This window comes from Chelonoidis abingdonii, chromosome 8 (genome assembly GCF_003597395.2).
Source record: "Chelonoidis abingdonii isolate Lonesome George chromosome 8, CheloAbing_2.0, whole genome shotgun sequence".
Classification (NCBI taxonomy): domain Eukaryota; kingdom Metazoa; phylum Chordata; order Testudines; family Testudinidae; genus Chelonoidis; species Chelonoidis abingdonii.
Genome location: NC_133776.1, coordinates 82,841,349 through 82,985,527, shown reverse-complemented (window position 1 = coordinate 82,985,527; position 144,179 = coordinate 82,841,349). Strand labels below are relative to the sequence as shown.

Here is a 144,179-nt window from a genome sequence, read left to right as displayed (position 1 = left end):
CTCAAAAGACCTGGTTCCTGTCACACATCCAGTAGAGCAGTGGTGGGCAACCTGTGGCCCGTGGCCTGCATGTGGCCCACTAGGGTAATCTGCTGGCAGGCTGCCAGACCATTTGTTTACATTTGCACGGCTGCCCACAGCTCCCAGTGGCCATGGTTCACCGTTCCTGGCAGGGCCAGCTCCAGGCACCAGCGCAGCAAGCAGGAGCTTAGGGCGGCCAAGGAGAAGGGGCGGCACGTCAGCCTTTTCGTCGGCAATTTGGCAGCAGGTCCCTCGGTCCCTCTTGGAGGGAAGGACCAGCCACTGAATTGCTGCCGAGGAAGAAAGTGGCGCAGTGGAGCAGGCACCGATTGCAATCACAGCTTTTTTTTTTTTTTTTCCGCTTGGGGTGGCAAAAACCCTGGAGCCGGCCCTGGTTCCCGGCCAATGGGAGCTGCGGGAAGCAGATTACCCTGACGGGCCACAAGTTGCCCACCACTGCACTAGAGGACTCTACTTTAATGGCCTGATTTTTTCAGAGATCTGGAGCACTTGCAATTTCCATTCAGTTCGCAGGAGTTTGTGGGTGCTCAGCATGTCTGAAGATTAAGCCACAAACTACTTTAGCTCTGGTCAAGGAGAGGCAAATTGACCAGGAGTAACTCTAAGAAAAAGGAGGTTATTGCAGCTCCAGGGAGTTAACTGCAGCTAAAGGGTTTAAGAAATAAGGTTTGTTATTGCTGCCTCTTGAGAGCTTTCATTTTCCTGTCTGACGCTTCCTATCTCATAAAGCGCGCCCTTTATTTCCTCTTGAGCCTGTTCTTCCCTCCCACCTCAACCACAGCTGCTTTGAGTAACTTGTGGGTCAGAGACTCCACAGGGCATATTTTATGTAGATACTTTTATGGGTCCTGAATCTGATATAAAGCCAAAGGGAACCTTTGCATTGACTAAAATGGGCTTTGGAACAGGCCCATAATTTGCAAGTTTAACTCACTGGTAAAAGTAGAAAGACGGGATCAATTAGCTGTTTTTTCATCCACTTATAGAGGAAAATTTAACTCTGAGGTAGGGTCCATTTTTGCAGCCATCTCAAAATGTCACTGGCTTGTTAAGTAATCAACATTTACTAAGTAGTTTCCACACTTTAAAATCAATTATAAATACTTTTAGTAACAACCAGGGGCCAGTGTCAAAGCTGGTGTAGGCAGGCAGGAGACACTGCTACAGGCAAAGCTATTGTAAGTCAATAGCATTTCACTCAGTTGCACGAGAACTGAATATCGTAGAGTTGCCATATTTCAGGTTTCCAAAAAGAGGACGCTGCAGGGGAGGAGGGTACTTGCGGCAGGGGTATTCATTGGAGATGGGGGGCAGTGTTGCTCCATGTCAAGGTGGTGGGTGGCCAGGTGCCCGGTTTTTGACTGGAAAATCCGGTTGAAAAGGGGACCAGACAATGCCTGGTCAGATCTACTGACTGGACACCCAATGTCCAGTCACTGCAGGCAGGAGAAGCAGGGAGGCGCCGGGTCATCACCCATGCCAGCCCCTACTCAGCTGGGGCTGCCTCCTCCCTGTGTCGGATGGCTGCAGCTCCTAGCTCTGGCTCTGCAGGCAAGTCCCTCTTGACCTGGACAGGGGGGTGGGAGGGGAAAAGTAGCAAGCGATGGGAGAAGGGAGGAGAAAGAGGAGTGGATGAGGGGTGGGGCCTCAGGGGGAACAAACAGGGCAGGGGTGGAACCTCAGGGGGAAGAGATGAGGCAGAGGAGGTTCTGGCAGTCCTGTGGAGTGTCTAGTTTTTAACTATTACTAAGGGTATGTCTACACTACGAAATTAGGTCGAATTTATAGAAGTCGATTTTTTAGAAATCGATTTTATACAGTCGAGTGTGTGTGTCCCCACTTAAGACCATTAACTTGGTGGTGTGCATCCACAGTATCGAGGCTAGCGTCGACTTCCGGAGCATTGCACTGTGGGTAGCTATCCCACGGTTCCTACAGTCTCTGCTGCCCATTGGAATTCTGGGTTGAGCTCCCAATGCCTGATGGGTCAAAACCATTGTCACGGGTAGTTCTGGGTACATGTCATCAGGCCCCACCTCCGTCCCCTCTCCATGAAAGCAATGGCAACAGAGCCGGTGCTTCCATTTAGGCGGCCTAGGCAATCGCCTAGGGCACCAGGATTATTGGGGGGCGGCATTTTGCCGGGGAGGGGGGCAGCAGATGGCTGCGGTGGACCTGCCGCAGTCGTGCCTGTGGAGGGTCCCCTGGTCCCGCGGGACCCGTGCGCGGGGCGGCGAAATGGCCTGGTGCCTTCTGCTGCTCCTGCAGCTCTGGTGGACCTCCCGCAGGCCTGGCTGCGGCAGCTCCACCGGAGCCGCGGACCAGCAGACCCTCTCCACAGGCCAGCGCGCGGGGCGGCAAAATGGCTGTGCTCCTAGGGCGCTAAAAACACTAGCGCCGGTCCTGAATGGCAAACAATAATTTCTTGCCTTTTTTTCCTGGATTATCCGTGCAGATGCCATACCACGGCAAGCATGGAGCCCACTCAGCTCACCGTCACCATATGTCTCCTGGGTGCTGGCAGAGATGGTACTGCATTGTTACACAGCAGCAGCTCATTGCCTTTTGGCAGCAGATGGTGCATTATGATTGGTAGCCATCGTAATTGTCTCCTAGGTGCTCTTTTAGCCGACCTCAGTGAGGTCTGTCAGGGGCACCTGGACATAAATGGGAGTGACTCCAGGTCATTCTACTTTTAAGTTTCGTCTCCTGGAGATTCAGTCCTGCCTGCAGTCGTACTGCACCGTCTTCTGGCTAGCAGCCAGGAGATGACGATGGCTAGCAATTGTAATACACTGTCCGCTGCCAGCCTAAGATGTATAAAAGAGATGGAGTGGATCAAAACAAGAAAGAGACCAGATTTGTTTTGTATTCATTTGCTCCCCCATCCCTCCTTCCATGAAATCAATGGCTGACAATCATTTTGGTGAGGTCTGTCAGGGGCACCTTGAAAAGTTTAATGGAGATTCAGTCCTGTCTGGAATAGTGGGGGGAGGGAGAGCTCAGTGGTTTGAGCACTGACCTGCTACACCCAGGGTTTGGAGTTCAATCCTTGAGGGGGCCATTCTGTGTGACAGTTGTGTGTTTCTCTTTGATGCACACCCACCCCCTTTGTTGATTTTAATTCCCTGTAAGCCTTGTCATCAGCTGACCCTCCTTTGGCACTGCTGCAGGTCCCTGTTATCGCCTATGTCCTTCATGCCCTTGGAGATTTTTTCAAATGTTTGGGCATTTCGTCTTTTGGAACAGAGTTCTGAGAGCACAGATTCATCTCCTCATACAGCGATCAGATCTCGTACCTCCAGTTTGGTCCATGCTGGAGCTCTTTTGCGATTCTGGGACTCCATCATGGTGGCCAAAGTAAAAAAAATAAAATAAAAAGATCATAAAAAACAAAGAAAAATGTTGAGATTCAGCTTTTTTCAAATTCTTCTAAAACCCAATTTCACAGTCCTTGTAACCACATATTTGGCAAGTCATTGTATCACTTCAGCACTAGTGCCAAGTTAATAAGTGATTTTTTTTTTCCCATGGAGTGCTAAAAAGAAATGAAAGGAATCTCAAGAAAATGAATAGTGTCTCCCCAGGTCCTGGAAAAAGGAACATGGATTTAAGAAACAGTCCTTGTCTAAAGGACTTGTCGTCTTGTTTCTAAGCAGGTAACACTTCCTTTGCAATCAGAATAGGAACTGCAGGATTGGACTCTCACTATTAAAGCCAAAGGGGTGCAAATGTGGGCAGGTCAGGGAGATTTTTGGATGGTCAGCTGGAAGGCAGCTTATGTGGAATAATGATTTAGGGTATGTCATTTGGGGGTCCTACAGCATAAGTAAAAGCATAAACCCTCAACTAATTTTTTCAGTGATGTTAGTTGCAAGTTTCTATCACTGACCTGTGATTGTATTTAGAATAATGTCCTGGGGGCTCCAGGCAGCAGTCCTGGGGCTGACGTGTGCATTTATGGCCTTGTCTTCGCTGCTAGAAAAGGCATATTTTTTACCTCAGAGTAAATAAGGTGGATGAGCTATCCTGAGTAAAAACACAGTGAAGACAAGACAGTTTAGTTTACCCTGTGGTAAAACTAAGCAAGGTTAATATTATACCCCCGCCTATTGCTGACCTCACCTAGTTTACTTCACAGTAAAACTAAGATGCTTTTCACTGTGCTTTTTGCCTCAGAATAGCTCCTGTGTTAGTTACCCCAAGGTAAAAAAACCCCACCTTTTCCAGCAGTGAAGACAAGGCCTGTGTGTGTGTACGTGTTACCCATGTTGGTGTTACATGAGCGAGGAGTGGGACACATGCACTGAGAGCTTTATTTGTTTCCAAAGCTGAGTGAAGCAGAGTAGGTTTGTTACAGGAATACTGTGTACCTATGATGGGATCAGCGCAGAGTTTCAGTATAAGTAACCCTGTACTGACCGCTCCTATCTTATCTTCAAGATCCAGGACACTCTTATAAATCTCTGACTCTGGTCAGATCCAACAGGCTTCTTTCCCTATGCTTACTGGGTCAAATTCACCCCAGTCTATTCTGTTGGCCCCAGTGAATTCACCTGAGGGATGAATTTAGCCCAGCCTTCTTAATACAACCTGATTCTAGAGCTCTGCCTGAATGCCCTGCTTTTGCATGCTATGAATTAAATGTGGGGAGCACAGTCTGGATCCACAGTTATGCTGATGGAGGAAGGGGTGTCAATGACCACTCTCTGCCTAACATCTTAGCTCTTCTGATCTATCTCCACTATCCATCTGTGTTTGTAGCGAGTGGCTGCTACTGCGGTATTTCAGCACTTCCATTTTATGCTATTAGACCATATTGATATGAAAAACACTTTCAAAATCAGTTTATCCCTGTGGCTTCTTTAGACAGGTTTATATTAATAGAATCGTAGAAACATAGGGTTGGAAGGGAACTGAAGAGGTCATCTACTGCAGTGCTTCTCAAAGCCAGTCCACCGCTTGTTCAGGAAAAGCCCCTGGCTGTCCGGGCTGGTTTGTTTACCTGCCGTGTCCGCAGGTTTGTTCAATCGCCGCTCCAGGCCAATAGGGGCTGCAGGAAGTGGGGACCAGCACATCCCTCAGCCTGCGCTGCTTCCCGCAGCCCCCATTGGCCTGGAGTGGTGAACTGCGGCCAGTAGGAGCCGCGATTGGCCGAACCTGCCAATGCGGCAGGTAAAAAAACTGTCCCGGGCCACCAGGGGCTTTCCTTGAACAAGCAGCGGACCGGCTTTGAGAAGCACTGATCAACTCTATCCCCTTGCTCTGAGACAGGACCAAGTAAACCTAGACCACCCTGAATGGTGGTTGTCTAGCCTGTTAAAATCCTCCAGTGATGGGATTTCACAGCTTCCTTGGGAAGCCTATTCCAGTGCTCAATAATCCTTATAGTTAAATATCAGGGGAAAAAAAATCTAATCTAAATCTCCCTTGCTGCAAATTAAACCCATTACTTCTTGTCCTGCGTTCAGTGGACATTGAGAACAATAGATCCCTCTTCTCCTTATCACAACCCTTAATGTATTTGAAAACAGTTATCAAGTCCCCCCGCCCCCAGTCTTCCTTTCTCAATACTAAAAATGCCCAGTTTTTTTAACCTTTCCTCATAGGTCATGCTTTCTGAATCTTTTATCATTTCTGTTGCTCTGTACCCAGCTAATATTGCACAACTCCCTCCATCTTCCAGACTGATTCTGTATGCTATCACTCAGCCTATTTAAACTCTTGTCTGCCCATTAGACTCCCTGTATCTCTGCTAAACTTATAATTGCCCTTTAAAGTCTTGAGAAATCCCTAATGTAAATACAAGCATTCCTGACGTATTCCTGTCTAATATTTACTAGTACAATGGGACACCTTCTGGAACCCAGAGTGCAGTCCCATTGGCTGAACTATGCATCAGAGTTCTTGTGGGGGGGAGAAGACGGCTATCCTCCACCCAGAGCCAGGGAAATGCTGTATCATCATTACTTAAGCCTCAGGACTCCCCGTGAATGGGTCAGAAGAGCTGATGGATCTGTATAGTCATAGACCCAGCAGTCTTGTCCCTGCTCTGTCCTAACTCTGTGTGCTATAATGCAGGGAGCCCCCAAAGATCCCATCTCACTGGCACAGCACCGGGGGTCACTAAATTTACTCCTGGAGGAATTCTGTGCCAACAAATTAATAGATTATGAGTACAATATTTTAAAATTTTGCATATTTTATCTGTTTACATAACACAATATAATCACGTCAGTTTAAGTTATTTTGGTAATTTATTTCAAAATACCTGTCAGCAAGTAGGTATCTAACGATATAGAAACAAAAAAAAAAGCTGATTTTTTTTTTTTTACAAATAGATTCCTTACTAAGCACATTAATACAAAACTTTGAGTAATTCATTTAAACTACAATACAGAAATCTATTTCCCACACCTCTCAGAAGCAGTGCAAAGGCTTGCAGGAGGCAGAGGTAATGGAGGAGCTGAGGGAGAAGGAAAGAGCCTGGGAGTGAACCTGGAGGGTTGTTGGGTGTGAGTGGGAGAAGTATGGAAGAGGGTTTTTTTTTTTGCTGGGGGAGGAATTGTTACGGAGTTGGGGAGCCTCTCCTATGCAGACTCTGGCTGACCCCTAGCCTCTCCCATTCAGTCAGGCATATCTGCCCCTGTCCCCATGTGTCCTTGCACCCCCCATCCACGTGTGTCCCTGCACCCTCTACCCCCATCCTTATGTGGCCCTGCAGTCCCCTCCCATTCAGCCACTGGCTCAATGCTGTCACCCCTTTAGCTCCTAAGCCCATGCCCCAGTCCGTTCCCTCCACTCGCCCTTCTGAATCCCAGTCTGTGACTCCCCCAGTAGCCCTATGTGTCCCACTCTGTCCGTCCAGTGCCTCCTCACCTGGCCCTGCTGTGAGGAATTCAGCCTCTCTGGCTGGCTGCCCTTTTTTCTGGTGCCACAGCAGCAGCTTGGCAGGCCAAAGGTGTAACTGTAGTGACTCTCTAGTAGAATCGATATTCTGCAGAGAAAAAAATCTGTGGGGGGGATATGAATTCTGTGCATGTGCAGTGGTGCAGAATTCCCCCAGGAGTATAAATTGTATCTCCACTTTATGCAGCAGAATCATATTGGCTCTGCTGGATCTAGGCCAGTGTTTCTCAAATGTGGCCACCGTGGCTGCATGAGGCCATCAGGGGCTTTTCTTGCGGCCACAGCCTCCTGGGCAGTGATGGGGGTGGGGAATAGCGCCTCCTCCCCCTACCTGTTGCTTCTGGATACACTGCCTTGGAGTTGGTTGTTGGGGCTACCAGTAGGAATTGGGCCCTGCTCCCCTCTGGAGTCATCTGTGGCACAATGCTGTAAGAGCAGGCAGCCAGTGAGTTCCCTGCCTTCTCAGGGACAGTGGGGCTCAGGCTTTGGGCTTTAGCCCAGGGCTGGTGGGGCAGCAGGCTCTGGACATGGGCCTTTGGGCTCCAGCCCCACGCTCTGGTTGCACAATGGCAGGCCCCAGGCTTTGGCCACACAGCCTCAGGCTCCATCCCGTCCTCCAGCCGCAGGGCTTACTAGCTATCAATAAATAAATTATAACTATTTGGACATGTGTATGTGCATATTTATTTGGTTTTCTTAACACTTATCAAGTATTTTAGGAAAAAGTGTGAGTGGCCACCAGCAAGAGTTGGTGGCTGCATTCTGAGGCCACGAAAATTTTTTTCCTGAGAACCCCTGATCTAGGATCATCACAGAAACCAAGGAGGAGGCAGCATTTGGCCCTATAAAATAAAATGTTGGTCAGATTTTATGCCTGCCTGCTTTAAGAGTGTCTCTTTAAGTAAATAAGTTTGGGAAAGAAACAGAGTGACAGAGAAGCATTAGAGAGTTTAGATTCTCCATTTCCTGTACATGGGTTATTTCTTTGATTGCTGTTTCTTTAAAACAAGGTATCACTTAGAATGGACAGCAGTTGTGATTTTTGGCATGCCTCAGGTGACTGGTCATGGGCTACGGGGCATTTAACACCTACTTCATTGGTTACAATCTACTCCAGGTTGGTTGTTTGACGAACTGGTTAAGTAAATTTGGGTGTGTATATGTTTCTTGTTTCTGTTCCTACTGGCCATGTGCCCAGATCACAAAACCACCAGGACAATTGACGCCATGGGGATTGCTTGCTAGGCGTATCAAAAAGACCAAGGGTCAAAACTGAACTGTCCTCCTGGGTGAGCAGGGGAAAGGGCGACTTCTGGTGAGGGTGAGGCGAGAGAGCCATTGGTGGGCCAGAACTTGGGAAGATCGCACTGTGCTGTGAATAAATAGGGGATGTCAGTCTCCAAACCTTCTATATATTGTTCTTTTTCATATAGATTCTTTTACCACGCTCATCAGTGCAGTATCTGGCACCTGGCACCCAAACTGCCACAAAGTGGCCACTGTTTGTCCTCACTTATTATCTTATTTAGGCTGCAAATTCTTAAAGTCCTACCCTAGATTATATACAAGGCCTTTTATTTTTTCTTATTATCAAGTAATGCAGGATGTGACAAGTGGACATTATCGATCCTCTCGCTCCTATATAGTACCAAGGAAGAGAGAGAGCTGCATTCCACATATGCTGCAGCTTCTAGATCAGTTTCAAAGAAAACCTGAACAGGAGCAGGTTCCAATAATCTAGCCTGAGGCTGAAGGCATGAAGAGCTGTAGCAAGGTCTGCATTCGATCGGAAGGGATATTTGTGAATAATCTGAGACTTTGGAATGAAAGATGCTGTAGAAATGTAAAATATGATTGTTAATGAAAAGTATCCACCCTGCATGTTCAGACCTTATGGTCTGAGTGGAGGGAGGAGGCAGACCTACTGTACGTAGGGTGAAAAGAATAGTTTGTAACAGCTCAGTTAATCATCAGTGAAGAACAGCCTAAAATGGCTACGTGGTAAATGCACAGGTTCTCACCTTGGGTCAGTTACTGCTAGTGGTTCCAGTGTGTTCCCTAAGCTTCCTCCCTAGCAGCAATGGCTTTGTTTTCTGATAGGGACACTACACATTTGCTTTGTTGCCCTGTGGCATGTTTGATGGAATCATTAGCTTTCCCCCTGTCCTCTTTGGTGGGGGCTTGGCAACTTGCCCATTTTGTGCAAATGAGATGTTAACTTACGGTTCTCTTCCAGGAAGCTGCAAGCTGGAGAGCCACTTTAGTGCTTGTATTAAAATATTTCTATTTAATCCACAATTTAAAATTAAATCTTTACCACTTTCTTCCACTTAAAAGACAATACTGCTAAGCTTCTTAAACTAGGAACAATAAATCATCACTACACAGGGCAGGTGAATATCTGCATCATCAAGAAGGATGCTTAATGCTGCCTAAGTCTAATCTAATTTTTAAATACTTGAATATTATTTGATTCCTGAGCAAACTGAGAATAACAGCATTTTGAAGGCCTTGGGCAATGTTATTCAATCTGTACTGCCTCCTCTAGGGATCTTGCTTTATTTGGGCCCTAACAAGCAGATAGTTCTCCCTTCAAAACTCAGCCCATTGGTCTAGAGCCCAGATATCTCTTCTGCACCTTGCATGTGGCTTTCATGGAATCCATAACTGGGCCTGAGCTCAAGCCACACAAGGCTGTGCAGGGAGTGCTCAGCAAACAAACCTGAGCTTCTGGAATTCATTCTCTTCACTCTCAGCAGATGGAAACAAGGGGGAGGGGGATTCTTGGTGCAGCATCCTAACTCCTGACATTTTATTGCGATGTAGCATGAGCAACCCTACAACACAGAGCTGCCAGTGACTGCAGGTGTCAGTTCAGGCAAAGTGGGCCCCAGCTCATGTACCTCCCCTGTTCTATAGCTCTGCAGGGAAGCGGAGGGAGACCGCAAGCAGCAGGAGGGAAGTGAGTGCAGGGTGTAGGCCAGGGCACACCGCATGCCCGCTTTTTTCCCTTGGCTCCCAGCGCTTGCGCTGCGAAACAGCTGATTCGCGCAGCAAGTGCTGAGAGGGAGGAGAGAGGAGGGGGAAGGCTGTGCACTTGGGGAAGAGGTGAGGCCAGGGCAGGGCTTTGGGGAACGGGTCCAATAGGGGCAGGGATGGGGAGAAGTTGGGGCGGGAACTTTGGGGAAGGGGTTGGAATGGGGGCAGGGCAGGGGCAGGGAAAGGGTGGAGTCAGGGTGGGGCCAGGTGCCGGGGGGCATGAGCACCCACCGGTGCCCGGGAAAGTTTGTGCTTATGCTCCAGGTCAGCCTGATTGACAGGGCGGGCAGGCTAATCAGGGAGTCAGGAGGGATCCCATCCTCTGTGTGAGCTGGAATTGCTTGGGTCAGACAGAGTGGGGCTGAGTTAAGGAGAAGGAAGGGGCTTAAGCTGAGCTGGGGAGCAGAGCTGTGCCAGCCAGAGGGGCCAGAAAAGCAGCTCAGGAAGCAGGTCAGTGCTGGTAGCAGAGTCACAGAAGTAGCCCACAGAAGAGCAGATCCTGTGCTTGGAGGAGAGCTGCATCAACCAGAGCCAGAGGGGCCAGAGAAGCAACCCAGAGAGCTTGAGGCAGAATGGAGCTGGAGCTGAGGCAGAGTCCAGTTGGAGCAGTTCAGAGCCGGGTGTGGTGAGCGGCTGGGGAGAGCAATGGGGGACCCTGGGCAGCGGGCCCAGTGCAGGGAGACACCCCCAGCCAAGAGACCCTGCAGGCCACACTTGGAGGGGGATTGTAACCCCGACGGGGTGGGGGCGACACTGGGAAGAAGGATCCTGCCATCTAAAGCCTGAGGGCATGTGGGCACCGCCAGAGCAAGTGTCTGACCCGCAGCATCCCTGTAGCACAGCCAGGGTCTGAGAAAGAAATCTGGGACTTGTGAGGAACAGACTGAACTTCCCTCACATTCCAGAGACACTGGTCATGATGTCCCCGTGCCACAGAGCGGGGTGATGTTTTCCTTTCACCTTTTTCATTTTTTCCTTTATTCTTTTTTTTTAATTGATTGCTGTTTAATAAATTGTATTTGCTTTGAATTGTGTGTAATGATTAGTGGGTCAGGGAAGCAACCAGTGCAGAGAGAGCACCCTGGAGTGGGAACACCCTAGCCCAGGGGTGGGCAAACTACGGCTCACGGGCAGCATCCAGCCCATCAGAGCTTTCGATCTGGCCCACAGGATTGCCAGCCCTGTGGCCACGCTGCTCCCGGAAGTGGCCAGCACCACATCCCTGCAGCCCCTGGGGGAGACAGGCAGAGGGCTCCACACGCTGCCCTCACCTGCAGGCACCAACCTTCACCGCTCCCTCCAACTGCAGCCAATGGGAGCATTGGGGGAGGTACCTGCAGGAGAGGGCAATGCACAGAGCCCTCTGCCCCCCCACCCCCCAGGGACCCACTGCATGCTGCTGCCACCTCAGAGCTGCTCAAGGTAAGTGGTGCTGGGCCAGAGGTTGCAGCCCAACCCGCTGCCAAGCTCCCTCCTACACTCTGCACCCGAACCTCCTGCCCTGAGCCCCCTCCCACACGCCACACCCCTAGCTGCACCCCAACCCCCTACCCTGAGCCCCCAACCCTCTGCCCCAGCCCTACATTCATGGCCCTGCATTTAATTTCCCCACCCAGATGTGGCCCTCAGGCCAAAAAGTTTGCCCACCCCTGCCCTAGCTCCTGCCCTAAGTGACCATGGCAAGGTTGGGGGTTGAGCCCCCCAGGAGTCCTGGGCCCATCCTATAGGCACCGACTCTGTGGGTGCTTTGGGGCTGGATCACCCACGGGGAAAAATTAGTGGGTGCTCTTCACCCACTGGCAGCCAAGCTCCTCACTCCTCACCTCCTTCTCCTCCCCAGCACGCCACATCCCCGCTCCTCCCCCTCCCTCCTAGTGCTTCCTGTCCTCCCACTGCCTAACAGCTGTTTGGTAGCACTTAGGACTTTCCGGAAGGGAGGGGGAGGAGCGGGGACACGGCATGCTCGGGGGAGGAGGCGGGGCAGGGGCAGGGACTTGGGGGAAGGGGTGGAATGGGGGTCAGGTGAGGGCGGTACAGGGACAGGAAGAGGTGGTGCAAGGGTGGGGACAGGGGAGGAGTCGAGCATCCACCAGGCAGAGGGGAAGTTGGTGCCTATGCCCAGCCTTGTTTGGGTTGGGAGGACTCTGCCACACAGGAGAGTGGAAGGGGAGCCCTCGAGGTCAGGCAGGTCTCTGGGTAAAGGAAGTGGGAGTGAGAACTCAGATCCTTTCGCTAGCCCATTTCACCGGGGTAGTGTATAAGCCAGGAAAGTTCACCACAATAGCGAGACCATTCCCCCCCTTACATATAGTACCCAGGCTTGTGGTCTTGTTGTTTCCAAATCTGTGCTTGAGGGTCCACACTGCGTTGTAAGCCTGCATTTACAATTGCTGGACCTGGATCCCACAGCCATGCTAATGCTTCCATACTGCAATAGGCAGGCATTCTGACTCGTTTGCCTCTTGAGCTGCACCCACACTGCAAAATGACAGGGTTTGGACTCAAGTCACAGCAAGACTTGGGTTCTGACCCACTCTCCTACTAGAGTCCTAGGACCTGGGTCCTGAGTACTTGCTGACCTGAGACAGACTGATTTTTGTGTATAGGGATGTGAGGCTTGAGCTCAAACCTGGGTCAGAGCCCCAGGTTAGGGTGCAGTATACACATATCCACAGTGCCTGGCACACTGTGGCCTGTAGGTGTAAGAAAGAATTACACATTTGTGTGTACATGTAAAATATTCCTTGATGGTGTTTCTTTAAAATTTGGAGCTATATGTTTATCCTGCTGTTGACATGGGTGTGTTGACACTGGCATTCAAGGTTCCTAATCTCAGCAATGTGAGCACAAAGCTAGTTTCCTACAAACCAAACTGTGACTGACACCTGAAAGTTCACAAAGGGATGCTCTGGACTTGAACTCTAATAGGAGTCACAGGGCTAATGGGAGCTTACTGGCTAAATCTCCAATGTACATTGCTTCAAAACTTGCAGAGGGGGGACTTGAGAAATAGGATGATGCAGTCAAGGGGTTGGATTTTCCTCTAACTTACACTGTTGTAAAAGTACAGTGAGCTCATTGAGTTACGCTAGTGTGACTACACACTTCAAAATACAGCTTAGTATTTTGATGGGCAAGTCAGTACAGGGCCACATATTTGAATTCTTATTCAGTCTGGCTCCAAACCAGGCACAAAGGAGCAATAGACAGCCCAGTGTCATTAGTCAAATCAAAGCAATGGGCAAGGATTTCCATTCTCGTAGCATCTTGAGTAACTTATTTCAGTAATCAAGTTTTGGAGTGGTAGCTGTGTTAGTCTGTATCAGCAAAAAGAACGAGGAGTACTTGTGGCACCTTAGAGACTAACAAATTTATTTGAGCATAAGCTTTCGTGGGCTACAGCCCACTTCATTGGATGCATGCAGTGGAAGATACAGTAGGAAAAAATATATACACAGAGAACATGAAAAAATGGGTGTTGCCATACCAACTGTAACGAGGGTAATTAATTAAGGAGAGCTATTAGGTGAGCTATTAGCAGCAGAAGAAAAAAATGTTTGTAGTGATAATCAGGACAACCCATTTCCAACCCTTGACAAGAAGGTGAAAGTAACAGGAGGGGGAAAATTAGCGTGGGAAAACAATTTTACTTTGTGTAATGACCCATCGACTCCCAGTCTTTATTCAAGCCTCATTTAATGGTATCTAGTTTGCAAATTAATTCTAATTCTGCAGTTTCTCATTGGAGTCTGTTTTTGAAGTTTTTTTATTGGAATATTGCGACTTTGAGATCTGTAGTTGAGTGACCAGCGAAGTAGAAGTGTTCTCTGACTGGTTTTTGAATGTTATAATTCTTGACGTCTGATTTGTGTCCATTTACTCTTTTGCGTAGAGACTGCCTGGTTTGGCCAATGTACATGGCACAGGGGCATTGCTGGCACATGATGGCATATATCACATTGGTAGATGTGCAGGTGAACGAGCCTCTGATAGTGTGGCTGATGTGATTAGGTCCTATGATGGTGTCCCCTGAATAGATATGTGGACAGAGTTGACAACGGGCTTTGTTGCAAGGATAGGTTCCTGGGTTGGTGTTTTTGTTGTGTGGTGTGTGGTTGCTGGTGAGTATGTCTAAGTCAGCCATAAAAATGTTGGCATACTGTGGGCCCGTAGCAGTGCTGCTGACTTGAAGATATACATTATCCCCAAATGTGAAATAGTTGTGGGTGAGGACAAAGTCACAAAGGTCAGCCACCAGGTGTGTCATGACATTAGCATGGCTGACCTTTGTGACACACTATCAGAGGCTCGTTTGTTGTCAAGGGTTGGAAATGGGTCATCCTGATTATCACTACAAAAGTTTTTTTTTCTTCTGCTGATAATAGCTTACCTTAATTAATACCCTCATTACTGTTGGTATGGCAACACCCATTTTTCATGTTCTCTGTGTATATATGTTTTCCTACTGTATCTTCCACTGCATGCATCCGATTAAGTGGGTTTTAGCCCACAAAAGCTTATGCTCGAATAAATTTGTTGGTCTCTAAGATGCCACAAGTACTCCTCATTCTTCTTATTTCAATAAGTTCCTACAGGTATAGTGGAAACCCACCCCATGAGGAGTCTTGTTCTCAGCCTGGCCTATGAGATATATAAACAAATTCAAAGTCAACAAAGGTGGCAGAGGAAGGAAACTGGCATATGGTTGTACAGGTAATTTCAGTGGGCCCTTAGGGAATCTATGGCCTTGTCTAAAGAAAAGTTGTACCAATTTAAGACAATGTAGTTAAATAAGTGCAGTCTTCTTAGACAAGACCGAGGGCTTGGCTACACTGGAGAGTTGCAGTGCTGGTGGTGGGTTTACAGCGCTGCAACTTACTCACCATCCACACTTGCAAGGCACATACAGCGCTGCATCTCCCTGGCTGCAGCGCTGGCTGTACTCCTACTCTGCCTGGGGTATAACAATTGCAGCGCTGGTGATGCAGCGCTGCTCCACCAGTGTGGCCACCAAAAGCGCTGTAATTGGCTTCCAGAGGTATTCGGAGGTATCCCAGAATGCCTGTTCAGCCACTCTGCTCATCAGTTCAAACTCATAGACTCATAACGTCATAGACTCATCAGGTCAGAAGGACCAATAGGATCATCTAGTCTACCTCACGCTCACAAGGCAGGCCCAAACCCCTACCCATACACATTAATAACACCCTAACCATGACTGAGTTATCTGAAATCCTCAAATGTGATTTGAGACCTCAAGCTGCCAGGAATCCACCAGCAAGCCGACCTGCCACGGCTACAGAGAAGGCGAAAAACAACCTCCAAGGGCCTCTGCCAATCCGCCCTGGAGAAAATTCTCCTTCCCGACCCAACAATGCGATCAGACTAAACCCTGAGCAGTGGGCAAGACTCACAGCTAGCACCCAAGAAAGAATTCTCTGCAGAACCAGTTCCCATCCCACCCAACATCCCTCACAGCACCATTGACAGACTTATCTGCCGATCAATCCAAGATCAAATTGGCCCAATTAAACTCTCCCATCATAACATCCTCCCATATACTTAATCACACTCTACTTATCAAACTCTACTGCCTCGCCTCAGGTGACCCCCTTTAAATGCCCCGGGAACATCTTTAAAAATCCCCTTCCTGTTTGCTCAGGCCAGGTGTGAGTGCAATTAGTAAAATCTTTCCAGGTGACCAGCCTCCATGTCCAACGAGCCCCAGCATGGAGCAATGGCAATTTGATGGACCTCATCAGTGTTTGGGGGGAGGAAGCTGTGCAGTCACAGCTGCGCTCCAGCCGTAGGAATTACGATACCTATGGGCAGATATCAAGGGCCATGCTGGAAAGGGGCCATGACCGGGACGCGGTGCAGTGCAGGGTTAAAGTGAAGGAGCTGTGGAGTGCCTATTGCAAAGCCCGCAAGGGAAACCGCTGCTCCGGCACTGCCCCCATGACCTGCCATTTTTACAAGGAGCTGGACGCGATACTTGGGGGTGACCCCATTGTCAATCCGAGGACCACAATGGACACTTCAGGGCGGGAGAGGGGAGACTGGGGGAGAGGAGGAAGGGTTGGGGGAAGAAACCGAAAGTGAGGGTACTGGGGTGGGGGGAGACACCCCAGAGTCCCAGGAGGCATGCAGCCAGGAGCTCTTCTCAAGCCAGGAGGAAGGTAGCCAGTCACAGCAGCCGGTACTTGGTGAAGGACAAGCAGAGGAGCGGGTTCCCAGTAAGCAGCTTTTATTTTCAAGATGGAAATGTTTCGGGAGAGGAGGGGGGGGTTAAGGCTGCATGCATGCATGCCTAGATGTGGAATAGACCATTGATGTGGTCTATCACGTCACGGTAATCGGCCTCACTAATCTCTTCAAAAGTTTCATCCAGAGCATGGGCAATGCGCTTCCGCAAATTTATAGGGAAAACTATTGTGGTCCTTGTCCCAGTCAGGCTAACGTGTCCGCGCCTCTGTGCCGTGAGGGGTGGGGGGACCATTGCTGCACATAGGCAAGCTGCATAGGGGCCAGGGCGGAATCAGCATTGCTGTAGAAGACCCTCCCATGCTTCCCAGGTGACCCACAGCAGCGAGATATCTTCCAGGATTAACTCCTGTGGAAATGTTGGGAGACTGTTCAGCGTAGATGCCCCCTGCAGCAGTTTGCTCTCCCCAACGCACAGAAACCCCTGCACATCCCTGAAGCAATCAGTCCCCCTTACTCACCATTTCGTGGCTCCTGTGGGTTATGTGCGTTCTGTTTGGTATCGGAAAAGTATGCTAAAGTGAAGACTGTAAACTCCTTCACTGTGTGGGAATGATTGTCTGAGTGAGATTATAAACAATGCTGCCTCTGTTATCTGTTGTCATTTTTGCCTTTCGAAAAGTGTCCTTGACTACTCGACTGCCCGTATCATCGACTGCTCAGAGGCTACAAAACCTCAGGAAGAAGTCGCAAAAAAGCAAAGAAGACCTGCTGAAAGCAGTTATGGATCACTCTGCCAGAGAGAGTAAAAAACTGCAGGACTGGAGGAAAAAACTGCAGGACTGGAGGGAAAGGGAAAGCAGGATCCGCCAGAGAAACGCAGCGGCTAAGAAAAAAAGCACAAAGCAGCTGATAAGCATCCTGGCGCGCCAAGCGGACTCTATCCAGTCACTCGTAGCCATGCAGGCAAAGCACTACCGTGCCGGGCCCCCCACCCCCGTCCCAAAGCTCTTTCCCTTGTGCCCCAATGTCAGCTCCAAACCCCCTTCCCCAGCATCCAGGTTCTTACCACCACCAGCTGCCCCCAACACCTGTATGTTCACCAACCAGCCCTGAGAACTCGACCTTACCCTCTGACTGCACTCAACCCCATCACCATGCAGCATTTTAGCATCCTGAAGTGCAGCAGTCATTGCACAGCACTCCAGACAGGACATATCAAACCTGTGACTGTAACAGTCACCACCCCACCCCCTGCCCTTTTAGTTCCCAAAATGTTGTGTGTCTGTCAAGAAAGTTATTTCTTTTTCAATAAAATGAATTCTTGCTTTGAAAACAGTCTTTATTATTGCAGAAAGTGAAAAAGATACCGTAGCCCCAGGAAAAGAAACAGGCACTGCAAAAATCATTTTCAGGAAACAGATATCCTACTAACATTGTAACCACACTTCACTCCCGTGCAAGGCACCAAACATTACTGTTGTTTTCAGCCTCAAATTCCTCCCTCAAGGCATCCCTAATCCTTGTAGCCCTGTGCTGGGCCTCTCAGTAGCCCTGCTCTGGCTGGCTGTGCAAATTCAGCCTCCAGGTGTTGAACCTCGGAGGTCCATGCCTGACTGAATGTTTCACTCTTCCCTTCACAAATGTATTATGGAGGAGTACAGCACGCGGGGGATATAACCGCAGGGATGCTGCTTTCCCCCCAAGTCTAGCTTCCCATATCAGAGATCGCCAGCGCCCTTTTAAACGGCCAAAAGCACACTCCACGAGTCATTCGAGCACCGGCTCAGCCTGTAGTTTTGAACCGGTCCTTGCTCCTGTCAAGCTCCCTGTATATGGTTTCATGATGCCAAGGCATTAACGGGTAAGCGGGGGGGCTCCAAGGGATCACCAATGGGCATTTCGACGTTCCCCTACTGTGATCTTCCGGTCTGGAAAAAGTCCCGGCCGATGCATCTTCCTGAACAGGCCATTGTTCCGAAAGATGCATGCATCATGCACCTTTCCAGGCCAGCCTGTGTTAATGTCAATGAAATGCCCACCGGTGATCCACAAAGCGCCTGGAGACCATAGAGAAATACCCCTTCCGATTAATGTACTATCGGATGCTAGGTGGGTGGTGCCAGAATAGGAATATGCGTCCCCATCTATCGCCCTCCACAGTTAGGGAAACCCATTTGGTGCAAAGCCATCCAGGAATGTCCTGCACTTCCCCAGAGTCACGGTTTCTTCTTAGCAGGATTGAATTAATGCCCTGCAAACTTGCAATCAACACGATTCCAACGGTCGACTTTCCCACTCCAAACTGGTTTTGCGACCGAATTGGTAAGCTATCTGGGAGTTGCCAGCTTCCAGATTGCAATAGCCACCCGCTTCTCCACTGGCAGGGCAGCTCTCAATCTCGTGAGTCCTGGTGACTGCGCCGCGGGGGAGACGAGCTCAGCACACAGTCCCATGAAAGTGGCTTTTCTCATCCGAAAGTTCTGCAGCCACTGCTCGTCATCCCAGACTTTTCCATGACGATGTGATCCCACCACTCAGTGCTTGTTTCCCGAGCCCAAAAGCGGCATTCCACGGTGCTGAGCATTTCCGTGAATGCCACAAGCAATTTAGTGTCATACGCGTCAGGCGACTCGATATCATCGTTCAGACTCCTCACTGTCACTTTGGAGCTGAAGGAATAGCTCAACTGCCAAACACTGATGTGCTGGCGAGGACTCATATCAGCAAAGTCCTCAGCAGCTCGGGCTCCATTTCCCACAGAAATCGTGCTGCACAGAAACCGTTGGTGAGAGTCACAATGGCGCCAAACGTGGACGGAAAAACAGTGACTGCTTGGGATGTGAAGCGATGCATCACGGGGCGTTGGGACAGGAAGCGAATGACCCGCACCCTTCCGTCCCCTTCCCACAACCCACGGCAAGCCAAAATGGATGAGGTGCTCTGTGGAGATAGCTGCCCATAATAATGCACCACTCCCAACAGCGCTGCAAATGCTGCAAATGTGGCCACACTGCAGCACTGGTAGCTGTCAGTGTGGCCACACTGCAGCGCTTTCCCTTCACAGCTGTACGAAGACAGCTGTAACTCCCAGCGCTGTACAACTGCAAGTGTAGCCATACCCCTAGGGAATTTTGCTTGAGGGAGGCTGGAGGCTTCAGGCTTAATAAATACAACAGGCTCTCATGAAGGCTATGGGCCTGATTATCCTATTATTCCAGTTCTGTGCTGGTGTAACTCCATTGACCTCAGTAGTGTTACTCTTGCTTTACACTGGTATAAGGGAGAGGAGAATCAAATATCTTATAGTTTATATATTTCTTTTATAGAATGAGAACGATGCTGTTTTCCTTTTTCTTTTTCACAGAATACTACATGGTGAAGAAACAAGACATTGCAAAACATATTAACACATTTTACAGGCTGTTAAATGGAAATTTATTTATATTGTACTACATATAATTTTACAGCATATTATTGCTGAGGGGAAAAAATAAATTTCCCTTTCAGCAGTTGTGAAGATTTAATTATTAGTGTGTGCAAAGCACTTTGAGATCCTCAGATAGAGGCACTAGAGAAATGCAAAGTACTGTATAATTATTAATGTGGTATCAATTCCTAATATGCCCTAGTTTACTGATACTCCCAGAAGAATCCTAGAATCAAATTAAACAGAAGTGATTAGTCAGCAATAGGCTATGCTTAGTTGCCTATTAGTTTTAGGCTAGTCCACTTTCCATTTTGTAACTGGATTTGGATTTACACCACCTTAATTTATTCTAGCACCAGAAAGTGACAGGTATGTGGCAGAAGTCAATTAAGGGAGAAGAACCACCGGACCTAGGAATTGATTTAGTGGGGCAACAAATGAAGAAAACAGCTGCCTCGTCCTTAGTGTGGGGCTTGGAAACCCCATCACAGGCCCCTTTGAGAATCTGAACCCTAGATCCCATCCAATCAAGGACTAATATTTAAGTGCCTGAAAATGGGATACAGCTTTCTTAGCCACAGCAGCTATGAAAGAATTTTGTAAATCAAAGTCTGACTCTATAATACCTTCCATAGATTAATAGTCTACTGACTTTGACTGTTGCAGGATGGGGCCCTACATCTGATGCTTTTAAGACTTAGGGTATGTCTTCACTAGGAATGTTAAAGTGGTGCCGCGGCAGCGCTTTAATGTGGCTGTGTAGTTGCGGCACCAGCGCTGGGTCTCCCAGTGTTGTAAAAAACCTCACCTCCACAAGGGGAGTAGCTCCTAGCGCTGGTGCACTGTCTACACTGCCACTTTACAGCACTGAAACGTGCAGCACTCAGGTGTGTTTTTTCGCTAAAGCCTTGTCTACGCTACACAGTTTAACACTGAAATGCTCCTCTCACTGAAATAACTCCCCAGCAATGCCAACATACTAAAAACACCTAAAAAATGTTGATCGAGGATTGCCTTAATCCTGCAAACTATATGTGCTTAAATGTTCTCTGTCCTACACTCCTTTCACATCCCCTCCAGGTGCCTATACATCCCCCCCGCATTTTGATTCCATTATCCTCTGATGTTGTATTCTAATTTTTAAAATATACTTTGAAACATTTTATTCTATAAAATGTCAGTAAGGTATTTTTAAACAGAAAAAATGTTGTTAAAGGATTGCAGGTACAGGGGAAACTTCAGTAAACGTTAGTGGCTTAAATGTCAATGACCAAAATGAGAGCTTTGGCCTGCTCCAGCCTTCCTGGATTTCATGCAATTGTGCTGATCGTTTGTGAACTAGCCTGCAGGATGTTTAAAAACTCATGAATTTTGTTCAGGTAGAATATTGCATCAGGACGTGATACAATTTGTCAGTAGGATTTCCACTTAAAAGGGAGCTTGACCAATGGGGCAAACTTGTGCATCATGATTTCATATTTGCATTTGTAATCAGACATAATAATATCTGCACTGTGATGTTTTATGAGTCTCAAAAGTTATTTCAGGCTCTCTCAAGATCACACTAAGTAGACTTGTTGTACGTGGGATTATCCTGCAGCAACACAGAGATGCATTGGTGGCTCACTACTCTGTGTCAGCAACTCCTGTTAGGCCTGACATACTCACTGCACCTAACACACTGTTGTCACAATCTGTATCTAAAAGGCATCATGTAAAATATCATATACAAACTGGTAATAGGCTGGTCTTGAAAATCATTACATGGTGTATGTAAGGGGGTGCATACGAAGAGTTAGAGATGTGCTACAAATGTGTTCTTAAATGTATTTGGTAAATAGTATCCTAGCCATGCCTATTCCTGATAAAGGAATGTGGCTCCATATGCTTGAAAATGTCTCTAGGCAAGGTGTGACCAAAGACAAAGAAGAGAACATTTACTTGCAAGTTTAAAAAAAAAAAAAGCCATCAAAGAGCAAGTGGGGAAAGATAATAATACCTAATCTCAGTGGAGGATGGAGCCTGCACCCCTGAGTAATCTTCATGCTTCTTGAAGCAGGGTCAATTAACTTTGGGAAGCCAGTGTGGCATCTGCACAAGGAAACAGAAACTTGGGGCTAGTCTACACGGCAGCACTTTAATGTGCCTTGTGTGGTCATGGAACAGCACTGGGAGAGAGCTTTCCCAGCGCTCTAAAAAGCCACCTCCACGAGGGGCATAGCTCCCGGCGCTAGTGCACTGTCTACACTGGTGCTTTACAGCACTGCAACTTGCTGCGCTCAGGGAGGTGTTTTTTCACACCCCTGAGCGAGAAAGTTGCAGCGCTGTTAAAGTGCCACTGTAAACAAGCCCCTGGTCTGCACCTACTTTTCAAATACATTTCAAAGGCTGCCTCAGCTATAAAGACAAGTCTGAATCTCCAGTGACAAGCAATTAAATCAACTGATTGTATACAGTATTACTGTATTACCAAAGTGTATCAAGTAAGGTCTTCTATGGAAGCCTACGACCCCTGGTGATTAATGTCTTTGTGAAATGTATGCATTAACAGTATCTGAGGAATTATGGATACTTATGACATTATGCTTTTAAAGTCTGTGATCAAACACAGAAACAGGCTTTCTCCCAGACAGAAGGGAAGGCAGCTAGTTATCTGTCTCCAATGTAAATTAAATGGTGTAGAATCAAAACAATGGAAGCCCCATTTACATATGAAGTCCATAGGATGGGAACAACAGCAGGAAGCCTCCCTGGCTCTTGAAACAGAGACAGTACTTTAGGGTGACAAAAGGGAGGCAAAAGACATTTGCGTTATCCATCACTTGGGGGACTAATGGGGCCAGAGCTCTTGAAATCACAGAATTTGGGATCCTTCGGCTAAGAGGGCTACAGTATCTGGGAACTAAGTTCAGTGAGAAACCTGCTTAGGCAAAGATTGTACCTTGCTGAAATTAAGTTTTAGTCCTAAAAGTATAGTTTTAGTTTTTGTTTGCTTGCAACCTTTTTAATCTTTATTCCTTATATTTGATATCACTTAATTCTATGTTTTATTGTTAAATAAACTTAGATATCTGGTTAACTTTTATTGAGTACTCAAAGTACACTCACCTGCAAAAAACCCCAGCACACCTGTCCATTTTTTTTTTTAAATATTAACATCTGATAATATTTATGCCTGGACTGTTAAATATGTTTCTATAGGGACTTCACTCTATTTAATAAAATCATTAGAAACAACATATTATAGGTGTTGTAATGATGTTCACTCTTTAATACCCTGTTAAATAGAAAGATCTGATGACTATATTCCTACATAATGTCTCTTTAAACAAAAGTTAACTGTTGTAATGTTTGTTTTGTTTCTCATATTTATATGGCAAGGATTTGTAAACTTGTTAAAGCCTCCTAAATAAATAAATATTTAAAAAATAGTTCAGTTGATTCAGAACTGATTATTTCTCTACTGTAGGCAAGGTGAGACTGGGGAAAGTAGGGAAGAAGAGATGGGGGAATGTGTATGGAAAACAGAGAAGTGGGGCTTTAATGAGAGAAGGAGAGATTGAGGAGACTTGTGGGGGGAATGGGATATCAAAGGGCTTTAGGGAGGGTATGCTGAGGAGATTTATGGGGAGGATGAACACAGACTGAAGGCCTTCTGTCATGGGAGGAGAGGTTGGAAGGCTGTGTGTGGGGAGGGATACAATAAGGGGATATGGTGTTAGGATAGAAACACTGAAGGGATTGAGATGAAGTGGGTAGAGATTTAGGGAGAGCTGGGGGATGGGGATCTGCAAGGAGAGGATGCAGATCCAAGGAAGGGGTCACTCAGGAGACGCGATGAGACCGGGGAACACTGGAGTGTGTGTGGGAGATGTGGGGGCTGGAGGACACAGTGAAGAGATGTAGGAGTGGGGAACACATGGGGTCACAGGAAGGACTGGGACAGATGGACACACAGGGGTGTGGCGGTCACAGGGAGGACCGGGGTTGAGGGACATACAAGGATGTGAGGGTCAGATGGGGATTGGGGCAGGAGGACACTTGGGGCTGTAGGGGTCAGATGGTGATTGGGGCAGGGGGACATGTGGCGGTGTGGTGCACAGGGGATTGGGGCAGGGGGACATGCATCGGTGTGAGGATAACAGGGAGGACCAGGGCAGAGGGACACACACGGATGTGAGGGCAGATGGGGACACACAGGGTATGGGGACAGAAGGTGGCTTGGGGGCAGCGGGACATGCAGGGATGTTGGGGGCAGAGGGGGATTGGGGCAGGGAGACAGGGTGTGGAGTCATATGGAGCTTGGGGGACACACAGGGGTGCCCTAAGGATTCAGGAGCCCTGGGGCAAACCAACTTTGGGGGCCCCTTCCACAAAAAAAAGTTGCAATACTATAGTCTCGTGGAGGCCCCTGCGGGGCCTGGGACAAATTGCCCCACTTGCCCCCCCCCACTGCCCTAGGGACACACACAGGTGTGGGTGCAGAAGGTGGATTGGAGGGAGGGGAATACGAGGATGTTGGGGCCAGAAGGGGATTGAGGCATATGGAGATTGGGGGCACGGGAAATCGGGCAGGGTTTGGGGGGCAAGGAGACAGGGATCAGACAGCGGTTTATGGAGTGCTTCGGGGTGCAGGCGGCAGCTGAGGGATCGGGGAGGGTCAGGGGGACACAATGACTTGCGGGGTGCTAGGACCCCGGCCCGCCCAGGACCATGCCCCGGAGCTGGGGGGCGGGCACTGGCTGCCTGTCCGGACCGGCCGCGGGGCGCAGGCAGCGCCAGCCGGGGGAGGCAGCCAGGGGCGGGGGCTCGGCAGCTCCACCTCAGAATAAGGCGGCGGCGGGCCGCAAGCTCGGGGTGGTTTGCGTCGTCGCGGGAGAAGCAGTCAAGTCCCGTTAGCAGGAACGCGGAGTCCGCAGCAGCCGGAGCGGGAGCCGAGAGCGCAGTGCCCAGCCGCCGCGAAGATGCCGAAGACGGTGGGTGCCACCGGGCGCTGGGCTCGCCCCGCCCGGCTGGGGAGGGGGCTCGCAGTGCTGGGGCGGCGAACGGAAGCGGCCGTCTCCGCTCTGCCCTGCGGGCCGCTTCCCGCGGCAGCCCTTCCCCGCCCGCCGTGCCAGCGGGGCTCCGGCGGCCGCCCTGGGCGAGGGCTGGGGGCGCCGCTCTGGTGGGGGAGCGGAGACTGAGTCCCGTCTCGGGGTGGGGGGGGGCAGGGCAGGCCTCCGCCCGGCTCAGCCCTGTCCTCCGCCCGGCCGGGTTTAACTCGGCGTTTCCCTTCTCGCGGCGGGGATTTCACCACCGCTGGCCGGTATCTGATGTGCGGAGCCCGGGGGTGGGGCGGCCCTTGTTTTAAAACAAGCAACGCTCCCTCTTCAGCTGAACTTCGGGGGGGTCCCTGGGCCCGATGCACTGTCTGCAGCCGCTGCTCGGGATGGGGGACAGGGAGACGGCTCTGGCCGAAATCTTGTACCCGTGGCTGCCGCCCGGCCCCGGGATCGTGGCTGGCTGCTTAGCGGAACAGGGGCCGGGTCGAGCTTTGGAGTCTCCCGTGAATGATCACGTTCATGGGCGGGAGGGGCTCCTCTGAGGCGTGGACAGGAGCTGAAACGTGGGTAGGGCTGTGGGCAGCCATGGTGGAGCATGTGCGGTTCCTGCCGGGTGGGTTCATTTGCAAACTAACCCTGCCCTCCAAAGAGTGATAATTGGAGGTGGAGTAAATACCCCCCTTCCGAGTTCTTATACCAGTCAGACTTCCCAGAACAGCGGGGGCGGTAAGAGTTTCTGCCCTATAAATGAGGGAGGAGTGAATCTTCAGCAGAGCTGAGCTGTGTTGGGCCTAGCTGCCAGTGGGTGAGCTGATGACTGTCAATGGGTGGTGTGTGTGTGTGTGTGGTGGTGGAAATCAGCACTGAGACTTGCTTCTGGCTGCCCTTGGTGGAGGTGGCTGACTGACTAATTGCACAGTTGTGCAATTCTCATCCTGAAACTACCCACAAACATTCATTCTTCTTGAATCAGACTTCTTTTTATCTGTCTCCACCATTGACAGGGCCTTATTCAGTCTACACAACTTTACAAGCCTTTCTATAAGTAACATGGCTACTCCCTGATACTTGAAGCCTATAGTTCAGGGATTGTCTTATGAGTGTATCTTCTCAATACAAATTTACTGACCTCTTTAAAGTCAAAGTATGGGGAGTAAAAATGCATATAGAATGTAGTCTCATAACTCCCAGTATGGCTACATCTCAGCCATGAAGGGTCTGGTGTCTTTATAACTCATAATTAAAGTCTCTGTTTGACTGAGTTGCTAGGGAGCCTTGTCCCAACTTGATTCAAAAGTATTTCTTGGCTAGGGAGAGCTGAGTGCCTGAGAAAGTTTTGTCAAGTCCGTACTTGACTTTTTCTTTTTGTACAGTTTAATGATGAATAAGAAGGATGAGTTTCTTCCATTTTCCTATAATGGAAAATAAGTAGGAGTTCCGAGTCCAAGCAAGAGAGAGTGAAAATGGATGATTCAAACTTGCAGGTCTGAAGATTTTTCTGCAGTTAAAACTTTGTCCTGTTTTAATAAAACATAGTTTGGAGACTAACAGCCCTTTTTAAACATAAAAAACATGCAGGTATCTATATCTAATGAAACTGGCCTGAACTTTTGAAGATAATGTGATTTGGGTTGAAGTACTTCTATCATACTGCAGGAGTTATTGATGGATACAGTTACCGTGCAAACAAGCTGTATCCAGATTTATGTGCCATGTTATAATAAAGTGCCTGTTGCAATTTCAGAATCACGTACACACCCTAGACTCAGTTCACGGTGTTCAATCTGGTGCTTTTCCCTCTTTGCCCAGGGGCTTGGTTCTATTTTCAGAGCAATTCAGATAGATGCAGATTGGATTTTCCTATCACTTCATTATAGTACTTATTGGGTTTCTGGGCTGCTGTATGTTGTAACTTCAGATGCTGAAGCAGATTTAGAAGCTGGTTGTTTAAATGTGCACCTAGCTACCACAGTGCAGAACTGTGGGCTCATTGGAATGAGGCAATAGCAAGTAGCCAGCTTCCCTCCTGTTTCCTGGCCTGTCTGTTATAATTGCAGACCTAAAATAAAATGATACTTCAGCCTGCACTGCAGATAAATTGTAGTTCAAACATTTTCAAGCTGTGGCTCACAGGAAATGTAGGCAAAACTATGTAATCATTTCTCTAGGTGAAAGTAGCACACTACTAGTAGTCATCCTTCTTAAAATTTAAAAAAAAACAAAATGGCTGAAATTCAAAGAGTAAAAGTTGAGTTACTTTCTTCCTTCAAATCAAGGTCAAACATGAGTGAAGCCTTCTAATAATTAGACATAGCTGTAGTATGAGTCCCATCACAAAAATAAATCATGGAGAAGCCAGTTGGAGCAAATGTTTCAGTGAATGCTCCTGGCTGGGCAGGAAAAAATTGGTAAAATTTCACCAGACTCTTAAGAAAATGGGCTGCTATGGTCACTGTTTGGTCTAAGCATCAAAAACTGTTGCAGTTTTTTTAAGCATCTACCAGCCAGGCTAAAGTTTAACAGAGCTAGATAGAAATCACTCTTTCTTCAACCATTCCATCACTCTTCAGAGTTGGCCAAGTGGCATTAAACTTTGGTGCATTATTAATAGGAAGGAGAGCTCCACTCTGTTAACCCTTGAGCTAGTGCTACCTGTGACCTTTGAGATGTACATGGGCTCTCTTTGTCAAGCAGTCAGCACATTTGTGATCCAGGGTGGGAAATGACTCCCAAGGGCTGGTCCCAAGAAGTTTTTTTTTTTTTTTTTTTTTTCCTGGAGTGGTAGCTGGCACATTAGTGTTTATACAGGATATGTAGAAAGTCCATTGTGAAAATGCCTGCTAATCCTGCTAGACTCGTGGGGGGACTGCATCTGGCTTCACAGCTGAATTTAGAGAGCTATCCTAAATGCGTGTTTGCTTCTGGCTCACCATTATTCCTTGTTCTGAAAGATCTTGTGGTGTGTGTGCAGTGTAAGCAGTTAAGGATTACATGTAAGAGTAGGCTATATACTTTTTTGTTCCCACATGTTAGAGTAGATAGTTGACTGTTTAAAGGCTTTCCCAAGTCATACTAAGCACTGAAGTCTCTTCCCCTTTGTCATTAGAGCCTTGTGTATTGGCAAAGAATGGGAACTGGTCTCACTGTGACTGGCTAGTGCTTCTGTCTGTCATGGTCTAACCATTTCATGCTTGGTAGAGCTGAACACTACACTGTGTTCCAGAACCTAATTGAGGTGAGTGAGCTGTCACTGCCAAAGCTGGTTCAAAACCTCATTTCATAACTTGTAGCTATTTAAAAAATAATAATGAAACAAAATTAGCTTGCCTGTGTGGTAAGTGTTGCTTCACAGTGCTCATATTTTTCTCATGTTTCTACTAAATGGGGACATAAGGAGTTAGATTTACTGTCATTGACCTTAACTTGTAAATAAACTAGCACTGATTTACTTTGAGTGGATTACCAGGTCCAGTGTGAGAAACATAAGCGTCAGTCCCACACAAACTATTCATTTACCTTTGGATGGTTGTGATTCTCTCTTGCTCTGTAAAACTTGCTGGTCATCGTCACTAGGTCTTAAACAGCTCAGTTCTTAATCACTCTACAACCTCGTTTACAGCATAGGGAAATGTGATTAGCTAGATCTGGCCTTTCACAGAACAGTGGGTCTTGTAGACCAGGCCCAATCATTTTATAAGCAAGGCCTGGGCTAATGCTCATCTGCTTTGTGTTCGCAGCACTTAAATGTTGCTGGCTGGTAGATGGAGTCTCCAGGACATTAGCCCTTAGTGCCTTCTAACCCAAAAGATCCATGCAAAGAAAATCTAATTGGAGAACTATGGAAGCTTTTAATAAAGAAAATGGGGAAAACATTTTCATCACTTTACTAATTTGTCACTTTAAGCCTTTTTTCCCCTGAAGAGTAATTTGTGGCCTTTGGTTCACTATTCTATATTGCCACTAATCCAGTATAGCAAAACTGCTGCTTAAAGGTCCTTATAATGGCCTGTGTTCCTTTTTGGTTTAAAATGGGTGGCCCTTGACTTTATCACTCTTAAATAGCCTTGTGGCTTTTTCCCTTGCTATTCTGATATTGTATATACTTTTTCTCTTGCTGCCTCCTTTCCAAACAATACTGATCAAGTTTCTCCAACAATCTGGCTCTGACAATCTGTTCAAATCTTAATGATCTAGTAACTGCAGTGTTATACGTGTACTTGACGCAGTTACAGAATTTATTCTAAGACTTGACTTTGGGGGTCTAGTGAGAGGCAACCATATAAACTGCCTGGTGAATTATAATAGACAAATTCCCTTCACCTCTGGAGACCTGGGTTCAAATCCTGGTGTGTTGCCAAGGAACATTCAAGGCATCCCAAATATCTTATCTTGTCTTCTGTCTTAACTAATACGGAACAAAAGGGTTGCCATTCTGAGGCTCCTTATGACTTGGGGAATCTTGTCTAACTTTGAAAAGTGCTGTCTAAGCATTGATCTAGCATGGCTGCCTGAATCACTAGCTTGATTGCAACTTGAGTTTGCATAACTATTGTCCCTCTGCTCTGCAGTCTGATAGAACCTAAAATGAAAAGGCTGCACTTAGAGCCTCCAAAGAACTCCATTTTCAGGGAAATCTATTAGGTTGCCTGAGGCATCTGGCAATTTCTAATTTCTTTTTTTTTTTTTTTTTTTACTTCAAATTGTATTGGGTTATGACTGGCTACATCTAAAACAACATATTCAGGTGTGGTACCATACCAATATACAATTGATTTGTTTTTGGTACAGTAACAAACTCCTGTGGCAGACAACTGTTTCACTGAATATTCCCTTCTCCCTTACTGTCCCATTGCCTCTCTTCCAGCAAAATGACTAACACTGGCTATCTGGAAATAGTGGTGTATTAAGAAATTTGGCTTTATTTTAGGATTTTTAAATGGGGATAAAATCAAACGCTGACTAAAATGTCTCAATTAATGAAACTTTATTACCCAAAAATGCTTTAATACTTGTGATTGGTCAAATGACAAAAGGGCTGATTATTTTGCAGATCAGCCATCTCTGAAATGTTAATCCCTTTTGGAACAGCAGTTATGGTTTCTTGGTGCTGCAGGAATATTTGGGTTCTGTATTGTATCTTGTATATAATGTGCAGTTGTACCTATACACAATGGGGTGAGCTGAATGGACTAGAAACAGTATTTACTAGGATTTTTTTGGACTCTGTCATTTAAGTATACATAAAGGGTTACAAAATCCAATTGATGGGTAAAATAACATTGATTTGTTTAAGTTCTGGTGCATTTTTCCACACTCAAGCCAGTGGCAGGGCAAGTTTCCCTTACAACTTCAGCCTCTGCCTGAGTGATTCAGCATTGATTTAGAATGGTGTCTGGTGGTGGGAGTGGGAATTCAGTCATTCAACCAAGAATTTGGTTGAGACTAACAAAAGGAGGAGTACTTATCAATGTCTTTAATAGTGGGATAGCCTAGTACCATTAGATGACTTGGAAAAATCATCTTTAACACAAAGTCCTATGTCCCCTCTGGTGGGGTTGGGGTTAAGAGAGGAGGGAGAAATAGAAATCTGCAAGAGCTTCCTTCTAAATCCCCCAAAATCTGAAGCTGAATAGATTTGCCACAAAAAACCTAAACCAATTTAATCTCCAAAGTGACCAAACAAATTAAAATTGCATTTTGTCCTTACTCTCCCTTCTGGAAAGGGAACCCTTTTGGCTAGTGTATCTGGCTGGTCATGTCATTCAGAGAACCTCTATGCAAAAGCATAATTCCAGACCTGACCCTTCTGGGTAGTGACCAAAAGTTATCACTAACATCTCTTCATATCTGACTTTTTTGAAAGACATTCATGGTCTTTGTTCACCTCTTGGACAAGTGTCCACCTAGCAAATAACCACTATATCCGATCCACTTAGCCTCCACAGAAGTGGCAAAAAATTGATGAGCCAGAGCCTGAACTCGCCCCTCCCCCTGTACTTCTGGAGCTTGGCTACCACAGACTATTCTAGGTTTTCTAAGAACATAATGGCTAGATCAGTGTTGAAGCATACTTTTAAAAGGCAGCATGACTGTGCTTTCACAGCTGCTATTCATACCATAATTCTGTGGAGAAAAAGAACACTTAATTCCCCAGGATTGCTAATCCAGCACCTCTCTAACACCAGAGTAATTTTTTTTTTTTTTCCAATTGAATTGCCTGCAATTCCTTCTTTGGGGCAGCAGGATTTGAAGTGCTTTCTCTGTCGTGCTGACTCCACTGCCTCTTATGTGTCTGATTAATCCCCTCTGAAGGTAAAGAATAGTCTGTTTTTAAAAAAAAAAAAAAAAAAAAATGAAATATCCCTGCTTAAGATGCCTTAATATGGACTCCTTTTTGACAGGAAATGGCACAGCTGCCTCAAGAGGAAGCTCTCTGTTTCAGATGTCTCATGTATAATGTTTGTTGTGAAGCAAAATCTTGCTGCGCAGCTCTGCATAGCTCACTTAGCCCTGTGCAACTAGCAGGAAGTACAGCTAGTTAGCAGAAACTTTGTAAGTTGAAGGAGGGACTCATTTTTAAAGCTGCATTTTCATCACGAGCTGCTGGGATCTGAGCATCTCTGCTCTCAACTGACTGATTCTTCAGTGTGAGATTTGATGTCTGAGAGGTGCCTTCTGGCTCCACTCCAGCTTCTGAAGGAAATTGATGACTAAAGGCTTCCTCTGAATCACGTCATCTCCTGGACCCTTTCCTGGCTTGGTACCACTCAAACAGCCTTATTTGGCTGACTTTATTTCTTCCTCTGTGCAGCCAAAGGGCCTCCCTGATTTTAGCACAATAAAGCTGCTGTTGGTTGCAGTGAGGTCTGCTTGGAGAAAGGCTCCAAGATTCTCGCAACTTTGGGGGTATGTCTACACAGCAACTAGACATTCATGGCTGGCCTGTACCAGTTGACTTGGGTTTGGGCTGTGGGGCTGTTTCATTGCTATGTAGACTTCTGGGTGTGGGCTGGAGCCCAAGTTCTGGGACTCTTCTGCCTGATGGGGTCCTAGAGCCTGGGCTCAAGCGTGAGCCCAGAAGTCTACACAGACATGGAACATCCCCACAGCCAGAATTGACTGGCATGGGCCAGCCACAAATGTCTAGTTGCTGTGTAGACATACCCTGTATGTTACCTCAGACTCTTTCCTCCTCCCTCACCCCCCCAGAAGTATCTCATTCACATGCTTGCTTTTAATGTGGTGCACCAAACTTTTCAGGGGGCCTCTGTAGCAATGTTAGCATGCCCCCAAAAAACCCACCCCCCCAGGGATAATTCATATCAATGTAGTGGTTTGCTTTTCCTAAGGGATGTGTTAGAACAGCAGAAGACGTGTGGATTAGATTCACTAAATGCCTTTTTAGTGGCTTGTATTTTTACGGTGATCTTAAACTTCAGGCTGCTTTAGAAGCATAAGTCTGATGCTTGTGGTGGTTTTTATTGTGAATAGTTTCACAAAGGCACTTCCGTGGCTTAAACCTTATTGAAAACTGACTTCAACTGTGGCATTCCTGAATAGTCTGGGTGTATAAACCCATCCTTCTGACGGCAATAGCTAATGCTGATTCTCTTTGGCTGTAATGCTATATATCTTCCAGTTCCACTGCCAAATAATTGTAGAAAATAGGTCATTTGCAGACTTGGTGGTGATAAAGCCATAGCTCTAGAGGAGAAGAAGAGAATTAGCTGTAACTGTTCTGAATTTTATGAAATTAAGCAAGGTTCTTAGGTGTTGAAACACCCAACCCCATGTAGCTGTAACGTTGTGGGGGAGATCCAACATTTGTTGTCTTACTGCTCAGCCATTGGATACTTTTAGTCTACCGTCACATAGGTACCTCTCTATTACCCACAAATTTGGGTGTCATAATGGCCATCCTGGTTTAGGTTTTTTAAACTTGATGGTACAAGCTGACTAAATACTAATCTGGATCTTTTGAGGACAATGGGATAACTCCTGCAGGAATCTGCAGACTTAAATTACAGCAGTACCCAAAGGTGTGCTAGTTGCCATACAAACCTATAAGAAAAGTCACTGTCCTGAAGCGCTTACTTGGGAGAAGGACAAGCGTCTGAAGGGTGGGGAAAGTAAAATGAATGTGTACACTGTAGGAGTAGGAGTGTCTGGCAGTATCCAGCTGCTTCTTTCATTAGCCCAGGGGTGGGCAAACTATGGCCCAGGGGCTGCATCTGGCCCTCCAGACATTTTTAATTTGGCCCTTGAGCTCCTGCTGGGGAGCAGGGTCTGGGGCTTGCCCTGTTCTGTTGCTGCAGCCAGGGAGGTGGGGCCAGGGGCTTGCCTCACTCCACATCGCTCTCAGAAGCAATAGCATTCCCTTGTCCACCCCCTACATGTAGGGGCAGCCAGGGGGCTCTGCACAGTGTCCCCACAGCTCCCATTGGCCAGAAACCTCAGCCAATGGGAGCTGCAAGGGCAGCACCTGCTGACAGGGCAGTGCACAGAGCCACCTGGCCATGTCTCTGCATAGAGCTGGAGGGGGGACATGCTGCAGCATCTGGGAGCTGCTTGAGGTAAGCACTGCCCAGAGCTTGCACCCCTGATCTCCCTCCCACCCTCTGAACCCCTCAGTCCCAGTCCAAAGCACCCTCCTGCATCCCTAGCCCCACACTGGAGCCTGCACCTCCAGCTGAAGCCCTCATCCCCCTCCTGCATCCCAACCCTTTTCCCCAGCCCAGAGCCCCTGAAGTCCTCATTTTGGCAACACTCCAGAGCCCACACCCCCTACTGGAGCCCACACCCAACTCCCAATTTCATGAGCATTCGTGGCCTGCCATACAATTTCTATACCCAGATGTGGCCCTCAGGCCAAAAAGTTTGCCCACCCGTGCACTAGCCATTAATGGTAGCTTAAGAGGAGGAATTTGAATGGAGAGGTTAGTTGCTGTGCAGATCAGCGAAGGGAGTTGTGGGAAAGAAAGCATGAAGACTGTTTGAGAGGGTGGAAGAGGAGAAACAAGGCATCAAAACTGGCATCACCAGAAGAGGTACAGTGTGGTAAGAAACCTGGGTTTAACTTCAGTAATGTGGTATCATGTGAATCCCACAAAATAGACTGGACTACAAATTTGGTAAATGACCTAGACTCTTTGCCTGTTGCAGCCCCTTAGTAAGCAACCATTCAGAATTTTCTGGAGATCCCATGCATACTTTAATGAAAGCTCTTAACTCTGCTCCAGAAACAAACTAGATTATTCCCTAAGGCTATGAGACGTGATTTTTTTCAAAGAGTTAGACTAACCCAACCTCTCGTCCTCCATCTTGCTTTACCACTATGAATCACTGCCCTCTTTCCTCTGGCTAAGAAGGTCTCATTAACTTGAGGAAATTATTCAATATAGGAAAAATCTAGCAGTGAGTAGTCTCAGTGATGTAGTAGTTTATTTAAAACTTTATGGCTTTATGTGGCATAATAATGCATCAAAAGCTGTGCTAAACTGATCCCTGATGTGACTTTTGTTTACACTAAGAATGAATTTGGCCCCTTTAATTTTATTGTCTGTTCTAGGGCTTGTCAATTTCCCATGTAGACCAGCAGAAATATAGCAGTATAATTATACTACCTATTTGGTAGTATCACTGACAAGAATTTAGATTAAAAAAAATACCTGGCATGGCAATTGAAGCAATTCCAGAATCTGGCCTTCTAAAATGATCTAAATAAATGCATTAGGAAATATGTATGTGTTTTAGGTTTATCTGGAGCAGGCTGGAAAATGGAAGCTGCAAGAGTTCACAAAGTACTTTCATGTCCCCCTTTCTCTCCTAAATCTTGGCAGATTTTTTTCTACCTGTTGTAGTTTACATGCTGGGTGCAGAAGTCATTGGTATTGTAAAAGTCTGCAGTCCTTTGTAAAACCTTTTGACTGGTATACTTTCACCACAGGAAAATTCCTCTACTTTAATATCCTTGTATCTCATACTAGGGTGGGTGTGTGATTTAAGAAGCTGTAGTGAAACTAGACAAACTTCAGTGCACTTCTGGAAAGTTCCTGCAGTTTTCCTTTAAACTTGAATCAGTATTCAGGATGCTTTCTTTACTGAGAGGTTGAGGAAAAGTACAGATCCATGAGCTCTTAATTTAAACTACTCTGGGTATGGCTACACTTGGAAATGTGCCGTGCTGGGAGTTACAGCTGTGGTCGTACAGCTGTGTAGGAACAGCGCTGCAGTGTGGCCACACTGACAGCTACCAGCGCTGCAGTGTGGCCACATTTGCAGCGCTGTTGGGAGTGGTGCATTGTGGGCAGCTATCCCAGCGTTCAAGTGGCTGCAACGTGCTTTTCAAAAGAGGGGGGTGGGGTGGAGTGTGACAGGGAGCGTCGGGGAGACAGAGAGAGCGGATTTTTGGAGCAGACACTGTGAGCTCCCTGCCTTGCAAATTCTGGCCATTTCCCCCACCCCTCTCTCAATCACTCTTAAATGTAAAAAGGCTTCAGACCAGATAAGCAGCTTCTCCGACGGACTCCCTCCCCCTCACCGTGCTGTTTGTCTCCTCAAGCAAACGGCTGTGAACATTCCAAAGCCTCAGCTTGGCTCCCTTCCTGGAGCAAAGAGCAGCTGTGTTTGGTAGCTCCGGGGAGTACCTTCCGGTTTGTTGTAGACAGGAATTCTGGGATACCTCTTAATACCCTGGAGGCCAATAACAGCGCTGGTGAGTGTCCACACCTGATGAGCAGCGCTGCATCACCAGCACTGGATTCGCTACACCCGTAGCAGACAAGGAGTACAGCCAGCGCTGCAGCCAGGGAGTTGCAGCGCTGGCTGAGCTTTGTAAGTGTGGACACCGAGTAAGTTGCAGCGCTGTAACCCTCTCACCAGTGCTGCAGCTGGCAAGTGTAGCCAAGCCCTGAAAGACCCTAAGGATCACTGGCTGTGCAGACAGGTGTTCACTTAAAGGAAAAACTGCATTAAGCTCAGTTTGCTAGCCAGCAGTTTAAGGACTCACTTCACACTTGCTACAGTTTTTACAAAGAGTGTCTGCTGTAGCACTTGTAAGGATTTGAAAACCAGGCATTAAATCGGCTCTTTCCCTTTCAAAGAGTCATTTGACTACAGCACATGAATGGATTTCCACTAAGGGCTTGTCTACACTGCAGCTGTTGACAAAACTATTGTCTTTCGCGGCTACTTAAAGCACGCCTGCCACTCTGAAAGACAAAAGTTTTGCCGAAGCAAGTGGTAGTGTGAAGGCTCTCCTGCTGACAAAGCTACTACAGTTCACATGGCAGGAAGTATTTTTGCTGACAAAATACCACTCAGGAGCATTCACACATGCTGACTTTTAGCACCAAGGCTGTGTTGACACAGCCTTGGTGCTAATAGCTGCATAGTGTAGACAAGCCCTAAGGCAGTGGTGCCAAATCTTATTACACAGGAGAGTCACACAAACCTAAGCACAACCTTGTGTGGGCCAAACATTAAAATATGTGGAATCTAACATTTTAAGTCACCTGTATTGATTTATAGCCAGTTCAGCTTGTTTCATATGTATTAGGTTGTTTATATGTAGTGTTTGTTTACACTTGTGTAAACTGAAATGATGTAAACATGATGACAAAAGGCTAATGAATCTGCCATTAGTATATTGTGTTGATGCAGGCTCTGGGTCTTATGACTGGGCACCCCTGCGCTAAGGGAACAGCAAGGTTGAGGGGCGTGTGGGTGTGTGTGGTATTATGTAACCTGTTTCCAAAATGCTTTGGGTGAGGTGAGAGGGAATGATTAGATTTCTGCACATTACAAGTCTTATGGCTTCTGAAGATAATATGTGCAATTAGATTTTTGGTATCAACCCTGTAATTGGAACGTAGCTTAATCAAATAGCTTTGCTTTCTTCTGAAGGACACATGACCCACCTGATGAGCTTCACGGGGCTGGTAAAATAATGCTGAAAGTAATTCTGTAATATATTCACCAAAAGCTGTGAAATGGATCTGTTTGTAGGATAATTGTCATCCAGTCAGGGAGCAGAAGCTTTTATTGAATCAGTTAAGTGACCACTCACACACAACAAATCAATTACAGTGGAAAAGTTTGCAAACAGCGTGAAACTTTGTGAGTATTCATTGAATAGTTTACATAAAATTACATTCCTAGTAATCTGGCTCAGGGCATGAACAGAAAGAAGATGACTATTCATTTGATTAATCTAAAACAAGCAAAGCTGATCAAGTTATAAAGTGTTCACCTTTGAGGTGTTTCCAAAGATCCAGCATCCCATTAAAACTGGTAGGAATTATACTGCAGTCCAGCAAATATGGATGTCTCAGATGTTAAAGATTTCAGGGTTGTGCAGACTTGCTCGTGGAGGCTGACAGCAAACTTACCTGCTAAGACCACAGTTCAGTACTCTAGGTTTATCTTGCTGCTGTTAATGCCATCAGGCAAACTCTTGATGAGCAGGGAGTAACATGTTGGTTTTTATCAGAGTTATGATGGTATCAGTAACATGAAAAACCTTAACTTATTTTCTGAGAAATATGGAAACTTACAAACGAGTATCTCTTTTTTTTTTTTTTTTTTTTGAAGATGAAGCATGCTGTCATGCAGCCCATATGCCTTCCAAAACTGACAGCACATTGTTTTTTCATCTTTTTTAAAAACATTGCTTTAACTTTTAAGTGAGCCACTCAAGATCATAGAAAACTGGAAGTTCCATATTTCAATCAATAATTCTTGAATTGGTGTGTCTTAGTCTCCATGGTATCTGTCTGCATTATCACTTGGTGTAGTACCAGTTGCTGTGGTGTGAGTGTCTACTATAGTACGCTATTACCTAGCTGTGGTAACTGTAGAAAAATTAATACTGAAAGAGGGAAGGATTGTACTGCCTTGTACCTCACTGTCTCTTATGGCTTAACATGTGAAGCGCCAAAGGTTATTAGAGCTATCTCAAGTACATCCTCAAGCAAGTCTCATCAGAAATGATGCATCAATTTGCATACCCCCATGTCCAAACAGAGGATTGGCTTAGGAGCTTTCATCACCCTCTTAGGAAAAGATTCCTTTTTTTTTTTTTTTTCTTTAGCTCTATAACATGTGCTAAAGTGCCTATCCTGAGCTACAAGTGCCTCTGGCATAACATAAAAATATAACTAGACAAATGACCAAATGCTGTTCATCCCAAATTGTGAATAATCAACCAAAGATGAGGTGAAATACTAATGAACTCCACTCTTTACTCAGACCCCCAAACTCTATCTTTACACAGGAGATGAGTGAGATATTCACAAAAAATGGTGAGTATGGCAAATAACTGACAATGCTAAATCACTAAGATGGGGAAATTTGACACACAATCCTTGCACTGTTTCAAGCTCTCTCCTACCTGTGTTGGTTAATTTGGCTTTACCAAAGGTAGTGTGTGTCCTTCTGAATTAGTGCTATATTTTGCTCTTTGTGTGGGTGTTAACCAAGCGTAGGTGCTTCTGTCAATAAAGACCAGTGCAGCTTGTTCAGGGGCAGCCTGTAGCTACTGATCTCAGCTCTTTGGTGGACTCCTTGGACCTACTGTGAAACAAGTTGATTTGTCTTCTGTATGACTTGTTAAACATTCCAGCGTGGAATTCTTAAATTTAATTGCACATCTAGAAACTAGCTTCACTAGTCATGAGCATAAAAACCACTCAGCAAGTAGGTTTGACTTACAAATGGAGAGTTTCTGACTCCTTCTCTTAGGAGCTGTATTTTGCTTCTGTACTTAAAAATAAGTATGAAAGGTGGTCTTCATTCCAGCTGAAATATTTCCTTTTTCTGAAAGGTATGAGAAATACTTGAGTGGCCATACTCTCCCAAACAGGAAGCTTGTGCCAGCGACCTTTAAAGTAAACTTGGTGCTGTGCGCACATGCAACCCCTTCTCCCAATACCCTAAACTGATAGTAGGACATAAGTTTAGACATAATGCTATTGCTGTAGTGTTCACAAACTGTAGTGAAATATACTTCAGGGTGCCTAAGCGTTTCTCTCCAACCGCCCTCTTTCAGTTACTTGCAACTTTCTGAATATCAACTGTTGGATGAAATGTTCTTAGCTTGGTACCTGCATGAGGATAGGACTATGTGTGTGGGAGACAGCAATGCTAGCCCAGCTTTCCCTATAAGCAGCCTCTTCAAATGGGTCTAGTACCAGAATGGTTGGGGAGAGTCAACATTTAGCAGAGAATTGCCTTGAAGATGTCTCTTCAGTGTTTCAGTTGGAATAGTTTTTGATTTGGCCCTGTTGACCTTGAAAATCATCCATGGCTTAGGGATAGAGTAACTTTTTAACAATAGTCCTTTAGGACATTTAATAAAAGTACTAGCACTGTTTGCTGCTAATCTAGCATGGTGAGGTCTGTTTTTTGTATAACTTTTTTTTTTTTTTTTGGTATGAATTGAGAGAGCCAGATACTGAGCAGGCTGCCTCTGCTATCCAATTCATTTTCTTAGCTCCAGCACTGCCTCTGTGTTTGGAGTGCAGATGTATCCTATCTTGCCATAGAGTAGATGCTTCCTACATTCATGGAAGGGATTTTTCTATCACTGTAGATAATCCAGCCACCTAAGTAGCATAGCTAGGTTGACAGGTGGAGTCTTCTGTTGACTAGTCTGTGGACTAACTATCGTGCATGGGTGTGAATTTTTCAGAACCGGGGGGGCAACCCCCCAGCATTGTAGCTAGGAGGATTTAAATTTTAGGGGTAGGCCAGGGCTCAGTCTTTGTTACTCTAGCCTCTAACAGGTCTACCCTTGTCCCCACTTCTCACAAAGATGAGGCTTGCTAGACTTGCTTTAACCTGTGAGTTGAGCTAATGTTCAAATAAAGGTTTTTTTTAAAATCCCTAGCTCTGCTCACTGTGGGCTTTGAAACACTGAGCTGATAAATCTGTACGTTTCCACTTCTTTCAGATTACATTTCCAGAGTAGTACAAGGCTTTAGCAGTGACTTTTAGTGCAATTGCATGGCTAAAGCTCCATGCTTTCCATTGAAAAGGAGCCCTTTACTTCTAGGTGTGCAGAAATCCTGATTCCTGGTCTGGAGGGTTAATATAGACCAGCATATCTGCTTTTCTAGGTGGCTAAAAGGCATTTTAATAGCAAGAACTTTATGGAATCTTTTACATAATGCTAAAGCAGTGATCAGCATTGCTCTTGATTGGAGAAGTACAGGCCTGTACTGTTCTGAAAGTGATGCAGACCTTTTGCCTGTGGGAACTGTTACTTTGTTTTTTAAGATGGAGAGTGCCTGTGTGATACTGTAGCATGTGCTTGTTGTGAGTTGTCTAAACTGATTCAATTTAATCGGTGTTCCTTTTAGAAGTTGTATTGTTCAAATACAATGAATGAACATGAGACTTCACAATGACTCATGCAGGAGGTGCTTTCCCCCACTTCTTATTGTCTGTCTGCTACCTTTGGTTTTGGATTTCTCTTCAGGGCCCCATCCCAACTGACTTTAAGAAGTTACAGATGGTTATGAAAGAAGAGTGTTTTTTTTGTTTTGTTTTTTTCCCCCCTCTTCTCTCCCCCCCCCCGAGGGGTCTTGAGCACTGAGACTGTGTTCCATCTTTGGGAGAGAGACTTCCTTCTAACTATCAGAATGGACTCTTATAGTGACCATCAATCTTCTGGGTATTGTGCTGTAACTCTTTGCAAAGATACACACCCTTCTCTTTTAGTGGTATCTTTCTGCGTGGTCAGAAGTCATCACAGTTCTTAAAAGTGGCACAAGCTCCTCTTTGAGTCAAATTTTATAACTCCATTTTAAAAGGGAGGTGGTGGTGGGGAGAATCTACCTACTCTCTAAAAGGTGCCTCCAACACTTCCCTGTGATTCTTGGCACCTCTTCACCCAGATGCACTCATCAGTGCCTCCTCTAGGATGGCATTGGGTGACTAATCTTCTTTCAGCATGGGGTAACGATGCCCACTAATGCTCTTGGGTGGGTCTGAAGAACCTCTGAAATATAACTAAGCATGTGGACCTGTGGATTACAAACTCGAAGTATTACTTTGAATTCCCCGTTGTGTATACTTCAAGGCACTAAGCAGTTCATGTTGCCTGTAGAAAGACATTTGGGAAGTGGGTGGTAGCCTGACTGTATGCTTCCAGAAGGGAACTCAGAGGTTTTCTTGCCTATGGTGACAAGTCAGACCTGAAGGGGAAAAGTAGCTGTGAGTGTTCAAAATTCTTCTCCATCATAATTATCTTCAATTCTAGCCTACTTATCTTCTGAGACCTTCTATAGAAATGTTACAGAGCAGTTCTCAAATAATTACAGCAACATTCTATTGTAGAGATACTTATAGCTCCACTCCCTCCTCCTCCCAGGCCATGCAAACTTTGTATTATCTTAAATAAACCCTGAACCTTTGATCAAAATTAGGCTCTCACCACAGTTCAGAGGAAGATAATTTTTTTTTTTTTTAGTCCACATTAGCTACGGAACTAGGATCAATGACTTCTAATGTTCAGTGACTGAAGTGATACAACCTCTTCCCAATGTAGCTGTCCCCTGTGTTTATATGAGCAAGTATTCTTTTCCCCTTTTAAGCTTACACTATAGAGCTGTTTAAGCCACCTGCTAGGGAGAAGTAGATATCCAATTTTCTGTTAGACATTGAAACTTATCTGTAGCACTGCTGAGAGGCTAGTATTTAAAACTGCTGTAGTGTGTCCACTGGCAGGTGGATCCCTTTATTGGGATCCTCATTGTTTACAGCAGTTGTGGCTGGGAATTTCCTGGGGGAGGAGTGAATCTCTTTAAAGAGAGAGTGGAAAGCATTAGCAGATTTACTGCGGAGAGAAACCCTGCACTGGCAGGGAGAGGGAGTGGATGACATAATCAGTCTTCCCCCTCCATTTTTACCCACTACTAAACCAAAAGCTAATAACCCTGCTTATTTATTTCAAACTTGTTTCAAAACATGAGTTGTGGTTCAATGTTTCTTAAATGTTACCAAATTTTGACTTTCTCAAAGTCCTTGCATTCTGATTCTCAAGAGTGTGGGGATGCTAAGTCTTGCAAACCCTGTATAGTACCTGTAAATGTCAAGTATTTTCAGTGCTTGCTTTATAGTTCTCTGGCTTGCTTTTGACAGAGCTGCCCATCAAAGCGAGCACTCTGTACAATGCTCAAGTCATAACAGCTGATAATGGATTATATTAAGCAGGAGTACTGTTTCAATATTCACATCCCTCTTTACAATTCTAGTCTTATAATCCAGAGTGTGTGTGTGTGTGTGTGTGTGTGGAGGGGGGTTGGTTTTGGAAAAAAGCCCTTATAAATTGGCACTTTATGCATCTAAATGATCTGAGCATCAAGATGCTAATTTAAAATGTCCAAATCTTGCCATCTTCTAAGAATTGGGCCTTGTATGTTTCAAGGGGCATATGAATACCTCTGACATCTGAATATGGCTCAATCTTCAATGTTCTAGGGAAGTATGCTCTAGGTTAAGCAGTTTTTCTTAATAAAACCAGAATCCCTCTGGAAAGCTTTACTTTGGAAGGTAACTAGGAGCGTATGTATTTTGATATAGTTACACTGGTGGGTGTTGTACCAATGCAGCTTACTCTAACTTACTAGAGTACTCTACCAGTGAAGTCTCATTCTTGCATTGCTTCAGTTGTCTACATTGGAGGCTTGCATCAGTGTGACTATCTCAATGTAGTTACAACAGTACAAACACTTGAAAATATTCCTAATATGTAGGCAGGCACTAACATAAAAGTAAAGTTTGGTATTGCAAATCACTTTTTAATAAATCATAAATAACTCTGGTGGGATTATACAAATTAAAGTTAAGGGGTGAGGTCAGGACTGTCCTTACCCATATGCAAAGTTTGTGGCTGTGTAGGGCACTGGGAAATTTGGAAATTTCCTGGTGCTCTGCACAGCTGTGTGCAGCTGCTGCTCTGCCTCTGCCCCTGCCCCACCCCCACTACCCTGAGGAGTGCAGCAGGGCTGGGCCTGCACTCTCCAGCAGTGGGAGGTGCAGAGGTCCAGCCCCAGCCACGCCACTGGTGAGTGCTGGGGGGTGGTTCCCCCTGTCCTCCAAGCCAGCCCCACTCCTCCCTGTCATGGAGGCCTGGGGCCAGCATAGCGCCCCAGAATAGCTAGAGACCACCTGGGGTGGAGTGGAAGGCAAATGAAGGTGGAAAACTTTGAGTTAAAAAAAATCCTACCATGCTTCCTGGTGCTTCAGTGAATTCCTGCCTTGTATGGAGCAACATCGTGAATAGACTGAATCACTTCTCCTGAATGAGACCCTAAAAGAAACAAAGTTAGAAGATTTAACTTTCTCTGGAGAAGTAGATTCTGGGATTCTCAGAATCTACTTAATGATCAACAGCTTTACTTTAGGTCTCATTGCAGACAAATCTGGAGATATGCCTCAGACTGGACAGGCACACTCCCACAGCAGGTACATCTGGGTTCATAGTTCCTAGAAATCTGGCTAGTGGACAGTTCTAGTGCATACTGAGAAACTGCACAAGTACTTGGTGTGCCCCACCCAGGCATTGACCTTCAACTGTTAAGTTGACCTATGAAGATCGTAAAATACAACTGACATGCCAGAAGTGACCACCTCTGTTTGACCAAGAGCTTTAACTAGGTGACAACTTTGTAAAAGGTTTACACACACACTGGTAGGATTATATAGAAAGGGATGGTGTGTTTCCCCTCAGAGTATACATTTTATGTACATATGTATCTTCTCATAAAAAGCAGTTTTGGGATTTTGCAACTAGAGATGTTTTTCCTAAACTTATTCCTCAAAAATTTTCAATCTTTTTTTTAAGTTTATGAAGCTGGAATTAGCCATCCAGTATAATAAAGCATAGAGTATATCTACACTATGGGATGACTCTAATTTTACAGGAACTGATTTTTGGAAACATTGTTTAAAGTAGAGTGCATGCAGCCACACTAACCACATTAATTCGGTGGTGTGTATCCATGTACTGAGGCTAGCATTGACTCCCAGAGCATTGCACTGTGGGTAGCTATCCCATAGTTCCCGCAGTCTTCCCCACCCATTGGGATTCTGGATTGAGATCCCAATGCCTGATGGGGCAAAAAACATTGTCATGGGTGGTTCTGGGTACATGTCATCAGGCCCCCTCCCTCCATGAAAGCAATGGCAGACAACCATTTCACACCTTTTTTTCCTGGGTTACATGTGCAGATGCCATACCACAGCAAGCATGGAGCCCACTCAGCTCAATGCAGCAGTCATGAACATTGTAAACACCTCACACATTATTGTGCGGTTTAAGCTGAAGCAGAACCTACAAAACCAGGTGAGGAGAAGATGGCAGCGCAGTGATGAGAATATGGACACAGAATTCTCTCAGACCGCGGACCCCAGCACTTTGGAGACTATGGTGTTAATGGGACAGGTTCATGCCGTGGAACACCAATTCTGGGCCTGGGAAACACCCACAGACTGGTAGGACCACGTAGTGTTGCATGTCTGGGATGATGTCCAGTGGCTGCAAAACTTATGAATGCATAGGGCTGCTTTCATGGAACTTTGCAGTACAGGGGAAAGCAAGACAGATGCCAAAATGAGAGCACCCTCACAGTTGAGAAGCAAGTGGCGATAGCCCTGTGGAAGCTTGCAATGACTGCATGATCTCAGAACACTTCATCTCACATGTGTGGCTTTTTTTTTTTTGCCACCTTATCTGAGAGAGCCTTCGGGACAGAGGAGGGAGGCTTGAAAAATTTCCAGCTGTGGGAGGGAGTAAAGGGGAGAGAGGTTCTGTAAAAATATATATTTTTAAATACAAGGTTCATACTCTTTCACAGTGAACAACACTATTCATATTACACAGCACACGTGATTTCGGTGCATTTTACATCTTGAGTGCCTGCGGCTTTGTTGTTAGAGTTCAGACACAGGACTGGGCAACAAAATTTGGCTTGCATGCAGCCATGGTAAGCCATTGTCTTTTGGCTTCTGCAATCTTCATAAAAGCAGCACCCTCCTTTCCCATACTAAACAAAGCCCGTTGAGTGCTGCAGTTTTCGTGTTAATGTGCAGCAGCAGAAACCAAACTACACCCCCCATACACACACACATCCAATTCTCTGAGATGATCACTTTACCCCTCCCCCCACTGCGTGGCTGGTACCAGGGAAGATCCCTGCTAGCCAAACACAAAGGGCTCAGCACCAGTGGTGCGCCCCCCTCCCCCACCACTTGGCTAACTGCAGGGAAGGATTTCTTTTCAGCCACAGGCAAACAGCCCTGTAGGAGCAGCCACCTCTGTCCCCTTAATTAAATTCCCATATTTCAACCAGGTTACCATGAATGATATCACTCTCCTGAGGATAACACAGCAAGATAAAGAACAGCTGTTGCTTGAATGCCAGCAAACACCAGGACCATACACTGCTATGCTTTGTCATGCAATGATACCAGATTACTTGCTACTAGCATGGCATGGTAAAGCATCCTACCATGGAGGATGGAATAAGGCTGCCCAGAAACCTTCTGCAAAGGCTGTTGGAGTACCTCCAGAAGAGCTTCATGGAGATGTCCCTGGAGGATTTCCACTCCATGCCCAGATATGTTAACAGACTTTTCCAGTATCTGTACTGGCCACGAATGCATCCCAAGTCCTCAGGGCAAATTAATCATTTAAAAAAACATTTTTGCTTTTGAACCATGTTTTTATATTTAGAGGTACCAGAGGTGTCTTCTATGGCTTCATGGTCTAGGATACCAGGTTGGGAGGCTGCTTCAGTCAGGCTGAGAAAAAGATCCTGGCTGTTGGGGAGAATGGTGTGCTGTGCTCTCTGCAAGCTCCAGCTCCTCCTCTTCCCCATTCGCAAAATCCTCAGGCATGGTTGAGTATGCACTCCTTGGAATCCACGGTCAGGGGTGGAGTAGTGGTGACGGACCCCCCCTCGGAATTGCATGCAGCTCAGCATAGAAGTGGCATGTCTGCAGTTCTGCACCAGACTGTCCATTTGCTGCTTTGGTTTTCTGGTACACTTGTCTGAGCTCCTTAACTTCTATCTGGCACTATAGTGAGTCCCTACTGTGTCCTCTCTCCATCATGCCCTTAGACTTTTTTCAAATGTTTTTGGCATTCCGTCTTTTGGAACTTAGTTCTGCTAGCACGGAATCCTCTCCCCATACAGCGATCAGATCCAGTACCTCCCATGCGGTCCATGCTGGAGCTCTTCTTCGATTCTCAGACTGCCTGGTTACCTGTACTGATGAGCTCTGCATGGTCATCTGTGCTGATCAGCTTGCCAGGCTAGGCAAACAAGAAATGAAATTCAGAAGTTCCCGGGGCTTTTCCTATCTACCTGGCCAATGCATCTGAGTTCAGATGACTGTCCAGAGCAGTCACAATGGTGTACTGTGAGAACTCCTGGAGGCCAATACCGTCAGATTGCATCCACACTAACCCTAATTTGAACCAGCAATGTCTATTTCAATGCTACTCCCCTCATCAGAGATGAGTGCGGAAATGGATTTTAAGAGCCATTTATGTTGAGGTAAATGGCTTCGTTGTGTGGACAGGTGCAGGGTTAATTTGATTTAGCACTGCTAAACTTGACCTCAACTTCTAGTGTAGACCAGACCATAGTGTTGTTGTGTGCTTTGGAACTCTTGTCTCCATGCATCCAATGCACTTCAGTCTTCAAAACCCTTACAAGCCTGCCTTGATCTTGTGTTTTGATCTTGCCTAGCATGCTTATGAGCTGCTCATAGTTGACCGTTCTGATTTGGCCAGAGGCCCCCAGAGCAGTGGACTAGGATCCTAAAATCTTAGTTCATGACTGAATCCAGATTGAAATTTGGGAGTCTCTAGTGATCTAGAAGGCTTGTTTGAAATTTATGCTATTTTAGATATGGAGAGAGTATGATATGCCAGATCAAGAAAGCAAATGGAATGCCCCTAATTAGGGGCAGTGAAATGTTGAAGAGACTTCTTAAATAGAGAAAAAAAAAAAAAAAAAACATTGAAAAATATTTAGTTAGTGGCTGCTTCAGGCCATGTGAAGAGACTTGCCTAGTGTTTACTTAGGCCAGTTTTGGTCTTTCCCTGCATTTTGATCCTAGCTGTTACTAAAGCACATCCACTTAAGCATGTAGTAATCCCAGGATATAAATCTCCTTGAAGTGGCTGTGTCTAGCTTGGATTGCGTCAGCAGAGATAACTATTGTGCATCTGTCCCAATCAGCAAGTACTGTAAACTGGTGTGCCAAGTTCCTTTTCACTCCCCCATCTGAGAAGGTAAAATCATGCCCCAAATGGCACAGTTCAGTTTTTTTCCTCAGGACTCCTGATTGCCTTTGGACTTTAGAGTGTAGCCAAGCCCTAAGCGCTGCCATGGGAGCGCTGCCGTGGCAGCGCTTTGAAGTGCAAGTGTGGTCACAGCACCAGCGCTGGGAGACAGTTCTCCCAGCATTGCAGGTACTCTACCTCCCCGAGGGGATTAGCTTACAGTGCTGGGAGCCGTGCTGGGGCACTGTTTACACTGGCGCTTTACAGTGCTATAACTTGCTGTGCTCAAGGAGGTGGTTTTTTTTTTTTATTTTTCTTCACACCCCTGAGTGAGAAAGTTGCAGTGCTGTAAAGCGCCAGTGTAGCCAAGGCCTTAGAAACAAAGATTCAAAACAGCATGATGCAACTCAAAACACTTGTGCTGCCCTTCAGGGCCTTGTGTAGCTGCTGATCCAGGGTGTCAGCCCTTCTTCCAGGATTTCATAGGTAGCTCCTGTGCCCTGTCAAAGCTTCCATCTGACAGGCACAAAGAGCCCCTTCCCATTCCCAGGTCGTTTCCTGACTGGCCCTTTCCTAAGAGGCAGGAATATGTATGTGATTTCACATAGGCCATGTCCCTGGCCCTAATCTTGTGTCCTGAAACTTGAGCTCTTTTTAAAAAGTCCAAAGGCCATACTAAGCACACAGATGTGTGCATATTCCCAGCATACATATGTCATACAACTCCAGATCTAGTCTGTTTTTCAGACAGTTGTCTCTTGTTACAAATATGGAAAGACAAATGATGGCAACTACCTCAAGCTGGATTTGGCTCTCCTGAGCCTGATGCTGAACATGTGGTGAGGGGAGATGTAATGTCCTCTTTCCAGAATCTGATGTTTGTCAGTCAAATCCAGAAGAGGCACAAAGCTTGTTGGGTCTCTGAAAGTCACCCAAGTAGCTGCTCTGTCCATGTTCTGAAAAGCAATTCTTTTTAAGGGCTTATTTTCAAACCCTAGTGGCACAGGAACTTCAGACAGCAGCTTTATCACAGGAAAGCAAAGGGAGTGTTCACGAAGATTCTATTTATGAGAGAGGAAATGGCAAAAATAGAGGAATTGACTTACTATCCAAGGCTGGGAATAGCTTTTGCAATAACTGCCGCCATAAATATCTGGACTTGACTATTACTCTGAGGGGTCCACCCATAATATTTTCTTTCTGGTTTAGTGTTCTTAGTTTTGCAGTTCCTTTTTTTTCCTCCCCGCCTCTTCATTTAAGAGGGTGGGGAACTGCTTGTGTCCTTCCTGGCTGACTAGCTAGTGGCCAGTATGTTGAAACACAGATTATGACTGCGAGAAGTGATTGATCCTGTATCACTTGGTTGGTTAGGAAAGAATTTTTGCCATTTAACTCACAGAATTGGAATAGTCAGACAAACTACATGTAATAAATCCAGTTACCCTCAGCTGATGAATTTTGCTTATAACCTGTTGAAAGCGGCAAGTCCCCCTGCTGGTGGCTAAAACCTAATGACCATGCTTTGACCCTGACACAACAATCTACATGCTGTTGTCCTCCTTCCTGAAAGAATCATAGAATCATAGTTACTAAGGATTTTATTTGATTTATAACGGAATAGGTAATATCCCCAGAGTTGTAAATCTCTCAAACTCACCTATTTACTGAGAACTAATAATAAATGCTGAGGTAGAACCTCTTTGTGGTGGTCCCTCTTAGTGCTTGGTTGTCATAAAGCCACACTACCATAGCTTTGACACTTTTTTTTTATATCCATACCAATGGGGGAAGAAACAGTGTTACCGAAACATGAAACAAGGAAACCTGTCTTTAATTCGGTGGGATGAATGAAGGAAGCTTCCGCTTCCGTTTCCTCCCGCCACCCCTGGTTTTTAAAAAGGTCTTTAACAGAACTCAAAATATTCTTGACTCTTCATTGGACTGGGATGGTGGAAAAGCCTGAAGCCTTAGTCACCCATACCACAGTTTGGCTATCTCTAGTGTAAGGCATTCTTGTTCCATTAAGAAACTTTGTCTTTAGATATTCTTCACATGTAGCCTACTGCAAAAATCCAGAAACTTTGATTATATACATACAATGAAGTAGGTAAGATTCCAATTTGCTTTACCCAACAACACAGCTGAGCTTAATCAAGATTCTAGGGGTCTGATTGTCATAGGTGCCGAGTGCCTACAACTCAAGACTTGCATTGTCCATTGGCTTCCTCTTAACTGTTTTAAGAGAGCCCAGCTTGGGTGTGGTAGTGCTGCTGTGATAGGTCATTCCCTAACTGGACTCTCTATGGCTATTTGCCTCTCAAGATGGCAGTGTCTGCAGAGAAGTATTTTGCTATTCATCTGTATGAGGGTGGAGTGTACATCCTAAAGGTAAAGTAAACCTCTTTACAGGATTTGGTAGGTGCAGGTAAAGAGCTGGTGAAAATGGATTAAATGCTCAGTTCCCTCAATGTGGTGTGAATAACTTTCATGGATAAAGACCCTGGGTTGAGAAGTTAGCGCTGCTGGAATATGTTTTGCCTTAACTTTTGGTCATGCTAGTGAAAACTTGACTTTCCCAGGTTGCCCTTCTAACACAGACTTCAGCTAGTGGAAGGATAGACACTGTTTTGGGGAGTCCTGATACAAGTTGTCATTCTCAAGGTACCTAATGACTGGGTGACCTGCTTTGTAAACATTTGTTAGCTGCAGCCTGTAAAGGGAGTTCTTCCAAAGGTGCTGCACTGTGAGACTTAACTATCAGTAATAGAACATTGTTTTTCAGAGCATCTTGCAACATATCTGTGAGGTAAGTATATTCACATCTTGCAGATGGAGATGTGACAGAAAGTACTGGAGTGCTAAGAGCTTAAATGACTTGTGAGATGGTGACAGGAATGGGAATAGAATTCAAGTCCATGCTCAGTCCTGTGTTTTAGATAGTAATAAGTGGAGATAACCAATGCAATTCTCTGTTGGTGAGGGAAGCTGTGGTAATTGTTAACACATGAATGTTCAATCTGGAGTATCACTTAGTAATTGCAAATGCAGAATAAGATTATTGCACCAAAAGATGGACTGTCATACTGGGGACATCTAAGTTAAATCTACTTGCCTCTTTGCATGTCTCCACTCTTGCTAATTCAAGTTCTTGGTATTTGAATGAGTTTCCTCCCTCCTATCTTGTCATGCCCCTCTGCTTATACACACACCTATCACAATGAACCAGAGTAGAAATACAGGTCTGTCACATCTTGCATGCATTTAACATGTGCAATTTCAGCTTTTGGTGGTTGGCAAAAAAAAGTTTTAATATTGTACCTGTAGTGCAGGAGATTCTGCCCACCATTCAACTCAATGTAATTTTGACTCTGCAGTTTTCGCTTTACTCACTAACTGTGGAATGGAGTCCCCCGCGTAAGATGAGACTCGCCTGTAATCATGGGGGTGCCTCGTGGAGAATGAAAGCTTCCAAGGAGCCTCTTTGACTAGCAGTTTAACTGCAAACCCGTCATTATGACAAACATAAGATAAGGTGCATACAATATCAGCCACTACAGTATGAATTGTGCAGTTTTAAAATCTGTTGAAGTGCTGTTGGTGAGCTCTGACTCAGAAGCATTGTGTCCTCTCATCATGCAAAGTATTGCTGTAGGGGATTGGAGACTGGACTAACTTGGCAAAGGATCTTTTCAGGGTGTTTTCAATGATTGCCATACACTTATGCTTTATACAGCTTTTACTATATAACACAATAGGGTCTTAATTAGGGGAAAAAATTTAAAGGTTAATTCCCCCCCCCCCCCCCCCAAGAACAACCTAGAATACTAAGGTAGGATTGGAGTTGCACTAAAATCTGTAAAATGGCCAGTCACGTGCAGAGGCTGGAAAAGAGTATACTGTAAAACACTACAGACTGGATATAAGAAGCCCCCTCACCTGTAGACAGTTGGCAGTGATCCTGTGCAACTGTTCAGAACTGAAAATGGAGGTATCCTTGCAGCTGAACAAAAGTGTAGTCTCTGCCACCAGCCTGTTAAGGTACAGGGTTCTCTTCCTCTCTGCACCCAATAACCAATGTTGGTACTCAAAAAGTGTGGCCTAAGTGGAATGAGGTAGTCCAAAAGCCATCCGTGATAAATAGGCACCTAGTACAGGTGACCTAGTCCTCTAGCAAACATCTGTAGTCCTTATTTCAATGGCCAGGACACTCTAAGTATACCCCCAATAAGAACAATGACATCCAAATGTTATGCATACTTCATTGTTGCAATAAATTGTGGGGCCACAGACTCTTAATGCTGACAACGCCCCACTGAGTTCCACTGCAGAAGCAAGAGAAAATGTCTCACCCTGTGACAATGAATGCCCGATTTGCATATTCACTTCCCTTCATCTCTCTCCCTTCCCCCACCCCTCTTTCTCAGATTCACTTCAAGTAGATTTGTTTTCAGATGCAATCGTAAAGTTTTTTTGAGCCTTGCTGAGGCGGATATGGTTCACTTCCTGTTGTAGTGGGCTGGCCCCACCATTCTCTCAACTACTCAATGCTTTGGAGTTGCTTTAGAGGTGCAGCTTGCAGCAAGGACAGACAGTTGAAGTCAAAAGCCAACTTTATAGTATCCTGGGAATCTGAAAATCAAATAGTTAAATTGCATTTTAGTTTGTTAAACTTAACAATCCTCTAGCTCCAGCAGCTACCCTGTGTAGCTATCTATAACTGGAGCTTTAATGGGTATAGTAGTTACAAGTGGCCCTGTGTCCCTTTCTGGAAGATGAGTGGTGGTGAGTTTTCCCAAGTCTCATTCCTTTTACATGCACCATCAATTACTTGACATCCAGTCAGGTACAGTCTTCAGATGTCAAATTTACATACTTGTCTCTGGAGTTGGATTCAGCCCTGAAGTGCAGACTAAGGTGGCTGAGCACTGCCACTACAAATTGTTCTAACTTTAAGGAATACTCTTATAGGAGTGCATACAGGCCCATAATAGTTTTAATGGCATTATGCTGCATGTTGCAGCATATTACTCTTAAGACTATATAATGTTCTGTGCTAAATACAGGAATTGCCATACTGGATCCAGAACAGTATCCTGTCTCCAATAGTAGTCTGAACTAGATGTTTCAGAGGAAAGTGCAAGAACCTTGTATCCAGCAGATGTTCCTCCCCAACACATACACTAGTCCAGTGGTCCCCAACCTTTTCAGTGTGGTGGGTGCCTGATGACTAGCCACCAGAATGCCACCGAGACATAGCGTCGTCAAGGAGTCACCACTGAAAAGCAGTGGCATTTTGGCAGCAGCGCTTGATGTTGCTGCTTCTCGGTGGCATTTTGGCAGCTGCTTTTCTGGTGGCTAGTGGGAGGGCGCTCATAGATGCCATGGAGGGCGCCATGGTGCCTGCGGGCACCGCAGTGGGGACCCCTGCACTAGGCAGTCTCCTAATAGCTAGGGATTGGCTTAACCCCTGAAGCAAGAGGCTTCAGGCAGCTTCTCCCCAAAATAATTATAATTCTAGATATTCTTGTTGCCATGTAAATGTCCAGTCCTGTCTCTTTGTAGAATCTTGCAAGTCAGTGACATGTGGCAACGATTTCCAGTCTAATTATGCATTTTGTTTGGGGTGGGGGAGAAGTACCTTCTTGTTGGCTTTGTATTTGTCACCTTCTGATTTCATTGAATGTTCCCTTGTTCTTCAGTTTTGAGACTGGGAGAATAGAAGCTCCTCCTCTACCTTCTCTACAGTGTTCATTATTATCTTAACCTCTATCATGTATCCACTTGGCTCTCCTTAAAAGATGAATATCCCACCCTTTTCAGATCTCTTCATACAAGTTTCTCCATTCCATTAATCCCTTTCGTGGTCCATCTCTGAATCTCCTCAAACTCTGAAATCCCCTCTTTGAGATGGACCAGTGCTGCAGACAGGCTTCTATATAAGCCACAATGGTGAGGAGGCTCAGGCTTTGTTTCTCAGTTGTCTATTGAAAATGCGAGGTTGGTGGGGGTGTGTGTGTGTGGGTTTTTTTTTTTTAATTTGAGCGTGCCTGACATTCAGTTCCAGTATTGGATGCATCCTAGCTCTCCACTGGCTTCAGTGGCTGGTTGAGATTGTACAGGAGCAGGGGTGACAAAGTACCAGCAGCTGAAGATTTGAAGGGTTTCCGTTTAGCTCTCACTGGACTTGGCTCCTCTGTGCTGCTTATCTTCCTGGGTGCTGGTTGACTGCACCTGATAATTAGACCAGCCCTTCAATGACTTGAGAGAAGCCCTTCTGAAAGGACTCAGGCCACTGTGACCTTCAGTTCCTGCTGCTTCTCCATCCTGTGACCTGGAGATCAGCTTCTATTGCTTTTGTAGGCTGTCCTTTGTGAATAAGACTCTTTTTCATTATTGGGATGAAGTGATTTTTTTTTTTTTTTAAAGTTCTCCCCATAAACTCATGTTCATTTGAGCTGTAGTTTTATTTTAATGACAGATGATATTGTCACTGCAGTCTTTATTTCCTAAATCTGAAATTAACTCAGACTGATCTTTTCTTAAGGTTCTCAGTCATGTTAGACAGCTCTTGTATCATGTAAAACTAAACTATTTTGACATCTGTTGCTTGCATAAAATAGTCAGTCCAAAAGTTTTCATAAACTTGCCTAGGGGCCAGATTTTTAAGTCTTTAATCAGCTAGAGAAGCAAATGTTTAGTGGGAATTTCCTAAATCACTTAGACCCCTGTCAATGGGAATTAAGTACCTCTTTGTCTTTAGATACCTAATTTGGGAAAAAAGATTTATCCTCTACTAAAAACTCTTCTGTGCTGTGCACACAGATAACACAAGTGTCTCAATACTCTGCATAACTAGAGTATTGTTACAGGGATACAATCAACTTGAAATCTGGTTTCAAAAAAAAAAAATTACAATGACAAAACTGACCTAGAAATAACACTTTGAATCTGTTTTTCCTCTTTAAATTATAGTGGTCATCTTGGGGGTGTGTGTGTGAGTAAAATTAATTCTAAGCTTTCATTGTCCATTTAACTTCTCCCTGAAGCTGTCTAAGCCTGTATGGGGCAAAGAAGCTAAATCTTTCAACATTTGCTCCTTGTCCTTAGGGTCTGCACTAAAGTGGTTGGGGATCCAGGAGTCACAGTGAGTTCCCATCATGTGCTCCAGTAAAAGATGACTAGTGAAAATGGAAATGAATGACTGTAAGGGATATACCACTTCTACAGTGATCATAGATATCAAGGTGTATTAGAAAAGTGGGCAAATAACATTCCTGTTAGAGGAATAAACTGAGACCCAGAGGCAAACTCATCCAAAGTCTCACAGTGAGCTGATGGCAAAGCTGGGGATGGAACACATCTACTGACCCAGTCTAGTGCCCCATCCATAGAGCCCAAGGTCTCTAAGAGTAGAAGTAGAGAGGACTAGTGTTTGTGAAAGTTAAATGGAAAAGCAAGATGGATGCAGCAGGCTTTCTTGGGTGACCATCAGGAGGGTTAATCTTTTTTTCTCCAGGTTGTAATGTGGCAGGGTTATGCTTGGAACCCTGGGTGTGCCTGCCTGCTGGTGTTCTGTTCCCTGATTAGCTTAGGAATATGAAAAGCCCCTTTAAGACTGCTGGAAGGGGGCTTGGTTTAATTAAATGTAATCCCTTCAGCAATTGCAAGCACTTTCATATGACCTAGGTTCAGCTTCACTCTGACACACAAAGAACACAGGGAAGTTTTGAGAGGGAAGGGCTGGCAGTCAAAAAGAAGCCAGATGTCTGTAAGTATCCCTGGTGCAACAGGTGGGGGTGGAGTGGCTTATATCTCATGTTCCTTGTAGGGCCTGTAGTGAGCAGAAGCACCTGGTTCACTCTACTGTGTGACTTCATGTCCCTCTGGCAAGCCACTGGGCCTGGAATATGTTAGGTGTCAGGGCCAGGTTAGTTCATCTTTCCAGCCAGGATTAGAATTCATGTGTAGTTGTGAGAAATGTCTAACCCTTAAGCAACATGTGTGGGTTTTGGGGGGTAGAATTTCACCCTGATCATGGAGTCCTGGACCTCCGTATTCTTTACAGAGCTCTCCTTTTGATGCTACTGTTAAAGTCCTCTTTAACAGTTCTGGATTCCTCTTATGGCTTTGCCACATTATGAATTGCTTCCCCATACAATTTCTGTTGGATGTGGTATACTTCATTTCCTGTCCTAAATGGTGTAGTATTGCAACTGTTTAGTATTGTTTAGTCTGAAAATTTTCACCCCAGAAGTGGCTTCATTTCATGGGTGGGTGTAGTCATTCTTGTGTATATGACACAAAATCTGAATTCCTTTATGAATGGGTGAAAGGAGTGTAAATGTAGCACAGTATTCTATTTAACTTATTCCAAACTGTCCCTGAGAAAATCAGAGCCCATAAGTTTCCCCTTTTATAGAGCAGTTTTCTCCAGGAATAGTCTGAAATGGACATATTGATAACTTGAATCATAGCTGTAACATCTCAGGAGGTGTGAAGCCTATAAATCAAACCAGTAGTGCTATATCCTGTGCTCTTGAAGAGTAGGAATCTTCCTGCATTGTGCCCTCCAATAAAGAATGACTTTTTTTTAAAGCCCAAGAAATAATTAGTCAGGGGGTCTTGGATAAATGCTACTCTAGGGGATATTTCATGTCCCTCGAATTACAAGCACAATATGTAGGGCTCTGGCTTGGGTTATCCATACACAAAATGGACAGCTTGCCATCTGAGAAGGAATGTACCCTAAAGGTTTGAGGTTTGGTAATGCCTGAGTCAGCAAGCCTGCTTCCATGTCTTGATAGCATGAGGATTAGGGCAGTGAATGTCCTAATTGTATAAACTGCCATCCTAAATAGAGGAAGAAATAGGCAAGATTATTAGCAATGCTAGCTTCATGTGGGTATTGTAAAAAGCCTGGTGGGTTAAAACTTGCAGATGGAGAATTTACATCATGAAAGCTTAGTGCAATTTATGTTTATGCTGGAATCTGGGGAAATATTGGTGTGAGGACAAGAATGCATCAGTAGCAGTGAGGGAGTTGTATCTTTGGACTTTCTATTGCAGGAACTCTGATCCTCAAAGGGGAGGGGGAGGAGGAGGAACCAGTCAGCTAGCTAACAGTGCACTTGATTAGTACAGGAGTTGGTCATATCCAGTGATCAGCTGCCAGAATGTTAATAACGGGTTCCCTACCAGGCCTTCAGTGGCAGGTCCTCACTCACTCGTTTTTTTGCCTGGAGTGAGTGAACGACCTGCTGTCAAAGTGCCATTGCCAGCCTGGTAGGGAACCAGTTATTAAGCACTTCCCAAGGAGTACGAGCCAGAGACCCTCTCCCCCTCCTCCACAACACCACCTCCTACCCAACTCGCCCTGCTCTGTCTCCTGACTGCCCTGACGCCAGGCGTGAAAGTAGAAATAGGGACGTACGGGGCTGGGTTGGGGCTGACTCAGGCCCACAGAAGCTGGGGGGAGGTCAGAGCCAGCCCCAGCCTGCCCTGTATTGGTAAGTGCCCTCTGCCTCCCCTGCTGGAGTAGCAGTGGTAGCCAGGGGCTGCGGCAGCAGTTTAAAGGGCTCAGGTCTCCCCTACTTCTACCACCCCAGCCCTTTAAATAGCCCCTGGAGTAGCAGCAGTGGGGCTCTGGCAGCTATTTAAAGGGCCCAGGGCAGTAGAGGCAGTGGGAGTCCTGGCCCTGGCCCGGCCTGCTTACTGTGCTGCTCAGGGCAGCGTGTAGGGGTGCTGCGCAGGCCCATCCCCTTACCATGCTGCTCAAAGTGCAGGAGCTCCCGAGCTGCCCAGGAGTGGTCCAGAGTGCTGGTGCTGGGCTCTGACAGAGGAGGGAAGGCAGGGGAAGGGCCAGGGGAGCCTCCCCAGCTGGGAGCTCAGGTAGGCCAGACAGGACAGCACTGTGGGTCAGATGTGACCTGCAACCTGGAGTCTGCCCAGCCCTTTAACCACCAGTTCTTAAAGCGGCTTCTGAATTTAACTGGTTCACATGAACCAGCTCCATCTCACCACTGGGCATATCCTTCCATCCCTGCACCTAACACAAGTCAGCCTAATAAACTGTAAAGGAACTGATGATAAGGCAAGTGACTCTGGGATGGCACTTTCAGATAAAGGAGATCCCCTGTCCACTCACATAGCAATGGAGAAAAGGGAACACTGGGTACCAGTTGTATCAAGTGTAGTAGGAAATACCATCATGCAGCTGTAACTTGGCCTGGCTATATTTTATTTTCCTGTTTGCCATTCTATAAGGTAGCTACAGGCCAAACCACCCTATTTAGTTTACTGCTGGCTATTAAAAGAGGGGATGGCAATTATTCTTCCTCTCTGAACATCTGAGAATAACTGATGTGCCAGAGCATTGGAAAGGAACTTAGCAAACCTATTCAGGCATTTACATGGAGGAGGGGATGAAGGGTGGGTATGGAAGGCATATGCAGAATGTTAAACTTTTGAAGGCCTGTTGCAAATAGATAATGGTACTAGGCACCTAGTATCACTTGTCTCCTATTTGGTGCTGCTGTGGGAGGAGGTACTGATCCCTGATGATTTCTGAAGCTATATATTAAAAGGCAATCTTGCCAGTTGCAGCTGTTTTCCATATGGGAACAGGCACTGCTCTGACTTAGAGGGTTTGGCCTGTGTAGGAGGCCTTGCCTTCACAGCAGTGCTGTCCAGGGCAGCAGGAAATTCTGTTGTAAAAGCAATTTCGTAATTAAAAAAAAAAAAGGCAGTTAAAGCGGTAAAACCATGGCAACTGCTCTCTGTAACAGAGTTGCTGGGGTTCTGGCTGTTTCCTTTAGGGAGATGTTAGCAATACGGTCTGTTTCATGACTAGTATCTTCTTGATATCTGGTGTGGAGTGTTCTTAGGAATCCTGTTAGGGAGGGACACTAAAAGAGGTACCACAGCCGCCATCTAATAGGCAGCAAAAGCCATTTCTTTAGAAGCACTTTACACAGTATTGAGAGTTGTAAATATGTATAAACTAAAGTGGAGGGAGGATAAAGGGTTCTGCAAGCCTTTCTCTTCCTTTTGATTAGTAAATTACTAGTCGGCTCAAAGGGCTAGCAGAATTTTTACTATAGTAGAGGTGGCCCCTAAAGATCTAAACAAAATTGTTTTCATGGTTGCACTCGTACATGAGTAAATGTATTAAAAGTGCTAAAATGGATGGATTTATTGCGTTGCATTAAATAGAAATGCAGTGAAACATACCCAGGCAATCATCCTGAAGTGGAAGTCTAAACCTATAAACACCTGTAAATCCCTTTACTGCTTTTTTAGCTGTTAAGGGTTTGTCTTAAACCCTTCAATATATTACTCTTCCTTTCCAAAGGAGTTGTTATGAAGTCTTTCTAGAAAGCCAGCTTACACTTACACGCATCTTTCTGGGCTCTTATCATTGGAGGGAATGTTTTTCCCTGCTCTTACTAGTCATTTAATAAAAATTCAATATATAGTAACCCTACAATGACTAGGTAGCAAGACATGAGATTCCAAGTCAATTGGGTTACTCCCCCTTACATTGGGGAGTAGCTGGTTCTTTGGAATGGGAAATATTAGCCTGTGAACAACCAGTTAACATGAGCAGTGATGTCAGCACCAGCTGTGCTAACACTTGAACTAAACTGCTGTTGGTGCTTGTGTATATGGGGAGATCACATCACCTTTGCCATGTCTCCATGCCACTGTCAGGCAGTGGTTTAGTCTCTAGTACTTGCCTGGTGAGCATGTATATAGGGTTTTGGAGGGGAAGACATTAGAACTACTTACAACTTTGTGGAAGCCTTGGTTGCAACTTGATTTGGCTGGTGAAGGACACCGATACAATGCCCATAGAAAAGGGTCTGACTATGTTCTGTCCCCTGAGCCGGTCCAGACCTCGCAGGTCTGTCTTTACCTTTGCTTCCTGATGCTGGCAGAAGAAAAACCTACTAGATTCAGGAAAATGGGAGTTCAGTTCCTAGCTCTGCCACATGCTCACTATGCAATCTGGGGCAGGTCACTTCAACTATACACCCACTTCTGCATCTGTGAAATGGGGAGAGTACATACCCCACTGCTGTTAGTACATCAGATGTGAGGAAATTTTTAGCTTGAGAGAGATCTCTTCCCCCCCGCCCTTTTCAGAAGTGCAAGGTATAAACAGCTTAAACCTCGTGCTGGCAGCAGTTATTTATCTGTATTCCATAAACACTGGTGATAAAAAAATAAATTTAGCCTTTTAACCCCTCCCCCCCAAAATCCTAGCATCTCATAACTGACCAAGGGAACAGCATGATGTGCTGTGGTGGGATTGGATTCTCTTGTCTAATGTCAAGAATAGTGATCAGTATTATAGGACACCCATGCTGCTGTGGCATTCTCAATGATGGACAGAGTATGAGGCTTTTTGTTCATCTTAAGGGATTTTTAAGGTTAACTAGGAAAGACTTAGCTGATTGCTCTGCCAGGCACTCTCATCAGAGGTGATATATGAAGTATGTATACTGATGTACACTTAAAGTTCTGCTTTATCACTTAAGGGTGAACAGAGGAAGAATTCTTCTGTGTAATATGTGTCTTGTACTATCAGTTAAATGAACTGATGGGAATGGAACCTCTCCTACACATGACAATGTCTCTCACTAAGGGGCCATACTCTTAAAACATCAGCCATGTGCCTGTCCTCCTTTATAAAGTGTTACAAGCCTGACCTTTTATCTGCTTATTGGGATAATAAAGAGAAACTCCACTTCAAACAGTAGAACCTTGCTAATGCTCTTGTCACTGATCCACACCCAATAACTCATGCACACAAACTAGCTTCTCTGCAAAAATGTTTCACTGTAGCGAGGTACCATGTTTATCTTTGCAAAACTTAATACACCGTAGTGGCTAGCATAGTATGAGATTATAAATAAATCAGTTGCATTATTGTTGCTATTTGGCTAATAGATCACAAGGAGCTGTCTCCCTCTTGATCTCTTGCTAACTCCACAATTCAGTTATTCAGTAGATCCCTCAATTATTAGTGCAGACAAGTGAGGCCCCACTGTATTTAGGGGTGGCTTTACAGAGCACCTACTTATCTCTCAATTTAAACTGGCAGCTGGAATCCATATACCCTGAATTAAGCAGAACTGCATAGGTCTCAAGATTTTTATGGCTGCTTCTGAACTTTTCATTTACTTAACTCTGCTTGAGCAGAAATAATAGGTAGAACCTTTTTAGAGTGCAGAAAATGCAGGTATTTCACTCTCTCAAATAGTTACCCATGTTCAGTACTACAAGATTCTTAAAGAATTTTGTATACTGAACAGATTGATGGTAGAATAGGCTTAAATGCACTGAAGTAAAAATAGGCCCCTTACTGCATGCCCAATTACTGTGATGTAGCAGTGTCAAGCATTGCATCTTAACTCTGGGCACAAATAGGTTTAAAAGATTAGAATCCTACATGTAGGATTGGTACTACCATCCATCAAGGCAGCTTCACTTTATGGTCTGATCTGGAAAACAACTTTTTAAAATATTCAGTCCAAGGATATAAACCAGCCACAGATGCTACAATTGTCTTCTCTTGATTAATTGGAACTGTGGGCTGAAGTGTCAAAGCCAACATTTGTGTCACTAATATCTCAGTCTAAATTGCTTGCCCAAGCCAGGATGTCCTTGGCCAGCAGTCATCATTCTTAAACTGTAAAAGGGAGAGCAAAATAATGGATTGCTCTTCCACCAGTGACCGGAACAAATAGTAGTAAAGCTTTTGGGGAAAGAGGACTTAAGTCACTGCAGAGGATAGTAGTCAAAAGATAATTGTGGCTGAATTGAGTGTAACCTGTCTGACAGTTGACTTTGTTTTTTTTTAAAAAAATAAAATAAAAAATCCTTGTTCTGGTCCATATATGCCACAAACAAGGGAGAAACTGTAGATGGATGCTTCCTGGCTACTTATTTCAACTGGCAAGACAAGAATGCCTAGCTAGACTGTGTATTTACTAGCCAATTAAGAACAATTGCTCTGTTCACAGTGGAGTCCAACTAAAGGAGGTGATAAATAAGTAGAGCCAATGTAGATACCCAGAATCTCTAGAAGAGCCTCCTGTGAGGATGTCTGCATATATCCTAACAAAGCACTGAGTGCTGCACAGGGACTACAAAACACGTAGGATCAAAGTTGTCTTATAAGCTATCCAAAGAAGGCAGAAGAAGCCAATTTAAGGCTTGGCTATGATATTTTTCTTACTGCATGGTGATAGAACAGTTAATGCTACAGCAGAATAAAGTGCAAGATGCCAGCATGGCTATCCCAGGGAGTGGGGGAATTGGCCTGTTGGGATCTGTTTCAGAAATGCACATATTTGGGCACAGCAATCTCTTTCTGTGTGTAAATCTAGGATTTGACTAGTTTGTCCATTAAATAAAAATAAAGCCTTTTGCTCACATCTTTCCACAACTGTTATGCAGTTTTGTGTGCTGTGATCTCATTAGCAGAGGAAATGGTATGTTAGTAGTGATGAAACCTGTCTAGGTAGACAAATTACTCTGAACCAGCTTAATTCATAGCTGTATTGGGTGGTTCCTCAAATATTTCTCTGACGCTTGCTTTTTTGGTCTCTAGTGTCATGGTTTACAACTTTAGTCTAAACTTGAGTTTGAATTTTTATTGGTAAAGCCAACCCACTTAGTGGCTTTTTCTTTGGGAGGGAGCAGATAGAGCTGAAGGGAGAGTTGGGAAGGGTCGATCATCTTGAGAGCTGGTAACTAATCAAAATTTGACTCCTGGCAGGCCAGGGGTAACCATAGCACAGTTCTCTGTATTCTCAGTTTTGATACATTGGGTATCTTGTTTTGCATAATCCTAAATTTTGGTTTGGCTGTCCTGAATGGGGAGAGTATTAGAACAGTTAGTTCTAAAAATACCCAGCTAAAAATACTTAGGTTTTGGAGGTTTCCCTTCCGTATAAACAGATATGCAAACAGAAATGGGTTCACAAACAACTTGCATTTCGGGGGGGCAGGGGTGGGGTGCACTACCTGAAAGTCCTAACATTAGCTTCACCCACATTCTTGTAACTCATTCTCTCCATTTTCAGGTAGGAATTTTTTTTCCCCACTCAAATCTACAAGAAGTCTCCTTTAACCTAGGAAATGCAGCTAGATGTTCCAGAGAGGTCTGAATGGAATCACAGCTCAGTCATACAGTAGTATTCAAAGAGTAACCTGTCCCACCTTAGACTGTGGCTACGCTAAACTTACAGCCACGCAGCTGCATGGTATAACCACTCTAGGCCAGTGGAAGAGCTCAGTAGCTGTGTGGCAGAAGCTCTCCCACTGACATTGTGATATGTACATGGTGTTAGTTGGCATTATTTATGTTGAGGGATGGCTCTTTCACATGCCTGAGTGACCTAACTTTATCCTGCAGTAAGTGCTAGTGTAGACATAGCCTTAAGTGCCTAGACAAACCCTACAGGATTCAAGCAGCTCTCATGGGGGTAGAATATATAGTCTAATAGAGGCTCTAATGTGCCTTTAATTTGGGACTGACAACTTCTTTATGGCTACAAAGAGTCCAGTGGCACCTTAAAGACTAACTATCTATTTGGGCATAAACTTTTTTTGTGGGCAAAACCCACTTCCAGATGCATGGAGTGAAAAGTACGGATGCAGGCATTATTATACTGGTGCATGAAGAGAAGGGAGTTACCTCAAGTGGAGAAACACCATTGACAGGGTCCTTCCCCATCCCCAAATCCAAACTAAGGAGGCCCCGTTCTTACTGTGAGCAGTGCGGTTTGTTTAATCTCCCAGACATAGAACACCACTAACTTACACACTACGTAGCCCTCAGATCCTCATGCTCTTGCCCCACCTGTCAAAAGTTTAGTAGATTGCTGTAGAGATGTCTTGACCCTAAGATTTCATGTTCAATAAACAAATATAGTGTAGAGTACTATGTAGAAAGGCATGACTATTGCAGTCCAAAAGAACTACAGGGTAGCTTGTCAGTCCTACAGCTTTGTGAACAGCATGTACACTTTCAGGGGATCCATCTCTTCAACAAAAGTGATGTGTGGGCAAGCTTCTGCATCTTATCAAATCTGAAACTTGACACTCTTGTCCTCACTTCTCCCAAGATTTGCATGGCAGGGTTTTGGCTACACAACTTGCCTCAATCAAAGGAAGCTGTAGCCATATAATCAAATTCTTGATAGGCTTCTTGAGCAGCTTAAGCAGTTAATATTTCTGAGCATGTTTTATAGGCTCATGAGTGGGATCTCCTGGTCTGAGTGGTGGGTTTTTAGAGAAGACAGCAATTTCAAGTGCTTTCCCTTCTTAAATATGATGGAAGCTGTTGGCATGTCCTCTGTCAAGCACTAACTTTATCTGTGTTTGCAAACTATAATCTGCCATTTTACATGTACATGTTTAGATTTAGATTGATTAACTTTTTTTAGAAGGGATGTAAATGCTCCTGTTTCATAGCAGAGATGAACCATTCACTGACTTGGGTAGGGGAAGTGAGGGGGTTAAGAAGAAACTTCTCCATATATGGGCTTTCTGCCTACTTAAAGGTTTCTGGCACCTTTTAGCCAAAGGCTCCAGCACTAGCTGATGTAGACTGGGGGTCGGACTAAAATGGACCACTGGTGTGATGTAGTATGACCATGCCTATGTTCCCTGTAATAGCATCACACAATTAGGAACACCCATTGTAATCACTGTTTGTTTGTTTTTTTTCCTCTTCTTTATCTTCCAGATCAGTGTGCGAGTTACCACCATGGATGCTGAGCTGGAGTTTGCCATCCAGCCCAACACCACAGGGAAGCAGCTCTTTGATCAGGTAAAGTGACACAACTTCAGAAAACATGCACTTAATACTGACTTTGGTAGCGCGCCTTCTCTTCTCCCCCCTCCCCCCAACTATCCTCACCTATTAACACACACTTGCCACTGACTTATTTCTTTGAGGCCTTTAAAGGAGACTACAGGGCCATTAGACTATCATCAAGGAACTGCATGGTTTTTATCCCCACCTCATTTGTATATTTTAATTCTGAGTGTGCCAGGAGCTATATCTGCCCCCAAAAGGCATCCACTCTTGGGCAAATTGCATACCAAGAGGAGGGGAGAGGCTGAAATATGCAATCATGTTGTTTTTTAAAAATATTAACTGTCCTGAATCACCTCTTTCCCTACCGTCATCAATTAGCTTATTGTAGGTGTGTTGGTAGAAATAGCCCCTAGGAGGCATTTGAAAGAGTTGTGCCTATTCAAAATAAAAACTCCCCTTTGTACAAGTGTCAGCAAACAAGTTCAGTGAAATGTGCACTATAACATGTGCCAGACTTTGACAAGGTGATTCTTACTACTGTACATCACTTCCTAGGTTCAGCTGTCTTTTTTTTTTTTTTTTTTTTTTTTTTTTATCTTGCTTCACTGGCTTTCCTCTGCATTCTATGCTCAGTGGCAGGATGGATTCCCTTTCTTCCCCCCTCAACCCCAGCTCAGGCTGAACAGAAGCAGGGAGACATATGCAGCCCAAATTTGGAGCTGTGAAGCCATGGACATTATCCAATCGCAGCTGTTGAGAAACTGACAGACTCCATTACACATCTCCTCTGTAATCCCAGAGGCCTTATCCAGGCTACTGCCCAGCCGCTCACAGCATCCGTTCAGCCTGTGGAGAGTGATGCAATCATGTCTTGTAGACAGAAGGGACTTTGTCGAGCAGTCGTTGGGGGAGGTGGCGTGCAGTAGAGGTGGAAGGAGGAAGAGATCACAGGCGTTGGCTGCTTGCAGAAGATTCTGTGAACAATAAGTCTTATTTTCATTTTCTTTTGCCTGATTCCTTCGTGTGTGTTTAACATGGGTGTGGTTCAGAAGAAACCCTAGACATTCTGGGGCCAGCCTTTGCACCGCATCTGGGCTAGTGAGGAAAGAAAAATCAATTATGGTTACTTTACCCATGAAGCTGACTATCTCATTTGAGACCAAAAGGCTTAATTTTGTACCACAAGATCACTGAAAGGTTTTTTTCTTTCAAACACTTGACTGTTTGAATGTGCAGATAGTAAATGTTCCCTCTTCTGATGTTCCTTTGCTGCAATATAGAGGAATAAGCTGACAGATTAGTATACTATTTTTGTGATGGAGCAGTGCCTCAAGATACTCAATAAATAAACCTGCTCCCTCCCAAAGCCTTGACTTAAGGAGGGCTTGGACGGGCTGTTGGAGCTACTGCTTTTCAGTAACATGCGAACACTTTTTTTTTTTTTTTTTAGCCTTGTGACCCACCCTTTAAATGTAACCGTTGCATGATCCATAGAAATAAGATTGTTGAAACCCAACCAGCATGAGTGTACACAAATAAGTATAGGGGACAATGAATTGTTAGTTCATTCTGCATCTGGCATTTCAAGTGTCACTGCAGTATGATGGAATAAAATTAAGAGCTTGACGTTAAAGTTTGTCTTCCCTTGAAACTACTGTCCTGTGTTGTGTGGGGTTTTTTGGGGTGTGAGATAGGGTTCACCATGTCTACTGTTCAAGGGTCAGGCTTTAATACTCTTAACCACACAGAGTAAGGTGCTATTCAGCAAGTACAAGTTAAGTAACTGTTAACCAGTGAGAGTAGAGGGTTCTGAATCTTGTCCATGTTGGTCTGCAATTTTGATGGCTGTGTCTCCCTAGGGTGGCAGAACACTTCCACAAAGTGTACACGTACGCTGAATTTAGTCTTTACAGTGACTAAATCTGTATTTGAGAAGCATCTATCATTCATCATATAAACCTTCTAATTTTTAATCATTGATCTCTTGTCATTCATAGCCCAGAGAAAAAGCAATATCAATGTGGCTTTTGAGGATTTTTGGCCAACGTAGCTTGTTTTTAGGCACTGGCTTTTTTAAAGTTACCTGGGTGCCCAAATATTTTGATACCTTAAGTGATCTGACACACCTTCATCAAAAGGTTTGGAGCATCCACAGATGGCATGTTAATGCTATGCCATGCTAGGAGCTCCTGAGAATTTGGACCATTTTTCATAGGTGCCTAAAACCTGGTTTAAATCTAAACAGTCATTTTTATTGAAAATGTTTGTTTGCCACTGCTTTTTGAGCAGAATTTCTTTTTGTCAAGACTGAAGTATTTTTCTGCTTGCCTCTTAATTCCCTCTCCCACCCCCTGTTTCTCCCATTACTTGAACTATTAAAGGGCCTACTTCCCTCCCTCCAAGTCTAAAAGACTGATGCATAGTTGAGTCAAGATACTAGATCTTCAAAGATTAGAAGGGTGACTCTTAAAACCATGTAGAAGCTTCACTAATGGGTTAATCTTCAAAAATCTTAATGGAAGAATTTCAGTGAATGAGTGGTAATTTGATCCACAAGGAGAGGAAGATACACTGGCATATAACTAAAGTTTTCCACAATACATCAGAGCCAGGGTACAGAACAGTTCCTCTGCTACCTTTCTCAAGTTCTCATTTTTCAATTATCTGCATTATTACAGCTGTCAGATATATACTAAAATATTAAAGGAGAGAAATTGCACTAAATGGTGATGTGTATCCATCCACTTTGTGCCTTGACAAGGGTGAAGAAGATTCTTGCAGGCTTCCCAGTAGACCATATCAGGTTAATACACGATATATGGACAGTTGAATGACCTAGCTATAGCATGCTACAGTTGTCGTCTAGAAGCTTGTCTGATTTGTAATCTCCTGCTGCTCACTCCACAGGGAGTATGCGAAAGTGGTGTGTGTAGTCCTTGACAGCTGTGCATGTCTGTCTCACTCTGGTGACTCTGTGGCAGTTCTAGGAATATGGCACTGGGGGTCAGGGACAGTCAGATGGGGGCTAGGCACTGAAAGTGCCATTTAGCCAAAGGACTCCAGAACAACAGTGACTTCAAAGGGAAGCTCTTGAGTTGGGAAGATGAAGGTTCTGCCAAGGAAAAGCGAGTGGTCTAGACACACTGAGGAGTAAGATGGAAAGTAGGCATTGCATTTATGGGTATCAAGGCTGCCCTCTTGTCTGTAGTAGGCTGAGCTGCTGAACTGCAGGAAGGGTGAGGAATTTTAGGATCTGCTGCTATGTCACTGCAATGATAAAGAATCTAATCTGTCCTCTAATGTTGCCCTGGCATTCAAAAACTGTCTCTGGACAATTGCACGAGGGGGAAGCTTTGATTGCAAAGGAAACAGTCCATTCAACTTCAGCAACAATGGGAAACGTATTGCTCCTGTCTTGAAATAAGACTGATTATTCTGTATTTTTGTTTCTTGACCAAATGTTCTGGCCTGCAAAGACTGCCCTGGTTTGTAATTCTGAACAAAATGTTATGTTGGTTCTTTCAGAAGTTTACAACTGAACATTGACTTAATACAGCTTCAAAACTTTACTATGAAGAAAAATGCTGCTTTCCTTTTTTAAATATAGTACAGTCCTGTGTTAACTACATTTGCTTTTTTGTCTCTGCTGCTGCCTGATTGTGTACTTTGGGTTCCAAATGAGGTGTGTGGTTGACTGGTCAGTTTAACTCTGGTGCTCATAATTCTGAGGTTCTACTGTAGTTAAGCTGGCTCAGAGAACCGCTTGTCATGAAAAGTACCATCAGGCATTATCTGAACATGGCAAGAGTTCAGGGCTATATTGGAATATTCCAAACTGTTGCTCAGAACATAACTGTGTAACATGAGATAAGTGTAACCAGAAAGACCAAAGAGCTTGGATGCAGCAGCTGATGTAGAGAATTTCAACGATGTGCATAACAAGCTTCACAATGTATGTTAAATTGGGGATTTTTTGGAAACCAAATACTGGAGTTCTACCAAATGATTTAACCTGACAGGGGATGGTGAAGGGAGAGGGGCATGAAATGGGCACAGGGCTGTCCTCCAGTATTTTTCTGCTCAGTTATGAATACTACTTGTGCCTTCATTCAGTGGACTGCAGCCAAATCATCCCTGCCTGTCTGGTTAGCCCTGGTTGGAATCCTCTTGCTTCCACACTCTTCCGGCATCAAGTTCAAACGCCTCTGCCTACTACAGTTCTACAATGCTGGGCTCTGTTGTCATCCTCGATTTCACCACCACTTGTGCAGCGCTTTGCCAATCACCTTGCCTCTCTGATCCCTTTGTCCTTTTTTTCCTTTGCACCTCATGTATCTTCCTCCTCCCTCTGCCCCCAAAAGTCTTTACATCTGCTCTCCATCCTCTGCACCTGATCAATGCACTTGCACAAAGAACGAGGTGGTTTTTCCTAAAAGCTCATTTCTTGCAGCTAACATTCTCTTCTGTTCTTGCCTAGTAGTTCTAGTTTTTTGATGTAGACCTGTGCCAAGCCACAAATGCATATTCAAATAACTTAGAGCCATTTCTCCACCCTGTCTGCATATTGTCTAATTTGGACCATAGACTTTTATGGTAGGGGGGCATATCTTCTATCTGTGTAAAATGACACATGTACCTCTGATGCAGTTCAGAACTGGATTTCTTGCCACAGCTACTAATGGACTTTCTGGACTGCACATTTTTAGCTGCAACTCTTGCTTTGCCATTACATGGGCCTTGAGGTTGGCTGTTGGCTTTGCCTTTTGTCCAAAGAGATTTTCAGTACAATGGGTAAGACCCAAATGGAACCAGGTTATGGTGCTCTGGCTCTGGTGTAATTACTTCTAGGCTCATAGCTGTACTAGCTGCTTTAAGTTATGGCATGCTCTTAGGACAAAATTGGGTCAGCAGTCACTTCTGCACTGCGCCTGGCAGCCACATCTTTCAGCACCTTGTTGAGACCCCTCTTCCCCCCCCCCCCCCCAACAGATAAAGCCAGACTGTTTTGTGTAGCTGTATAGGGATCTTCTCCTGATGTCAGGCCTAATCTTGATTCTTCCTGGAGCCTTGTCAAGAGGGGTGACTTTCTGCTCTGTTTCAAACAGACTCCTAGCACTGGCATTCCCTTTCTTTCATTGAGAGTAAATGAGACTTTGAATGTAGGAATTGTTAGATCTGAGTTGAGCTATTCCCTTCTTACTAAACTTAGCAAAACTAGTACCCAGCTTGTGGTCAAGCCTTCTGATACACAACTGTAATGGATATGAACATACTGTAGTATGTGCATTTGACTTCATTCAGCCACATTCAAATGCAGCCTGTATATAGCTCCCTACGTTATGTATATTTGACCTGCCAGTGAGCTCATTGGACCTCTTCTCTTTCTAGCTACCAGGCTCACCTTACCTAAAAGTGCAGCAAAAAATTGTTGCCCTGTGTTCATTTTAAATCACTTCAAATATGAATTGACACTAATTCTGACAGTTAGTTCCCATGACTTTCATCTTATTAAACAGTGGTTTCACTAGAGCAGGGTGGAGTTTGGTTGGCTGCAAAGATGGTTTCGCAGCAGTTTATTTTTAAGTGCTGGCATTTGTTAAACTCCCTCTACTTTTTCTATTCTATTTCTGCTAAATGTTCAGTAGTAAACTAGGTAGCTTTCTCCATGACAGAGCAGCCTGAGACTATAAAGGCTACTCTCCTGCTTGCCTCTTTCTGTAATGGAGTCTGGTTTCTAAGCTGTTTTCTATAACCAACTACTTTGATGTATTGATCCACCCAAGGGATGCATGAGTCCTTCTGTCTTGCCTGTCTCCAGTAGCTTCAGATAGGTTCTATTGCAGCCTTTTGTACACCCCTAATATCTGACTCTTTTTCCCCCAACTGCATGTGCAATTGTAGGCCTGACTTAAGTATAGAACTAGGAAAATTACATACATGCACAGACAGTTTTCAGTTGCAAATGGTCAGCTGGGTGCTTGTATAGCCACTTGTATAAACAGTCACTAACGAGACTGTTTGTTCTATAGGGTCTCAGTATTATGTGAGTTTTCCTAATTATTCAGTTGCTTTAGATGCCTCTGAATGTCAACACTTTTCAGCTGAATAGTGAAACTGTAGCACTCTACAGATAATTGATGGGAGGCTCTTTTAGAATTTATGGATTAAATGAGTGAGTTAGGGTTAGTCTACACTGGCAACACTAAAGCACTCCCACAGCAGCACTTTAACATGGCTTGTGTAGTTGCAGCAGAGCAGTGGAGGACAGCTCTCCCAGTGCTCTAAAAAAACCCACCTCCACAAGGGGCGTGGCTCCCAGTGCTGGTGCACTGTCTGTACTGGACTTTACAGCGCTGAAACTTGCTGTGCTTAGGAGTGGGTGGGTATGTGTGGTTTTTTTTTTTTTGTTTCCCCCCCCCCCCCCCCCCCATCCCCTGAGTGAGGAAAGTTGCAGCACTGTAAAGTGCCAGTGTAGACCAGTCCATAGTTATGGAGCTACAGGTCAATCAAGGGGCTCTGCTGCCAGTCACTCTGCTTAGCTCCTTGGATGTTTCTTCCTTCACTGCTGTTAGAATGGTCAGTAAAGCACCTGTGAAATGGCAACTCTCCCTAGTTTGTGGATTAGCATGAAGACTGCAATATCAACACCAATTTATTTTCCCCCCCTCTTCCCACGCCCTCATTGCGTGTGGATTAAAGGGTAAAATATAGCATGGCTTGAGACTCTTAATACATAACTGTTACGTTGTGGGTCTCTGCCCTCTCAGTACTGCTACATATGGCGCAGAACACTGCTTCATTCTAAATTTGTTTAACTATAGATGGGGTAAATGATTATATGTGATGGACAAACTGCATATTTCAGTAGGTAGCTTGTTCCTTAAACTGCTTTGGAATCCTACCCCACACCCCCAATCCCATCCCATTCTCCCTCCCTCCCTCTTAAATATTTCCTCTGAGACACTCTTCCTCCCATAATGCCACCAGCTACATTTTGTTTTACTAACTTTGACTACCGTGTGGTTACCAAGAGGAAGCAGTAGTTGACTCAGTTGAGGTGCTCTTCCTGGTGCAGATGGGTTTTTTCTTTTGAAGGTGTGGTGTGCAGGCTGGCCTTCTCTAACTAGAATTTAAATCCAGACAGTTTTTTGTTCAAAGAAATCCATGTTTAGGTTTGTGGAATTAATTTTATTTACTGCCTACAGAAGTAGCAATAAGACACCATTAAGTGGAAGCTGCTTGAAATAAATCACATTAATTCAATCTTTTGCATGCCTTGACTTCATACAACACCGTACAGCCAAATCTCAAAACAGACGTGCAGAGTCCCCTTCCAGTTCCTCAGCCCTACTCTGCTGCAGACTTCTTTCCAACCCATGGAGCAGCTGTACTTTTGACCTGTTCAGCACCTAGTAATTACACTCAGTCTTGTTAGTCTACTTCTTTCTCCTTCTGTTTTATTACCTCCTCTGGATGTACAGCCTACATCACACTACTTTGTCAGAGCCCTGGTAGTGACTCCCTAGCCAGCCTCTGCAGTTTCTGGAACTACTTGCTGGAGACAGCAGCTATCAGCTACTGGTGAACACTTAAGTGGCAACTGATGCCTCTGGGCAGAGGATCAGCCCTGCATTACAGATAGGAAGTTGGGAATTGTAGCCAGCAACCGGTGGAAAAATTTAAAAATTTGACTCATTGCCCTAACTGAATATGCAGTAGAAGTTTTAGGACCACACCCCTCTTATTTTGAGCAAAAACCAGTTTGGTTCCCCAGAATCTTATCTCTGGCTTTGTATCCGCATGCACCCTCTACCTACCACAGTCAAACACTCTGCATCTATCATACTGCAATAGCACTTCTGATTTATTAAGTCAGACCACAACATTGTAAGCACGGTCCTACAAAGCTTCAAATACTTGATAGTAAAACACTGGCAGCTCTTCCCTGAACCTCCCAGTAAAACACTGGCAGCTCTTCCCTGAACCTCCCAGAAAAATGTATCTTTATCTATCCTTGATCTGGGCTGGGCAGTCCAGTTTACTACATCTACCCTTTGAATTTTATAACCGTTCTAATACCACATCATATCTTATTGTGTTGTATACTTTCTGGACAAGACATGAGTATGGGACTCCTAGACAATTTTATATAATACAGTATCTGCCATATGAAGTGAAGAATGTAGGTATTGTCCTAACTACACAACATGGTTGAGTGGGAATGTGGGCTCATAATTACATGGTATGTCAAGTGGGGGTAAAACACCATCAAAACAGACTATGCTAGACTTGTGAGCATTTTTAAATCCTCTTTGCACAGGGGTGTATGACTGCAGAATATGTAACAAATCAATTCAAGTCCCTAGTTTGGGAACCTAAGAATTGCTAAGTGTGGATATTCATAAACTCAAATTTTTTGACTTAACTTTTCACACCTCAGTGTTCTAATTTTTTTCTTAAATAATTGCATCCACAAACATAACTCATTACATTTTTCATTTGAGGGTTTTTTACAAACCTGTCAAGTCAAATGGTAACATCCTGTTTTATGTGGAGCTACTTACCTAGTAGGTATGGGCACTGGACTGCCTAAAGCTGTGAGCTTCAACTAGCTCATACTGTACAGCTTCCACAAGCCTGTGCCTGTGGAATCCTTCCACACAGCCAGTTCAGCACCAAAGTAAGAGTCAGAAGGTGTGTGCAGACTTCAGGAAGGACTGAGGACCACAGTACATTTGGTTTGATTATATGCATGGTTTGAGGTCCGAGTTTTAATGGTTGTCTGCAACTCCAAAATCAACCACCCAACCTTTAAAGTAAACACAGGTTGTAGGACTCATTTGACGACCTTTTCATTGTTTTTATTTTTAATATAAATAAATTTCAAGTTTCTTAGGAAAGTCAGGTGATTATGGCATGCTTCAGAGAATTTTTTTTGAGAAAGTTGCATTGGGAAATGAAAACTTGGCTTGTAACAGAAAGCTATGAACTCTAAGGAGTTATGGCTGAAATTTTCAGCTTCTCCCTTGTAGACCTGTGAGTACATCTTATTCAGAGTGCTCACTGTCCTTTATGCTCATTGCTGAGCAAATGCTAGTGCATACTCAAATGTGGAGCCTATCAAGGCCCATATCAATAGGGAAAGAGCCTGTACTGAATCGCTCCTATAATTCTGGATTCTAGAGTGATGCTTAAGAACATAAAAAAACTGGGTCAGACCAAAGGTCCATCTAGCCCAGTGTTCTGTCTTCCGACAGTGACCAGTGCGACATTCCCTAGAGGGAACAAATAGAACAAGTAATCAAGTGATCCACCCCCCACTGTTGCCCAGTCCTTCTGGCAGGCAGAGGCTAGGGATACCATCCCTGCCCATCCTAGCTAATAGCCATTGATGGACCTATGCTCCATTAACTTATCTAGTTCTTTTTTGAACCCTGTTATAGTCTTGGCCTTCACAACATCCTCTGGCAAGGAGTTCCACAGGCTGACTATGCATTGTGTGTGTGTGGGGGGGGATACTTTCTTTGCTTTAAACTTGCTGCCTATTGATGTCACTTGGTGATTCCCCGTTCTTGTGCTTATGAAAAGGAGTAAATAACATTTACTTTATAAAATAATGACTGGTGTGGAGAGACATCTATCATATTCTCCCCCGTTGTCTTTTCCAGGCTGAAAAGTCCCAGTCTTTTTTTAATCTCTCTCCATCATATGGCGGTCCTTGCATACCACTTACTTTTGTTGCCCTGTTTTTGAACCTTTTCCAATTTGCAGTATTCAAGATGTTTATATAGCGGCAATATATTTTCTGTCACCTGTCTGTCTACCCCTTTCTTAACAATTCCCAGCATTGTTTGCTTTTTTGACTGCTGCACATTGTGTGTGTGTGTGTGGGTGTTTTTTTTTTTTCAGAGAACTATCCACAATGACTCCAAGATCTTTCTTGAGTGGTAACAGCTAACTTAAACCCCGTTTTATATGTATAATTGGGATAGGTTTCCAATGTGCATTACTTTGCTTCTAAGCCATCTCACTGACAAAAAAGGACTTCAAACAAGTAGGAAGAGCCTTGTCTATTTTATTTTTCAATTTGTGGTTGCTATTAGGGAGCAACAGTTTTAGCCACAACAGTTTAGCAGAGACAAAGCTCCCTAGGGGTACCTAGAAAAAACAACTTCACCCAATTAAGGGGCTTATGGAATACCCTTTTTGCGGGCTTTTGTGCTGCACATGAGTAAACTGTGAGGAGCCAATGGAGATGCACTCAACAGTAGCAAGAGTAATCTGAAATATTTCCTTGAAATATTAGTGACATTTAAAGGGCTGATAGGCTAATGCATTAACCACTCTCCTAGATTGAAGTTAGCAATGCCTTTTGCCATTACTATAAGGGAAAGATAGGATTCCATGGACAGTGTTCATCAGGTCTACCCCACCCATCCCAGAATGCATCCTCTTTCTGCAGCTATGGATGGTCGTGGTGTTGAAGTGTTTTTGGAAATGTGGCTTTGCCATTTACTTTAGCAACCAACTTTATACAAAATTACCCTTGTTTCCAAAGGGTGACTGGAGCCAGGAATTTTTCTTTTAGAGGGAAACCTTGTGGGCGCTCTGTTCAAACTAGAAAATGAGATTATCCGTTTTTCCCTCTCAGATTGTTCTTGGAGCATGTTCTCTTGGCTGTAGATTGGGCCAAGAGGAATGAAGTTAGACTAGTACCAAGCAACATGTATCTCTTGCCATAGTATAGGCTTTAGAAAAGGTTCTGTGCAGTTCAGAACCTTGAGAGGAGTACTTTCTTTTTTCCAGGGATGGGGAGGAGGGCTTATTAGATATCTTCTCAGTAGTCCATATCTGTTTCAACAAAGGACAGCTGGGCCCTTCTTAGTAGTATTTGAAAGTTATCTCTAAATAGTGGCTCCTGGGCTGCCTAACTTGTATACAATTATGCTTCACTTCTATAGGATGTTGGTTCATTCTAGAACTCCTCATGCTACTCCTTTTCCCCCTCCCCGACCTTAAAAATCAGTCTTACTGCATGTGGGCATAAATGCAGGATCTATTTTTGGTAGGATGTGCACACATTAGATATCAGAGGGGTAGCCGTGTTAGTCTGGATCTGTGAAAGAAGCAAAGAATCCTGTGGCACCTTATAGACTAACAGATGTTTTGGAGTGAGCTTGTATGGCATCTGACGAAGTGGGTATTCACCCACAAAAGCTCACGCTCCAAAACGTCTGTTAGTCTATAAGGTGCCACAGGATTCTTTGCTGCTTTCACACATTAGATGTAAGTTTTGTGATCAGGCTACTTTGTCTGATACATAAGTAGTTATGCTTCAGGTCTCTGTAAAATGGGTTTACATTTAAATGAAACTGGAGGAATAAAACTAATACAATGTTTGTTTTTTTGGGTTTTGGCTGCTGTTAAAAGCAGTAAACTATTCTGAAGGCTGCCTTCACAACCAGGAATTCTAGATAAAAGTTTAGAGAGAAATAGAACTTTAGTTTAGATTTGACAGGAAGATGGGGTTTTGTAATTGGGATAGAGAGTAAAAGTTTAACATGACTTTTGTGGGCATTTTAACAAATTGGCCCACCATATTGCTGCTGCTGCTGGATGTGGTGTTAGAATGTGTGTACTGCTGCGAAGCTAGAATACCAGGGCAAAGGCTACAGTGAAACTTGCCAACTTCATGCATTCAGTAAAGCATTTTTGTTCCCTTTTCACAGTATATGAAACAATGATAAACATGAAGGGTTTTTGACATACAAAGCATTTTCAGCTAATTAAGTTTCATTATTGCCAAATCCAAACGTTTAGTCATGAGTCTGGCCCTCCAAAAATTATAAGATTAAAGGGGAAAATTGGGCTTCTTGGTTTTGTTTTCTGGAACTTGTTGCTTTTAGGGTTCCTTTTTTCAGTTCTTTCTTTGAATCTCTGAGGGCTGAAACTATTTTTTTTTTTTTTTTTTTAAATGAGTGACGGTTTGTCACCATAATCCTGTGATTCAGAGCTTGGGCTTTAAGAAAAGCACCATGTTGAGAGACTTGCAATAAAACTGCATTAGTAACAACGAAGCTTAAAGGAGAATGCAGATCTGGCTCATGTTGATCATTGCTCGCAGGGCTTAAATTCTCTGATTTTTTTTCAGAGCCCCCTGCACCTCTTTGCCCCCTTCCCTGATTCAGGGTTCCAGGTTTCAGTTGCAGGGGATCCTCAGGGCTTTCAGCCCCACAAGGGAAGGTGGCTGCTGGGGCTCCCAGGGGTTTAAAAATATTTACTAGAGCTTTTGCTCTGGCTGAATTTAAGCCCTGCTTGTTTATCATCTGATGTTTTGGAAGCTGGGCAGAGTCTCCTTCCCCCTCCCCCCTCAAATTCTGCTTCCTAGCCACATACTGTGCAGTGACCCCAAGCAGAAGACAAACAGTAATAATATCTCTTGACTTGGGAGCCCTAGTAGTCTCCCAAGTCAAGAGATATTTCTCATCTCTTAGACTGGGGAGAGAGAAATCTGATACTCTCTCAAGAAATCTTACTCTCTTGAAGAGCCTTCATGTGTGTCTCTCACCTCTTCCTCCTCTTCTTCCCCCTGCCGCCCCATCCTAAACTGTAAAATTAACTTGTTACTTCTAGGTAATGGCTCTGTTTTTCCAATTCAGGATACAGAACCATGAAGAATAGGTAACTTATGCAGGCTGGACTACTCTTTCCGGTTAGGGAGAGTCTTATGCTGCTGTTTTTATGTTGCATGCAGAATGTCTGTCTGAAGTGAAACATTACTAGTTTTAATTTTTAAGTGTCTTGACGATGTTAAGACTGCAGATCAAATTCCTAAGGAACAAGATTTCACAAAGCTGTAAAAGTTTCTCCTCCTGGATTGTGAGCCATGGCCATCAATTCAGATATTCTTCCAAGAAAGGCTTTTTGTGTCTCATGGTATTATCATGCATCCGATGAAGTGAGTGTTCACCCACAAAAGCTCATGCTTCAACACGTCTGTTAGTCTATAAGGTGCCAGAGGACTCTTTGCTGCATACCTGATTTATCTCATGCTGACAATAGAGGAAAGGGTGAGCATACTCACCACAGTTTCCTCTTTTTAAACTCCCCCCACCCACTGGTGCATAATATGCCCAATAACCTGAATGACTGAAATGGTGCTGTTTTTCCGTCTTCTCCCTTCCTCCCCCCCCCCCCAACTTAAGGGTAATTGAAGGAAAGAACCCCACTCCCAGAGAAAAGAAGCAAATTACTTTAATTCTTCCAATTGGCTCTGAATAACGACTTGACAATAGAAGTTAGTGGACCAAATTCGGGTAGTGCAATCCCATTGTTGATGAGTTTCAAGAAGCATAATTGAAGGCAGAATGATCCAGTAAGGTGTGGATTTTCTACTCAGACTATAAACCATTCACAGAATGGCATCTGTAATACCTTGTGTGACAATGATCCCATGTGAAAAGAGATTCTGTAATGGCCACTTGAAGCTTCCAATTCTAGCTATCAAGTTGAACATAATGAAAACTGTTAGTGGGCTGCTGGCTGGTTTCTCTCAGCAGAAGGCTTAATACCTTGACCACCTTCCTGCAAAAAATGGGGAGATGCTGTAACTTAAAGGCTTTCCTGGGAAGAGAGCAAGTGGTCCAACTTTCTGGTTGCATAACTAGAACCTAACTGTGAAAGGGGGGTTTAGGGTCAGAGCTATTGGGGTATTGAGACATCCCAGGAGAGGCTGGTTTGCTTGTAGAGGATTATTGAGAGAGCAGGAATTTTCAAAGTTGAAAGGCAAGTTAAACTGTGTGTGTTAAACCCCTAATTTTTAGAATTGTCACTCAAAATACTTGAGAATTAGCCATCACTGGTGTTGGCCATTTTGTTAGTGATTTAAAATGAGAAATTGAATGAGTAATGGTGAGAAACTGAAGAAAAACTTCCCTAAGGTAGATATCGCTTTTATGCATGTCAGTCAATGGCTTGTTCATACTTGTTTACAGGCACCTTTGGTGGCATATTTAATGCTCTTCAAAGCAGTAGAGAGGGGATGGCAGATGTCTAGGTTCACTTTTGTCATTGGGCATGCAGCAAATACAAAATCCTTTTGCCTTGTGGTTCTCCAGTAGTCAGAACTCTGGATCTGGGAGCAGTGCCAGAGACTCCATAGTCATCTTTTTTCCTTTAACTAGAAAGATGGAATGTATGAGCAACAGGAGCCTTATAGGGAAGCATGTGAAATTGGAGTAAGAAGCATTGGGTGTAGCAAGGGACTGAAGAAACTGGTATTGCCCTAGAACAGTTTTTATTTTTTTCTGGGGACCCAGTTGAAGAAAACTGATGTCCATGCCCCGGTGGAGTTGGGGATGAGGGTTTAGGATATGGGGGGGCTCTGGGCTGAGGCAGGGGTTGGAGTGTGGGAGGGGGTCAGGGTTCTGGGATTGGGGTACAGGCTCTGGGGTGGGGCCAGGAAGAGATTGGGGAGGGGCTCAGGGCTGGGGCAGGGGATTGGGGGCACAGGATTGGGGTGCAGACTGGGAGCTGCTAGAGGTAAGAGGCAGGCTTCCCACCTGTCCTGGCACCATGAGGCATGCTGCACCCCAGAAGTGACCAGCAGCAGTCCAGTTCCTAGGTGGAGGTGCACAAGCAGCTCCTGGCCAATGGGAGTGCGGAGCTGGTTCTTGAGGTGGGAGCAGAATGGAGCCCTGTGGGGGCTCCCCCCACCTAGAAGCCAGATCTGTCGCTGGCCGCTTTCAGGGCGCAGCACAGCGTTGGAACTAGTAGGCAGTGGCCTTCCTTATCTGGGCAGCACTGCCGACAGAACTTTATTGTTCCAGTCGGTGGTGCTGACCAGAGCTGCTTGGGTCCCTGGGTGCTGAGCAAGGCGACCCGGTGCCTTGCATGCTGCGACTCAGTACTGGGTTGTGACCTGAACTATGAAAAACACTGCCATAAGACTTGCATGTATATCTAAGAATGTTATTGCCACTGTTGCTATAGAGATTCACGCAAAGGATGAGTGTAAAGATACCTAGAGTGTGGTTATTTCAGTATAAGGTGGGAAAAGGCTTGATACAATTCTGATCTGGGATTTACTTGTGGCAACCCAAGTTTCAGTTGGGTTGCCACAAGCTACGGTTTTCATATATAATTGGCTTTGAAACCATAACTAGAATCTTGAGGATTGCTTTCCACCATCCTATAGGCAGATCAGAAACATGAAATCTATGAATAAATTCCTTGTATTATACTCCAGAGTTCTGTTAGTCAACCTGACTTAATATTCTGCCTGGTAAGGAGGAAAGATAGTGTTCTCTTGTTCCACGTACAAAGTAAGGCTATAAATACACAAGTTATCTTGTAATACAGCATATGGTCAGCTGTCTTCAAAATTCATTGTCCCTCATCAAAACAACCCTATGCATCTTGTCCATTTGCACCCTCCGTTCCTGCTCACTAAGAATTGTGTGAGGCCCCACAGGCAAACAGTTCATCAAATCTCCAAATGCTGTGTAGCCCTTTAACGAAAGTAGATTGGTAAGTGGGTGGCTAGCTGACAGGCAGACTCCTAGCAGCTGTAGAAATCAGTCTCTACCTTGATGATGATTTTTTCCCTTTGCCAAATAGAACAAACTTTTTTTATATGCAGTGGGGAGTCACTTCCCTCTGCATTCAGTAGAGGCTACCAGCATGCACAGCCGGTTGAAAAGATTTCGGATATGAATAAGTACATACAGCCTGAGCGCACACCTGGTCTAGCAAGCCAGAATGTGCTTGGCTTTACAGCTCACATAATTCATAGCACTAATTAGGTTGGTTCTATGCAGCATAGTGTCAGTATAACTTTGCAAAAAAGTTATATGGGGGTGGGGGGCGGAAGGGAGGGAATTAGATTTGTAAAGATACTGAGTTTGCATAGCTGGCTTTCCTTTTTGTCCCATCTGTTGTTGCTGTTGCTATTACTGTGCAGACTTCTCCGCTGTGGAATAAAAGTCCTTTTGTGCTATGGCCTCAGTATGATGCCATTCGGTTCCTTTTTGGCAGTTTGGCATGCTGAACTCCCAGGCTTAAGCTGTCGGCAAATGAAATTGAGGCAAGCAGACACATGCAGCAGTGGGGGTGAGCCACCATCCTATTCAAATGTTAATGATGCCTGAGAACAGAGCTCTCATTTTAACTGTATTCAAGACCCGTTCCTTCCCCTGCCCCACACGCTTATAAGCTATATAGAAGCCTGCAGTCTTAAATGCACTTCAGAAAGTCTGTTTAGCAGCATGCATTCCATTGTCTGACAAACATTTGCTTATGTTCCTATGACCTACTGTCATACTCCAAACCACTGGACCAGTCCCTCAACTCTTAAGCAAGTGGTGCTTACTTGGACAAATCCGACTGAAGTCAGAGGGACTGGTGCATAGGGGAGGATTGCAGTATGTGGCCCAATATTTCTTACTAACATTGTCTACCCTATAGAGGCTATATTAGCACAGCTATGTTGGCATAATTATGCTGGCATAACCCCACAGTGTAGACACAGCCTACGCTGACAGAAGGGATCTTCCTCCTTTCCACCATCTACTTAAACAATGGTAGCGAGGTTGATGGACTCATTCTTCCATCAATCTAGCTGTATTTATACTGGAGGCACTAGGTCAGAATAGCTGGGTATTGGTCAGGAGTATGGATTTTTCACATCTGATATACTTGACTTAATGGTAGACCAAGTCTGATAAATACTTCTTACCTGTAAACCCCTCTCCCTCTTGCTGTAGGTAGAAAAGCAGTAAGTGACCTAGCATTGTTCTCAGATCCAGCATTCCTTGTATTCTTAGGCTTTGGCCATAAAACCAATAATACCCTGAAATTTGTATGCTGCACCCCATAGCGATAGAACAGGATGGAGCGGAGGGCTTCCTAAAAATTCAGAGGAAGTGATTTTGAGAGGCGAGATCCCCATCAGCACTGCTTCTCCCTCAAGAGACTGTCCAGGCATCAGACAGAGTGGCAAGCAGGCAGTCACAGGGAATGGGTAAATCTGAAGTCTGACAGGTAGGATAGAGAGAGTGAGTGCCTTCAGTCTTGAGACACTTGGATGCAGTGTTGTTGGAGGGTCATAATTTTACAGAATAGCTTGAAAGACAGGTGGGTAAAATCAGCGGCTAAGAAGCTAGTGAAGATGATGGGGAGAGTGGGACATATATCTTTCTAGTTTTCCTGAAGTGTAACGTACAGCTTGGAAGCCGGATGACAAAGTTTCAGGAAGGTTGCCTGTGGGGGAATTTTTTAGCCTGTAGCATGTTCCTGGCTTATCAAAGTTCAGTTCTTTTGGTTTGGCAGTAGCTCATTTGTTCATGATCACAAATAACCCCCACCCCCTGACAGGAAATAGCATTACCACAGTAGTTTTCCACCTCTGGCAGGCTTCTAACACTGAATGCTACAATAGCTTTGTGAAGTCGTCTTCGTTTATATAGCACCAAAAGTGTGCTAGGTGCATGACAGAGGAGAGATCCCTGCATCAGGATTTAGTTATTGCATTGGTGGCTTGTCACTGTCTAAGGGGCATGTTGTGCTGCCTTACCCAAAGCAGTGCACTTCAGTGGAGCGACTAAACTGCGGGTGCGTGTGAGTAGGCATCATTTACGTACCAGGTAGCATGCATTGCAAATCTTAAGGGATGTGGCAGTTAACAGGACTGACTCTCTGGTCCATAGTAGAGTGGTTCATGGTATGCTCAAAAGTACGACCCTTGCATGTAAAAATGAGGAATGGTTCTGGAACTAGAGCCAAGACACATGCTGTCTACTCCTGTAGTATCTGCCATTGCCTTACCCAACCAGCACATATCGCTCCTTGCGGCAGTCGTCCTTGCTCGTTTGAGTGTCTAGTATCTCAGCATTTGCACTGTTGCCATCCAGGCTGAGACCAGGGGTCTAAGCTGTAGAGTTTCCCACCTGCAAACTCTCTGGAATCTACCTACATACAAGGGAAACCTTGGCCTTTGCTGTGGTGCCAAAATCTTAGTGTATCAATAACTTAGGGTTGCTCCATGCTCCAGCTTTTTTCCAGCAGGAGTCCTGTTTCAGATGGGTTTAGGGGGCATCTGAAATGAGTGAGAGGTGCTTAGTTCTTATTGGTGTTTGTCTTACTCAGAAAACTATTGTACAACTGGCAGCCTTCACTCAGGGAGGGAGAGGTGAGGGGGCATGTAAGAAGATGCAGCAGGATGGTAGTGATCTGCACCAGCAGAGCTGCATAAGGCATTCTGTTACCACCTGCCTCAATTTGGCCTACCCTAATTACCATCACCCTACCTCAAATTTGGCAGACTTTTTTTAGGGATGCCTCTTATTTCTCTTTATAAAAGATTCTGTAGAAGTGGTATGAAGTGTAGGGAGTCCACAAGGATAGTGGGTTCCTCCCCCCAGCCCCAAATACTCATAGTCAACAGGTGGAAGCTGGATTATTTGAGTCTTTTCTAAACTTGCCTACCCCAACACATTCCCAGGTAACCAGTGAGCCCATGAACGGTCAGCTGTGACAATTACTGGTGCACTCTATCTTCTCTTCCAGGTTGTGAAGACAATTGGGCTGAGAGAGGTCTGGTTTTTTGGACTTCAGTACCAGGACACCAAGGGCTTCTCAACGTGGCTGAAACTCAATAAAAAGGTTATCCAATTTGTACACTTGATGATTCAGTGCATTTGTTTTAACCATTCTTTTCTGGACTCTTGTCCTCAGCTCAATGGGATGCTCAGATCCTCCGTATGCTGCTTTGAATAGTGAACCTTGGTATATATAAACTTTTTTTGCTAGTCTGTGCTGACTGTTCCAGAATGGTTAGCACATCTGTGTTGTAGACCTAGCCAATCTGCTGTTCCTGGCCTGCAGTTATCCCATGCTTTATCCAGGCAGATCTAATGTGGTGGATCAAGGAAGAGACTTTATCCATGTGTAATACCTCTGGTGAATAAGACTCCTGGTATGGTGCCATCCCTAGGAAACACTGTGGTGCATGACTTACTGATAGGTTCACAATAGCATTTGGCAACTGCTAAGCAAATGAGAAATAATCTTGGCTAGACTGGACCAATTCCTCAGTTTCCAATGAATTGCTGAATGGGAGGATACTTTATGCTTTTCTGATTTGTGTGTCAGAAGGGAGGTGTTTTTTTGAACATACCTCTGTCTTTCTCACTCCCTTCTTATTACACACTGTTCAACTCAGCTGGCAGGCTAGCTCTAAAACTGGATGGTGTCATCTCTCACTCCAGGTGACTGCACAGGATGTGCGCAAGGAAAGCCCGCTGCTCTTCAAGTTCCGTGCCAAGTTCTACCCAGAGGATGTGTCAGAGGAGCTGATTCAGGACATCACACAGCGCCTCTTTTTCCTCCAGGTGAAGGAGGGCATCTTGAATGATGATATCTATTGCCCTCCAGAGACTGCTGTCCTTCTGGCTTCCTATGCCGTCCAATCTAAACATGGAGACTTCAACAAGGAGCTGCACAAGCCTGGCTATCTTGCTGGTGACAAACTGCTCCCTCAAAGGTATGCAGACTTCACCAGCCTCAGACCTCCCAGCACCATGAAATGCACAAGTGCTATATTTACTATAGCTTCACTGACTCTGACTTTTTGCTTGTTTTCTTAAATCCTCTTAATTATGATGGGGTGTCCAGGGAGCATCTTTCTGTAAGAGCAAGGCTGTTGCATTGCCTGCACCCCTGTCTATTCTCCCTGGGCATTTGCATTTTGAAGAGTGCATTGTAACTCAGTATAAAAGTGCAGGTAGAAACTTAAATTTCTGGGAATAATTGAAGATATTCAAGCAACGAAAGAAGGGGGGAACAAAGGGCAAAAGGGGTTCAATTTTGGCACTTAAAATTCATAAATGGGTATGATGGCTCAAAAGAAATGAGAAGCTGGATATCCTTACTTGGCTAAATATTCAGGGCTCCTGTCACATTACACTGTAGTCTGGATATGCGGCAGTGTTGTTCATCATCAGGCCAAATTGTTTCTTAACCCAATTAAATGTTCTAAGAGTCAACACTGGCCAATGAGGCCAGCATTTACTATAGAATTTCTGTTGGCATTGTTATACTGTGCATTGAGACATTTAGACTGACAGCACTGCATAGGCTCAGACTTGTGGCCTGTCTCTGTGTAGTCCCTTCTTTCATACTGACAGGATCTTGCTGCTCTTTTTTTCCTTTCTAGAGTTCTGGAGCAGCACAAACTCAATAAAGACCAATGGGAGGAGAGGATCCAGGTGTGGCATGAGGAACATCGGGGAATGCTCAGGTAACTGATCAAGATTCAATCTCACTCTGTTAGAATAGTGTGGTCATACTACGTGGTAGTTCTCACCTCCTGTAGATAAGGTTTGTGTCTAAACAAAAGATCATCCTAGGGCAAAAGCCTCTTATTCTTCAGCAAGATGGCTGGAACAATAATAACTCTCTTGTCTGTCTCAGCCAGTATTTGCTAAAGCGATTGTAAACTTGCTAGCCAAGTGAAACTGAACTTTTTAAATAGTTGTGTTATAAGAACACCCAGACTGGATCAGACCAATGGTCCATCTACCTCCGTATTAGCTGGCACTGGCCGCTGTCAGATGCTTCAGACAGAATGGCTAGAACAGGGCAATTTCAAGTGAGTCATCCACCTTGCAGTCCCAGCTTCTGGCAGCTGGAAGTTTAGGGACCTTGTCAAAGGTTTTTAGCGTTAATTTAACTACCCTCTAGTCATCTGGTTTAAGGCCGATTTAAGTAATAGGTTATGTACCATAGTTAGTAGTTCTGCAATTGCACATGAGGCCTTTCAGAATCCTCAGGGAATACCATTTGTCATGATGACTTATTTGTCATGTTTAACTCGTCAGTTTGTTCCAAAACTACTGCTATTGACACCTTGATCTGGGACAGTTGCTCAGAATGGTTTGGGTGAGGAGATCTGCCAGAGATCCTCTGCAATGAAGACTTCAAATAATTTTTTAGTTTCTCCACAATGGCCTTGTCTTCCTTGAGTGCTCCTTTAGCATGTCAGTCGTCCAGTGGCCCCACTGACTTTGGCAGGTTTCTGCTTCTGATGTACTTGGCAACAAACTTTTTCTTTCTATATCTTCAGCTAGTTGCTCTTCAAATTCTTTCTTGGCCTGCCTTTACACTTGATTGCCGGGGTTTATGCTTCTCTATTTGTCAGTAGGATGAGTTCCAAACTTTTTTTAAGGAATTTTTTTTTGCCTCTAACCACCCCCTTTACTCTGTTTAGCCATGGTGGCATTTTTTGGATCCAATTTTTTTGTTAAATTTGGGGTATACATTTAGTTTGATCCTGTAAGGTGTTTGTTTTAAATGATTTCCATGCAGCTTGCAGGCTTTTCACCCTATTTTCCATTTAACAAAAGTGAGGAAGCTTGTATCATTCTCCCCCCCCGCCCCCTTTTTTTTTTTTTAAGTTAAGTGCTACCATAGTGGGGGGGTTTTAGTATTCCTTGTCCCTGCCAAGAATGTTCAACTTAATTACATTATGGTCACTATTACTGATTACTTCAGTTACAATCAGTCACCTCTTTGGCCAGATCCAGTGGTCAATTTAGGACTAAAGAATTGTCCCTCCCTTTTGTGGATTACAGCAGTGGTTCTCAACCATGGGGCCATGAGAAGGTTTCAGGGGGTCTGCAAAACAGGGCCAGTGTTTGGCTTTCTGTCCTGGGCTCCAATGAGTAAGTCCCCCCCTCATGGGGCTGAAGCCTGGGGCCCTGGTACCTGGGGCTGAAGATGAAACTTCAGTAACTTAGCTTCATGGGGCCACATATGGCATTCGGCCCCAGTTAACTGCCCTGCTTGCTACCCCTAATAGTGGCCCTGGCTTTTATATGCAGAAAACTAGTTGTGGCACAGATGGACTGTGGGGTTCCTGTAGTATATTGGGGGCATGGGGGGGGCTCAGAAAGAAAAGGTTGAGAACTCCTGGGTTTCAGGACCAGCTGCTCCAAGAAACAGTCCTTTACTATGTCTAGAAATTGTGTCTCTGCAACTCTTCCTGAGGTGACACATGCCTAGTCATGGGGATAGTTGAAATCACCCAGTGTTGTTGTTTCCAGCCTTTTGTAGCATCTCTAATCTCCCTAAGCATGTAATCATCATGGTCAGGAGATGGGCGTTGTATTCCTGCTGGTAGCCTCGTGGTGTTCAGGCATGGAATTTACCATAGAATCTCAGTGGAGACAGTTTGATTCATTTGAGGATTTTTACTTTGACTCTGTCATACTGTGTCACTGCCACACCAGTATGACCTACTTTCATTCCTATATTTTGTACCTTGGTATTACTGGGTCCCACTAATTATCCTTCTACCAAGTTTCCACTACTATATCAGTATCCTCATGTAATGCCAGGCACTCTAGTTCATCCATATTAGTATTAGACTGCTAGCATGTGTGTATGTAAGCACTATTATATTGTCAATGTTCAATTGCTTGCCTTCATGTGTTTAAATGAGACTTTTTTAAAAACATTTTGCTTAATTCTCACTACCTCCCTCATCTGCTTTACCAGCTTCTTTCCTATCTCTTTACTAGAATGTAAAGTTCCCCCTCTAATGGAAACATCCCACCTGAACCATATGCTCCTCTGGCTTTTGCCCAGCCCGTAGTTTAAAAAATCCTCTCTGCATTGTCATGCTCTGAGGTGTTAGACTAGTCGATTGGTTAATGGCAACAAGGCAGTAAATTCTCTATTTTTGGCTTATCTGGTTTCAAATGTGAATATCTGCTCTCCTTTGCATGTTTTAGGGAAGATGCCATCTTGGAGTATCTGAAAATTGCACAGGATCTGGAAATGTACGGCGTGAACTACTTCAGCATTAAGAATAAAAAGGGCTCTGAACTCTGGCTAGGTGTTGATGCTCTTGGACTCAACATTTATGAGCAGAATGACAGGTAACAAAAGGGCATCTCTCAGTTCACTGCCTCCTCTCTTGTGACCCTTCATTCCACAGTGCAGATGGAGCTAACACACAAACTTCCTTCTCCAAAGCAAAGGAATACTTTGAAGAATCAAGTTTTTGGACCAGATAGCTGTTTCTCACTCAGCTACACAGGAGGGTGGTTCAGTTTGTTGGGATGATGCTATTTGCGGTCTGCAAACTCCTCCTCCTCCAACCACATCCTCGTGGCTCTTGGTGATAAACCTTATGATTCAGTACTCTGGATCTCCTGCATAAGTACAGCTGTTCACTATCATAGGGTAGACAGACCAAGAAACTGAAATTAGGCATTGATCAAATCCCATTGAATGGGGTTTGGTTAAAGACTGAGCTTTCAGATCTTAAGGAAGGTCTAAGCTGAAAATGTTGCGGCTGTGCCACTCTAACAACTAAGTGAAGACAGTGGGAGAGCTGCTCCTGCCAGCGTAGTTAATCCACCTCCAAGAGGCAGTAGCTATGTCAACAGGAGAAGTTGTCCTGCTGACACCATATGGCCTGTACCAGGGGTTAGGCTGGTATAACTATGTTGTTCGAGTGTGGATTTTTCACAGATAAGTTGTAGTGTAGACCTGGCCTTACTTTCTCTAACCGGGGAGAAGGGTTGAAAAGCTGTCAACTCCTGTTCTTGTATTTTGTTTTTTACATACCTCTTCACTCTTGTTTCTGGCGTCGGCTGGAACTGGGAATTACTGAAATACTAAGAGCCAGTTTGAGATTTCCAGCGCAGTGTTCTAGACTAAGAATTTGAGACAGCTTGGGGTAACATCTACTAAAAACTTCTTTCTGTATTATTGCAGGTTAACACCAAAAATTGGATTCCCTTGGAGTGAGATCAGGAATATTTCATTCAATGATAAGAAGTTTGTTATCAAGCCCATTGACAAGAAAGCACCAGTAAGAAACAGTGCTCAGACATAAGTCTTTAGCGTTTTATACATAGAATTGGGCTAAACATCTTTTACACATTTAAATACTACCAATCTAGTCAATTCTAGAACCTTCTGTTGGCATCATAAGGCATCCACATATTGCCAAAGTAATACCTCAAGCATTGCAGAGCAGGCTTAATAGTATGTGGGTAGATGGGTTGGCATGGGAAGGGGGTTTATACAATGGCTATTGTATGTAGTTGTCCACTTCTGATTTGATGACCAGCTGCCTTACATCGAGGTGAGAACTCAGCAGTAATTTTCTTCCCTGTTGATGTGCACTGAAGAATCTTACTATTTCTGATAACCCAAACAAATCTCATTCACTCTGGAAAAATCCAAAGTAGAATACATTTCTAATCTCTGCAATACTGGAGAAAATGAAATCAAGCTGTAGCTCCTTGGCTTGCCCATATACCTATTTATATCTTTCTTTCCCTGGATGGAGTTACTGCTATTTGGAAACCACCTTGCAGCTGTTGTACCTCATTCACAAAATGAAGATGCATTTTTTCTTCCCCTTTTGTGGCATAAGAGGAAACCTTCTATTTCACATGTCAGCCAGAACATTACAATCCTAGTTGAATAGAAGGAGTAAGGGTGTGAGACCTTGTGGTTCACCTTTATATGATCCTAACAACTTGTAGAATGTCTCAGAATGTAGAAACTCTTCCTTAAAACCAGACACTGAGGCTTGATAGAGGAATGCTTTAACTGAGTTTTGAGTATTTCTGCACTGCATGCATATCCGCACAACTGAAAATCCAGTTCCAGTATGCACTAGGCAGAACATAAGCCCTGAAGATTTTCTGAGGCCAGAGACTTGAACTGCACCATCACTGGGAATCCCAGGAAAACTGACAACTATATAGTCTCCTTGTAATCTCCAAAATGTGCTTGTGCAGATACAGCTGTACGAGATCTGTCAATCTTCATAATCTAAACCAACTGTTTAGTGCTGCTAATTCAAGGCACCTGACCCATGTCATCAGGCACCTGTCTGTGCTGGGTATAGGTGTTTGAAATCCATTTTTATTACTGGTAATGGGCTCCCTCAGACACTTGACATTTCTTTTATGTGCAAGGCTGTTATTGGATACAGAGTTGTTTGGCGCATGCTTGGGGAGCGATGAGTCTAACGCGGTCTCCCATCTGTCCCAAGGACTTTGTATTCTATGCCCCACGATTACGGATTAACAAGCGAATCCTGGCACTGTGCATGGGGAACCATGAGCTCTATATGCGCAGACGTAAACCAGACACCATTGAGGTGCAGCAGATGAAGGCACAGGCTCGGGAAGAGAAGCATCAAAAACAGATGGAGAGGTGGGTACTGCAGGGCTCTGAGTAACTAGTGTTTGTTTTTGAGTCCACTGTTAGACTGATTAAAGTAGGTTTACTGGAGCAGAAATGAACCTGAAGAGATGATGTAGAGGGCATTCCTTATAAATATGACCCTGTGTTGGACTGCCTTGGGCAGCTCAAAGCGTTTCAGGCCTATTCATATCAATATCATGATTCTGAATCTTAATATAGTCTGTAGAGTCAACATTTCAAATTAGTCTGGATTGTCCAAATAGGTGACCTACACAGGTCAAGCGACAGCCCTGTTTATCTTCTACAAATGAGAACCTACCTGACACAGTTCACTGTTTGCAGTGGTTGTCAGTGTCAATCCCAGGGCTGGAAGAAGAGGGGGGGGTGTCCCCATCCCCCAATGGAAGTTGGTTCAATGAAAGACATTACTTCACCCATCTCGTGTCTCTAAGTCATTTGCTGCTTACATGCTCACAGGTCTGCTATTATAAAGCACTGAGATCTTCGAATTGTGGTTTAGATTTAACTGCTGTACTGTAACTTTTCCCAAATCAGAGCTCTGCTGGAGAATGAGAAGAAAAAGAGGGAACTGGCAGAAAAGGAGAAAGAGAAGATTGAGCGTGAGAAGGAAGAGCTGATGGAACGACTCAGACAAATTGAGGAGCAAACCAAGAAAGCTCAACTAGGTATTAGGAAATGTGCGTTGGGAGAGACTAGAATAGTCTGGTTCTATAGGGCCTTCATTTGGGGAAAAAAAATAAAAAAAAAATTCCACAATTACCTACTCCACCAACCAACTTACTTCCATGAGCTGCATAATCACATGGTGCTCTGGTTCAGTTGGTGCTGATAGACTTTTTTTTTTTTTCCCTGTGTTACCTAAGGGGGGAGGTGCAAGATACTTCACCACAGATGGCTTTCCTGTCCTTTTCCTGAACTCTTACCACCTCAAATGATGGTAAATGTGGTGTGGCCAAAGCATGTTGCTGTATATTTGCTGCTTGGTTTAATTAACGCAAAACAGGAGCTTGAGTTGTCTGGTGCTTTTTAGAGACAAATGGTTCCAACCAATGGTAACCAGATGGTATTTGAAGCTAACTTTAAAAAAAGATGTAATTTTGGGGTAGGACAATGCAAAACCAGACTGTCTATGCAATATATTTCTAACCTGTTCACCAATATTTACTCCCACTTGTTTACCCACATTTCTGTGTTGGGAATGAAGGGCAAGTGTATGTCATGGGGGAAGGAAGCTTGCTTTCCTGCATGGATTCTGCGCTTGGAGGATCAGAAAGACTATCTTTTCCTCATACTTTGTGTCCTCACTTCAGAATTGGAAGAACAGACCCGCAGGGCACTGGAGCTAGAGCAGGAAAGGAAACGAGCCCAGGAAGAAGCAGAGAAGCTGGCTAAGGAACGCAGAGAGGCAGAGGAGGCAAAGGAAGCCCTGCTGAAAGCATCCCATGATCAGAAAAAGACCCAGGAGCAGCTGGTAAGCAGCTTTCCTGAACGTTTAGCAGTGGGGGAATAGTTTTACTGCAGTTCTAGACCTTCGGCCTCAAAACTGGGTGAGTTATGTAGTCTAGTCGTTGTAGCTGTAATAGGGCCATAAGCTACTACTTAAAGAAACTTAATTGCATTTTCTGAAAAATGCTGGTGTTTTACTGTGGGCTCTATTTGAGCTGCTTTTTGTATGTAGTGATTGATGGAGAATACCTTCCAGTAACGTCCATATATGTGCGAACTAGTCAAGCTGGGTACTGAGAGAGCAACTTCATGGCCTTGTTTTAGAACCTTAAAGTTAAGGGAAGAGAAGGAGGAAAAGACCAAGCCAAGACCCACAGTTACAAGGTGGGCATAAGGCAACTAACAATGTAGCCATAAGTGGCTCTAGGTGTCTTTCCCTTGCATCCCTGGAAATCTGTCTGGCACCAAAAGAACCCCACAACCCTTCCCCTTTGGTTCTAGTCCTCTTATTAGTGTGGAAATAGAACTTGCAGGTTCCTGGGGCTTTAGGGGCCTAATATCAAAAGGGAATTGGCTTTCTCTCCTATTAAAAATACCCTATTACTTCCACAGGCAGCTGAGATGTCAGAACTCACATCCAGAATCGCACAGCTGGAAATGGCCAGGCAGAAAAAGGAGAGTGAAGCCTTGGAGTGGCAACAGAAGGTATCAGTGGAGCCTAAATACAAAAGTATAGCTTTTGGCCTTAGCACAGTATTCCTCTTCTTACTGTAGACTGGCCTGACTCTCTGACCATGTCATGCAATTAATTGTATGACCCAAACCACAAGTCCTTTACCATGCAGAGAGCTCTTTAAAATAAGACTCAGAACACTCTTCAGCAGAAAGGAGGGAAGCCAATGTGTGGTAAAGCTCCAGTTATCAATTTACCAGTTATTTCCTAGTTCACCTTGCTAGAACCAGTTTTTGGATCAAAAAGTGGTGAGAGTGACTTATGCAGGTAAAATCCAGTAGTTGCACGCAGCTCCAGATTCATTCAGTGTTCCTAAAGTGAAGTTGTTCAAAAGAATATGCAGAAAATGTCCATCTTGCAACTTAAATGGACAGACATGGGAATTATCCTGTGGGCAGACTTAAAAAAGATGGATGCACTTACACACTTATTCATGCCTAATTTGTGTGCAGACTGTGTAGTTGCAGATGCCCAGGGCTGTTTTAAAGTATGAGTATACACAGTGCAGGATTTACAGGTGCAGGTTGGGTATCTGAATACCTAAAATGCATACAAATATATGCACATCTGCACACGCCTAACTCTGCAGTACTTGTACACAGATGGCTGCCCAGATTATCTAAGTTGCCTTTAGTTACTACAGATAAGATACAACTCCCCTATCAAAACTCTGAGGTGGTTGACCGTATTCTAGCTCCACTAGTGTATGATAGTGCCTGGACAGCCTATGAAGTCTCACTTGAAAGCGCTTCACCCAAAGGGGTTATGGACATTCTGAAAGAGACATCTGAACACAGATATTCCCTCTTTTGGGTCCCTTGGACTATAAGGAAAGCCTTTGAAATGGGTTCTCTTTCCCACTAACCCACTGAGGGATGTTGCCCTTCTGCAGGCTCAGACAGTGCAGGAGGACCTAGAGAAGACCAAAGAGGAACTGAAGACTGCCATGAGCACTCCTCATGTCACCGAACCCATGCAGTCTGAGAATGAGCATGATGATGAACAGGATGAGAGCGCTGCGGAGGCCAGTGCTGAACTGAAGGCAGATGCCACCATCAAGGACCGCAGCGAGGAGGATCGCACCACTGAGGCGGAGAAGAACGAACGGGTTCAGAAACACTTGAAGGTAATGCCAGGGGTGGGGTCGGGGATATCTGCTGCTTCTGGGCTGCTGTTTCCTTCTTGCCTGCCATGCTCGGGCAGCTGTAGTGGGGACTAAATGCATCTACTGAGGAGTAGGTGCCACAATCTCATCAATTCAATACATAGCAAGACGTAGGGAGAGTGGGGGAGAAGCTTGCCCCTCTCCCGCCCACTCCCATCCAATAACCATTCAAACCTCTTGCCAGTGAAGTGTACTTGTGTATTGCAAAGAAAAGCATCTGTCAAGATATTCTACCCACTTGAATCCTGCTGGCCATCTGACAGCTGTTCAGTGCTGTCTGGAACAGGATGAAGGACTTGGTTCAGTTCCTGTCAAGCAGGTGTCCATGCCAGTCTGCTGCCCTGTTGGCTGACTACTGAATTGCACTGCTCAGCCCCAGTAACGGTCTCTCAAAGGCAGGTTTGAAGCGCCTTTTTGAGAGCAGCTCAGGGAAACCCTGTCCTATCTGTCCAGTACCTACACTGAACTGCAGTCTGCTGGGTGGTGTCTGTTTAGTGGTGGTGAACGAACAAGTGGTGCTCTGTGTCCAGCTGTGACTCACTTACTGGCTGTCTAGGCTTCTTCACCTGCAGATCAAGGCAGAAATATTACTGCATTGTGCTGTGGCGATGCTAGAAAAGTGGCTGGAATCTGCAGTGCCTTTCTAATGGCAAGGGGTTTGCCATTTTGTTCACTATTTAAATAAATATCATTTTTAAATCTTGCCGTTGTTCTCCCTCTCCAACTCAACCCCCCACGCCATGGGAAAAATCCCTTGCTAGAGAGCCCCAGGGGGCACACCTTTTTGGAGTTTTCATCTTTTTCCTATGTAATGTTATGCCTAACTTTAGTCCAGGCTACTTCATACACTAGATGAAACCTAGACTTGTGAGCAAAGGGTGTGATGTCATCACACTTCCCACACTGAAAATATTGGGGGTGAGAAAATACCAGATTAGGTAGGCACAGGGTTTTTCATCTCAAAGGATAGTGATCTTTTGGGTCTAAGGCCTACTTTACCTCTTGCTGATCCTACAGCTCAGCACTGCTGCATGTGCTGGCTTGTAACCCTACTTCTGTCTTTCTCCATCTATAGGCTCTTACCTCAGAGCTGGCAAATGCCCGGGATGAAACCAAGAAGACAGCCAATGACATGATCCACGCTGAGAACATGCGGCAGGGCCGTGACAAGTACAAGACCCTCCGCCAGATCCGGCAGGGCAATACTAAGCAGCGCATTGATGAGTTTGAGTCCATGTAAACTCTCTTGCACCTGCTGTCCCCTCTTTCTTGTCCTCTCCCATCATTCACGTGTAATCGTGCTGCGCTGGAACCACTACAGAAGAGTGACCATGGTCTTTATTTATCGAGTTTCGTGCAGTCTCTGCAGTTCAGCAACGGAGGAACAAACAAAATATCCATGTTGTCTTGGGCAGGGTGGGGACTCCAAATCTGAAATTGGTTTTTGCTTAGCTGGGTAGAGTCTCAATTGCACATGGCTTTGTACTGTTCACTGAAACAATTGCATTGCTCTCTGGGTCCACTGGGAGGAGATGCAACCAGACACTTCCACTGAGTTACATATGGTGAAAGTCAGCAGTCTGACACACATGCCTTAAAACAGTACTTCAGTATTAGAACTGAGTAGCTAGGGGATAGATCGCTGCTTTAATGCAAGGGTTTGGTTTTAATTGAGTTGGGGGGGGGGTGTTGGGAAAGAAGGTTTGCTTGAAAAGTAAGGGTTGGAAGTAAAGTATAAATGTTGTTTGTAAAAGACCAAAGCTTTTTCTGCTCTCCAAATTTGAGCAAGGCAAACAGATCATCTGAACTGTCAGTGTTAAAATTTCTTGAGGGATCCATCAGACTTCTTTTTAGTTATGAAACTTTTAGTTTTCTATTCCTGAGTCCTTTGGAGTGATCTGGACGTTTCCATTAAAGTAACTTGTTTTGGAGCAGTAAATTACCTAGTCAGCGAGGAGAGGGGTTCCTCCTCCACAGTAATTCTTGTTCATTGCCATTTGTTGTGCCATTGACAGGCAGTAGCAGAGACTGTTGGAGGGGCTTTAACTTCCACTAGTGACCCCAAACTAGAATTCTAAAGGAATAGGCAAATATGTGAGGGGGAAGGCAGGGAGAGACTTAAAAACTAAGTAGTTCTTACCAAATTAAAATGTAGCCACCAAAAATCATGACTGAGTATGATGCATTTATTCTTCTCATGCAGATAACTTCCAGAAAAGGCCTTTTCACCATAAATCATTGGTGCCTTATGACTTGTGCACAGATGCATATTGTAGTTTAGGGTTTTAATAAGGTCTTTAGTTTAAACTAGGAAAAATGACCAGCAGCTGGGGCCCGCAAATACTCAGTGACCTAAGGCTTTTCATTTCACATCTGATTCATCTGTTGCAGGTCAGTGCCTTCATCCCTTCCTGCCATCTCTTCTGGTTGGGAAGAGAAGATACCTTGCTAGCTGTCTGTCCTAAGTAGAATCCTCTTTTTCTATTGACAACTTAATTGTCACATGATAGCAGCACACTTAATTTCTAACTCAAATCTGTCCTCTCCTTGGAATGATATTGTGTCCTTTTTGTCTGTGGCCCTGAGAACAGAAGTTTCTGTCCCTAGTGATGAGGTGACTTGGTCCTGAGCTAGCTGTTACTGTTTTACTGTCACTTGTTGGACAGGAGAACAAATGAGTCATCCAAATGGACTTGTTATGCATTCCTGTCTGTTATAGGGAAGATTCAGTGTACACTTGGCAGGAAAGAACCATGTATGTTCAGGGTTGACTTGGACATGGCCTTTAATTCTTTATAGAAGAAAATGAGGGGAAAATGCTCCAGTTTTAGAAGAGCCCTTTTAAAATTCAAATCCATCTAAATGGACTCCCCCTCTCCCCTGCTCTTCACATCTTAGCTTAAGACTGTTGCTACTTAAATTTGCAGCCTTCAGCCTGGCTGGTAGTATGTTCTTGTTGCATAGATTTTGGAACATGCCAAGCTTCAGCCCTGTGGGAGCTTCCCACCGCCTTCTCATCCATATAGTATCACCATTATTGGTGGTATAAAGAAAATACCTGAAAACTTACACTAGAGCTCCTCAAAACTCAAACCCCTTCTAAGGCAAACTAGAAGTGGTCCAGTGGAGTGTTAGTGATGTGGAGAGAAGATTGCCAGAAAGTCAGTGTTAATACAAGCCGGCAGTATTTCTTCAGGAATCTCTTGTGCTGCTTGAAATCACCACATCTGTATGAGTGATTTTTAGAGAAGCAGTATCTGTTTGTTTGCATAGAGATCCCTGCAAACACTGATCAAGTGGACCTCTGTTGGTAGCATAACCTTAATGTAGGTCCTTCCAAATGTCCAGTACATGCATTTTTGAAGCACTTTTGTCCCCAGACACAATGTGCCTTTAGGAGTGAGGAGAGGGAAACTTTCCATCAACCAAAAAAAACTCGCAAAACACCCCAGTGCTTTGAAAGTTACAAATAAAATTGCAGTTAAACTTGTCAGAACTTATTTGCATATTTCTTTACTGAAGAGTTGTTGGCACTGATTGTGAGTCTCAGTAATGAGAGAACCGACAACAATTAAACTTCACTTCTGGTGCTTTAAACCTGGTTCTCAGCAGTTCTGCTCTGTCTGTGACAACTACTGGCTTTAAGTCTTTTATTGCATCTTTAACAGCTTCCTTAATGAGAAGATGCACAGTGCCTGGAGTATGTTTGTTCAAGTAAACCTCTTTCTGTTGTGATGAGTCACAGAACACTGCTGAACTCCTGTGTTATGTTGACATGACTTCTGTGTTTGTCACGTTCTAATTTCAAATGGTCCAATATAGGAATAGAACAGTTCATACCAGTGAGTCCACCTAACTCCTTGTGTAGTTGTTTCAGCTGTGCCCTTTCCTACCAGTATTATATTCCAGTGGTATCTAATGATATTTGATTTCAGTCTTTCTAGCTATGCACAATTAGAAAATATTAGTCATGGGGGGAGGAGGAGATGTTTATAGTCCCCTCGCCCTCTGAAAATGTATACTGTATTGTAAAGAGATGATATTTTGCAAGGAAATTAATGTAAGATGCTTTCAGTATTATGGTGAGATTTCTAGACACACTTTTTTTTGTTACAATACATTGAGCAATTTTTTCTCTCCTCCCTCCCCCAGTTTACTACTTGGATATGGAGTATCCTCTTCAGGGGGTTATCCTATGAAGTGTTTGCCTGCCTTTGTTATTTTGTTGCTGTAAATTATGTCTACATGGTTTTTGACCAAACTTTTTATTTTGGTTATATTAAAACAGCAGTCCCTTGGGGCTTGTGAGGTAACTCATGGGCCCATATGGCTAACCACAGAAAGAAACTTGGTATCAAAACACTTTAGTTTGGAGGAATTTGTTAAAGTCCATGTCCTGTTCTTCCTTCAGTGCCAATAAAGTTTAGAGAAATTAAATCCTTGGTGTATCTGGGTTGCTGTGCTTTCTATTTCAAGCCTTTCCCCACCACTTCCATTTCTGCCACTGCACCGCCATGCTCACTTGCAACAGTCTGTTACCATGGAATTCCAACCTCTCAGCATTAACACATTCTGTAGTTCCTTCCTGATGCACACAGAGGCTAGGATGGAACCCACAAACTCTTGACTTAAGCTTAGGGTTGGAGGCCAGGTCTCCAGAGGGTAGAAGTCAAAACAAAGTCACAGGATTGTACTATCCTTAACATCTGCAGCTGAGAATGACCTAAGGTAAAAAACCTGATATGTCTAAAACTGCTTCCAATTCAGGGAAGAATCTAGAATGGTTGGATTTTGAGTTAAAATTTTCACTTGTTTCTGGTTTGGAGACATAGTTGCTTCTTTGCATCAGTAAGCCACAAGAGGGCAGCATAGATTAGCCTGTTTTTGGTTTTTTGTAGCTAAACTCCTATGTAGTGGGGATTTGAACTTGGATTTTTTTCCCCGCAAGCTACCAGTTGCGTGTTTCCTCACTCTCCTCCCAAATTTCAAAAATGTGTATGTTTGAGATTTTAGGGATGAAAAAATGCTGAAAGAAGAGGGGGATGTTACATATGCTCGCTCTCCAAGCTGAGTGTGGGCAGTTTAGTTTCCATACTGAGAGGAGAGTCATAATTGGGAAGAGACAATGATCATCTTAGGGATTTGGATGCGACTAGAGAAGAGCTTTCTGTACAACAACATTGCCTTTCTGCACCTCAATCTCCCCATCTGTAAAATGAGGAGGATAAAGATCCTTATTCTTGATGGTGCTTTGTGATCTATTGGTGAAAAATCATTACAGAAGAACTGACTGTTGCTGGTCTGTTGTACTTAATAGGAACACTGGTGGTCATGATTTTGGGGGTCAGTGACACTTCCTATCCCCTCTGGTGGGTTGCAAGCATGTCTCTAGAACAGCCTTCTTCCTCTAAGGCATAATTGCATGATAAAGGATCATGATAGGTGAGGCTGCCAAGTAAGGATGGAATTTTTGGCCTACAGTTTGCTCAGTGTGCTTGTTTTCTAGGAGTGCTCCCAATTTATAACTAGATTATTGGAGTCAGCGAAGAAGACCAATTGGTTTGAGACTACACTTGTGTCTTAACTGTTTGTTGTTTTAAATCACTGTAAATATGCCTTGTCCACAGTGGTGGAGTCTTAGATGCCTCTTATTGTCCAATCAAACATACCACTATATGGCTGCAGGAACAATACAATATTGACTTTCTGCTAAACAAGTACCAAATCCTTATCAAACATCAGGATTATGGCTGAATGAACCACAATGGTGTAAGAGGCAACCTTGTATTAAACAGTGTCAAGTGTAGCGGATTAGATATGAGCATCAGCACAAGTGTGGGATTCAAGAATGGATGCGTGTATGTGAATGTACTTTTAAGACAGCTCTGATCGTCTACTTAGTCAATCATGTAAGTGCAGTGACTTCAGTGGAGTTAACTCCTGACATACACTGGTGTGAGTAATCCTTAATATCTTCACTGGGGACTTGTCTCTAAGGGTATGTCTATACTAGCCATCTGATCGGCGGGCAGCAATCGATCCAGCAGGGGTCAATTTATCACATCTAGTCTAGATGGAATAAATCAACCCCCAAGTGCTCTCCTGTTGACTCCAGGGCAAGAGGAGGAGTGGATGGGGGAGCATCAGTAGTCAACTCACCGCAGAGTAGATCTAAGTACACTGACTTAGCTGAAGTTGTGTAACTTAGATTGAGATCCCCCTCCCCCCCGCCCCCAAGGTAGACCAGGCCTAAGCCTATGGAAGAAGTGAGAGCACTTTCACTGTCCTGGAATGGGAAACTAACCCTAAATAACCACCTTCTGAAAACTCTACCCATTGGGGAAGAAATGTACCTGCAAACAGATGTGGAAGAGTTGAGTTAAGGCTGCAAAATAGCTTTCATTACAGCACCCTATTTCACATGCTCCTAACGCTCTAAAACAACCGGGGCTCATATTTTCCATGCTTGGTCTCTCAAAGTATCAAGGCTCAACATCCTCACCCCAATCCATTTGTAAGTTACAGAAAGGTAACTTTGTGTAGCTTAAATGGTAACTGGTGCTTCTAAAAGTTGCAGCAAAAACTTTAAACTCTCCAGGGGTACAGTCTAATCATAATCTTTAACATTTTTATACAGTGCTTTCCATTGGCATAGCACTCTATGAACATAGAGCAAATGCTCTTTGCTCTACTTGAAACAGGGAGGAGGGGTGAATTTCCTTCTCCTTTTGTCTTACTAACTTTCCATTCCTCACTCTACTGCTAACCCCAATAGAAAGAGAACAAAATGTAACTATAAAGTTGCTAGTTCTGCACCATGTTAATTTGCTTGTTTGTTAGATCCTTGTCACCTGCCTTGTTAGATAGTAAATCTCTGAGGGTGGATTGTATCTCTGTACAGTGTCTAGCACAATGGGACCACAGTCCTAGTTAAGGCTTCTGGGTGCTAACGTCATACATAATGCTGACCTGAAATGTCAGCATACCCCAAACATACACAAAGCTGTGCGATTTCAGGCAAGTTATGGCTATCCTGCCTGTTACTGTGTAGAATCTGTGCCCTTGTTTTGTGCAGGTGACATTTCAGATTTCCTGCTGGTATGAAGCAGTTGATGTGATCTAGAGCAGCTGACAGTTTCAGAAGCTCCCATTTAAGAAAGGGATATTAGTCTGTACAGCCCTAAAGAGTCGGTGTGGGCATTATGTGCTAGCACTGTTGAAAGGAAGACCTTGTGGAGAGGTAGGTAGTTAAGTGCATGTGTTTTGATGTGCAGTTTTGTGGGATGGTCTTTGGTACTTAGCAAGGACTGTACAGTGGTTAGATTTTAGTATTAACGATTCAAATAGTCACTTTTCTCTGCTGAGCTCTATCCTGCCTATTCCGTGCTCACATACATGCTCTCTGCCTGTCCCTCTACCCACGTGTGGTGAGAGACAGCTGAAGCCTTAGTCCTGCCTCTTCTCCCTTTTGCCCCATCTCTCTGCTTACCCTTCCTGGGATTTGTCCCTTTTGTGTTAACCCTCTGTTGGGATGTGAGAAGAAACAGAAAATCTGAAAGATGGTTTTTATCTGGTTCAGTGTATAGAAGCTCCTGCCCCGCAGCCTGTTCAGAGAGACATATTTCTCTGTGGACAGTTGGGCAAACCACGGGTTACAAAACACAAGGTTCTGATTTAATGTGTTGGCAGGGTTGAAAGTACAGTAACTTAAGTGATCCAGGGTCAGGCCCCTGGGACAGTCGTTCCCAGGCAGGTATGTCATGTCTATGTCTATGTCCAATCATCCTCCCAGTGCGGTGGGTGGTCTCTACCTAAAGCTAAGAACTAACTGGTAAGGATGGTTATTGTGGGCTGTTTGTCACAGAGTTATAGACTTTAACGTCAGAAGGGACCATGATGATCATCTAGTCTGACCTCCTGTGCATTGCAGGTCACAGAATCTCACCCACCCTCTCCTGTAATATACTCCTAACCTATGTCTGAGCTATTGAAGTTCTCAAATCATGGTTTAAAAACTTCACGGTGCAGAGAATCCTCCAGCAAGCGACCCGTGCCCCACGCTGCAGAGGAAGGCAAAAAACCCTCGGGGCCTCTGCCAATCTGCCCTGGAGGAAAATTCCTTTCTGACCCCGAATATGGAGATCAGCTAAACCAGGAGTCCCCAACACAGTGCCCGTGGGCACCATGGCACCCGCGGGGGCATCTAAATTCACCCACATCCTGGCTGGCAGTGGAGCATCCGCTGAATTTCTGTGGCCTTTCGGCCGCGATGCCTCTCGATGGTGCCACTTGCTGCCAAGTGACGTCATCAAGAGGCATCGCTGCCGAAACGCTGCAGAAATTCGGCAGATGCTCCACTGCCACCATGGTCCTTCATCTGGCGCCCGCCAGACGAAAAGGTTGGGGACCACTGAGCTAAACTCTGAGCATGTAGGCAAGACTTACTGGCCAAACATCCAGGAAAGAATTCTGTAGTAACTTAGATCCCACCCTATCTAACATCCGATCACAGGCCATTGGGCATATTTACTACTAATAATCGAAGATCAATTAATTGCCAAAATTAGGCTATCCTATCATACCATTCCTTCCGTAAACTTATCAAGCTTAGTCTTGAAGCCAGATACGTCTTTTGCCCCCACTACTCCCCTTGGAAGGCTGTTCCAGAGCTTCACTCCTCTGATGGTTAGAAACCTTCATCTAACTTCAAGTCTAAACTTCCTGATGGCCAGTTTATATCTATTTGTTCTTGTGTTCACATTAATACTGAGCTTAAATAATTCCTCTCTCTCCCTGGCATTTATTCCTTTGATATATTTATAGAGAGCAATCCATCTCCCCTCAGCCTTCTTTTGGTTAGGCTAAACAAGCCTAAGTCTCCTTTCATAACTCAGGTTTTCCATTCTGCAGATCATCCTAGTAGCCCTTCTTTGTACCTGTTCCAGTCTGAATTCATCCTTCTTAAACATGGGAGACCAGAACTGCCCACAGTATTCCAGATATCATTATGTAGCATATTTGGTTCCCAAACAGTTGGAGGTGACATATGTCACCAGAGGTGGGGTGGGTCTCAGCTGATTTGTTCAACACAGAACAATTGACATCCATCAGCCGTGCATTTACAGTGTGGAGCAGATGCAGGCTTAAGCATGGACAAAGACAAAAGAATCTCAAGGAAGGACTCTGAACTAAAGTGAAGCCCATAAATGTGGGTGCACGGCTTCCATGGAGGTGTTGGATCAGTGCATATTGTAAGTGCCCAGAAGATAAGGGATTAGGCACTTGACTGTAACAAGGTGGGTGTGTATTTAATTTATAACCTGGAAAGGTGGGGGAAAACTCATGGAGCCCAAATTGGAGCACTTGTGCTGCAAGTAGACAGCAGAGTCAGGAGAATATTCCACAGTGGACACAGACAAGGCTGTCTCACTCTGTAAGCAGGTGGAAGTAATTCACCTCTGCTAACCCCAGAAACTCTCAGTCCCCAGTGCGCAGATGAGATCAGTTTCTTCTGTATTCTTCCAGTCACTTCCTTATTTCCACAATTAACAATTGGATATAAATGCTTATTGGTGTCAAGCTGGCTAATGCCATTTAAATGTATGGATGACTTGCAATAACCAATGTAATTCAGGCTTTCCTGAAAGCCCCAATTGCTGTTCGAGAGTCTAAGTCCCGCTCTCATATGTATGTAGGACTCTTAACTTTTCTCCTACTAATTATATACTTTAATTTTGAATCCCTTTATTTTAGGCTATGGGGAAAAAACAAGCATAAAGACTCCATGAGAGAGTGCAACCAATTGTCCAGTGTTCATGATATGTCCCCCACTTGACACTGGCCAATGGAGGATTAAAGTCTATTACAGCTACAGGAGTTACTTTAGCTCAAGGATCAATGCTCACTGTTTTAGGTCTAGAGGTCGGGAGTTCAATTTCCCTGGGATGGTGGTGGTTACAAGAGTGCTGTCTCCCTGTATCATGCTGCATTGACTTTGCTGCAGAAAATGACACCTGTCTCTGCAGCTAGTTGGTATTTAATGCTCTGTAAAAGTGAAGGGCACTGTAAACAAGAACAGAAATTACATTCATCATGGCCTTTGCCAGGCGTATCTTGAATCTGAGAGCAGAATTTCTCCCTAAGGAGAAGTGGAGAATAAACCCAGCTGCAGTTTGACACCATATTCTTTGCTGGCTGCTCCAAGTAGTTGTGAAATGTGGTGTTAACCAGCTTTGTGTGAAGAGTTTGATTCTGATCTCACCCATGGTATGCCACAGATTTACTCCACTGCTTTCCCTTAGTCGCTCTACACGGGCAGAAGGGTGACCAGGGCCCAAAATTGCTATATGCCCATCCCCTGTTGATTGACTTCACATGGGAATTATATTTTTGTTTTCCTCCTTTCCAAGAAAAACTCAGTTTAAGCTCTTCTGCAAGATGTGCATTAGACAGACACAGAGCTTAACTCAGAAAAGTCTCACCAGTGCAGCTGTGATTAAAGCAGAGGGCTAGCTTCTGGCTGCAGGTGTGTTTAGCCCCAGTTTGGGAGCAGCTCATGGGCAAGGCCATGACTTTCTGTTGCAGTGTTAGAGAACATCACAGAACTTGAGGCAACTGAATGAGTGACCTAAGGTAATGGTTGATTTGAGGGTGAGTCTATGTAATAGCAGAGGGATAGGAAGGTCAGTATGTAAGCAAGGAATGAGTGGAGAGGAGAAATGACATAAAAACAAGAAGAGGAAGAAAAGGAGAAGCAGAGAAATTAGGGAGAAGGAGGCAGTGGGGAAAAGAAGGGACTCCTGGAGAAGGGGAGAAATGAGAGGGAGCTGCTGGATGGGACCCTAACTTTGGTGCTCGTCAGAAAGAACCTTAAGTCTATCCAAAGCAAATACCTAGACCTATTGGCACAGCTCTTGGTCACAAGAGCAAGTTGGAAAAGTACAAATCTCCATCATTCCTGCTGCCTCCAATTATGAAGTTTTAAGGAAAACAAACCATGGTTGCGCTGACATAAAGATTGAACAGGGCAGCAAGGGGCTTGGAATATATCGAGCTGGAGTCAGCAGGTTCCAGCAAAGGCCATTTGTATCCCAAGTGCAGTGGCATTGCCCTCTTCACTCATGCCAGCAGAAGCCTTGAGTGACTGAAAAGCATTTGCTGCTGTAAACTAGAGACTTGGCTGGGACACTTGAACCGCTGGGAAGACCTTCACCCAGATACTTTCGAAGATGGTTAGGTGAATTAATGACAGTTTCTGATAGTATTAATTTGTCACATGGGGCAGCATACCAGTGCTGCCCCGTTTGTGGCATTGCATCGTGATAAATCATTGGTTAGTGTCTCTTCACTAGTGCTGGAAAAGTGTGCTGCTCCCCCTTTGTTTGGATCATTTTTCAGGAGATCTCAAAACACTCAAACACCAATGAGGCAGATAAATGCTATTCCCATTTTACAAGTGGGGAAACTGAGGCATAGAGTTGAATAGCCTGATTTGTGGAGGTGCTGAGCACTTGCCGAGCTGTGTCTATAAGGAAGCTGAGCACCCACAATTCCCAAGTATCCGGCCATACACTACCAAAATATTGTGACTCCTAGATGTCTGTTCTAACCACTGTAGCACATTATTTCCATTTGCTCTCATCAGGTTCAACACGTTCGGTATGGGGCAGACTTGTGTGTTTGGATCTGGGTACGTGCGCAGTACGCAGATGGATTCAGGCTGCACCAGTGCAATATTTTCCCTGTAATAGAAATAGTTCAGAATGGGGCAGGCGGACTAAGCAGTTTTCATCTGGAGTTAGGGATGATGAATTTTGGACGGTGACTTTAAACCTGTGGACATGGGACCCTCTTACCTGTGCTTTGTCACTGGGAATGTCTGCTGTGGTTTTTCATACAAGAGGAATGCTGGGCTGAGATGTCGTGGGTGGTCTGGTTTTGCTACATTAGTTACAAGTGAAGACCAAACTCCTCCCACCCCTCCATTGTTCCTGGATTTGGGCACGTCTCTGTCTGAGATGGTATCTTAGCCAAAGGCACTCCACCTTGGTGGAAGTTGTTCTACTCAGACTTTACTGGTAAAGATAAAACAGGCCTATGTGTGGCTGCCTCATTGGCAGTACCTGGTCGATTGTGTCTGCGCACACCCTTCTGAGGAAAAGCAATACTGAACCAATATTCATGCTGCTTTACTAATATTAGCGAACTCACCCTCACCGTCTCGTGGCAGGCAGGTAAGTGTCACAGTTCCCTTCTTCCAGATGGGGTGAACTGAGGCTAGAGAAGAGAATTGACTACTAGGGCTCTGTCTGCAGGGCCAGTGGCAAGGTGGTGCAGTGAGTCTCCGAGCCTGGGTTGACAGGCTCTGGCTCAAGCTACCGCAAATAGCTATATAGACCAGGGGTTGGCAACCTTTCAGAAGTGGTGTACTGAGTCTTCATTTATTCACTCTAATTTAAGGTTTCACGTGCCAGTAATACATTAACGCTTTTAGACAGTCTATTTCTATAACTCTATATAACATATAACTGAACTATTGTTGTATGTAAAGTAAATAAGGTTTATAAAATGTTTAACAAGCTTCATTTAAAATTAAATTAAAATGCAGAGCCCCCTGGACCAGTGGCCAGGACCCAGGCAGTGTGAGTGCCACTGACAATCAGCTTGTGTGCCGCCTATGGCACACGTGCCACAGGTTGCCTACCCCTCATATAGACAGTGCTTTTAAATTGTGACTCGGGCCATTCAGAGCTTGAGCTGCAATGTCCATATAGCTACTTTTAGCGTGGCAGTGTGAACCTGAGTGTGTTGACCTGGGTTTGGAGGCTTGCTGCTGTAGGCTGTGTCGACATACTCTAAAACAGCTGGAATTAGAGCTCTACAGCTCCCGGTTCCCAGCTCAGCCCACTAGCTCTATCCTCTCTCAAGGCATCACTATTTCAGAATCCCTCACTGCTTGCTGAGCCACGAGGACACAGACCACCTGCCCTATTCCCATCAGCATAACAGTGGAATGGTGGAATCTAGCTCCCAGACCCAATCTCTCCCTCCGTGACTCACTGCAGATAACAAAGGAGCCAGTTCCATGTCCACTAGGATCAAGACCACTCTATTCAATTTCACAGCCCCATGGGCAGATGATTGTTACATACACAAGTCTCCTTTTCATATTTACAACCCATGAATTACTCTTGCTGCAGTTACAAGGCTGGGGAGGGGCACAGTATGTAGCCCCAGGGGATTTTAGCTACTGATATTTAAAAGGGGGAAGGAATTTCTTTTATAACCTCCCAATTGTTCCCTCCCCAAACCCTAGTTCCGAGACACGAACATTACTGTATTTATCAGAGGGGTAGCCGTGTTAATCTGGATCTGTAAAAGCAGCAAAGAATCCTGTGGCACCTTAGAGAGTAACAAACGAAGTGGGTATTCACCCATGAAAGCTCATGCTCCAAAATGTCTGTCAGTCTATAAGGTGCCACAGGATTCTTTGCTGCTTTTATGAGTGTATTTGCAATTGCGGGTGTGTTTGGGATGCTGCACATGGCATTAAACTAGATGAGAATCCTGCTTTTTGAGAGGCTATGCACTAATCGAGTGTAGGCCTGATTTGAGGCCTACTAGCCCTGACAAGTTGGCAGCACTGGAGTTAATGCTTACTGATTAGACTTGTGTTTGCAGAGACAACCCTGTGCCTAAGAGAAGCATAGATAGTGTCTGAATTTGTACTGGGCTCTTGCCTCTTACTGATGATGTGTACTTGTGAGCACTGGAACAGAGCCCTGAGGAACATGCCCATAGAAGGAGTGAAACTGCCTCCGGCTGCTGTAATGGTGGTCAGAGTACTGGGTTTGGTATTCAGGAAATGCTGCTGAGTGTGCTTCCTGCTTAGAGCTGCTGCAATGCCATTAAGTAATTTCTTGTCCGTTCAGCCTTGTGCTGATTTCACTTTGATTACTCACTGCTTTTAATTTTGCTGTCAGGGAATCCACATCACCTTGCCACCTCTCCCAAATGTTTGTGGGGCAGTCCCTAAGCTGGATGGGTTTGTCCCTTGCCCTGTGCTTGAGGAATCTAAAGTAGCCATGATTTACTGCATGCTGGGGGGGAAGGGGGAACCCCCCTTCACAGCATGTGCAGAGGCAGTGTGAGGGCTGCATGCACTGTCTGTACAAGTGCTGCAGCAACAGAATGTGATGCTGCCTATGGTGTGTGCAGTGGCGGAAAGCTGCCTTCTCTCTTAGCTCCTGTCTACTTAGCAAAGCAGAGGCTGGGGCCAGGACTTGAATCGAGGTCTCTAATTGGGCAAGACAGGGCACTAACCGCAGGACAGCCAAATCAATGCTGCTACGAGCCATTCTATGTGCTGTACAGTGTGTTTTTATCCCTAGCTCTTTTGCTGTCTCCCAGGTTTAGGGAGTGAGCTCTGTCACTGTGCAAACACCACGGGTTACGTTTGGAATTAGTCCTAGTTTTGCAAATGGAGGTGTCCATCCACTACCTCCCCTATACTATCCTCAGAGGTCCAAAATTAGGTGATGCCCTGCTGTCAGCTGATTCCTGTCTCCAAGCCCCCGCAATGGTTTAGCTGGAGGGGAGTTGCTCCCCACCCACCAATTCCACAGTCGCTGCAGTGCTCCCTTGAGGGATGGGAGTAATGAGCTCAGCATCAGATCTTCAGCTGGGCTATCCCTTGTTGTGCCATTGACCTGCTATTCACTGTGCGGTTTCAGAATTCTTCGTAGCGAAGGAGGTCAGTGCTAAGCAAACATTCCAGTGTCCTTGCAAGAGAGCTGCTGCTCGTATGTCTTGCGTATCTCTCGGTTCAAGGTTTGCTGGTAAGATAAGCTGCTCAGCTGATTGTTTGGATGTGCTCTTGGTCCTTTTTCCGTATTGTTCATGGCAAATCCAGTCCTCATTTAACACAGGGATGGGGGGCAGAGGGAGCAGAACAGAGGTGCTGAGCTGCACCGACAAACCCAGGCTCATGAGCAGAGAGGGGGATTGGAGGAGTCTTTTAATAACCATGTGCAATGTTTGCTGGTTAAAGTTAGAGGTGGGCCTGAGCCACAAAGTTTGGGTTTGGATCTGAACTTTCTCAGCCTTTGTGATATTCAGGCCCAATGTTTTAGTTCAGCATGTGATAGAGAGAGGGTGACCAGCTGTCTCAATTTTATAGGGACAGTCCTGAGACTTGGGACTTTATCTTATATAACTGTCTATTCCCCTCACCCCCGTCCCAATATTTCACACTTACTGTCTGGTCACTCTAGATAGAGATCAAACCAGCTGTTACATGTTGATCTGGGGCTGAATTTCCTCAACATTTTAGGGGCCTGAGATCAGGGATTTAGTCTCCAGTGAAAAGGTTCCCCTACCACAGTGAAGTCACTGTGCGAATGAGGGCACTCTTGAGAACAGCCCTGCCTGAACTCGTGCATGACATAGGACGAGGTTGATGTCGGTTTTCCTGCCCTATTGCACAAATAATTTAAAACGAGAGATTTTACTGTAGAGGCCAGTGCTACATTGACGGGGGGTCGGGGTCTGTGGAATGGCTGAGACACCCTAACAATGAAAGTCTTTTCCATCTCTAACGTATGCGCGTGTACAGACTATTAAAAACCAAGTTTACTGGGCAGGGCCCCTGTCAGGGTTTATTTCCTTCCTTTAACATCTCTACCCTGCAGAGCATGGGACATACAGCAATTGTCTCAGTGTGGGAGGCACAGCCGTCATCTGGACTGAGACAGTAATAATATGCATTAGATTAAAACCATAATAATAATACTTCAGCTCCCACCTCCCATCCATTACGGGAAAAGGCACTGGGCTGAGCAAATGCTGATAGGATCCATAATGCCAGGTGGACCTTACAGCAGAGTAAAGCCCCATATATGCTGTGGGTGTTGTGGAGGCACAGCTATTCAGCTGTAATGCCATGCTAGAAGTGCTTTTTAGAGTGAAGGAAGGTGTTTTCTGTCATTGTAGTTAAGCCACTTCTCCAAGCGGCAGGAACTAGATTGACAGAGTTCTGTTGACTAGAAAGGGGTTAGGTTGGCTTAATGATGGCTCTTGGAGTGGGTGAGGGTGGGGTGCATTTTTCACACCTATGAATGCTACAGCTAGGTCAATCTAACATTTAAGGTAGGCCAGGCCCAAATGCACTTGGGGTTGCTGAAGAGATCTAGCTGCTTCCTGAAGAGCGGTTCCTACTAAACTCCATACACAGCCTCTTTGGATGGGAGATCATGTCTGTCATTCAGTGCACGGCTCTTTAAGGTCCTGTCATGGGTAGGATGTGAACCCCCTCTCCTGGGAGACTAGCCCCTGGATTTGCCCCTTCCACACCCCCTTGCCTGCTGGACCCCCAAGCTACCCACCCCCAGGGTGTTCAGAGATGCTCTGGCCAAGCTGCCCCAAGCACCGCGCAGCTGCCTGGACTGCCTGTGAGTCCATCTTAACCACCCTAGCCAACCCAAGCATCAGCCCGCCCGCTGTGGGCTGCTGGCTCGCCCCAGCCATGCTGGTCGCCCCTATTCCCATACCACCAGCCAGCCACCCCCTACGCCGCTGGCTGCCCTGAGCAGCCCCTGGCTGCCGGCCAGCCTGAGCCACTGGTTGGCCAAGCCCTGAGCTCCAGGCTGCCAGCCTGAGCTGAGCCCCCACCATCTTTGGGGAAGAGGGGGAGTGAGGGTGGGGTCTTGGGACAGAGCATGGGCAGGGCCACAGTCTGGGTTTGAGGGGAGGCTTAGCCTCCCCATGCCTATTATACCTGCTGCCCATGGGTGATGTGGTGTTGCACTTCTGAGCTGTGTCCCCGTTGTGGCAAGGCATTAAGACTTGCTCTGTGTTGTGCAGAGAATGCTTATCAATACAGGACTAATCACTGACTTGCCACCACCTCCCCTTAAGTTTTACAGGGAAGGGCTTGATTCCCCTTTCACTCATACTGGTTTTCTGCCACTGACTTCAAGGGATTAACTCCGTATGTAGGTCAGTGGAGTGAGAGGAGAACCATGTTCAGTCAGTGTATTCTTGGTCATGGGTGTGTTCCTGTATGGTCTATGGGGGCCTCTACTGGCTGCTGTGTGCATTACACAGTGAGGGGAAAGTCGGAGAGTGGGAAAAGGGTTTGGAGGTGGTTGTGACACCAGATGAATCCAACAGAGTACTTGCAGCAGAGGATCCTTTGTGACTTGCTTTGCTGCTGCTTGCATTTCTGTTCTGTTCAAGCTACCTTTGTTGATCATTTGTTAATCAGTTACAAAGCACCTTATTTCTTTCTCTCTCTCTCCCCCCCTCATTCCCCCATATACGGGGATGTCTTCTAGACTAGAGTGCAACCACAGTGTGTCTGATTGCAGATCAAGTAGACATACCTGAGCTGGCTTTAATCTAGCTAGTTTGGGTCCCAAAGGAGGGTCACGTGGCAACTCATGCTTCAGCGCTAGCCCCATGTGTAGTTAGTTATCTGGGAGTAGTTAGCTGTGCTTGTACAGCCTGTGCTGAAGTTTATGCTGTTACAGTGTTGCTGCTCCATTACCAGAGCTAGCAAGATTAAAGCTAGCTTGGGTCCACACCCTGTGATGGCAGCATAGACATACTCATAGAGAACGGTGATGACCCTTCTCTCATTAAAGTCAGAAGTAGGAACAGGATCCAAAGCATTGAATGGGAATCAAATAACCCTGTATGTCAGAGTCTCACTGATGGGATGGCACATCACAGGGAGGGCGGATACCTCTAGAGATCATGAGTTCTCTGAGGGAACCTACTTTCTTTCTAACCTCATGTCATTCCTTGAAAGCTTTTCCCCACCTTCAAGTTAATCTTGAGAGCAATACAACACAATGATTTAAATGGCATGTTTTAATTATTGGTTCTTGGAAATTGTCCCTGAATTTCTCCACCCCCCTCCCCAACAGATTATTGGAGTTTTTGACTGACTAGACTTGTTCATGGAGTGTCTGCTTTCCTCTGATTTTTGTTGGAAAAGCTGAAAACCCCCAAACCAAGAAGTTTCTGGTAGAAAATGTTCACTTCTTTGACAGAGAGTCAATTTTTTCCACTGAAAACAAACAAAACAATTCTTGCTTCTAAATTTTCATTCCCAGCCCCATTTTCTGATCAGATCTAGACTAAACCTCTTAATGTCTCTGCCTTTTGGGGTTGATTGGTGGTTTACTGCTATTCTCTTCTGAAACCTATATGGGAGCCCTACACCTTTTCACTTTAAAAGGTTCACTAATACTTGTAACTAACAATGCCTTTATAGTAATGTAAAGGATATTTTATGATATAGATAATTAAAAAATATTTCTATTAACTGTCAAATTATTCAATTTGTTTAGGGGTAACTCAGTCTTTTGAAATGATCAGCCCAAGACTGGACTTACCTCTTGTCTATAGTAGTGGGTCCTTTTCAGGTCAGGGGTGAGGACATTGTTACAGGGCAGAGGACACTATTGCTGCCATGATCATACTTGTTTTGGAAATAAATTGAGGCTCTAGGGTTACCACCAGTACTAAATTCCCTGTACATTTAAAGGACTAGGATAATCCACGCTTGCGCAGAATTTTGCAGCTGAGGATTTCAAAACCATTCACTAATTGAGGGGCTATTCTCCCTTGTGAAGTAGGTAAAGGTGCCCAGTTTACAGAAAGGAAGCTGTGGCACAGAGGGATGAAGTGACCTGCTCATAGTGATACAGCATCTGAATCAGGAATAGAACCCAGGAGTCCTAGCTCACTAGTGTAAGTGCTCAAGGACACACACTCACTGAGATCGCAATAGAGCTCAATCATTTCAAGTCCCAGTGTGCTGTTTCAACCCACAGGACAGACATACATATTGTAGCTGGGCATTGTACTGAAGATAGCATCTGAAAATGGCTTTGTTTGGTTGCTTGAATGAAACAGGAATTAGAAAGAATAGTGAAGTGTGATCAGTTGGGGTTCTATCTTGCTCAGGGGTTGCATATTACTGCTGCTTACAAAACTCCACCAGTGGGTTGGACTGTAGTCAGGTCCAGGATACACCCTCTTTCCTCCTCCACAGGGAGGCTGTCCTAGATTTTTCCCCCCTCCCCTCTCTCAGCTGTACTTATACCTCAGAAGCTAGCCAGCCTTGCAACAAAAAAAGAACGAAGAAACATAAAGCAGGACTCAGCTAGCATGATGGCTCGATGCGCTCCACGGCTTATCCGCCCCTTGCTAAATGGACTTAATATGGGCAAAGTTCAGTCTTTTCAGTACCTCAGAGTAGCTGAGCACAGTCAGGTACCTGCCAGCCCGCAGCCAGAGAGAAGCTTCAGCTCCACACACAGGCTCCATGATGTTCCAAGGGACACAGGGTAAGCAAAAGACTCAGCTCTACCTCATTTCTTCCAGGACCTTTCAGGAAAAACAGTCAGACCCCTCATGCCTCTATCTTGGCCTGCTGAGGTGGGTGGGACAGACAAATTAGTGAGGGTGTTTAAAATAAATAGCAAGCAATCCCCTAATTAGGTGAGACTGGCATTGCAAGACCACAGCTCGGTCTGTGGGAGATATGGCTTCACCTGCATCTAGAATGAAAGAGGCAATGCCACCCAAAGGACAGTTAGGGTGGACATTATGCTGAATCTGTGCATGGCTCTTGCCCTGTGTACTCTCACTAGCTTATTGTACTTGGTGTCCTAAAGGGAGAGCAGTCAACAGGGGGTTAAGTTGGGATAATAGATAATATTTAGTGGGGGGTAGCCACTGAGGGGCAAGTTCAGCAATACCTTCTGTATTTAGATCTGAGTGAGTTCCAGCAAATGCTAGGGACTAGTATTTCTCTGACTGTGGCAACATTTATGTACCTTGGCTGGTTCCTTTCTTTTTTTGTCTGAATTTAGTGCTAGTTGGACAGCTCTGGAGAATGAAATCCTTTCTTTATTCATAGCAGCATTACAAGCTTCCCTCTCCCTCTTCTCCTGCCAAGTGCTTCACTGCTGACCCAGAGGGTGAGGGCAGCTGAGTCTCCATAGCCTGGTGATGGTTATTGTTTGTCTGTGTTATAATAGAGACCCCAACTCAGATGAGTGTCCCATTGTGCTAGGTGCTGTACAAATACAGGGTGAGAGGCCAGGCTGACAATCTAAAGAGGCAAGACAGACACATGGGGGTGGAGGAAGAGACAGAGCCCCAGAGATATGCAGTGGCTTTGACAAGGTCACACAGCAGGTCAGTGGAAAAGCCAGGTTCCTGAGTCCAACTGAACCACACTGCCCGAGCCAGGCCTCGGCCTCTCTGCGGAGACAGCCAAAAAGAGGACCAATTAATGCAAACCATGACAGTGTTTTTTGTGATGTGGACCCCTATTTGGTAGAAATTGGTCTGAGATTTGCATTGTTTTCCCTGTGCCTCTGAACACCCATCAGAGGATAAATACACTCAGTCAGTGCCAGTAGGGCTGGATTCCCAGTGTGACGAAAGGCTTCAGGGCCCATTTTCCATTATGGTGGCTTTACATACTCTAGTGCTGCAGGAAGGTTTATATTTCAGTGCCTGAGGGAAAGGTGAGGTCATGTCATGTGTCCTGAAGACGTCAAATACTTCACCTCAGTAACCTTTTTTTCTCAGAAAGAGCCAATGGGGTTTAAGGAATTATAGGTGTCTTCTCAGGGTTTTATTAGCGTAGTGTGGTGTGGTTTTTTTGAAGGATATATTCAACACATGTCCTGGGACTGGCCAAGGCTTCTAGCTACAGCCACGTGAGTTCAGATTCTGACCTTGTCCTTCACTCCCCAACTCGTAAGGCTGGCAGCACTGCGCAGGCAGCAGTGCACGCATTTCCTGGGCAGAAGCCAGCACCGCACATTGCACTGCACTGCACTATCACCCTCACAGCTGGGAGCAGAAGGTTCTCAGGAACTCCTCCTTGGGGGCAATACAGCTGACTCCACATTTACTATAGGGGTTGTTACACAATTAACATACAAACAGGAACACAAGTTTTTTTTTTTTCCCCAAATTCTCCCTATATTCTCTCGGATGGATCCCACCATTTATTTACATTTTCCCCTAAGGATCTCCCAATCTTTACATCCCTCCACAGTTCTTGGGCAAGCATGCTGGAGCCATCTGCCTTCCCAGTGGATGGATCCCAATAAGAGCTTCTATTAATTGGCCACAGGGGGCACTGTTGAGCAACACAGATTCCTCACGTTCCACTCAGGAATGCACTGTAGGGCAGAGACCATGCCGCAAACCCACCTCCCCATCATGGCACTACACAGAACAGTAACCAATGTCGGTGCTTGAGCACGTGAGCTCTTTGTGCAGAAGGACTTTAAGATCCCATCAGGATAGCACATTCTAGAGAGGCTCCTGTTCTTTGATAGGACTGTCTTTTAATGATGAGTCTGCCAGCTAAAAGATGGGGGACAGTATTCAGGAATAAGGGCTAGGAGAAGACCCATTCCTATCAATCCAGCTCTTCTTAAATTCACAAGTTAAAATTTTCTTCCTTCTTCTTTTGCAGAATCCCAGCCCAGGGCCAGACCCCAGAAGCAGTTTGGAGGTTGCAGGGGTCAGCAAATCCATCTTTGGATTAGCTATCAAAAATGTCTTAAATCAGACATAAACAACCCTGCAGCATCTGTCAGGTCAGGTGTAGTGCCTTAAAGCTGCTTTCTGCACCTTTAAAAGAAAGTCCCCCAGGGTTCAGAGTATGCCTCATTGGGCCCAAACAATCAACAGGCCAACCCCTTACAGTCAGATCAAAGCATTTATATTTGATCCCAAACCAAGCAGTACATGGGCTTGGATTAGGGAAGGAGTATTTCGCTGGCACCAAATCCTTGGGTGGTTTTAACTGACATTCTGCTTTCAAAAGCATAGAGCTGCAAGCTACTAATTTAGTGGGGTTTGTTATTACCAGTATTGTCCATGATGTGCAGGCACTTTCCAAATACTTGAGAAGGATGGTCCCTGCTCTAAGGAGCTCACCATCTCATGGCAACTAGTGAGGGAAAGGGGACCAACAACAGGCAATTTAGGTACAAGGCAACTTGGCTCATTGTAAGCTGCACAACAGTAGTGGCGTTTTAAGGACTTAAGCATGGGCAGGGTAGGAACCTTGCAGATTTGCTCAAGGAGGTTGTGCCATATGTAAGGGGCTGCACAGGAATAGCTGTAGAGGACGTTGTGTGAGAAGCTGACCAATGGGAGAACAAGGCCGGGGAATATTGGCAAAGCAGAGTGGGTGTGGGAGGAAGGCTGACAAGGGAGGCTAGTGAGATAAACAGTGCTAAGAGTAAGGAATGCAGAATCAAACAGAGTTTCTGGGTGAGTCTGAGTTTTACCTCAAGGCTCTCACCAGTTCTGATGGTATCTTCTCTAGCTAGTCCTGAAGGAGCTCCATTTGTGTTAAGGGTAATGTGGAAGGAAAGCCCATTTCCCTGGGAAAAAGAAAGGGAACTTGTAGCTCTTCCAAACAAATGTGATCAGAGTCAGGCTTTAATCTGCTAGCAAAGATTAAGACCCATCTAGAAAAACAGCCAAGCCAGCAAAATGGAAAACACAATAGGCCACTTTGTTATCTGACCTTGGAGAAAGGAGTTGCTGTGATAAGCCTGTTAAATGGGGCTTATGAACAGCCATTATCAACTGTTTTCCTTTTTAATTAGTTTGTTGCTTACTAAATTCTTTCCAGCAGTACTTTTTGGCATCATGCTTTTTCATATGGTCTTATAAAATATCTTTGAAAAAATAAACATTTAAAGGGCCATTCCTCTACTAGTTTTCTGTATCATGTAGAGCCTGAGAAGTCTAGTGACTGTGGGTGCTTCAGTTTTTGAGCTGCCCAAATTGAAACATCTTGCAGAAATCTTCAGAAAATGCTGAGCACCTGCTTCTGAAAATTAGACACATTTAAACTGTCTCAAATTGGACACCCAAAACCACTACTGTCTTGAAAATCTTGGTCCAAGATTTTGTTAAAGAACAACAAGAGTTTTGCAAAATGTAATAGAAATAGGAAATCTGTCATGATGTAAAAATGGCAATCAACAGGAGGTTTGCATCTTACGATGTTTAAATATTACACTGCAGGGTTGGAATAATATTCTGTGAAGACGAGAGTGAAACTGACTAGTCTAGTAAGGCAGGAGATTTGTGCCACAGAATTGAATGGTTGCTTACATCCATGCACACATCCACCATACCATATGCATAATAAGGACAGCATGTTGTAACCATACGGAGGCAAGCTGTGGAGTCCTGTTTGACAAGCCAGTGGTTAAGACAGAGAAAATCTTCTAAGTCATTTCAGTCCTCTAAACAGTGAGATTCCCACTGCAGGATGTATGACATTATTAAAGTAAACAGCCTAAATTATTCATTCAGTTTTACTAATCTAAGGCAGTGATGGTAAGATGTAATGATATTTAAAAATAAAAGATTGATAAATACCTAGCAATGATAATGGGTTTGGCAGTTGTTGATCTAAAAGTGCCTTAGAAAGCGGGTTATCATCATTGCACCATACAGAGAGGTAAATTGAGGCACAGTGGGGCTGTGTAACTTTCCTGAACTCATACAAGGAGTCAGTGACAACAGGACTTGGGGTGCCTTATTCTCAGTCCAGTGCTCTGTCTGCTGCACCATGCTATCACTTATCTGCCACAGCGCTCACTTAGTCAAGAATATGACTTGGGGCACGAGCCCACATGAATTTCTTATGCTGAATTCCCTTTGAAATCAATGAAAGTTCCTTGCCTGGGTGGTTGTAACACTGGTGTCTTAGTGATGGCTGAAGCTCTAAAGGTTTGATTCAGAAGGTAAGTGAAGGTTGGAGTTTGCTTTTCCTTCTTCCAAAACATTTTACCCACCACTAAGTGCAATCCTACCACTTTGCCTTTCTCTATTTTGAAGGAGCCAATCCTTTTATTCAGTTTCTAGGACAAACAGGAAAGATTCTGGGAGACACTGGCTTCCGATATCTGAGAAGAAGTTCCACAGACTGTTAAATGGCTTGCTTTGTTGACCAAAGGTACGTCTATACTACCTGCTGCATCGGCAGATAGTATTCGATGTATTGGGAATCAATTTTTCGCATCTTGTCTAGACGCGATAAATTGATCTCCAAATTGACGCCTGTACTCCACCTCGGCAGGAGGAGTAAGTGGAGTTGAGGGGGGAACCATGGTGGTCAACTCGCTGCCGTGAGGACAGCCAGGTAAGTTGAACTAAGATACTTTGACTTGAGCTACATGAATAGTGTAGCTGAAGCTGCGTATCTTAGTTTGACCCTCACCCTCCTGTGTAACCCAGGCCTTTGCGTAGCTGAAGTCAAAGTATCTTAGTTCAACTTACCTGGCTATCCTCGCGGCAGCGAGTCGACCGCTGCAGCTCCCCCATCGACTCCGCTTACTCCTCCTGCTGAGGTGGAGTACAGGCATCAATTTGGGGATCGATTTATTGCGTCTAGACGAGATGCAATAAATCAATCCCTGATACATCAAATAGTATAGACGTACCCTCACTGGGAGGGAGGGGGCATTGAAGTGGCTCTGAAGATTTTTCTCCGCCTCTGGCTGCAATTGGCCATTTTTGTTACTCATGTGACATGAGTGTGTATAAGAAACCATTCCTACAGTGGTACAGGTTTCCCGTCTGACTCTTACTGTTTTCGTCTCCAGGGGGTCCTGCCCTGAAAAATGTTCTAAGTATTGCTTTGTGATTGAAACTCCCTGAAAAGCAATAGGCAGACCTTCTAATTTTACGGTACATGATTCTCTGAATTATATCTTGCCTATCTGAATTATGTAGCAATGAGAAAACACATAGGGGTTCCTGAAAATGACAAGGAAATAAGACAACCCTTCTGCTCCCTTCTCCTGCCAGTTTAGATTAAATCTAGGCAGAGGTTTTTCAAGAGATAACCATCAGTGTTTCAAATTTTCTACCACTGGAGGCTACTGATGGAATCCATTTTACTAATATTCAAAAGAGCATTAATTAGAGAGATACTGTAACAAGGGCATAATTGTGACAATGCTCGTGATCAACCATTATCTAAGAGTATAGGTGGCGCTAGACACAATCATGGCAATTCTGGATCACTGGTGCAGAGTTAATCTGATCAGTAAGCTTGGTAGAGGGAAGGAATTTCCACTCCCTTCCCCACAGTGGAGTTTTCACAGGTAAATTTTTTCACCTGCTTCTGAAAGGTGGATCAGAGACCATTCATTACAATGAGGTAGGTATATGCTACATGTTCTATCCAATGCATTTGGGAATGGTAGAGGGGAATGAAGACTGTCTGAACTAGGTCCACAGGCGCCGACTTTCCAGAGAGCCTGGGGGGTGTTCGACCCCTGGCTCTGACCCAGGCTCCGCCCCCACTCTATCACTCCCCCAAGGCCCCACCATTGCCCCACCTCTTCCTGCTCCTGCTTCACCCCTGCCCCACCTCTTCCACCCCACCCCACTTCTTCCCACCCAGTTCCACATCCTCACTCCTTCCCCTTCCCTCTAAGCCTCCTGCATGCTGCAAAACAGTTGTTCATGGCAGGCAGGAGGCCCAGGAAGGGAGGGGGAGGCACTGAAGCATTGGGCCCACTGGCGGGTGGGAAGTGCTGGAGGGTGGGGTGGGGAGGCGCTGATAGGGTGGCTGTCAGTGTGAGCTCAGCATCCAGCATTTTTTCCATGTGGGTGCTCCAGCCCTGGAGCACCCACGGAGTCGGCACCTATGCCTAGGTCCTTCGCATCTGTTTCTGCACTCACTGACAGAAAGAAATCAACGGAGGACTCCCTATGCCAGAAACAATTGATTTCTGCCTGCTGCACAGCACAGCTAGGGGTGAACACATTGCATAAGCACTCCCAGCTGTTGCTTCAGCTGTCTCTGGGATATCCCTAATAACAAGTTTTCCCTCTGCTTACTTCTCAGGCTTTCCAAGAGCATGCCTGAGGCAACTGAGCCTAAACACAATGTAGTACGTCCTTCTGGGAAGCTACACTGGAAACTTCAGAGCCTTTGGTATCCACTTAGGCCATTTGATTTTGTGTGCTTGCACTCTATGGGCATATTGCTAAGAAATAGGTAGACTGTGTCATCATTTCCCAACACATCTGAGCGTCACTGCATGTGTCTTTGTCCTTTGGGCTTCCAGGAATGTGGCCTTGCTGAGTTTTGCTCACTTTAAGTCTTATTTTGACTGCGAGAAACTGGGGTGCTGTTTCATTCAGCCTCGTATAAGGGGCAAACCAGAGGACTGCAGGTTTGGCCAATTCTCTCTACTAAACAAACACATCATTCTCAAGGCTGCAAAACTTTCTTCCGATGCCAGCAATGACAAAAGCAAGGCCACCTGGCTGCAGCAACACTTCTGTTGCTCAGGAATGTATCAGAAGCTGCTAGATGGGTGACATCCCTTTCTAGAGAGCTGAGAGCGCAACCTGCAAAGTCAGCCTGGGAGAGTGGGGTGCACGAGCTGCTGTGAAGTTCTGTTGACTTTGGAGACCATTCTTGCCTTGTGAGTTCACAGGCGTGTGGGCAGGTCCCTGTCCTTAGGTGCTATGCAGAAGGATGCCATTGTATTCAGTGTGCCACTCTGTCAGCCCATCGAGTTGTAAACGCTGAGAGAGCTGGTGTTGTGATATGCTTCTAGGCCACCAGTGCACCTCTTGACTAGGCCAATATTTACTATTTGGTTGTTCAGTGGTTGATGGGAAATGAGTTGCGGGAGGGTCTCAGTCTAACTCCTATGGGACAGATGTCTCCACATGGGTGGCATGAATTGGCCATCTTCTTGTCAAACTTGGCATTGAGGGCTAAAACTTAGAAAAGAGACGACTAAATGGGAGGGGGGGAACATAATAGAGGTCTATAAAATCATGAATGATATAGAAAAAGTGAATAAGGAAGTGTTATCTATCCTTTAACATAACACTATAACCTGGGGTCACCCAATGAAATTAATAGGTAGCAGGTTTAAAACAAACATAAGGAACACAATGCACAGTTAACCTGTGGAATTTGTTGCCAGGGGATGTTGTGAAGGCCAAAAGTGTACCTGAGTTCAAAAAGAATTAGCTAACTTCGTGGAGGGTAGGTCCATGAATAGCTATTAGCCAAGATGGTCAGGGACACAACCCCATGCCCTGGGTGTGTCTAAACCTCTTATTGCCTGAAGCTGGGACTGGTTGATGGGGATGGATCTCTCACTAATTACCCTGTTCTGTTCATTCCCTCTGAAACATCTGGCACTGGGCACTGTTAACAGTTATGATACTGGGCTATATGGACCATGGGTCTGACCCAGAATGGCTGTCCTTATGTTCTTAAGGACTGAGTGAGATACAGAGGCTGATCTTTTCCTCTCCTCCCTAGAGATGGTTCTTGTAGGTCAGTGTTGGCAGGCCTGTTCCATAGGTCTCTAGGGCTGTCAATTTAAATTGCAAATTCCCTTCAGCAAGAATGATTTCACCTCATCTGAGATTTCCACTTCTCTCTTGGATGTTGTTTTCAGAGTCCCTCACCTATCATTTTAGCGCTATCAGTCCTGATTTTATAACCTTGGGGTGTGAGCTTTCTGGCACTTTACTGTAGGGATGGTTGAACCTCAGCATTTGCTGAATGCTTTGAACTTCACCATCTGTAATTCGGATGTAATTGATCTGCCAAACTGGGCCAGAACAGGTTGTTTCATGAGATTTCCAGAACCAGCATGCAGACAGCTCCTCTTGGGGTATCTTGACAACTTTGCCTCCAGGAGGAACCCAGAGCAGCACAAGCAGCTGTGAAAATCAGCAATGATGCAATTGTTAGCTATGTTCTGTTTAATCTGGGGCGAAAAAGTCTTTTATCTGAATTGTTTGGCCACCCCTTAGGTATTGTGGAGGTAGCACTGTGTGGGAAGCACAGCTGAGTTACTAAAATCCTGCCTCTGTTCTTGCATAGGAGATGTGTAACAGAAGTACACTAGCCACAGAAATGCTAATTGGACCCATATGACTTTTAGGAGCTCCATATGATGAAGCTTGTGTGCTTGCAGTTTATAGATCATGAAGACTGTGAATATTTCCTGCCGTGGCATACCTTGGGGAACCCAAGTAAAGTCACAAGTGTATGTTTTACAGCAGGCTCAGTGCCAGATATGTTTAATTGGTAGCCCTCTATTGTGATTCCCTTGTCTATACTATATTCTCCATATTTCCCAGTCTCTTTTCTCCAGCTGACAGGAATCCAATTAGGTTGCATTCATGCAAAGAAAGGCATAAGGGATGAGTGATTTAACATCCAGAGAAAATCCCTCTCTATCTTTTGAGCAGCACTTCAGAATAACCTAAGTAGAGGCAGAAAGAACCCATCTCAGGTTTTACACAGTGCTTGCTGGGTCTGATCTATTGTTGTTGCTATAATGCAATAGTTAATTATTACAGGCAATGTATCTAGGTTGATTTGTTGTAGGCATCCCTGAAGAAATGGGTTGTGAGTTTTATGGAGACTTCCAGCCAGAATAGGCATATTGAGCAAAGTTCCTGGACCTTCACCTTCATATAGTTTTAGGGCCAAATCTAGCCCTAGTGAAAACGGTTGTGACTTCCATTCATACACTAAAAGCTGTCTCCCTCTTTTGATAAGGATGAATTTAGCTCTTAGTGTATTATCAAGGCTCCCAGTGACTCTTTCAGGGGTTGAACTAACAAAGAGTAGAAATGGAGCATTTCACAAATAATCCTCTGGGGGGGTGGGGTGGGGGAGAGGAAGCCCTGTTTGCGCAATTTAAATCTGATCCTGAGCAGCTTTACTGTGAGTATCCTCCCTTCACTCCATACAGGATTAGCCCAGAGATGGCCCCCTCTCCCAGCAATAGCATATTCTAGCAAGCTCTTTGGGTTTAAATCAACAGTCTCCCAACGCTTGCCCATACACAGGATGCAGGTGCAGCACGGGTATGCTTGTTCACCCTTAATCAAATTTCTATTCTTAGAAACGTTTGCTGAAGGGGTAAAGTTTGAGTCTATTCAGATCTGAATGGCTCTAGTTTGCCCTTCCTTGTGTAGGGAATAGCAAGGACTGACTCATGAAGATACATAGTGTAGGGACTTGCATGCAACTGCATTGTAGCCCTTCAAGAAGCTGGGTGCTTATGTAAATTCCTCATGTGATCACTGCTTCGTTCTCCTGCTCAACTGGCAGTTGTTTCATAGGTGGCGGTGGCCCAGCTTGCACTGACTTCCTGTAACTTGTTTGACAGCTCTGTGGACAGGATGACTGTGCATTTTATAAACCGGGATGGAGAGAGACTCACGGCCACAGCCAAAGAAGGGGAGAGTTTGCTGGAAGTGGTGGTTAATCAAAACCTGGGCATCGACGGCTTTGGTAGGTGCAATAATAAAGGTCTCCCAGGGTCAAAGACAAATGTGAAATAAGCAATGCGGGGAATTGTGAGACTGCGGACTGTCAACGTCATTCGTTGTTCTGGTTATCATCAGTTCTGTGGCTGGGTCAAACTCGTATTGCTGACCTGGGGGCCAGCTTCTCTCTCTGCCACAGAGTCCTTAGTGAGTATGTATGTGTCCGGGGAGCAGGGGTTTCACATCCCTGTCTCATTTAAAGGGCCAGAACATCAATATCTGTGCGCCCCGTCCTAGCTGGCATCCCATGGACTGTATTAATGTGGTTATTTGATACATCCAGATGAATATGTTCATATTTCAACTATGTATTAATTTGGCTTTGGGAGCCGTCTGGATCAGAAGCACGGGGCTATCAGTAAATGTTAGTAGCAAGAATGGCTCCTTGATTTCCCTCTGGAACCTCTCCTGATGCACTTTCGGCCTGGGTATAGGCAGGGCCGCCTCTTCTCCCAGTTCCTCAAGAGTGTCTCCCCTATCTCCTTGCTGTTCTCTGATGCACTGTGCTGATCCCTCCCGCTTTCTGCAGGTGCCTGTGAAGGGACATTGGCCTGCTCCACGTGTCACCTCATCTTTGAGGAGGACGTCTTTCAAAAGTTGGATACCATTACAGACGAGGAGCTGGACATGCTGGATTTGGCCTATGGACTCACTGATACGTAAGCATTTCTGCCTGTTGGAGTTGGCCTACAGAAACCCACCACTTTCTGGACTGGGAATGTTCTATCTCGCTCCTCATAATCCAGTCTCTCAGTGTTTATAAGGCACCAGTTACTGAGAGAGTGTGATTTATTTTCTATTATGAACGTGTCTTAAGAATCTCCTTCCTCTGGGAGGGTAGTGCTACCTCCATCCTGTGATAGCTGGGCTGTTGTATGAATCTGGGGACAAAACAGAATGGTGTGGGCATTGGTGGTGGGAGCTAGTGGGTTCTTTCCTTTGCCATAAAAATGTATGAGGCTCATTCTGTTGTCTGCTTTTCAGATCACGCCTAGGCTGCCAGGTGTGTGTGAAGAAGGCGATGGATGGTTTGACTGTCCAGGTCCCAGTGGAGGTTGCTGACATGAGGAGAGAGCTGGAAGTGGAAAAGCAAAGCAAATAATGTACAAATAATATTAGTAACTGGCATTGGCACCTGCACAAAGCCTTCCCTTTGATTTAGGCGTGTTTTTTTCAGTATGTTATATTTTGTTGTTTCCATTGAGCCTTGTGACCAGTTTGCATTAGGTCACGTAGGCCCTGATTCAGGATCCATCCCTAGTCAGCAAAACTCTTCCTTACACGTGTGCTAAACTTGAAGGACTTAAGCACATGCTTAGAGTTAAGAACGTGCTTAAGCCTGCTGCTGATCAACAAAACACCTCAGTGTTTTGATTAAATGCTCTGCTGAATTGGGGCCATAGCAAACACAGGTGATTCTCTCTCTTCCTTGAAGTTAAGGACATGCCATTCACAGTAACTGTTGGGAATTTTGCTGGATCTGGCTACTTAACTGTAGAGAGACTTCCCTTTTTAACATAGTTGGAGGGATGCTAGTGCCATAAAATCATAATTGCATGCATCAGCTTGATTAAATAGGCTAAGTTAGTTTGATAAATAGCAATGGATTGATAACAGAATTCTGCTATTTTATACAGAAATGGAATTCTTTTTCCATAAATATGAACTTTTTGTGCCAATGTGCACCAACTGTGCTAATTTCTCCAAATATTTGCTCCTTTCCCCACTATTGTATCCCATTCCAGCTCAAAAATAAAAGGCTAATCACTGGGTTTCTAGACCAATTAACTTTTTGTTTTCCTGATGTGGTTGATAGTACAATGAATGAAATGGAGATTTGGGGCATGAACATGCAGTTGCTGTTTTAAAAGATGTATTTGACCTCCTGGATTCTTTCTTGATGGGCATGTCTAAGCTGCAGTCAGAGGTGTGACAGAAGCCTGTGTAGTTGTATCCAAGATCGCTTTGATCTGTCTCAAATGACAATAGCAGTGAAGCCACAACAGCATAGGCTGCATAACCCTACCTGCTCACTTCACTCTCCCTTAGACTTGAAAGGCCAAGCTGCGGCATCTACTCAGCTCTTTTTAATGCACTAGCACAAGTCTGTAGATCTGGACTGAGAGGCTCACTCCCAGAGCCAGTGTAGACATGCCCTAGGAGTGTACTCAAGCAGCTAGCCCGCTTCTTCGGCTTCACTGATATTTGCGTTCCAGCTAGCTAGACCAAAGCTCGCTCTGGTATTTAGAGACATGCTGTAGTCACCTGTCTGACTACAGTGTAGACGTACCCTATACGTTTGAGTGAAATTTCTAAACTTGCCACTGAAGCCACATGGACATTTGAAGTCTGTATTCAGGTTTTCCATTTAGAAATCTTTCTCTCAGAAGTAAGGATTTGGTTGCAAATTCACAAAGCATTTATCAGGCAATCAAAAAACAATGCCCTAATGGGAAACTGTCTATCAGCTTGCAATATGTTTTAGTGATAAAAGGGAATACTTTTTCATACAATGCATGATTAGACAGTGGAATTAATTGCCACAAGATATCATTGAGGCCAAGAATTTAGCAAGATTTAAAGAGGGGCTGGACATTTATGTGAATAACAAGAATGTCCAGAGTTATAATAGCTGATGCTAACAAAAGAGTACTGCAAGGGAGATAAAATGTCATGTTTCAGGGTTATTTTAAGCTAATCTTTTAGAGATTAGGATGAGACCTTCAGGGGCAGATTTTTCCACATCTGCTTACTGTGAGGTTTCTTGCATCTTCCTTCAAATTGTCTGGTGCCTGACATCTGCCATAAATCTGCTTGTTCACGTTCAATCCAATCCCACATGTCTGATTTCAATCACCTAGCCTGTTTTGGCTGGGATAAGTATGCAGATTGCTAGATGCTGATGTGAACCATTTTAAACTGGGAAGCATGTGAAAACAGGCTCTTTGGTGAGATTTCCAGTGCCTCCTACTGCTGAATGAGCTGGCAGTAAAATGAAAAAATCCTTTCTCACAGTGATTTGGCACAGCCCAGGCTGGAAACCAGCAGTATTTACATGAGAAAATGGAACAAAAAAGTTAGCCAAACTCTTTCAAATAGCAAAGATTCTAGACAAGTCTTATTGTAGTTGACCTGATGTTGCCAACCATACTGTCAATAGTAAATAACCCAGTGTCATTGTCACCTGCATCTCATGGCGTTTTGTTTTTATGCTCCTTCTGTTATTTGTATACAGATTCCATTGTTCTTAGAAATATGCTCTGCCCTGCATTGCCTGGGTGGCCTGCAGGGTGTTTTGAGCTGCTGGTTTGATACTGAGAAGGTGATACTCAAAGAGGTAAAAATACTGCACCAGGCTGTAGCATGAATGTGTATGGATAATAACAGCACAACTCATTTCACCAGAATGGCTATCATGCTCATGATGTCTTTAGACTCTGAAGCAAGTTAATCCCCACTTATAACAGTAGGGCTCCATCCAGCTTGCTCAATACCCCTTGCTTCACAATATACTCCCCAGTGCAGTAGGGAAGAGTTGTTGTCATCGCTATTGTACAGAAGCAGAACCTGAAGCACACAGAAGGGTTTTTTGTTTTGTTTTTCTTTTTAAAGACCCATTTTTCTGGCTTGGGCCAGGTTTTCAGCAGTGACTAGTCCATTTTGGGTTTCTGAGTACCCAACTAGAGACCTGCTAAAGTGCCCTCATTTTCAGAGAATGGGTGCTCAGCACTCTTTCTGAAAATCGGGTCGGGTACCCAAAACCATGAATCCTTTGCTTGGGCCCTAGGGTTAGGCACCTAAATAGAAGCAGACTGATTTTCAAAGCTGCTAGGGCTTCTGCTGATGTCTCAAGAATGAGGCAAGGGTAGTTAGTGCCATCTCATTACGCGTCTCCTGGGCCTAGTGCCTAATGTGCTCACCACAGTCCAGATGGGATTATAACCCTGTCATTCACACTCTGCTTGGTTTTGAAAAGCTCCACCCTGGATAGTCCCCCAAAAGCAAGCAAGTAAAAGGGAATGGCTGCTACTGAGCTAACAACCCAAAAGTGAGCTGCTCCGAGGAACCTCTCAGAGCAGAGTGGGAATGACCTGGTGGGTGAAAGCAGCGAGGCTGTGTTCTAGCAACAGTCTTGGGACTGTGCAGAATGGGGGCCTACTAAGAAGCAAGAGACTGGCCCCTCCCTCTGCACTTGATTCTTCCAGTATTTGCCTGAAGAAACCACACCTTTGGATTGTGTCACCACTATTGAGGAGCTGGGGAGTGATAGCAGGAACAGCAGAGACTGCTGAGGTCCAGTTCCTTAGTTCCCAACATGCATTAACCAGAGACATGTTCAGGTACTTGCATGTTATGGGCCCATTTTTTTCAGCTTCTGCGTGACGTTCTTTAGCTTCAGTGGATTCTTTTGGTTGTTGGCACTAATGCATTACTAATAAAAGTTTAATAATGACAAATGTCTTTCCTTCCCTTACAAAACACCCCTCAGAAAAATGAATCTGCATATCTTCTATATCACCAAACCATCATGAAAAGTCAAGCAGCATGACACACTGCACATATACACCCCTAACCTGAGCCAAGTAGATATAATTCGTTTGCAGAGGTCTCTGAAAGTGAGTTGGTACATCAATGCTATTGTGTGGTGTGCTACAGTAAATGCAGTAGGGTGAGTTAAGGAGGGAATTTCTGCTTGTCGGTTGAATTGTCTTGCGTTTATCATGCATTTTATGTGAGACCCTTAGTGTAATGGGAATTAAGATGTTTATCATTCTAGAACCCTGGTGACTAAGGGTATGTCTACACTATGAAATTAGGTCGATTTTATAGAAGTCAATTTTTAAAAATTAATTTTATACAGTCGGTTGCATATCCAATCCATTAAGTCGGCAGAGTGCGTCCTCACTACCATGCCTAGCATCAACTTACAGAGCAGTGCACTGTGGTAGCTATCCCACAGTCTCCACTGCCCATTCGAATTCTGGGTTAAGCTCCCAATGCCTGATAGGACAAAAAACATTGTCGCGGGTGGTTTGGGGTACATTTAGTCAGTTGCCTCTCCCTCTGTGAAAGCAACGGCAGACAGTTGTTTTGCGCCAGATACCAGAGCGATTAGAAGATCACAGCAAGGTGCACTGTGCATTAGAGAGGCTTTGAAAACCTGTTTCATTACTGGCCAGGCTTTGGTGTGACAATTGTGTGTGTTTCTCCTTGATGCAAACCCAAACTTTTGTGATTTTAATTCCCTGTAAGCCAACTACCCTCCCCCCTTGGAAATAAAGTAACTATTGTTTTGAAACCATGCATTCTTTCTTTATTAATTAAAAAAAATGAGAACGGACAAGGTAGCCTGGGTGGAGTGGAGGAGGAGGGAAGGACAAGGCCACATTGCTTATTGCAGCCACACTAAAAATCAAATTGTCTGAATGACAGCCTTTTGTTGCTTTGGCCATCCTCTGCAGTGGAGTGGCTGAGTGCCCAGAACCTCCTCTCCGCGTTCTTGGGTGTCTGGGTGAGGAGGCTATGGAACATGGGGAGGAAAGTAGGCGGTGATGCAGTGGGGGGGTCTGTGCTTGTTGACTTTCCTGCAGCTCCAACAGATACTTCATCATCATGTCTGTTTGCTCTCCTAACAGATGCTTCATCATGTCCTTTCCTGGCCTCTGCCACTGAAAGCCTCCATGCATTAAGCTGTGCCCTATCAGTGTGGGAGGACTGCATTAGCTCGGAAAACATGTCATTGCTAGTGCGTTTTTTTTTTGCCTTCTAATCTGCGATAACTTCAGGGACAGAGATGTTGGGGGAGTGTAGAAACATTCTACGCTCTACGATTCTGGGGGGACTGCATGGTCACCTGTGCTGCTGAGCTCACCACTCTGACCAAACAGGAAATGAAATTCAAAATTTCCTGGAGCTTTTCCTGTGTACCTGGCTAGTGCATCAGAGTTCAAACTGCTGTCCAGAGCAGTCACAATGAAGCACTCTGGGATAGCTCCTGGAGGCCAATACCGTTGATTTGTGTCCTCCCTACTCCAGATTCGACCCAGCAAAGTTGATTTTAGCGCTACTCCCCTCGCCGGGGAGGTATACATAAGTCGGTTTTAGGAGCCCTTTAGGTTGACAGAGTAAGGTTGGTTGTGTGGACGCATTCATTTTTAAATTGACCTAATGCGGCTAAATTTGACCTAACCCTATAGTGTAGACCAGGCCTAACGTTCCAGAATGCTGACCTTTTCAGTATTCCACATTATTAATGCATGTTCCTACCAATCACATACCCTCCAGGTGCACAGTATTAATATTTTTAATGATGATACTTAGCACAATAGAAAGACACATGGATTAGACTAGTTAGAACACCAGAACTTTAACTATTCAAGTGTAAGGAGTTTAAGGTAGAATAGATAGTTAAAAAACTGGTTCCACATGATCAAATTAAGATGAGTCCAAATGAAATTGTTTATCTGAACCTTCAAAATGAGTTTTGGCTAGAGTGGGAATCTGCATTTCCAGCCTTGGTTTTGTGTTTTGCTTTGCCGCACTAAGCCCTTACTGATGAAGTTTAGTAAAACCAGAGCTAAATTACCCCCTTGATCAGACCTTTAGTCAGCGTCATTAAACATAAGGCTTGACTTGCTAGAACGGCATTGCTAAAAACAGCTCCATGCGGTTACTTAAAGAGAGAGATTTAGGCTGATGTCTACAGTTTGAAGAGTCATTCCTGTAGGTTTCAACTGGACACAAGGTGGCACTCTCTGTACAGCAGCATCACCAGATCCTTCAGTGAAGATAATAAAACAACAAGGCAGGGAATGCAACCTCAGTTCCTTTTAGGACACCCTCTCCACTCTGCACCCTTGATCTTCTTCCCCTTCTTATAATCTCTCCAGTTTGGGCACTGAATTCACATCCCATAACTCAAAACATCTACCCATGTCAGACCTTGAAGACCTTCCCAGAGCAGCAATGTCTTTGGCTGGGCCTAGAGGAGTGCTGAAGTGAATCCTACCTAGCCCTCTATGGCTGCTGGAAGATCACCCCGGGGCCTTTAGGTAATGTGTAACAGAGGATAAAAGATTGACACCTTGCAAATATCTACTATAGGCTTTTGATTTCTGCTACTTTTCCCTTAGGACAGCATCACTGAAAAAGTACAGCTAGCAGAGATTAGGGATCGATGGATTTATGGAGACATTGCCCTGCACAGGTCTTTCCTACCTACTCATCCTACCACCAGTAAATCAGATTCAATTTCCCAGCAGGACAATTAGAGGTTCCCAAGTTTATTTCAGGATTACAAGAGCATGATGCAGCATCAGGGCTTCAGAGTCACTATGATGAGTGTCCAGTTTGCCACTGCAGATTTAGCCCCCTATGTGGTACAGCCTCTCACGGTGTTCTACATGGCAACCTTTTCCCAGTTGTTTTTCTTTGTCTTTGTCTTATTGCTTCACTGAGGCAGGCAGAAATGGGCAAAGGACAAAGCAGTCGGAGGCATTTTATTAAGAAATACAGTTCTTGACAGGACCCTCCTGAAAATGAAAGAGAGACAACACCTTGCCCTGATCATCTTCGGTCCTTAGTCCCGACTCCTGCTCCTTTCTCCTGGCGGTGGGTAGTGGTGTATGTATAGCATAGATCACTGGTAGAGGGCTGGGTCACTACAGAGCAAGGATGTCGATTTTATAGAAGTCGCTTTTTAGGAATTGATTTTATACAGTCAATCGTGTACGTCCCTACTAAGCGCATTAAGTCAGCGGAGTGCGTCCTCAATACCATGGCTAGCATTGACTCAAGGAGTGGTGCACTGTGGGAAGCTATCTCACATTTCCCACAGTCTCTGCTGCCCATTGAAATTATGAGTTAAGCTCCCAATGCCTGAAGGGGCAAAAACATTGTCGCAGGTGGTTACTCTCCCCTTTCTCCATGAAAGCAACTGAAGACAATCATTTTGTGCCTTTTTGCCCGGGTTATCTGTGCAGATGCCATAGCATGGAAAGCATGAAGCCTGCTTAGCTCACCACTGCTGTTGCAAGCATTGTAAACACCCCACGCATTATACTGCATTATGTGCAGAATCTGGCTAAGAGACGCCAGCACGAGGACAATTGTGATGAGGACATGGCCATAGACATTCCTGAAAGCACCGGATGTGGCACTTGGGACATCATGGTGGCAGTGGGGCAGGCTGATACAGTGGAACACTGATTATGAGCCTGGCAAACAAGCACAGACTGGTGGGACCGCATAGCGTTGCAGGTATGGGATGATTCGTAAGGCCACTTTCCTGGAATGCAGTGAGTTGCTTTCCCCAGCCCTGAAGTGCAGGAATACCAAGATGAGAGCGGTCCTGACTGTTGAAAAGTGAGTGGCAATAGCCCTGTGGAAGCTTTCAACGCCTGACTGCTACCGATCAGTCAGGATTCAGTTTAGAGTGGGCAAATCTACTGTTGAGACTGCTGTGATTCAAGTAGCCATCACAATCACTGATGTTCTGCTATCAAGGGTAGTGACTATGAGAAATGTGCTAGTCATAGTGGATGGCTTTGCTGCACTGGGGTTCCCTAACTGTGGTGGGGTGATAGACAGAACACATATCCCTACCTTGCCAACTAGTACGTAAACGGCAAGGAGTACTTCTCAATGGTTCTGCAAGCACTGATGGATTACAAGGGATGTTTCAGTGACATCAACGTGGGATGGCCGGGAAAGATGCATGACACTTGCATCTTTAGGAACTCCAAGCTGTCTGAGCAGCTGCAAGAAGGGACTTACTTCCCAGACCAGAAAATTACTGTTGGGGATGTTGAAGTGCCAATAGTTATCCTTGGAGACCCAGCCTATCCCTTGCTCCTATGGCTCATGAAGCCATACACAGGCAGCCTGGACAGTAGTCAGGAGCTGTAAAACTTTAGGCTGCACAAGTACAGAATGGTGGTAGAATGTGCCTTTGAAAGTTTAAAAGTGCACTGGTGCTGTTTGCTGACTAGGTTAGACCTCAGCACAACCAATATTTCTATTTTTATTACTGCTTTCTGTGTGCTCCATAATATCTGAGAGTAAGGGGGAGATGTTTATGGTGGGACAGGAGGTTGAGGCAATTTTGAACAGCCAGACACCAAAGTGGTTAGAAGAGCACAGCAGAGTGCGCTGTGCACCAGAGAGGCATTGAAAACCAGTTTCATGACTGGCCAGGCTGTGGTGTGACAGTTGTGTGTGTCTCCTTTGTTGATTTTTAACTCTGTGAGCCAACTACTCTCCCCCTTTGATCACAGCTGGCAAAGGAAATAGTCGCTATTGTTTTGAAACCATGTATTCTTTCTTTATTAATTAAAAAAAAGGGAAATAACTGATAAGGTACCCCTGGTGGGGTAGGGGAGGAGAGAAGGACAAGGCTACATTGCTTATTGTAGCCATACTACAAATCAAGACTGACTGAATGACAGCCTTCTGTTGCTTGGGCCATCCTGTGGAGTGCAGTGGCTGGGTGCCTGGATCCTCCCCCTAGTGTTCTTGGGCATCTTTTTCAGCAGCTGTACTGGCCGTGAATGCATCCTAAGTCTTCAGGGCAAGTCAAACATTAAACACTATTGCTTTTAAACCCCGTACTGTAGTTACAAATGTGCACTCACCAGGGATCCCACCTTGGGAGGGTATTGGCTCCAGGGTGATGAAAAAGTCATAGCTGCCAGGGAGAACGGATTCACTGCTTGCCTGCTGCACATTCCCATCTTCCTTATCTACAAAATCCTCCTCCGTGTTGTAAGAGACTCTCTACTTACAGGTGTCCATGGACAGTGGTGGGGTTGGGGGCGAATAGCCGGTGCCCCCCCCCCCCCCCCCGAATGCGACGCAGCTGACCGTAGAAGTGACATGTATGTGGATCTGACCCGGAGCAACCGTTTGCCTCCTTTGTCTTTTGGTAGGCTTGCCTGAGCTCCTTGACTTTCACTTGGCACTGCTGTGTGTCCCTGTTGTAGCCTCTGTCCATCATGTCCTGTGCGATTTTGGCATATATATTAGCATTTCTTCTTTTTGATCGGAGTTCTGCCCTCACAGATTCTTCTTCCCCTACAGCAATCAGACCCAGTGTCTCCTGTTCGCTCCATGCTGGGGGGACTGCATAGTCACCTGTGCTGCTGAGCTCACCACACTGACCAAACAAGAAATGAAATTCAAAAGTTTCTGGGGCTTCTCCTGTGTACCTGGCAAGTGCATCAGAGTTGAAAGTGCTGTCCAGACTGGTCACATTGGATCACTCTGGGATAGCTCCCAGAGGCCAATAACATTGATTTGCATCCGCACTATCCCAAATTAGATCCAGCAAGGTCGGTTCTGGTGCTACTCCCCTCGCCAGGGAGGAGTACAGAAGTCGATTTTAAGAGCCCTTTAGGTCGACGGAATGGGGCTGGCTGTGTAGACGCATTCATTATAAAATCAACCTAACATGGCTAAATTTGACCTAACCCTGTAGTGTAGAGCAGGGCTTACTATGGTGAAATACTTCAGTACTAGAGAAGGGCCTGGATCTGAGCAACCTGAACAGTGGCTGCTGACTATGAAATCTAGTGCTAAATGGAGCAGTGCTGAGTATTCCTACCTCATAGTTGCAGAAGTGGGTCCTGACACTAGAACAAGGCTTCAGTCCCATATGGCAAATACAATCCAGCATTAGCCTCTATTCTATGCTGTCGTTTGGAAGTGATTCACATTTGATTCCTGGTCTTGGCTTCCTGCTCTTGAAGCTGCAAGTGCAGTGGGAAGAAGTCTCTAGCATTACTCTGAAATTGCCCTCTTGCCCCAGGAGTCCTTTGAGTGCATTAGGGGAGTTGGACTATGCTTTTTGCCATAGTGTCATACCTCAGAAGGGGTAAATAAAATAATCAACGCTACCTGGGTCACTGGCGATGCATCAATGCTCCAGTTATTTCCACCTTAACCCCCCTGCCCCACTCAACTTTCCCTCCACACTGTGACTTTCCCATGCGAGAGCCAACAGGTCTGGCTCGTTGCAGCTTCACCCTCAGTGCTCTCCTACTTATACTTCAAAGCTGGGCCACAAACTGCTGCTGAAAGCTGTCAGCACCCTTTCCCTGAGTCCAGGCTTGAGGCCACGCACCCAGCAGGTGTCAAACTGAGTGATTAGCTGCTCGCTGACAGGATCGAGGGACTGTCACATTCCCATTCAGAATATGGTTGCCTTTCCAGGAAAAGGGTCTTAGGGTGAGAAGTCTGTTTCCTTTGATGTGTACATAGTAAAAATAACCCATGGTCCCTATTAGCACATGTACTCCCAGGCTGGTGACACAGAGATGGGCCCACCACCCAAAAGGCTGCCTGGGAGACAAGGGCTGCTTGCTGGAAGAAAGTCCACTATAGAGATAGCCTGGGAGAGCTGTTCTCCTGAATTTGTTGATAGGTCAGAGGTGAAAACAGGGAGTCTGGGAGGAAAAGCTATAGCTGACCCTCACACTTGAATGGTTCCAGACAGTCTGGAGGATGAGGGAGCAAAATGTGCACTCAAAATCTGAAGAAAATGGGCCTGAGGTACATGAATCACTGCTTCTCCGAGGAAATTGAGATGGTCTGCTCTGTCCTTGTTTTATAGGTCTGGTCATACGCAGAGCATTGTTGGTTCATGGATGACAGCTACACAAGTCCCCTTCCTGAGTGATGACTGTCACTGGTGTCTTTCTGATGTCCCTTCACAGCTTAGCCATCCCCATTTTGATTTCAGAAGGGTAGCCCCATGGGGAATGTCTACACAGGAGCCCGCAAGAGTAATTTCCAGGTGGAGTAGCCATATCCCCCCTGCTCTAATCGAGCCGGCATGCTAAAAGTCGAAGCGCAGCCATGGCAGCATGAATGGTGGGAGGAGCTAATCATCCAAGCTTATACCTGGGGTCTCTGGTGGGTTAATCCTTGGGGCAGCTTGTCTGTCCTGCTACTCATGTCAGTGGTGGTTACACTGCACATTAGCTCCATCGGTGGGTACGTCTACATCTTTCATCTCCAGTGTAGACATACACAGAGGAAAAATCCCTCTATATACAAATACTAGGGCTACGTGGTGAAGGAAGTTGTGGCCTTTTCCCATGGGAGAAGCCAGGCCTCTATATATTTGCACCCTTTCTCACTGAGCGGTCCATAAGCTGAGGAGTGCTGCAGAGGTTGACTGGATTACTCCTGTAAGTAGTTTCCTGGCACGCCAGGTCATGGCACATCTTTGCACTATCAATGTTTTCACCATTTTCTGGTTCTTTTGCACCCAACTAGTACAATTCTCATTAAAAAAAAAAAGCTCCTAAAATGTCATAGGCCAGATCCTCAGCTAGTGTAAATCAGCATTGCTCCACTGACTTCAACAGAGTGAGGATGATTTACACCATTTGAGGATATGGCCCCATATTTGAGAGGGTTTTGTTTATTTCTAGGCGATCTCCAGCAAACAGGGGGCTATAGCTGCCACTATGTGATAGATGGAACATGAATGAAATAGCTCTGACACACCCAGAAAGATGTGATAGCAGAGGAAAAACAGCCAGTCCTAGCATCCCTAGAGCTAGGGATCTAGAGCTAGCTAGACAATGACAGTAATGGCTGTGGGTAGTATTCTATCTACCTCTGGACTGTCCAACTGTGCCAGTTTAAAGTCATGGGGCCCGACTCACTGTGTGCATACAGCCACAGCGACCTAGATTGAACAGGTGAACATATTGCTCCACTTTAATATGAGAGTGAAAGAGGGACCTCTCTCTTGCTGAGCCTACAGGAACTATTCTACATGGTTTACTCTAATGAGTTGAGTATAATCCTGGTTGTCTGGAGCTCCTGAGTTCTAATCTCAACTCTGACAATTGCTTCTTCTGTGGCCTTGAGCAACTCATTTCGCCTTGCTGCCTTGGTTACCCCAGCTGTAAATATGGTGATACTCTCCTCAACGGTTAATTAGTTAATGTCTGTAAAGGACTTTGAAGATGAAAAGCCCTCTATAAGTGCTGTGTTATTAAATTTATCTCTGCTGAAAGATATCATAGCTGGGTCAATTACCGCAGACAACATACTTACTAAATCTTCAGTGAGGAAGTTATTCTCCCAGACAAAAATGTAGGTTATAACAATATTTTGATTCAGCCTGAAAATTTGGCTCCAGCAAGCCTTTCCTTTATCCTAATCTCAATTTGTCAGCTGCCATGCAATTCCGTCCCCCCACCCCACCCCACCCCACCCACTATTTTTGTATCGATAGGAGCTAATACTATCTCTAACGTGAATTGAGTGGCATGCTGGCTGAATCAAGGCACTGGATGGCATGGTAGCCTAATGCAGCCTTATCAGGGACTGACAGATGAGAATTGGTCTCACAATAATTAAGTTAGAAATAATATTTTGGTCCCTTCAACTGTCAGTTCCTTTCTGCTGTCTCAAAATGCCTGAGATTAGAAGTGGCAGTTATGGAGTATCAGCCCAGTGTAGCAGGGAGGCCAGTACATGTTGATGTCTTTACCACATAGTCACCTACAAAAATTACAAATTTGCTAATGGGCTTGATCCAACTCCCACTCAAGGCAAAGGAAAGACTGCCACTAACTTCCATGGGCTTTGGATTTGGCCCCATGTGAGCATCTGCGGCTAGACCGCTGTGAAGAAACTCTCCCTGTGCAGTGACATTGACTGTTACCCCATCCCCCAACACACGTGATTTGCTGGATTCACCTTGTGGTGTGTTTTCCACTTCCCATCAGACCAGAAAGCAGTTTCTGACAATTGCATTTGGTTCTCCCTGGTGATGAAAGCTGTTTTGGCTGAGGGAGGGGTGGGAATATCGCTAAATCATAGTCCTGCCATGAGTGGGGGGATGGACTAGGGGCCCTCTCGAGGTCCCTTCTAGTTCTATGATTCTATAACAGCTAAGGGCTCAGTTTAAATAAATAAATTAATAAATGGTACAATGCTCTCATGACATCAATGTGAATTTGGTGGCAAATAACCAGCATTTGTGCGATTCATGGAAATCTGCATCTAATTCACTGACAATTTTAATAACTACAAACAAAAGTAACCCCTGAAAGGGCAGAAAAAGAAAAACTGAGGCGGAAAGCAGGGAACATGCTGCATGCAACCAGAGCTCACTGCACCTGTGCTGGTTAGAATGATGATGTGGAGGCCACTCCCCTTTTCATACCCTCAGACCTCTCCATGAGGGGAAGGTGAGGTGCAGGTGCCTTTAGCCCACAAGTGGAGTGTTGCAGAAGGCAGCTGAAGATGAACTTGTAGTTTTTGCATAGGATCTTGCTATTTAGTATCATGCTCAGCCAGGATTCTGACTCACCTAGGACGTAGGGTGAAGAGATGGAGGCTATTGCTAAAGAGGGCAAATGAGGGGGGGGACACCAGTCTCCATTTTCTGGCCTGTGGTCCCAGAGAACCCTGAATTATCTCATGAATGAATTTGCTTCAGTTTAATCAGAAGCCTTTGGTGCCCATGGTCCCTGAACAACTTTGGTGCTGAGATTTTAAACACTATTGTAAAATTAATTGCCCCCCAAAATTGCTCTTTGATGTTGGAAAGGCTCAAGTACAAAAGACGCTAGGGCTCTGGCGGTGCTCAGGGCTGTATGTTTACACTGCAAAATAAAATAGAGACTGGATGGCAGCGAGTCTCAGAGCCTGGGTCAACTGGGCTCAGGGGGCTTGTGCATTAGGGCTAAAAAATAGCAGGGTGGTTGTTCCCACTCCGGCTGGTGCCTGAGCTCTGAGCTGCTCCCCTGTCACTGGGTTTCAGAGCCCAGGCTCCAGCCCAAGTGAGAACATTTACACTATTATTTTCAGCCCTGGTAGCACACAGTCTGTAAGCCCGTCAAGTGATGCAGGCTCTGAGACTCACGGCTGCAGGATTTTTTTTTCTTCAGTGTAGACATACCCTTGGACTGAGGGAGTGCAAGCACGAGATGTCATTAGCAGTTACAGAGAGCCCCGTGCCCCCATCTCTGGCACATTAGAGCATTGATAGCTGATGGAAAGAAGGTCTAGTTGCCAACTTTCTAATTGCAGAAAACCAAACACTCTTGCCCTGCCTCCTCCCCTGCCTTTTCTCCAAGACCCCGCCGCCCTGCCCTGCCCTGCCCCTTCTCTGAGGCCCCACCCTCACTCCCTCCATCCTCCCTCCCACCATCACTCGCTCTCCCGCACCCTTGCTCATTTGGCGCATTTTCAGTGCAAGGCCCAGGCAGGCACCAGGAGCCGACTTGGAGCTGCAACAGTTTGAATGTGGGAGATGGAATGTGTGATTGAAATACCCTTCACCTCACCAGGGAGATTTTAAACACTATTGTAAAATTAATTGCCCCCCAAAAGAGCCTCACTCACTTGTAATGAGTGAGACTAGAAAGGCTATTGTAGGAGATTGATTTTTCTTTCCTTCACCCAACTGTCCTGGTAGGAGATCCAGTAGTGCTGCAGCCACTGACTGACTCCTTCTGCACCTGACACTGAATAGTGGGGGAAAAGTGATGCTGTTCCATGCTTAATGATTAGTTTAATTGTTTAAATATATGCTTTGATAGATACTATATGCAATGTGGACAAATTAATGTTATGGGAGTCTTAATGTTAACATTTCCTGACACTTAGGTTTAAATATATAAGCTTAATATTGCAGTGATGTTATTTTATGAATTCATAGAGCTCTTCTATTTTAAGAAGCCGAGGTTGCATAAATTGTAAGTCATACTGCAGAAACTGACCCTTCGCTATTTTACCATCTGGCTAACCAATAGATTGTCTAGTGTTATTTTTTTTCTCCCCCACCTGTACTCTGTCCTAGATTTGTCCCAAAGCAGGTTGAGAGGAAATATGGAATGTCACACACAGCATGACCACCTGTCCTTCATTCGGTACCCAATGCTCTACATAACACTTCAGATCAATAAATACTGTCTTGTATACACCAATAATCATGCAAAGGCTTCAGCACCGTAATATAATGTGTTATTTGTATACGAGCGTGTGTCACAAATTAAACATTGAGGAGATGCCCTTAAAAATAAACTTCTTCCTATAATTTCCAAGTTGTCCTTTATTTGAAACATAATAGGTCTGTATATGGGCATGAGAGCGATTACCGTAGCCAGGGACTAGCTTCAGAAACATCAGACCTAGTGAAGTTCTGCATTCCCTATTGCCAGGCCCCTTTTGTGCTGCCTGTGGTGTTTGGCTCACGTGGTCTGATGGTGCCCTTACTTTCTGCAGACTCCGGCAGGCACCCACCAGTGGGGTGTCTGGCTGCTGGGGGTGGCTCCTGATGTGCCCTGCTGACTGTGTGGGTTGCAGTGGCCACCCCAGTGGTGGAGGCTGGCCCAGCACCACCCCTGGATGCACTGACAGAGACATGCCCCCAAACCACACGAACCTACATGCACCTCCTGCAGGGAGGGGACTGGCCTGCACAGCCACCTAGGCTAGCAGCTGCTGTGTCCCACTTACTGGGAGGGAGTGTGTGTTCCCTCTTATTTTTCCCACACAGGTGCAGAATAAATTTTGTTATGTGACACATCACATCACCTTCATTTGGTGCACATAACGAAATTCATGCGGCGGGGGGTGGGGCCATGGGTTTCGGCATGTGGAAGTGGGCTCGGGACTGGGGTAAAGGGTTAAGGTGCAGGGGAGTGAGGACTCTGGCTGGGGGTGTAGTTAAGGATGACGGGCTCAGGGGTGGGGCAAAGGGTTGAGGTGCGAGGGAGGGGAATGAGGACTCTAACTGGGGGTGAAGGCTCTAGGGTGGGGCCAGGGATGAGGGGTTTGGAGTGCAGGCTGCCCCAGGGCTACAGCAGGGAGAGAGAACTCTCCCCCAGCGCTCTCCTTCCACAGCAGCACCTGGTCTGGGGGTGGGACAGGTGCCTCTCCCCCAGCCATGGCAGATTTGGGACTGGGCTGAGGCTGTGCAGCTTAGAAGGACCTAATAGTGTCTACACAGCAAGTAAAGCTGGCTGCCCCCTGTCTGGGGCTCGTTGTGGAGCTGTGTCTGGGCTATCTGAACCCCAAGGTCTGAGACCCCCCCGGGTCAGAGAGCCCAAATGTCTTCACAGAAATGTTACAGCCCCAGTCCACTGAGCCAGGCCAGCAGGGCATTTAATTGAAGTGTAGACATACCCCAGAGAGCTGAGGGGGTTGAAGTGGAGGCTCCTGGGTAGGGACTACCAGGGAAGGGAGCTGCAAATTCGGAGCATCTCTTCCTGACCCGCTCCTCCCCAAGCAACTGCTGGCCGCTTGTGTGGAGCAGGGCCACCTACCTGGGGTGGCTGCAAGGAAGAACAGGAGGGTGGTTAGGGCTGGGGGTGTGGGAAAGGTCAGAGTGAAGAAAGGGCTGGGGATTGGGGTCTGGGGTGGGGGAGTGTGTAGGCTCTGAGGTAGGGCCAGGGAAAAAGGGGTTGGGGTGCAGGAGAGGGCTCCAGGATGGGGAGGTGGGGCTGAGAGTTTCGGCAGGTGGGTGGGGGCTCTGGCCTGGGGAAGGGGGCTGGGAGTATGGGAGGGAGTGAGGGCTTCAGGCTGCAAGGGCTGGAGATGAGGGGTTTGGGGTTCAGGAGGGGGCTCTGGGCTGGGGCCCAAGGGGTTCGGCGCGGGGGCATGTGCAGGGCTGGGGCAGCGGTTGTGGGATCTGGATGGCTCTGGCTGATGCAGTTCATGGGGGCTTCAGGAGGCCCTGACCTCAGGAGGCCCCTTAAATAGCAGCCACACTAGCACTGCTGGGGGACAGAGAAAGCAGCAGAATGTCTGGCTCCTAGGTAGAGGAGTGCCAGCTCCACAACTCGCATTGGCCATGGTGCCCCAGAATCGTGCCTGCCATGGCTTCCTGGGAAATGGGCACTATGGTGCCTGCTTGGGATGGTGCCTCCAGGTGGGGGGGGGGGGGTCAGTGCACAGGAGTCCCTTTTTGACTGGACACCTGACAACCCTAAAAGAAGTGCAACTGTTGCAGGCACGGCCATTATATCTGTTGGTCTGCTGTGGCATGTCAAAGTAGGAGCGTTGCAACGTGACCACAAATGAGTGCGGCTGACTAGTGGCGGAAGGGTGGGTGTGGAGGGGGCTGATGATATCACCCTGTTTGTGTTAATTGAGGACAGTGTTAATACAACTATGAGTCATTGCTGTGGGGCAGTGTGTTCCCGCCTTTCCAGTGTGCCTCTCAGAAGCTTTGTGTTGACCATAAACCGTTTTTCCCTCAGCAAGAGGAAAATCCACTAAAACTCTAACACAGGATAAGCTGGGGGTTGTGTGATCTATCCTAAAAGGGAGCTTTGGTGACACTTGACCTCTGAGCTGCATCTGACTTTGTTGAACGTAGTGAAACTGGCAGAGGCTAACATGTGGAGGGGCTGGGGGAGGGAAGTGGGGGGGCAGAATGGGTTGCCTTAACTTTCTGGCTAAGCAGCAAATACAGAATTGTTTATGTAGGCTGGCAAAGGAAAAGGCTGTAGGCCCTCAGGGGTTTATTACACTAAAAGAGTTTGTTTCCTGGACGGCAGCTCAGTGAGGAGAAACGAGGGGCCTCAAAATAGCGAGCAAGTTACGCTTTCAAAAGTCACAGTTATAAAAGGAGCAGGCTTGGGAAAGAGGTGGTATCACACTCCACAGCCATGTTGGTTCGTCCATGGCTCAGGAGAATAAAGGCTACGTGGCCCGTGCCACACAGTCCCACTCCTCCCCCCACCCTCCCACAACATGTCCTGGCCATAGTTCAGGGGCAGTTGGGTCCCCAGAACACAAAAGAGCGGTGCGCTCCACTACTCTGAAGGAAAATATATTAAAAACTTCAGGGTTAAGACACCAGAGATAAGGAGGCAAATCATCTCCCACGGTTAGTCCCCGCCCATTATGCTGAATGCCTCTCTCACTGCAACCACAGGTATCAACTAATGTGAAGAGCATACACGGCCTTGTTATTGTAGGGTTGCTTATGGATGCTGGGACTGCACATGCAGGGTTGGCATTATACAGTTATTACAGAAGAGGGGCAGCATAGAGAGTTGTTCACAGCGTAGGCCTGCTTGTACTGGTCTCTGGTAGCACACTGGGTCGCTGCATCGTAGCTTGTTATTATAGGTTTGCTTCACAGGACTGAGCTAGTGAAAGTTTTTCTCCTATTCCCCTGCCCCCACCCACCCCCCTCCCCAGTCTTTGTTTGGAAAAAGATACAGGGAGAACCACCCAGACTTGACATTCCTGGGTCAAGAGAGCAAAGGACCTAGTTTGAGCCTCCTGAGCTTAACACTAGCTCTTTAAACTTGCTGAAGTGTCAGCAGAATTATTCTTAGTGTCTTTATATGACACAGACTTGAAAGCTTTTGCTCTGCATTTGGCCAAGGCTCTGGATTGAGAGGTTCTGCCAAAACTCCTTGTTTGGACTGCGAACAGCTCAGCCACTAGACCCATTTACTATTCAATAAACTGTTTGGAGATTAACTTCTGGTCCGCGAAGTACAGATTAACGCCGGTCTCAATTTTTATGACTTTTTCACCTGCCAGGAAAGAGGAACTTAGGACACTTCGACAAGGCTGACTCATTTCACTGTAGCCTCTGCAGGTTTCTCAACAGCCACCACAGAAATGCAGTTCGTCTTATAGCAATACTTTTATTGCATTGCAATAATACGCTTGTTCTGCTAAACTTTTTTTCAGCAAGCTAGTGATTCCCTACACCTCCCAGGGTACGTGCCAAGAGGAACTGTTTTTCTCAATCATCAGCAGTGGAAATGAACCACTGCTGCCAAAATGGTGCCATTCTACACAAATATCAATAGCTCTTGGGCTTAAAGTGCAGCCTTCACAAAGAATAACAAACAGATTGTCTATGCTGATTAAAGTTAAGTGCTGAAGTCAGACAAGCTGAATAGTTCTGATTGCTTTCATAAGTCAGTGAAAAGTAATTTGTGAGAGAGGTCATGACAGCCTCACAGCAATCAAAATGGCCAAATTCTTCCCTGGTGCAACAGCCTTGTTGTCAGGGATTAATCTGGCCCAAATGTGATAGTTACAAAATAAAACTGAAGCATACTGGATGGCTCATATGACTGGGCTATAGAGCTCACTTAATGTTTCGTGGCTGACTGAAATCTGCACTAGAGCCAAAATGACCTAAAGTTGCAATTGTCTCACACAGGCCAGGTCTACACTGCGACTTTAAATCGGTTTAATGGCCGATATGCCGATTTAACGCTGTATCCGTTCACACGACGTCGTCATTAATATCGAGTTAACCGCCTCCTTAAATCGATTTCGGAACTATGACAATTCCAGGCAGGACCATAACCTCATTTTAGATAACCAGAAAGGGAGCGGATTTTGACTCTGGCCCCAAGTGAGCCACTCCCCAATTTGGGTTTCAGAACCATTGTCCACAGGGGCACTCATGATAGCATCGACACTAAACTGTTGATGCACTGGCCAGGTAAAACGGAAAAAGCCTGAATCCCCCGCGAACTTTTGAATTCCATTTCCTGATTGTCCACCCGTGTAGGGTCACACACATTTCACAGGTGACTCACACAGAGCTCATTGCACTCGGTCTATGCAGTCTCTGATAATCGAAGAAGAGCGCCAGCTTGGACACACAGGACGTTCTGGTCTGTCGCTATCTGGGGTGAGACTCAAGTGCTCACAACTAGATGATAAGGGCACTGGCGTTCCAAAAAGACGAAATGAAAAAGTTTTGAAAGAATTTAAGTCATGGCTTGATAAGGGCACAGCAGAGACTCCCTTCAGTGCCGAGTGAAAAGTGAAGGAATCTATTTTATGCCACTCACGAGTTAGAGCCATTCTAGAATATAAGCCAGAAAATCGTAAGGCTTCAGCAAACCACTACAATAAGTGTCCGACTGGTTCCGCATTCTCTGCGAGTGCCTACGCAGGATATAACCTAGACATACCACATGCTGTTTGCCGGCCAATCCTAATTTTCACTGAAACAACTGAGTCAAAGATTGACATGAAGGGAGTATAGTATAGGGAGGGTGGTGTCAGAGTTCGCTAATTCTCCAGAATCTCCAGCTTACATTGTTACCGTGGAGTGCACTACAGCACCTTCTGAGTGGTTGTGGATACTTATCCATACAGGTTCTGGGTTTGACGCCGTTATCTCGCTACCCTGGAGAGAGGTAGTTGGGAGAAGAGTGAACAGAGATATTTTGTCTTGTAGGGGAATGTTGAGCCTAGACATACAGAGCACATTGTCAGTGAAGGGTGCACAAAGTCCACACTCGGTTTCAGCCAATTAACTCGTTAATACCCCAACAGCCCAGGATCTGTAGGAGATATACGCGCGCAAGAATATTACATGTGCCTTCCATTGGAGTTGCGCGCGGACGCCAAGCGATAATGCGCCAGAGACAGGTTTCAAGCAGTGGGAAGCGACCTCCGCGGGTGTTTTTCCTTCTTCTGTACCCAACAGGATTTAAAACAGACGGTTTTGTTTCGCATTGGGACTCAGGGCTTTTTGCTGCAAGTCGCAGCCATTACTGTGTACAAAATGGAAAATTCCGTTACACATTGTCTGGGATGGAGCGAAATCCATCCAAATGTAATTTCTCCATCTGAATCGCATCATAGGGGTGACTCCAAAACCCTTGATGCTTTATGAGAACATTTCTGGCCAAGAACAGCCTTCTACAGGTTCCCCATAGTAGGTAACACTTTTCAACGCCATCATTTCTCAGACATTTGGATACTAAAAGGCAGGCATTGAAGGCATTGCACTGAGAGGCACAATATTGCAATAAACAACCATCATCTGACTCCTGCGGTTGGTAGCTTGTCAGGAGACGAGATCATCAATCCATTTGTTAACCCTTTGTAGAACTCAGGACAATGTAAATAGGAGAGCAGACATTGGCGATTTATTATGTACTTGGCCAGAGCGGGGGGCGAGTGGAGGGGATATGCGACGATTTCTTAGGTGTCTGGCAAGCAGGACTTCTTTCCTGGTTGTAGCTCAGCCAGCAACAGCACTGCGGGGTGTGATGTAATGGGTGATCCACTAGCTAGCGATCGTATACGATAGACCATGCGTGTTGGTGGATGTGAAAGAGGGGGGTTTGGCTTGCAGGTTTCCTCTTAATGGAGCAAAGGCTCCATATAGATCACTGTGGTATGCATGTAACGGCGAGCGAAGTCAAATTCTTAAAGCCCACGATACATCGTTGCATGGAACGTACGGTTTGGCCGTACCTGCGTCTGTGTGGTGTCCACACCAGTCAACCGGACACTAATATTTAGAGATACAAAATGAGAGCAACTGTATAAGATCACATGTGCTCTGTAAGGTGAGTAGTTCTATGTGAAAGGAGTACTGTATTGCTCTGACAAGGATCATCTATTCACATACTTATCA

General features: G+C 45.2%; 2 protein-coding genes across 3 annotated transcripts; both read left to right on the top strand.

Moving 5' to 3' along the window:
- Positions 1-24,420: 24,420 nt before the first annotated feature.
- MSN (moesin) lies at positions 24,421-96,829 on the top strand. 2 transcript variants are annotated; one of them, XM_032765921.2, is made up of 13 exons: positions 24,421-24,600; positions 63,723-63,806; positions 82,362-82,457; positions 83,063-83,337; positions 84,010-84,093; positions 86,588-86,734; positions 87,579-87,675; positions 88,873-89,036; positions 89,583-89,713; positions 90,359-90,519; positions 91,107-91,199; positions 92,120-92,353; positions 93,468-96,829. In XM_032765921.2, exons 1-13 carry the CDS (start codon positions 24,589-24,591, stop codon positions 93,630-93,632), a joined length of 1,743 nt encoding a protein of 580 aa, XP_032621812.1. In that variant the 5' UTR covers positions 24,421-24,588; the 3' UTR covers positions 93,633-96,829. The 2 variants fall into 2 exon arrangements, with proteins under 2 accessions (XP_032621812.1, XP_032621813.1); XM_032765922.2 differs by lacking the exon at positions 24,421-24,600 and adding an exon at positions 54,651-54,731.
- Positions 96,830-111,548: 14,719 nt separating this feature from the next.
- LOC116816580 (adrenodoxin-like) lies at positions 111,549-123,561 on the top strand. Its single transcript, XM_032765916.2, has 4 exons — positions 111,549-111,747; positions 121,630-121,754; positions 122,319-122,448; positions 122,774-123,561. The coding sequence occupies exons 1-4, from the start codon at positions 111,569-111,571 to the stop codon at positions 122,889-122,891; spliced, it is 552 nt and encodes a 183-aa protein (XP_032621807.1). The 5' UTR covers positions 111,549-111,568; the 3' UTR covers positions 122,892-123,561.
- Positions 123,562-144,179: the final 20,618 nt, after the last annotated feature.

What these genes read in the sequence shown, in the direction of transcription:
- MSN (XM_032765921.2), top strand. An exon ending in GAACATCGGGGAATGCTCAG is followed by an intron (nt 84,094 to 86,587) that starts GTAACTGATCAA and finishes TGCATGTTTTAG; the next exon opens with GGAAGATGCCATCTTGGAGT. An exon ending in CCATTGACAAGAAAGCACCA is followed by an intron (nt 87,676 to 88,872) that starts GTAAGAAACAGT and finishes ATCTGTCCCAAG; the next exon opens with GACTTTGTATTCTATGCCCC.
- LOC116816580 (XM_032765916.2), top strand. Translation starts at nt 111,569, where the DNA reads ATGATGGCTCGATGCGCTCCACGGCTTATCCGCCCCTTGCTAAATGGA. An exon ending in GATGTTCCAAGGGACACAGG is followed by an intron (nt 111,748 to 121,629) that starts GTAAGCAAAAGA and finishes CTTGTTTGACAG; the next exon opens with CTCTGTGGACAGGATGACTG. An exon ending in CCTGGGCATCGACGGCTTTG is followed by an intron (nt 121,755 to 122,318) that starts GTAGGTGCAATA and finishes CGCTTTCTGCAG; the next exon opens with GTGCCTGTGAAGGGACATTG.